Consider the following 122,137-nt stretch of genomic DNA (forward strand, 5'->3'; position numbering starts at 1 on the left):
TCTTGGTTTCACCGCGAAAATCGCGAAAACCCAGAGCAGAGCAGAGACGTGGACGGGACCGGCGCATGGTGGTGAAATTGCGAAAATCTCGCGAAAACGGTCCCGAAGCACCGAGAAGGCGAACATGGGCGCGTAGGTTTTGGGCGAAATTCGAAAGTAAATTGCAAACAAATAAAAATAAATCGGTCCGCACTTTTCCTCCTTCTCGGGCATGGTTCCACACGGCAACAACCTATTTTCGGCGGCCAGCAGCAATGGCAGAGAGTGCTGTTTGGTTTATGGCACCACTTGGTAGTTCTTTGGTGGCCAGAGTTTGGCGAATCAGGCCTTGGGATGGTTTAGAGGAGGGTTTAATCAAAAATTGGCCACACATTGCCGGGAACTTGCTATTGCGCCAGAGCCGTTGACACGGCTTTTCCGGATTTCGTTTCGAACACTTTAATCCGTCCGGATGATGAAGTTTTAATGCGCTCAATGACATGCCGCTTGTCAATGTCGGTGGCTCAATCAGTAGTGGAACCAGATGAAATGGATAGAACCAAACCTTCTAGCCAGGAACCTCGGTTCCGAGCATTGGCTTGTTGAGTCCACCGTTAGAATTGGAATTAAGATCACAGAATAATTGCTTAAAGTTGGTCTTTTCGGGGCTCTGGACAAAGTTCCGTGAATCTAAACGATTCCTTTTCCGATTATTGATCGATGATGTTAATCAAAAGAGGGTCTGTATTCATCATCGCAACGCTTGACACTTGATGGCATCGATTGGCGCGTACTCAATTTGCGTGCACCCGATTCTACGACGCGTAAGCTAACGCAAGGACCCCCACCCCACCGCCACAATAGTTGCTGATTTGAGCGCAAACTGCAATCGAACGATCCGTCCGGTTCCGACGCATGGCCACCGGTCCGGTTTCGTCAGCGCGTCGTATAGCCGCTGCCCCTCACAAGAGACTTACGCAGCAGTTTGCCGAGCGCGGTCACCACGTTCTGTGCTGCCACAGGCGAGCCCTTCCGAGCCCGGCTCAGGAAACGGCCAATTAATGGGTTGCGCAGGTTGTTTGCGCAAACGCAAACACTTTTGCGGCCCAGCGGCCTGGTGGTGTGACTGCACCGCCCCCTGACGATGCTCGGTCCGGAACGATCACGAACTCAGATCATCCGAACGAGGGGTTTATGTACATTTCGGGTGTCAAAAGATAACATCACGCAGCGGGAACACTAAGGGGGACACGGCTGAGCCGACCCGAAGGCTCCCGTTGGCGGCGGCGGACGCTGGGATCCGATTACCGGTTTCGTAGACGGGATATGAATGAAGTTTATGGCGCTGACATAAAGATCTATTTTTCTTCGGCCCCTTTTTCAGACGGCCCAGTCGCTAGTCGGGGACTCGTGTAAGAAAATATGTTGCCTCCCCCCGCCGGGGCCAGCCAACGCGCAACCCGATTTCAATCCGATCCGATCCGGGAAAGAGAGAGAGTGTTAATTTATGATCGAGCATCGCCCTTTTGACGGTGTTGATGTTTGTGTGTGGCGGCGAAAGTGGTGATGTCTTCGGTCGCTGTGCATGCATTTCTAGAACCGAGTGGTGCAGGATTAGGTGGACCAGGCGCACCCGTTTGGGGGCCCCGTCGTATGACGGATTAGAGACTTCCCCCCCAAAAGCCGATCCCGATTTATTTCTTACTTATTTGGTGCACCGCTACGCGTCTTAGAGCTACCGTCTTAGGCTAATCTCCCGTAGACGAATCGGTTTGGGAATCGGTGAACCAAAAAAGACCATCAACCGGGTGTGGGTGTCGAGACACGATCCGACAATCTTCACACACCCCATACAAGATGCGAATATGATTAATGTTACGCCCGAACCCTAACGGTGGCGAAGTTAAAATAAAACTGTGGACCCCAAAAATATCTGGGGCCATCTTAGCTCGTTTCGGCTGATGCACAAAGTGGTGCATAATTTATGCAACTTTCTCGCGCCCGGTTCCCGTCCCCAGGGGCACGATCAAAGATGTGTCCGGCGCGAAGGCGAGCTGTTTCTCGGCTCAGAGATGCACGACACAGCATTATGTTGCCACCCCCCGGGGTGGGTAGTACCTGTTGAAGCCCTCCCCGGTTGGGGAATGTGGGAATTACATTCTCCACGTCACGCTTATGGTACTCCGATAAGTTGTTGCCACCATGTTTAAGCAGTGCGCCGACACGCCGCCGACGACAAACGACCAGGGGGCTTGTCGGTCGAACACTCGAAGAACCCTTGCCGAAGAAGCATAAACATTGACTACCGGCAGATGCTGCCGGTGCTGCTGCCGCTGCTCCTGCTCTTGTACGGCTATCGGCACACAGCCGGTCCCGTCCTCAGCTCTGTCTGTCCCCATAAACCATAGATAGACAATTTCCAATTGACTGCCAACAATGGAGCGGAGTCTCCACTCCATCTTTTCCATTCCGTGTGCCCCACCGATCATGAAGTCGTTATGCGCGAAGCGTAGCGTAATAAAACATCCCATCCGCCCGGTGAAGCTTCGTGGCCCTTCGCACAGCGTCGGCAACAGGAACCACACCTCCGACTTTGGGCAATAAACCGAAAACATATATGTACCCGTCAGGCCGGGCTGGCTGGTGAGAGTTCCCGTCCGCCGGGTGGAAAACGGAAATGGAGCATAAAGCCGGTGCGCGATAAAGACGCGAGACGCGATCGAATCATTTTTCAAATCTTGGCCCACGGGCCCAACCCGAGAAGGAGTGCTGGCCCGAGCCAACGGAGAAGAAGAACCGCGGGCGGCGAGGGCGATAATCGGTTTTCGGTTGTCATATTCTACCCCTACGTGGCATTATCTGCGGCTCGACATCTTCACGGAGCGCGCATTCGGAGAGAGTCGTCAGAATTGTGCCCCGGGAGCCTTTTACGTGGAGGTGATTTGAAAAATGTCTTTAATAAGAGTTGAAAGTTGCTGACCGCGCGTGCGGACGACCGGACCGGCCGGAACGTCTCAATTAGGTGCGTGTTTTAGGGCCGCTTGGGACTCTCGGGGACCACCAAGAAGTTGGAAATCCTCAACCCGTTCCATCAAGTGTTTAAATATTGGTCCCGTCCGCCCTATGGCCGAGCAGCTTTCATTAGTTCACCCTTCGAAGGAGCAGTCGGAAGAGTCCGGACAGCGATATGTTTGCTCGGTCGGTCCCTGGTCCCCCGGGGGGCGGGTTCACACGCTGCTATGCCGGGCGTAGAGTTGACATGGGCTGCGATGATACGCGACTCGTGACACCCGCCAAGACACGGCCATTTTGATCGATTGTCCGTGTGACGTGTGTGAAAGATTAGATAAATTGTCCAAAAAGTAAGTGCTTGTCGCACGGAGTTTTGGATGGGAACCACCACGCGCCGATTTTCCATGCGGTCTGGTGGTCTATTGTTTGGGTTGTCAAATATTTTACCAAACAGTAAACAATAGGCCACAACGATTGTTGCACGCGCTTCGTGACATGGCGTTGAAAGCTTACGAAGGTTGTGGCACGGAAATGAGTGTGTTTTGCGTGGCGCATTATCATCGGCTTCCTCTAACCAAATACCTTTCTTCTGCTTAGCGATGCAAATGGCGTGCCGTGGCGTGAAAGGAACCGTGTGGAACAGCCAGTGGGTAGTCTCAAGAGCGACTCCAGAACGTTCCAACTAAAGTCTGTCGCGTGAGTCACAATGATTTTCACTAACCGATCGAACTCGCGATTGTTCAAACATGTTCACTCCAGAATGCCGACTCAGAGTGACCGACAATGCGGAAGCGATTGTTACTCATCATTCAACCGCTAGTCGGACCATAGTTTAGAGGAAAACCGTCCAAGTTTTGTACAAATTTGTGTTCGCGTGAGAAGCGCAAGTGGCGCACTTGAAGGTGTGCCGCTTGAGCTGCGTGGCGCTACTTGCTGTGGCCACTGCTAGATAGTGAAAGGAACTTAGTAGCAGCGCTTGAAGTGCGAAACTAAACCCGGCGACGGTGGCGGGAAATTGCACTTGCCTCACCGGTACGACCGCCCTTAATGGGAGGTTATGCAACGGAGAGGAAACTGTTGCAACAACCGTGCCAAGGTGAAGTTGCGGGGACCCGTGGGATGGCGCGGCTTGGCCGATTCCTATTAGCGGCGTTTCGGGGTGAGCCGGGAAGTCTATTTTTAGTCGCTGAGGCCATGGTCAAGGTCGAACCGCGAAGAACTAAGATCTGCGTGACCAATCGGACTTCAAGATTGGCTCGAATCAGCTCGGCGGTCGTCCGATTGCTCGTAATGATCAAACACCAGGTGAGACCTTCGCTGCTTGGGAGAGTTACGATGATTCATTGTCGACACGGAGTCCGTTCCGGGTTTTTGATGAAGACCGGTTACGCTCGGTGTGTAGTGAGATATTCCCCCCACCGGGACGAAAAGCGGTCTCGTTTGGAATCTTTGGTGTGTAACCTTAAGGACACCGCGCTACATGGGTCGCTCTGAGTACGGCCGTTTTACAACCCGCTGCTTATTTAAGAAATTAAACAACTTACAGTCGCCGCTCCTGGAGGTCTATAATTTAAGGAATGGCCGCCTCCCCCGAAAAAAGCTGCATAAAATGGGTTTTTATTGTCGAACAACTTTTCATTAAATCTTTCGGCGAGGCAACATACGTCGCCGTGGACGTCACGCGGCCCGACTGCATGGCGAATGGGCATTGCTCTACATGATTGCGTGTACCGCGAGCCAGGATCGTACGATCGGCTCACCTGATGTCCCCACTCTTGAGTTGGCAACCGGCGCGGTAACCAGCGACGGTCTGTCTGACGGTTGGCGTAAGGTAAGGTAGCGCAAAGAAAACCCGCTGGCCACCCGGTGCCAGATGAATGGCTCCATCTCCTTCGGCGCCGGGCGCATCGGGCAATATTAGTGGGCCGCGGCTCGGTTGCATAAAAGGGTGGCCGCAACGCACACACACTGCGAGTGTTCAAGGTAATGACATTTGCCTTGCAGCGGTCTTAACTTTCTACCGGGAGCGGCCACGCAAATTATAAGATGTAAAACTTCAGCCGCTGTACGGAGTGTTCCGGGGACTGCAGGACCACGGGTGTCATTTCACTCACGGTTAAGTGTAGTTTTATTAATTTGGACACCCGTTACGGGCCGCTGTGCGTAGGGGTGCATGTGTGTGTGTGTTTAGTGTCTTAAGCTTCTTCCGTGGAAAACCGAAAGCCCGTGGATTAAGGGCCGATGTCGGTGGAAGGAGTTACGCAAGGGTTCCAATTCGGTCCCTTTTCTGGAGCTACACTTTTGTGGGGCGGCCATATTTCAAACTGCAACCCAAATTGGGATGGGACAAAATTGGAAAGATTAGTGGAAGACGTGTGAGGCCACCATCGAGTGGATTTAAACAAATCTTCTGCCACAAACTCGTCTGGCATCCAACGCCAAGCCGGGCAGGATTAAGCCCGTACCGGAAGATGCAAATTTGTCTGAGCTCCGGTGACGGTGACGGACTGTGGCCTGCAGCATCAGCAACTTCTCGTCAACGCGCCGTCTGTCAGGCCGAGTTCGGTCGCTTCGACAATTGTGATGATCCCAGCCTCCTGACGGGGGTCTCAATTTGCAAACCTTGACTCAAACCCTGATGGGCCTGACCGAGACCCGGCAATCCCGTGTGCAGCCGAATGAAGCTGCAACGAAACGGCCGGTAATGAAAATGAGGCACTGATAGGGGTCGCCATGAGCCGTGAGCTCACTGCGGGAGAGAACTTCTGTGCAACATGTGGTCAGGTTCTGGGTGGGTTTCGGAGTGACTTTACCCGGAACTCCCTCGTCCTAGGGGCTCCGAAAAGGCTCGACGCACATGTGGTCCCAAGACGGTGGTGTCCGGGCTGCCGTCGGTTATCTCTCTTGTTGACGTTCCGGTTCGGTTGCCGGCCGGGTTTATGTTGATTTCTTCGGAACACCGATTCATCTCACTTCAGCGTGCTGCTCCGGGAAAAGGGTTCTATCGTCCAACAGGGAATTCCGGGCGTATCGGAATGCACCACCGAGGGCCGATGGCCCGCTGCTTGAATAATCAAGCGTCGGAGCGTCATTCGAAACCTTGGCCCCTAGTCTTCTATGATTAAAATATTCCAAGAAATAGAGTGTCCCATTCGATCGTATCGAGGGTCGAGAAGGGGTCCACCTAGGGGCAGACAAAGTAGCAGAAACAGTGGGCAAATGATGGAATCAATTATGGGAACTGGTTTCCCCCGGGGACATGAAACAACGCGCCGCCCAACGCCAAGATCAGCCCCGGCGTGTATACCCGGTGAGCTTTATCGTGATGTAAACTACACGCAGTTCCGATGGCCCATGAACCGTTGCTCGGAGGGCCGTCCATTCGGCGAAAGGCCTGTTGGTGTCGTAGTTGCTTGTGTCGGGTGATTAGAAAATTAGTCACCCAGAGGGCTAAGGCTCGAGAGGCCCATTTGGATTATGCATTTTCCGTCCGTCATTCCTGCTCCCGGTCTGGACGATTGAGAAAGTTTAGGAGTTTGGGACCCGAAGCGAAGCGTATCGTTATCGGGTCGGTCGAGTGCTTCAAGTTCTTCTCCCCAGATCACATATCGTGCAGTGCAGCCGCCGTCGCGCGGATCGTTTCTGACCGAAGCGATCATAACAAATCGTTGCTCGGCGATTCTTTGGTCTTTCTTCTGGTCTGTATGGGAAAATTATGCAGATCTTGCGGCTTAGCCGCACTCAGCCCATAAACGGGGCCATTTCACGCGGGCCTTCTTGAGGCCCATTGTGCCGATCGTAATGACGTGAGGTTATCGTGTTTTCGGCGGGGCGACACTCAAGATTCAACAACTTGAAACGCTCGCGCGTCGATTAAACTATTTCCCAATTCACGGACCCAAGGGACCGTTACTTCATCCGTGACCAAGCTCCGGATCTGCAGCTCTCTCGCGCTCGCGGAACAATTACAAACACATTGTGTCGCTAATGGGGCGCGCTAGACGCTCGCGAGATGCATCTCCAGCGCCACTCGACACACAACAAACGGGGGTTTTTCTGAGCGGCGCTCGAGAGACAGCGACACGGAATCCCCATTTAGCCCCCTCCCCGGGGCCGGGTTAATGGTGGGAAAAACGGCTGGCTGGCTGGCGGGCTGACCGGATTCCATTACGCCGCGAGAGACTCGCCGAGGCGGAACCGCCACGGGAATGCGAGATCTTGCGATTCTATCGGAAGATCGGCCGCGGCCAGTGAAGCGTGCCGCATGCGAACCGCACTCGCGGATGAAAATTGCATTGCGTTGCCCCGGTCCGGGCGACCCGCGGGACTGTTGTTGTTGGTGGGTGACATGCGATCCGAGCCGGCTATTCTCGACGAAACCGATCTAATTACCGTACGCCGCGGTGTGCTAATTGGACGCCACCGGGGGAACCGTGCGCAACACGTGCCTGCGTCGAGGTCACCCCGCGCGGACTGAGGACTGTTCTGCCCGGCAAAAGAAAGTTACACATGCCGGCCATTTCGTCATCGTCGCCGATGGACACTTGAAGGCACTCCCGAAGGCGGTGGACACGAAAACTTTGAAGCACTTTCTGACGCATCGGGGACCGGCAAAGAAGAAACATAAAGCGGTCCAATAAATTGTCGGCCCCGGCGGTCGACGAAAAGAAGAACAAAAAACCGGAGGGGGGGAGGGGGACGAAACATAAAAGTACATCGCGCCGCGAAAGGCAAACAGTTTCCAAAACATTGGCCAGCGGGCACATTAAACAGAGCGCCCGACAATCGGACCATTTTTGGCCTCAATTTGCAGTGTTTGCCGTGTTGTCCGTCCGTCCGGGCGGGTCAAAGCCCCGGGGCCGCGCCTCCAAAGGAGCCTTCCGGCGGGGGGCCCGTTGAGGGTGAAAATTGATGAGCTTACCGAAAAACAGCACGGAGCACTGCAAACGTAGAAAACAAAAACGAAGCCCAAAGACTCCAACCGGATCCGCGATGGAGTAATAGCTGGATGAGGGGTTCGATTTAATAGGAGGATGCCGGTTGAGGTTGAGCAATCTTCTGCCGCGATTAGCGGAAGTTGGTTCACGATGGAACGATCATGATCTGGAAGAATTAGAATAAGTGGCTCCAATAAGAATTGGAGCCTGTTTGTTCAACTTCTTATCGCACGCCCCATGGCAGTAGTAACCGGGAATGACACTGGCAGCCGATCGTTCTGGTGACCTGCTGTAGCCCCGGCTGCATCTCCGATTGCGACTGCGCTCAATCAGTGCATCGCTGCTCTCCGGGGCCATCATAACTACCATCGGCATCGACCTAGAAAGACAACGTCGACAACTCGCCACTCCCGATCGTCGCCAGTGTCGTCGCTTGTGGCTGTACCTCGCCTCACAGTTGTTGGCGTAAATAATTGCTCCAATTAAACCCCGGGGCCTGCCCGAACCGGCGCCGGTGGAGACCGCGACAATCGAACCGCTTGGCGCTCGATCAACCGTGGCCCGGCTTAATCAAATTGTCACGATTGTCTACCCTGGGCGGGTGTGTGCACCCAGCCAACAGTTGCCAATTTCCGGCTTTCCGCCACTTTCCGGGGACTTGATAATCGGGCAGCTCGGGACGGTATTTGGGACGGCTTTCGGCACCTTCGGCGACTTGAGTGCCCGAGTTTATGGTCCGAGATAGCGGGGTTCTGTGTGTGCCGAACTTATCTACGTTGCCTGGCCGCTGTTTGGCCATATCGTTGTTTTCCTAGTGGCCGACAGTATGACTTTATGGTTTTGGTGTTCCAAAATGGGTTTGGGTTATGGTGTCATATGGTTTGGTGATGATCACATTCGGGTGCCCAGCTCGAACCGATGCGCAAATTCTCGGGACGATGCAGCGGAGTTGCAGCAGCAGCAGCACCGCCGGCCACCACTCGGCAAACAACTTCGTCCACTGTGAGCTAATCAAATTCACAACGGTTCACATCACTGATCACGGATCAGCGTTCGAAGTGCGAATGGCGAATGAATCGATCAACAATGTTGACGCCGGTGACAGCCCGAGCGCGACGCGTCCACGTCCACGTCCACATTTGTTTAGCTCTCGAGAGCTCGATATTGACGGAAGAATTGGCGAATTGAGTCCCGACGGCCTGGTGAGCTCATTTCGCTTATTTGCCCTGATCTCCATCTCGCCATCGATCGCCTAGTCCTAGTCGGCCGCTCTCGGATTCGGAACGATCTGTGAACTTTTCGCCGTCCAGTCGCAAGTGCAAGAACCAGCGCGGGACCAACCAGTGACAGTGACACTCACGCAGTCCCGTCTGGATGTGGAGGCGGCGACGGCCCCACTTGGCGGCGGTGTCCGTTGGCAGGGTCGACTTGTACGAGTCAATTTATTTGTCTCGCGAACCGCGAAATCGGACAAGTATTATTAAACAATTTAGCTGTCAACCGGCGTGGTGTGCCGTGGCTGTGAGCCGGCGGTTTCGGTGTGTCGACTGTCGTCGTTTTGCATATTTATGGGCAAACTCCACACTCCGACTCCGACTGTTGGTCTCGAGGCGAGTCTCAAGGCTCGAGTCGAGTAACAAATCCAATCTCCAGGCCCCGGCAGATGCGTCGCCAGATGCGTTGGAAGCTAGCGAGGCCGGGCCGGGAAGAAGACGTAAGTTATGCGCTGAGTGACCTTCGTGCATGCTCTCTGGATCGGTCGGCCACTCGGTCATAATCGGCAACCTTGGCCGATGCATTATTTACGTGAAGAGTTTTTAATTAGCCATGCATCGAGAATCGCAATCGATTGGCGTCAGGGTTTCTTCATTCGCAGAATTCCCCCAGGGATGGTGTCACTGATGACCACCCGCCTGGGCCCTGTGCCGTTTCCTGTGGCGGTCAGGAGGAAATCGCCGTTATCAGTTGTCGATGTTACTCACCCTTACATTGCAACGGACAAGCAGCGGCGGAACCCATTATCGGACGGGCATTGCGGCGATTATGTAAACATTGGCACGTTTGGGGACGTGCCGCTGTCTCGCTCACGGTGTAAACAGCTTCGATTGGGCGGGGGTAACGTAACGGGATACAGGCGTTGTTTGTGGAGTAGCCAGGCCGGCCAACGGTTGTTTGCCGTCGCTGACGTTGTCGTTTGATAGCGCCCGGGATCCTCCACATCCGCTCAAAGGTTCTAGTTTGGGGCTGGTTTTTTAAAATGCCAACTCAGCCCAAGAATGTAGCACCGGTTGTAGGCGATATGATGTGACTTGGGGCTGGCAAAAAGGGCGAACTTCCGGCAAAGACTTTGGTTACAAAAATGTGTCATCCACGTGGCAGATTTCAGGCGGGTTCCAACTTCTGGGCGATCAGCACGAACACTCAGTGATTTCGTTTTAAGGATACGTTGTCTGCTAAACCAATATCGCCAAATTTTGTTTGTTTCTAATTTATTTATTCATGAGTATCTATTTTGTCCCTTTCAAAGTGATCCCCATCAGGCCCTCCTACGATGCTGCCTTTATCTCTTCAATCGTAGCGTAGCGTAGTCGTCGTTTCATGGCGATCTTCAGTTTCGGGAACAAGAAGGTCACAATGGACCAGATCTGGGGAATACTGTGTCTGTGGCATCATTAGTGTGTTGGTTTTGGTCATAAATTCGCCGATATTCCTTATGGACCGTTCTACCCTGTGACAAGAACTCATGATGTACCACGCTCCGCGATACTTTTCGAACAGACCTCGTTTTAACTCTCCGGGCGGTATTTAGAAATCAAAACCATTCTTGTTGCGGAGCACACCCAAGAGCACATGCCCTTGCAACGGGGGAGGGCACTGATTAGATAAGACACTACATTCGTAGACCTATTGTTAGCATCTAGACGGTGAGCATCCAATTTGCTAATTGATTGTCTTGTTTTTCTCTCTCGTCTCTCCCTCTCACAGGCGCAGGCAGTAGACTCGGCGGTGTCGGTGGCGTTGGTATGATAATCGGCCGATCGTATCGCATCGCATCGCGATCTCAACGCGATCTATCCGGCGGCATCGGGCCTCACGATCTTCACCGCCCAACGCAACGGTCCGACTCCCTCATCGTTCGCCAACATTCCTGAGGCGCTAATTCGCGAACGGCGCTGCTGAAGAGCGAAGCGATCGTAATTAAAAGGTTAAGCGCAAGCAACGGTGGTGGATCTTCCGACGACGACGACGAAGACGGTGCGCGCGATCGTCACCTTTCTGCCGGCTGCTGCTGCGGTGTTGGTGTGTCCTAGACGGTTCACGCAAACCATCAGCGGCGCGGCGCGCTATCGTGGCTGATATCGCGAGCCGCACCTGAAGAGCCGCCCAGCAACCCCTACAGAGAGACAAGGAGAGAGAACTGTCGGGCGCGGTGATGGCACTTCCCGAAACCTTGAGCTGCCAGCCACAGGCGTGCGTAGACGCGAAGAGTTGCGTAGCGCAGAAAGATAACGGTGGCCGACCGGCCGCTTGAGTAACTCCGGGCCGCGCAGTCACTCGACCGAGGCGAACGGCGAACGCTGAGTTCAGCGAATTCTGTATTTCGGGACTTCCGGTGATTCCCGACGATGGCTGGTCGCTTTTATTGTACCCACCACGCCTAATCGGCATCTTCAAGTACTCCAATTTATGTGAAGAGATTTATTGTTATTCGAGGTGATTAGCCATTGGGGTCCACCGCCCAATTCGAGTCACGGCTTCTTAACCCGGTGCACGGTGGCAAGGGGCGCCGAGAATAAGGGCGCACCACCCTATCTAAACGCCACTGGCCGAGGGGGGGTTAAAGGCTACACCGCAGGCTTATCAGGCCGCCTAAGGCTCTAAGGTGGAACACATTGCCGCGTGAAGGATTGTTTTGTGCTACAATCAATCCGTATCACACCACCACCAGTACCGGGATGATGGCGTAATGAGGTGCGTGTGTTGCTCACCCCCCCGGACACAAACACACACGCACACGGCGGAGAACAGTAAAACAATCAGTCAGCCGCCACACACAAGGAACGAGCGGGCGATCGCTAGTGGTGTGCGTTTCGCATTAGGCCTCCCTCCGAAAAAAACGGGCACAATTCGCTGGTTGAGGTTAGGGTTGCGGAGGATCACCCCACCGGAGGGGGTAGCGCGCGGCGAGGCGGAGGTATATTTAATCGCACCGCTGTCGGCTGTCACAGCCGCGCCCGATCGGTGGACGGCTGAGATAAGCGGAAGCGGGTCTGCGGCGGGGCTTGCGGCTGTGGGATGGGGCTATGACGCTGCTGGCGGGGTTTTGAGTGCCGAACCCCGGCCCCCGGGCGCTAGTGTACTTTCGACGATCGGCGCAGAGCGACACGCGCGGCGTGGCGTCCACTGTTCGGTGCTCTGTGCTTATCGAACGCCTTTTCGATTTTTTTGGCAACTAATTTTTGAACGAACGCCTTCTAAGGTCCTCGTCCGGGGACATTCTTGACCTGCCACGGCCGTTTGCAGCTACCCTTCCGTTCCAGGATACTGTTCGTCCACAGTTCACGTAAGATCGGGGCGAGGGTTCAAAGTTTGGGTCCGCGTTTCGGTGTCACTTATGGACCCCAGGTCCCTACTCCGGTTCGCCGGTTTACCGTTTCTTTTCCTATAATTTCTTCGCCATTTTATTGCCTGGGGTTTCCACTTTTCTTTTCCCATTTTTCTCATAGCGGCTAACTATTTATTTCTTAACCAACAGATACCAGACGACGACGACAACGGTGGGTTGCAGTGGTGCATATTGTTGTTGCTGTTGTTGTTGCTGGTGGTGGCCCCACTCTGTCCCCAATCTCCCCCCGCAGAGCCCACTGCTCTGTGGCCCCGATGAGGAGAGGCAGAATAGAAAAGAAAACTCGAAAGAAGGAAATGAACGACCCCGCTAGCGGCGGCGGGCCTAGCAGCGGATAGCACGACACGAGGCGAGTGAAAAGAAGAAAATCTGTCGGAAAAGCAAAAGCTGAAGAGAAGAAAAAAAAACGCGCGCGCGAGACGCGCAACGAATGAAAATTGTTGTGAAAAGTGAACCAACCAAAAAAAAGGAGGAAAAAAGGTGAACGCAACGATCGAAAGCAAAAAGAAAAACCAAACGAACCCGGTGGCGGCGTCGGCAAAGTAGGCCACCGTGGAAGTGACGTTGCACTGCGTGTGTGTGATTTTTGACGTGTGTGATTGCGCTGACAGCCAGCCAGCCTACTAGTAGGCCACGCGGGCGCCCAGAGGAAAGTGATCCATTCGACACGGCGTTCGGTTCGTTGGAATCAATCTCTCGTCTGCCATTACGCAACTGCCAACTGCAACTGGGCGCCATTTTGTGTGTGTGTGAGCGGTGGAAACGCGGGGAAAGCGAAAATTCTGGAAGAAGAAAGTGCACCCCGGGTGATTGAGTGGAGCAAGGACGACGCGTGTCGACGACACCCGCGGGACACAGACGGGGTCGATTTCGGTGTCAGAAGCCGGCGCGAGGAAGTTCTGCGACGGGGTGTCAGCTGCATTCCGTGTGTGCTCATTCGTATCCGCGCCTCCCCCCGATGCACTACCGCCCAAGCGCGCCGCTTCGGATCGTTGGCAGCTGGAAAGTGATGGCCACCGAGCCGGTCTGCTGACACACCGTGAGTCATCGTCCACCCTGTGGTGGTGGTGGACCCTCGGGGGAGAGAGGGGTTTTGCTGTCGTTCAGTGCCATTCCTAGCGTGCGCCTTTCTTTCACTTTCTACCGACGGCCCGACGGTGTTCGTCGACCCGGTGAGGAAGAAGAAGAAGTCCCAAGAGCCCTCTAATCGGAGGGTGGCCAGTTAAGACGTCGTGATTTGTCGTTTTTAAACCTCAGTCGACGGCGATCGAAGAACATCGATCCGGGGAGGCCGTAATCTTGTGTTACGAGCGGGAAAAAAGCGGAGCGCAGAGGACCAGCCACTTAATTAGGTGAGTATGCGCCGAGGTCTTCTCGGAGGGTTCGTGCAGTATTCGGTCTCGATTGTGATTAGATGCCTTCGACTGCTTCGATCAGGATGGACAGGATTTTTTCTCTCTTGAACTCTGCGACATCAAGCTGCGACTCGACAGTCGCAGCTTCTTGGGTCACTTGAGGCATCCTTGAAGAATGGGGCAACTCTCATAAAATGTAGCTGATGCATTTTTGCAACGAACAAAATGGACACGCCATTCCAGGCTGGCCTCTTAGTAACACTCGGTTCTCGGTACTCGCGGTGTCCCGGGGTGATATTTTTAAACCACGTTGCCGAACACACATTTTTTGTCCACATCGGCACACCTCGTCGGCAGGCCGTCCCGGAGGAACCACTCATGTTGCTGCTGCTGCTGATAGTGCCTTATCAACAATCAATTAGGCACCGCCCGTTGGACAGCGGACCGGGCGTTACTGGCCGCCGTCACTCGGCCGATCCTCGCGCAGTCCAATAAAACCCATCCATCAGTAGACAGTACAATCGATCGCGTCGCCCGTACAGCTTGTACAGCCCATTAGCACGTTGGCGTTCGCTGACTGAGCCGCCGTCCTAGGCGTAACCTTCTGCAATCTCTCAATCAGCGGCGCGGAACGTCACTAGTTGAAGTCCGAGCGCGGCATCCGGATGATCTTCGGCCGCCCGGCCGGGTGACTTCTTCGCGTTGGGATCGATTAGAGAGTTAATCAATTTCCATTACCGAGCGCCCCCCCATGTCACGGTGACACAATCGATGCCCGACCCAGGCCCCAGCAGTTATTTCCCGTGAGTCACGCTGGTTAATGTGTCGGTCCCACTTAGTAAATATGTACAGTTTATGGGTCCGCCCTGGGGCCGAAAGTCCAGGAACGTGTGGGATGACGTGTGCCGATAGGGTGCTGTCAGCCTGTGAAAGGTTTATTGCTCCACTTCTCCGACACGTAATTGTTGGCCTTTTTCGCTGCGCCAAGAGTGTCGCCATCCGATACGATGAAGTTATCGCAGTGCGCGCCCAGTTTGTCTTCCGTTTTCGCGTCCCAAAACCCCGTGGACTCCTTCAAGGGCACGGGCGGTCCGCGTTGCTCATTTTAAGTCCAAAATCTAAATAATCTTTTGTGCGAGTGCGAGTGACAAACAACAAACGCACGGAACGCGCAGACGGAACTTCAACCACATCACACCAAATAAAAAAAGGAGGAAGAATGTGGGAATGGCCAGACCGCGCAGCTTCACGTCTATTATGGCCCATCATCACGATTCGCGTGAACTTCGGCGTGTAACCTTCAAAACTCTGGCGCAGCGCAGTAGCCGGCAGTTTCGGACCCCCTTCCTGGAGTCCACCGACGTGAACCTTGACTTTTTGCTACACCCAACACCCTGTTTGCGTAATGCGTGAAGGTGCTTATGATTCAGCAAATCGCAAAACCGGGCGGGTCCATAGGCACTCCTACATACTTAGGTGTCGAGGGTCTTGCGACCCCTTTGCCACCTGTGTGAGCGAGCCGATCGTCTTGAGCCACAGAAAGTGGTGGTTCCGACGAACAAAAGCGAAAAGTGCAGCGCCATACAGAAACTTCACACTGACCTGAATGTACCAAAGGCTGGGTGCCGGGAGATGCTAATGCACCTGTGGCCACCGGCTTTTTCTAGGACGGGGCGAACGTTTCGCACAAAGTAGCACCAAGATTATCGTGCCTCGTGGCTACTATTGTTACAGCTCTATCGGTCCACGATGTGTGTGTGTGTGTGTGGAGACCACGGACCACTCACCTCAGTCGTGACGCGATAAATCATCTTCGGTCCGGGGACCTCAGGGAGCCGGTTCTCAATTTATGTGCCGGCTTTCAAGAAATCAATTAACCAAGGAGCCAACAACTGGCTGGCTGGCTGGCTGAAGAAGACCGAGGACAACGATTTTCTGGTCCGAAGTCGATTGTGGCCGTGTTCGAATCAGCTGGCCCAAAGGGCCAAGGGCTTTGTTTTTTGCCCGCTGGCCCTTCGGTTGTGCAGTGAAGTAATTAGCAACGTTTTATGGGCATTCGAGATTTTTCCTCAGCTCGCAACTCTGACAGGGTTTCGAGTCGAGTCGAGTGATGATGGATGGACGGAACTCTGGCAGATTTTTGTGTCGGTTGTGTGGTTGTGCGGTGCGATCAACGACCTTGATAAAATATGCTGCGACATGCGACCGTACGAGTTGCTCGGTTCATGTTTGGTCATGGTGTCGCGTCTTGCGTAGTGCGGGCCGTTTATCGCATCGGCGGCCAATGGCCCACCCCAGCATCCAGCGTCGTCGTCGCCGTGTGTGACGTATGCCATGTTTGACAGCGGCTGACAGGCTTCGCGTTTCCGCTGGGAAAGTGTCGTGGACGCTGATGAAAGTTGGTGATTAATCAGCCCCGACGTGGTGTGTGATTGTGGCCGCTGAAGTTCGGCGGTGGCACCGTGGGTAGAAAGTATGTTGCCGTTCTTGACCATTTCCTGTGAAGTCGATGCCTGTCGATGCGTCAGCGCTAGAGTTTCTGGGAGGTTTTTCTAGGGGAGCATTCTAGCTCTGTGCTCTGATTTTTTCTTGTGTCCCTTCCCGATAATAGAGACCATCGATGACTGTAATTTCATTTGCAATTACAGGCAAATGATGTTCACACTGCGCTTCGCATCGATTCGCGGGTGCGATGATTGCCGATTGCGGTGGTCGGCAAACGCCAGTAATTGATTTTCCAGTACTTCTTGCGAGGCCATTCGTCACGACTCGCAGGAACAGGAGCGCGATGCCGACTCCCGTTTTGCGTCACACACAGAGATTCGCATACGGTTTCGCTTATTGCAACCACGTGCCGGGCGCCTGCAGGTGCACTGATCATAATTTTTAATGCACCCAACCATTACAATTATGCACGGGCCCGGCTCGGCTCGGGCGTTCCTGTTCGAGATGAATGAAAATGAAATTGAACCACAAACCGGCACACTCGGTTGGCCGGCCGGCTTCGTCTCCGTCTCGGATCGGCGCATTGCCGCCCGGGGGGGACGGATTTGCGGCGGCAGCATAATCATTCCATTATGCTTTGGCGCTCCATTCCCGCGTGCAGTGGCGGGACTGGGACGCGCCCCGTGCGGTCTGTTTGTTTATTCTTCTCTCAATTGGCCCCGGGGGCGGTTTACTGATTTGTTTCTATACCCACAAGGCACAACAACATAATTTAGCTGGTTGGTAAAGCTGATATTTGTGTCGCTTTCGGTCCCGTTGGGGCCTAGTTTTAGTGGTCACATTGGGCGATCACTTGGGTGGTATCACCAACCAAGAAATGGAACGAAAAACGACCGAAATCAAGGTCCCGGGCCAGATAGCGGCTTTACGATAAGCACGATATCTTGCAGCGATAGCAGCGGAGGAACTTTGGGGTTTGTGGTTTGGAAATGTAAGCCTCACATGGTATGGTAGTAGGAGAACCGCAAATGTAGCGATAATATTATGCTAATTTTAACTTTTTGAAATAGGATCCACCTAATCCCGGGGCACGTCGGGCGGTACCAAAAATGGCACCTTTCGCCTACCACGTCACGCTCGGGTTTCCAGTTTCACTACGACCGATCGTACGACCGGTGATCAGGTGATCCGGTGTTGGTCAGGCCGCTTCACCGGAGGGCCCACCCCGTGGGCACATCAACGCCTTCAAGGAGAGTGTTCTGTGCTCTGGTGGTTTTGTTTTTTTTTTCTGGCCCGTTACCCCGTTCGCCGGTTAATTAAGGTTATTAGCAATTCCGCGACCGCGGTCCGGAAATTGAACGGCACCGGCGGCAACGGTCCAGAGGGTTCGCCGGGGCACACGCGGTGCTAAACGGCGAACCTTCAACGGGCGAAGCGTCACATGTCGAACATTAATTGGCGTAGAGGTGATGCCTCACGTGGGAGAGGGAAAATGATCTTCGAAGGGATACGGGCATTGTGGGCAGGTCCGGTGAGCAATTTGTTAAATTGTTCCGCTACATAGTTGGTTCTGTGAAATTCTTTTCACTATGGCTTTGAGAATTGAACGGCCTGCGAAACGTGGCAAATTGTGTTGCTCAAACTCCTCCATAACCTCTTATCATCCTGGTGCACTGCTGTACCTTTCGTTTCTGTTCGAGCCGGACTTCACTACGAGGCAGCCGATTGGAACGGGACAGGTCGAACGCTATCGATCGAACTAATCCCAGCCTTTGCAAATAGCTGCATGGTGATTGTATCGCTGCAGCAACCTTTTTTTGTTGATTAGAGTGGCGGCGGCCTGCCGTCAACAACCGTGTGAACATGGCCAAGGTAACCCGCCCTCGGCACAACCGGGCGTCTCGGACCTCCCGTGTGAGCCCGTGCGGGCCGAGCCGATAAATTGTTGTAGTGATAAAATTAAAACAACAAACTGACAGCCGCGATCTTGGTTCGGCACTCAATTATGCAAATTGTTTAATTATGATCCTCGGACCCACCGAATCGCGCGTTCGACACTCGCTGATCGGCGGCTGATCGCGGTTTGATCGTTGATCGGTTGCTTTTCGACCCGAACCATTCACTTGTTACCGGTTTTTGGCACCTAGCCTGAGACCTAGAAAATCGTCCCCTCGCCGGGTGGGCTGAACATGATCGCGGCACGCTGGTCGCCGGTCGGTTGGCCGGTGTGAAATTTATTGCGTACAGTACCGAGGCACGCGAGCGGCGGGGCCGTCGTTTGCCGTAAATCTTTCCACGCGGCCCGGAAGGTACGGATTTAGCGGAACCCGAAACCGGAAAAGCGGGAAAAGTGGTGTGCTATTTAAATTGGAACCCCCCATTGGATGGAGAAAGTTAATATTTGGCCTTCGAGGGGCCCATTCGTGCCGGAGACTGGAGGATTTTAATAGAAAATAGTTTATTGGTCCATTCGGCAAACAGACCCCCCCCCCCCCCACGAAGCCTTAGCTCATCGCCCTCAGCGTCGTCCGTAGGTGGTGTGTGCATGCAAGGAGTAATGGAGCCGTTTGGCGTACCAAACTATTGCATCGCCCTAAGCGCCGACGGACCTAGAGACAGAGAGAGAGCGAGAGAGCGAGAGAAAGTGAAGTGTACCTCGTTATGTTCTTATGGGCCACCGGCATTAATCGCTTTCCAGTCGCCGGCTTTAATGCTGATGATGACCGGCCGGTGAAATCGTTGCTATAAAGTGAGCTGCCCACAGGAACACAGGCCCTGGCCATCATAAAAGATGCCCAGTGGCGTCGATTCCCGTTTTCGCACAGGAACCAGGGGCCCATAAAACGCAACCGTCCGAAAAGGATGAAGCCGGCCCCCGGCGCTGTTCGGGGAAGCGGCCAATTTTGGGCCAAGATCGGGTGTCGCGAGGGTCCTTCCGGCCGAGCCTCGGCCGGAGCCTCGGCCCGAGCCCGGGTTTCCGGCGTAGCGTTGCGTAGAATATCCGCTTCATCAACCCGGCTGGCCGGTGAAGGTGCCGACGGGTCGGGTGATAGTTGCCACTTTCTAAAGCGATAAATTTACCAGGGCTCGCTAAAATGAGCCACGGCAACGTGCTTTCTCCGTCACTTCGGAGCTAGCGGTCGCTAATTGAATGCACCGCGACGACTCGGCGGTGTTTGGGTGGGTGTTTTATGAGGTGCAGCCGGAGCCAGATGCCGCCAGAGAAGATTTTCCCATGTGTCCGCGCCTTCATCATGGTTTACAGACCACATCGCAGCGGTTTACCATTAAAGTTGGCTAAACCAATCAAAATCCCACGGGAACGGTGCTCGGGAGTTGATGCGAAAAATAGATCCCCAAACATCGGCTGCGCTGCGATTTGCTCATAAAATATTAGAATAATGTCAAACTCACGCCAGACGCACCGCGTGTGACAATGATTATCGAGCTCGTTCCTGTGTTTGCGCCAAACAGTTACCAAGCGCGCCCCGAAGGCCGTCCTGGTCACGCTTCGGACCGTGTTTTTCGGACCAAAAATGTCCACGTGCGCCTGCAGCAGAGGACATTGACGCAAACTGAAAGGGGCAGCAATTTTGCCGTCAAGCCGTCGGACATCACTCTGGACGGTTTCAATTCTTGGCGCTCGCTACTTTTTCGAAGCTCGCACTTCCTGAACGTGCTTCACACGCTCCGACGCGCTTTACTCGGAAGGACCTGACCTAGCGAGAGAGGGCGAAGGCAGCCGGTGTCCGCAGCCGGTAATTAACTTACTAATGCCATAACAGAGCGACGCGATCGTGTGACGACAACGGCCAGGGCGACGCGACCGAGCGATGGAATCTGGGAAGTTAATCAGCCTTCGGCCTCGGCGACGTTGGAAGCCTCGCACGTGGCTCCGTGTGGCGTCGGAGATCAAAACCCCCCCCCTCGTGTGCAGCGTGCCTATGTTGATTAATGGGCCTTGGCGTTGGGACACCCGACACCCGATACGCGATGTAATTACACACACACACCGCAATGTCTGTCAGCGCCCCCTTGACAGCGAGCCTTCTTTAGGGGGGAAGGCCCTCTTTCCGGAGCGGCCGAGGTTCTGTTGCCAAAAGCAGCGAAATCAGCATTCCCCGGGCGCCCCCGGTCAGTAGATCACTTCCGTGGGGGGAGCCTTGCCGTAACACCTTGGAGTTCCGTTTTCCAAAGCACAATCAGATCGGACGAGCCCTGACGGGGCGGCCCTTTTCGGAGGGCTCTCGGAGGACGTGCTCGCTTCGTTTCCGAAATTGGACTTCCGTTTCCATTGAGAAGTATGCTAAGCGGAGCATAAATTATCGTTCAGCGTTGAGACCTCCTCAAATGGGAAGCGAGCTTGGATGTGTTTGGAAGTGTTGTCTCATTATGATGGCCGATCATAAAGGAGGGTCACGCGGTTTGCGCGAACTCAATCCGAATGTTGTTTCGCTTCCGCGGGCAATGCAAACTGGTCAGCCCAGCCGTTTATCATCTCATCTGGCGAGGATCCGGCTCCGGCGGGTCATTACGACCATTTACGTTCGAGCATTCCATCATGCACTTTTTTTAGGACCTCGGCCACGAAGGCTCGCACCAGGAACCAGAATATCAGGTACTCTTCGCACCGGGTCAGGGTCTGGCTGACTGGCTGGGCTAATGAAATTGTTGTGTCCGTGCAGTGGCAATAAAAAGGGGGCCTGCATTCCCGTGCACCAATGCCACGGTCTCGGACTCAGTGACCCCTGGGCGGGGGGGACAGTGGGTGGATGCTACTACTTAGCCCTTCTGGAGGGCCAACGGGGCGCACGCGCGCCCGCGCTACACGTTGATTGTTGTTTTGATTGGCGCAAATAGTGGATGATCGTTATGTATGGTAATAATCGTACGGCCGTAATGCTTTCGGGCTGCCCCACCCGGCACCAGGGCGTTGGCCAGAGTCAAGGCGCGCACGTGCGCGTTCTCCGCCGGACCAACATCGCGCATCCGCAGCGTCCAGAGTGGTCCGCGATCTGGTGACGATCGAATCTTGATGGCGCGCCAGGCCGTCGCGTGGCCGCTTCTTCGAGGCGTGCCGTGCGTGGTCCCGGCAATCAACCGACCGAGCGAGTATTAGAGCAAATCGACCAAGTCCGGTCTGGTTCGTTATCCGTCGCCGCGCGGAACTCTGGCTGCGGAGGCGAATCGAAGATGCGGTTTTGAAATGTTTTAATGACACTCCATTTGCCTTCTGGCGTCGGTTGGTTGGTTGAGTGAACCAGCTAAGTTGTGCTCCGTGAGGCCAATCACCGAGGAGGTTAGTGAGTGCGAGCAGTAGTCGAGCAGGGTCGTAAAATTTTGCGGACTCCATTTCAGCAACCCGATTTAGCTATCAGAGCATTTATCAGTGTACTTTTGTACCGAATGTTAATAAATTTTGTAACAGATATTGGCAGTTTTTGAAGAGTTGGAATTTAGTTTCAACTTAAACAGTACCTTCTTTACATTCTTGGGACCTTCTTTACATTACTTTTTAAGCTGCAACCCTTAGATTAAAATACGGACCATCGAAGGAACTTAAAACATTGACAAAACTATTAACCAAAAATGTACTCAACACGATAAATTTCTTGGAGAACATGTCTCTTAGAAGAGGTCTTTTGACTTGTTTGGTCCATAAAATCGTACATTAGAACCTTATCGCCCTTAAAACCGGATCTCCACCTAGATAAGAGCTTCACTGAACCGCTTGCGTTAAGCAAGACGAATCTTTAGGCCGATAGTTGGCCGAACCTTTACGCGAATCAGTGCATGGAATGAGTCAATATTTAGGTTCTAAACCTGGCCGCGTGAATCACCGCGGGCCAAGAATTTGCGGAATTGGTTGCGCGAAACTCACTCACTGCGCACTGCAATTTTCCAACCCCAATGCCCCAGGGCCTGTCAAGCGAGGACACCGAGGACACACGCTGATGTCCGTCCGTCAACCCCCCGGAGCGTCACGTGGTGACGGCCTTGAATAATGATGTTGGTTCCTCGCTCGGAGCGCGCGCGCACACACCCATTGATTGTCACGTTTGGCGCCGACCCACCCGGGGGAAATTTTCCTTTCGAATTTTCCGCGCATTTTGTTTCACTTTCACACGGGCTGGTTGGCGGACTGCGACAGTGACCTTTCGGGCTATTCTTAGGAAAATGGGATTCAGTTCGGTCGGTTGCACTTGCGCGCTGCATCGCCATTGTTGGCCGCTGGGTGTCCGTCCGCCTCTTATCTAACCCGGTTGTGGTCCAAATGTGGACACTCCGTTCCGTGTCCGTGTGACAGAAAACGGGCAGCGCAACAAATTGAGCCGATACTGTCGATGGCCGGCGCGGTCATGTCGGAACGTCGCCCTCGGACCCACCCCGAAAGTGGTTGCGATAAAAATAAATGGTCGCGTTCAATGAACATTGCGCAAGCATTCTTGCCGCGCGCGCCGAAGTGGACTTTCCGGTCCGTGGACGGCCGGTCGAAAGATCTGGAATTGGAGTGGCCCTCTGGCGTGGCGTCCACCGAACGCTAGGCCACTCCACGGGAAGGTCCACGCTCGAAACTCTAGACCATTAATCACGCGAGTGACAGCGAAGGGCACTAAAAGGTGTTTCAAAAATCTTCTCCAAAACATTCTCGTCTTAGAAAGAGGCCCCCGGAAGAATAATTGTGTTTACGTAGGGAGAGTTACGGGGAGCTACGGGTTATTTACGGCGATCAATAAATAATCTTGCGCTGCGCGAGAGAGTAGCGTGCGTGAAAATCTCGACGCATAAACACTTTTTGCGCTCGATTCCCAACAACCAGCATTGTCCCTGAGCGCGACCTTGGTGCGTAATGGAACACTTCACTCCAGCTTCTGTCGGTTTGGCAAGATGCTCTTTGGATCTAATGGACCGGCGACCCGTCCCGGTCGTAACGGGCCCAACTTCCGAACGGAGCACTGCGGGCAGCCCTCTTATCGGGAAACCCGAAAAATCGATAACACCCGAAGGAGGGGCGATAAGGGTTCTGGGGCCTACTCCCTTATCGGTGGCGTCACACGGCCCAAGGCCTACACACGAGTTGAGTAACTCTAATGCGTTGTTTTTCGCTTCCAGAACACTTCCGGAACGGCAGTGCGGCCGCTGAAGTCATGGCGATGGGATGGCTACGGTTGACCGTGGTGCTGGTGCTGATGGTGGTGGTGGCCGCGGCGGCAGGCGACTGTCCGCGGGAGTGCCACTGTGAGGCGACGACAATCCGGTGCACGAGCGTCGCGGGACTGCGCGGGCTGGACAAGGCGCAACCGATCGCGCGGCTCGATCTGTCCGGACTGAACTTCACCAAGGTACCGTCGGTGCTGGAGAACGTACGCAACATCACGGAGCTGGACCTGTCGGGGAACCGGCTGGCCGAGGTGGCGCACCTGGGGAAGCGCGTCCGCAGCTTGAACCTGAGCTACAACCGCATCACGTCCGCGAAGCTGGCACGCATCCCACCGTCGGTCGAATCGCTCAATCTGACGCACAACGAGATCACCTACTTGCCGCTGGGGATGATGAAGCTCAAGAAGCTGCGCTACATCGAGCTGGCCAGCAATCCGATCAACTGCACGTGCGAGACACTGCACGTCCGCAACTGGCTGACGTCCCGTCACGTGTGGTCGGACGAGCACATCAAGTGTATGGCCCCGCAGGAGTTCAAGGGCCGGCCGTGGTTGCAGGTACGCCAATCGGACGTGTGCCACGCGTCGGTGGCCGAGGAACGCAAGGGTGGCTACAGCTGGGATGACTACGAGGACGAGAACGACCTGATGCTGGGTGACCAGCCGGCAGCGAACGAGGCGGCCGAGGACGATGTGGATGACTTCCGGCGGGAGTACTTTCCGGTGGGTGAGAAGGTAAAGCGCCACGAGCCACCAATCGCCGTGGAGAACGAGGCGGCCGAGGAGGACGGGGACACTGTCGAGCAGTCGGGTGATGCGCCGGTCGGTGAGTTGGGTGTTGGTGAGGAGGAGCGCCGTGCCGTGTTCGACGAACCGACGGTGGAAGGCAGCGGTGGTGAACCGGAAGACCCGACGCTGGTTCCGAAGCTGGTCGGTGAGGAGCGTGAAGAGAAGTCCCACGAGGAGGAAGAGGAGTTGGACCTCGACGAGGGAAGTGGTAGTGGAGGTGGGCCGTTGGTTGGATTCGGACACATTAGTGCGCTGGAGGACGGTGGTAGCGACCGGAGTACCCCGTCACCGATCCTGGTGGACGATAGTGGCGAGAAGGAGGAGGCACCGCTCGAGTTCCCGCACATCCGGGAGGGTTTGGGTATTTTCCGGGACGAGAAGGATGAAACGGGGGCAACGGAGACGGATGGTGAAAGTACCACCTCGGAGGCCTCCAACGCGCGGGTGATGGTGGGGGCCAGTGGTGCCGGTGCCATCATGACGGCCGTGGCCAGCGATGCCGATCTGCCGACGGACGCGGCGAAGGAGGGCTCCGGGGACGACGCGGCGGTCACTAGTCAGACGGAGGAGGACAACCGGAAAACGTACATCCTGCTGTCCGTGCTGGGCATCATCGTGGTTTCGCTGATCGTGATGGTGGTGTGCAAGCGGAAACCGGACGATCGGAATCGGCGAGGCAAGTACGACGTGGAGACGGCCAATCAGGGTCGGGAGCTGAAGGAGCTGAACCGGAACCTGCTGGAGAAGCTACCGGCGGGGGCGGCGGAACGCAACGGTCACGGGGTCCCCGAGCAGACGCCGCTGATGACGCCCGATAAGACCGACTACGATAAGGTGTTTGGTGGGTCGGGTGACCCGAAGAAGGGCTTTACGCCGGTGAAACCGCAGCGCACGTCCCTTGAGCGGCCACTCGACTCCTTCAAGCCGGTGCCGGCCGAAAGGAATGGGCCGGCCAGCGGGCCGGTAACGGACAACAACAATACGGCGGCCCTGCCCAACGGAAACGGGGCGCTGCAGAACGGTGAACCGCTGGCCGGGGTTCACAAACCGCACCACAATAACCACGTGCCATCGACGGACGCGCCAGATGACGGACATCTGACGGCCGAACAGCTGGAGTCACCTCGGTCGAAACGTTACAGCCCGATCTACGTACCGACCTCGCCCAAATCGGATCGCTACAGTCCGGTTTACTCGCCCGAAACGGGGCGCGTCAAGATTAAGCTCACCGAGACGCCCAAACCGAAGACCCCGATCCTGGTGACGAGGAGTCGCTCTCGGGCCGGCGACATCATCATGACCACGAACGACGACCAGAAGTTTTAGCCAGCTGACGACGAGACCACGTGACGACGGTGCCTGACCACCACGTGGGGTCAACGCTAATCTAAATCCGCGAGCGCCCGAGAGCGCGCGTTTAAGCACAAACCGACCAGAAACCGACCAGATTCAGCGCCTTCAGTGCCTCGCGGCCGCCAAATTGTAAATAGTCTTCGGGCGGAGGCAAAGTAGCCAGCCTTAATGGAAACCGCAAGCCCCGGGGTCACAGCCAACTGTAGTCCGGCGAGCGGAAGCCGCGGAGTCTTCACTAGTTCATATCACCAGTCGTTCATCGTTAGCGAATAGTAGTGGAAGTAAATTATAATTTAAAGAATCGTCTTCGTCGTCGTCGCAACAGAGATCAACGGTAATAATCATGTGCGTGCGGTGCGGCGGTATCCTGGCGTGGCGTATAGATAGGTTTATTGAAAAGGAACACCGTAATAACCCTTCACCTTCACCGGACACCCGGACGCTGTCCGGGGGATGGTTGCCTTATCGTGAATGTGTAAAATAAAGGTTCGTTAGTTTGGTTGGTTGTTGAACGGCGCCGGTGCGTAGAGTCTATAGTTAAGCACAGAAACGCGAAAACACACGACACGGCTTTGGCCGTTAAATAGCGGTCCAATATCGGTGGCCCCCGTTGGCGATGGTAGTAGCAGTAGGGTAGTGTTAGAGCGTAGAAGAGCCTATCCTCGAGGGATCCGTGCGCAACTTTTTAGTTAGAGTCTGAGCAGAGCAGCCACACGAGCCAGGCGAGCCTTATCCTGTCTTTTGTCCGTGCTACGCGTGGTGTATTTAAACGCTAGCAATAATTTATAATTCATGCTGTTTTTCGCGGCGCGACGCTGTTTACAACGCACGGTGCCGGCAGACGGAAATCGAACCGAATTGTGACCGTTTTTTGTTTTTTTTTTATGTAAAGATGTAAAAGAAGATGCAATAAGCAATAAAGATGTAAAAGAAGTAAAATAAAAAACAAATGAGGCTTTTTCAGTGATATTGTTTTCTTGAAGGTTTAAATTTGAATTACATTCGAAATCGATTCACACAAAAGCACGCAGCCAAAACATTGCACGCAAACTTGCACGCAATCCACTCGGTGGTTGAAATATTTCCAGCGCCCGGATTGAAATATAGCAACGCTTTTGAACGGCGACCGTTTTCGGTTTGTTTTTCGTTCCACGTTTTATTTTCGTTTTAGAAAGGGACTGCCTTTTAAACGTTTGTTTGTGTATTTAATACTCTTGGCACAATGATGACAACCTCTGCGAGGAACTATCCTACGGGGCAATGTGAATAGATAGAGCGCATAAAAATGTGTGTCTAATTGCTAAAGGAACCATGCTGGGGCCGGGCTTTTTGGGCTGGGGCCTATCGCCCTATCTCGGTCTCGGTTCCGTGGTCCGGGGTATGATTTCGATGCTGACACTGCTGGTGGCCGAGCCGCTAGAGTCGCTCGAATCGGTCCTCAAGTCCTCCAACGGTATCGGTTTCATCTGGCCCGAGGTAGAGGGTAGCGTTTCTCCGGCCGAGAGCAACCGCACCGGGATCACGGCGTAGTCATCGAGCTCGTCTTCGAGGCGCATCTGGTCCGGTGGCTGAAAGTAGTCCTCAACCATCCTAATCTCGGATGTGTAGGCTTGTGATGGTACTGGCGGTGGTGGTGGTGATGGTGGCGGTGGCAGGTCGATCGGTATCGGGGGCAGCCGTTCCGTTTGGTCCTTTCCGCCCGTTCGCCGGAAGCTGCCCATTAGCGGGTTGCGCCGCTTGGCGTACGGACTCGTCTGGCGGTCCGCAAAGTCCGTGATCTCGTCGATGCTCCCGTTGCGGTTGATGTGCTGCAGGGGCTTCACTTTCCGCTTCGCGTACGGACTGTGGCTAACGCCGGCGAACGTTTCGATCGGTTCGTCCACCCCCGAAGGGACCGCCGAACGGCCACTCGCCGACGACGGTTGGTGGTTGAGGCTGAGGATGTCGATCGAATCGTAGTGTAGCTCTTCGGTCCGCTGACCGGGCCGAGCCGGCACTTCCGGGCGCACATCGTGAACGGTGACGGCCGCCTCGCTGACGACCCGATTCGATGTTGGCCGCTGGTAGATGGACGGTTCGATTGGCCGCGATGGGCGCGGCTCGTCAAGGCGGCGCGACAGGACATCTTCACTGCGAGTTCGTGACCGCTGCCGCAGCTCGATCCGCCGATCCTCCTCATCCTCGTCGTCATCGTCCTTCAGGTCCGCGCCGGACGCTCGACGATTTCTGGTGCGCTTCTTGCGCTTCCCACGCAGCATAAGCTCGTCCAGCGATGCAAAGGACGCCGCGTCCAGTTTCGGCAGCAAGATGGCGTCCTCGTAGCACGGTGGCCGAGACTCGCGGGCGTCCGGAGCATTCTGGGGCGCATCCTGCAGCAACCGGACACGATTGTCACGGGCGCTGGGGGGGAGATGGGGGAAGATTAGTAACTGAACTGCGAACTGAACCGCGCCGGGGATTACATTTCACGCAGCTCCTGCAGGTTCTCGTCCCGCTCCCGTTCGGCGGCGAGCTTTTGGCGAGTCGAGATGAACTTCCTGACCGACGACACGAGACAGAACACACCGAAGAAAGACAGGATGCCCACCATCAGCCAGGTCCAGATGCGCTCCGCGTTGCCCATCGTCTCGTACGGGAACCACACCGACCGGCACGCGCCCTCCCAGGACGCGCCGAAGAAGTCCTCCGGTGTGTTGCACTGCAGGCTCTTCCGGTCGCTGACCTGTGAAGGATTTTGGAGCTAGAGCGGAATTTGGAACTCCACCCAGGCGTTGGTGACTTACGCGGCCCGGTGGATCGGTCAGGAAGAGGAAGAACATGAAAAAGTCGTCGCTCCGGCAGTCGCACCGCCACGGATTGTCGCCCAGCCAGATCTCGCTCAGGAACGGGTTGCGGTCGAAGAAGTCCACCCGGAACGGGGTCGTGAACCGGTTGCCGGCCAGATTGATGCGCACCAGCTCCGGCAGACCGGCGAACGTGGTGTTCTGCATCGTCGTCAGGCGACACATGCTGAGGTCCAGTGTTTGGAGTGACGCCGACGCGAGCGTGTCCGGGATGTCCGAGATCAGGTTGTGGGACAGATCGAGCTCGATCAGTTCGTTCATTGAACCGAGCGCGTCCCAGTCGATGCTCAGGATCTCACACCAGCTCATGTTGAGGTACACGAGTGAGTCGGCCGCGATCCGGCTGAAGCGCCCGATAAAGTTGCGGCTCAGATTGATGTGCGTCAGGAGGTCGTTGGCCTTGAACAGCTTCCCGTCGATGCGCGGGATCATGTTGAACGACAGATCGAGCGTCTTCAGGTGCTGCAACGTCCGAAACGCTTCCGGGTGGATGTTATGGATCGAGTTGAGTGACAGGTCCAGGTGCTCTAGCAGCGGATTTCCAGTGAACGACTCGCGTCCTAGCTGTTGGATCATGTTCTCCCGTACGATCGCCGTCATCAGGGCGGGGAATCCGTGAAGATCCAGCGAGTTCATGTTGCAGTGCGACAGGTTGATCTTCCGCAGGCTCACCGACTGAACGTGTTCGCCCTCATCGGGCACCACCAGCGAGAGTCGGTAGTTGTGGGCCAAGTTGACCTCCTTCAGAGCGGTGAGGCCCGTGAAGACCGTCGGCTGCAAGGAGGTCAGTTTGCAATTGTTCAGCTCGAGCTTCTTCAAACTCGCCGATTGTACGTCCGAAATGGCGGTGATTGGATTTTCGCTCAGCTTCAGGTACTCGAGACTGCGCAGCCCAAGGATTACGTCTACACCGGACACCTTCTCGATCCGGCAGCTGCTGAGGTCGAGGTAGCGCAGCGAGTTACTGGCCAGCACCAGGCTCTCGTCGTTGCTGGAGAAGCTCGTAAACTGGTTGTTGGCCAGCCGAAGCTCGCGCAAGTTGCTGGCCGGCAGCAGCAACCGGTTCGGGTGGATGTCGGCCCAGTTCGAGATGTTGTTCTCGGACAGGATCAGAATGGCGAGCGAAGACATGCCGACGAGTGCGTCTTCCGGAAGCGAACTGATGGCGTTCGCCGACATGTCCAGGTAGTGTAACCGCGGAAACTGGGTCAATGCTGGTGGAATTTCGGTGAACAGGTTGTCCGAGAGGTCCAGGATTTCGATCTGGGGAGAATGAGGCGAACGATTAGGATGGGAGGCGGGATGCCTCAACGAACCGAACACTTACATTGGGGTCCGCAAACACGGGCAGCTCCGTGAGACCACGGCCGGAGCAATCGACACAGGACATGCTTTCCTCACACTCACAGCTACACGGCTCGGGGCACACTTCCTGACCGCTGGCCACGGTGACCACGAGCGCCAGCAACGCCGTTGCCAGCACCAACACTGTTTCGTACCTCATTTTGGCGTCATTCTGTGGAATGCCGGAATAGAAAATGGAAGGCGTATTAGACCCAAACGCACGTCGTTTACAACGTCCAAAACTGTGTCCCGTGAGTCACGTTTGGTCGCGAGTATCAGAGTGACAAAACGCGCACACGGCCGATTTCGATCCACGGCCGCTTCTGTCGTCGTCGCGCAAAAGGGTGCAACTAGCAGTTGGCCGCCCGACGACAGATAAGATAGCGATTATCTGGAGTCGCTGTCAGCGCTGGGCGGGTTGAGCCACCAAACCGCACGGTCTTGGCTGGGGACTCGCTAAATGGTTCGATTTTTATCCAAAAACACTTTGCCTCAAACTCGGGTCCGAAACTTTGGTCCAATTACCAACACTTACGACTTCTCATGATAACCACAGCAACCTCGGTTTGGGGATTTGAAGACAGTTGTGGCGTCACGAAACTATCACAGTTTTCTCACAGACGGACCTCTTGGACTACTAATTACCGACGGTCAGCCAGTCAGACTGTTGTGCCATGGTTGAACCGCGCGTTTCGAATGGGCTCCCACGCCAGGCGAACCCCAAACCTTGTGTGCCACTATCTTGGCCATGGATAAGATAAGAGCGACCTGTCAGATGAGCATGGGGTTCGGAGGAGCATTTTCGAAAAAAGCTCCCGTACCGGAGTTCGTGGCGAATGTCGAGCTCGGCATTCTTAAGACGCCACAGAAATCTGGAGCCCGGGATTATTTCATCAAGCAAAACCCTCGCCGGGCTGGGGGCCAATAAATTGTGGTAAATCTGACAGAATTTGGCTCGTAAATTTATTATCAACCGAAAGCCAATCAAAAATACACACACGTCGTCGTCGTCGTCGTCGTCGTCGTGTGTGATAGTTTCCTAAGTGGCAATTGTCCTCCCCCGGCAAAGGGCCCCCGGATGATAATTAAGCGGGCCGGGATGCGGCTTGCTGCTCATTGATTTTAATGAGCCGAAAAGCCCCATTTTCGGTGGATAATTTTGCGGTTCCGCTGGCTCCGGGTTTTTATGGTGGTCCTGGGGTATTTGCCAAAGTCATCGAGGGCGGCTACAAATCCCTCGATGATGATGGGCCTATCATAAATGGAGCATGCTGCCGACCGCTTTTTGATTATTATTTACGCCACGGCATTCCCGGGGAGAAGGAAAATCGTTCACAGAAGGCGACCGGGCACCGGGAAAACACGAACGTGGCCGTTTGGCCGTTACCGATTCGAAGCCGACGAACGGTCGAGCGGTGGGTCGGTCAAACCGAACCGGTCCGCCTGGATCCGCCTGGACGCTAAAGGGAGATAAACATAATCCGTGCCCGGTCCCGGACGATGCTTAAGACGTCCACAGAAAGGAAGTGACTTCGGTGCGATGCATGAACGGAACCTGGCGAATGTGGGCAGGACTTGTGGGCATGGATTGATTAGGTCAATTAGTACGAGGCGGAAGCAGTTCCCAGCTACTAGGAGGCATAGTTTGTGAACGTCTGCATGATATGGTCTAAGAGTTGAGTTAAATGGATGAGGGTAGCCCTGCTACTCTAGTTCTGAATGCAGTCGGTTGAGCCGGGCAAGTATTTGATTGGTGTCGTCAGCATTCGCGGTTCATAAGCGAAGGTTCATTTTTGTTATCAATAAAATAACGTTACCTTCAGAACTTTCAATGGTACATTGCTATCTGCGCACTCGATACGTTTTAATGCTCGTTCTTATGCTGTCCTCCCTTATCTTGCGATGGAATGGATTTTAAGAAAACCTTTTCTCTACGGCCAACAGCTCCATCCCTGGTCATCATCAGTGCGCTCAGCCGCATCATCGCTGGTGCTACATTAACCACCACCGTACAGCGCGCCCGTCATTGTTCCGATAAAATCAGCCCATTTAGTGACGCTTCTTAGTGACAGAGTCGCGTTCCCGCGAACGATTTCCCATCACACACACAGATACACCGGGGAATGGCTTTTCTTTCCGTGCGGACTATCGCGCCAGAAAGGGAGCTGCCGTTTCCGGAGCTTTTGAGCCGCCTTTCCCGAGCGTGTCATAAAAAATAGGAAACGGAGCGAAGAAAAAAACACAAGGGAGATGGACCCAGTTTGTTAACACCGACACGTCCTGAAGGGGCCGCGGTGATTGAACAACATCAATTTTATAGCCAACCCGCGCGCGAGACGCAACGAGCAAAATATGCAAATTAGAAATCATTTCCCGCGGTCCCGCGGTTTGTTGTTTGTGCACATGATTACTGCCGTGGCCACCGGAGAGGCCGAAGGCCCCTTCCTCGCGGGAGATAGTCGTCGTCGGAAAAGCGGAACAAAGTGCCGCTTCACCCCCATCGCTACATATGTCTTCCGGTGCTATCCTTAAGGAGGAGTCGCTCGTTCGGTGGGTTCTTAAATCAACATACACACAACCACACTCTCACCGAGGCAGAGGTAGAATTGAAATAATCAAAATCAATGAACATCCTCCGAGCCCGATTGTGGCTAAATGACGATCGTAAAAAATGAAATAGAGCGGCACCCGGGGAGACAACCACACAAGGACGACCACAACGATGCCAGATACAAACGGGCGGAAGACACGGCGGCGCCGTTCAGTGATGCGATTTCTTCGGCCCGATTGTGACTCTGCCCGGCTGGGAAAGTCGCGGGAAAAGCTGTATTTGAGATTGATAAACGCTGCCCGAGTGGTGCGGTGGTGCGGCTCATTTGAATAAACATAATATAAGTCATTTCTATTAGGGGTAACGGCGGCAGGGTTGCCGTTGCGGACTTGAGGCCGGGCACGCCTTTTATGGACCCACTTTAGTTTCTGTGGGATATGTTTTCTCGTTCTTGAGTGATTTTTGGTCACTTCTTTTAATAGTTTTGAACATGCTTCCAACGAGACTTTTCGTGTCCTGGAGTTGTCCCTACCAACCGGACTCTACAACTGGAGGAGAGCGCTGTACTTAAGTAGTTCGTTAAGTTCCAAAACTGGTCACCGTCATTAGGCCCCCAGACCCAGGGTACTTGAAAGTAGTCGAATGGCATCCATTTTCTTTTGCCATTCTGACGGCCACCATTATTGAAACCGGACTCTGATAAGGAGTCCAGGGCCCGGGAGCCTCTCGATCGAGTCTCGGTGCACTTGCATTAGCGGCCCGGTGTCCTTAATGCATCAAAAGTTGCACTGTTTCGCCGGCTCCGAATAAATAGCCACCGGAAGTGAGGCGCAGGGCGGCGGGGCAACCGGGAACTCACTGGAAACTGTCCGGAAAAAGTAAGCACGATAAGCGTGCGGAAAAGAAATGCCTTTTCATTAGTGCGCCGCGCCACCGGTGGGAGAGATGCAGTTTTGGGAGTAGGGACCGAACCAGGAGACAAAAGGAGGTCCCTTTTTCTTACGAAACAGTCGGACACTTCCTTTCCTTCGTGCGGGCCGCGGACTCGCAGTGCACAGGTTAATTAATTAGAAAAAGTTTTTGCACCGGGACCCTGCACCGGAAGCATTAGGAAATGATTTATATGCAGAAAAATGCAGCCAAAGGCTCGCGCGCGCACAGCAAGATAATATTGCGAAACTTTGGCGCAAGAGTAATGGTGTTTAGTAAATGATGTCTGGTGGTGCCAGGAAACGCCCGGACCAGGATGCAGATTTTTCTGTCCATCGTACCGTTCCCATTTGGTTTCCCCGGCGACCGGCGAGATTGGAATGGATGTCTTGCGCGCGCGGCAGGCAGTCCCCGGGGACTGGTGCCTGTGTCTTGCTTATCACAAGGAAACCGTCCGGTTCCGGTTGTGTGGTGCCGGTAAACACACACACGCACGAAAGAAAAGCCAAGGAGCGCCCGGTTCCTAATCAAACAGTAGCCCGGCCCGGCAGCTGAATGGACTCGTCGCCTGTGGGCAAATATGGAGCCCATGGCTACGAAATACGCCCGGTGGAACCACATTAGTAATAAGAAGTAAATCTTGACAGCCCCGTGGCCAGCGGCCAGTCCGCAAACACGGAATGGTGACGGAACGGGCGGACTTTGATCATCGTAATTAATCAGCTGTCTAAGAAAATGAGGTGGCCGGTGGCGAACAAAAGCTACACCAAAGATTCCGAGGATGCATTTATTTAATTGGAACCTAGCGCGCCGTCGACCACAGGATGAGCAAAAATGTCCCGTCGCCTCACCTTCGCCGACCGAGCGGAGATGTTCCGTGCTATTTGTTTAGGATTCGAAGTGGCCACTCCGGGCGATACGGCTTTCGATAAAACATTCAGCGCACCCAAAAAAGGAGAGCCACTTACAGGATTCTGCTGACATGCCCTCATTTCGCCACCACCGGAAGCGGAGCCGAGTGGTAACAAGATAAGCGTGGCTTACACATTTTTGCTGGCCAATCGCAAATGGGCCCGAAACATTGCAAATTCCTCGCAATCGAACACCGCCGGGGAAATCGGGTGGGAAAATCGGATTTTCCACTCCGGAGTTTTCTTCGGAGTTCCGTCCCAAGCCGATGCCAAGCCGAAAAAGGGTAACAATATCATCCAATAAAACACTCGCAACATTATGCCCACTTCGCAGCACGCATCTCGAGGACAGATGTTTGTCCATAATCCTGCCACGCTAAGGAGTCGCCACGAGGGAGTCAGATTTTTATGGTCCAACCGTAGACCAGCCTTGGAGTTTTGTTGTCCGATGACGAGTGGCACCAAATTGCTATGACTAATCCGGGTGCCCGGGACTGAAAAGGTCAGCACTGCTGCCACTGTTCTTATCGATTGGCTGATCGATTCGATTCCGCTCGAAGATGATTCGATTTGGGCGAAGATAAAAGATGGCCATTTTAGAATCAGCTTACGCGTGACGTTCCATTTACGAATTTTTATATCTATTCGTTTACTCGTTACTCAGCTCAGAGGTTCGATTGGGCAGTGGTAAGGATATGATCCATTACATCGGGATCGATACAGCGTCACCGATCTGAACTCGGACAAGTGACTCGTTCCGGAGCAGAAAAATTGGCTCGAAAAACAAGCGAACTAGAGCTGGTCCCTCAGCACCAGATCAGCAGTGCCAGTGAGTGTAAAGCTTTTGCCTGATTTGTCGGACATCGTGTGGTTAATTTTAGAACTCATCCTCGGTCGGTGTGCCACTGGATCTATCTCGGATCACGGAGACATCGCTAGTCTCCACAGTCTTCAAAGGGTTTCAGTGATTGTTTGGCTTTTCTACCTCGTGGAGTGCAGCTTTTCGATAGCTGTGGCGGTCTCGAAGTGGATTAGGCCGGATTAATCGGTAGTTGGTTATGTTTGGTGAATGTTTAGCCTCTTTAGGCATATCTGTGGAAGTGGCTCGAAGTGTTTCAGTGATGGCAGTGTCCGCGAATGTGAGTTGTGTGTTTTTTGTGTGCTTTTAACGTTGATTTCTCTCACGTTACAATCGACAAGTGAGTCACGTTGTGGCAGAAAAACAGGGCGATAATTCGGTAGGTAGTTCGCTAGTCGGTGGCGAATCGCCGACACTTCCGGGCCATTGTCTAGCGAACAGTCGGTTCGATGTGGACGTCGTATACGCGTAGATGGAATTTTGACATTCTGAGGCTCGCTTGGTGTGTGTGAAACGATTGGGTGAATGATTTTTGATCCGTTCTGAAACTGATTATTAAATGATTAAAATGATTTCCAAACAAGAAGCATTACGAAGTACGATTTCCAGTATTTGTCGAATTGTTGGTCAAAACTTTTGGCCGTCACAAAGAATCCTTACACGTGTCTATTGCGAGCGAACGTTTAATAAATAACGGGCATAAAAATCACAATCACAGCGCAATCATAATATTATTTACAGTTTCAATAAATCAGTGGCCGCAGTGGCGCGCTCCCACGAAAAAAAAAAGAAATGTAACATAAACCACCAACAGATTTCTATTGTTTTTCTTGCCCCCGGGACGACCGACACGTTAACACCAGGCGCCCTAGCATGCCGCCTAAACGCCGCCGTCCAATAAATCGCCCGAGCCCGGGGACGACCAGCATAGGCAGCATAAATAAGCACACCGCCACCGAGATAAATACTTATCTAAACTTTTAAATCATGACTGATTCGGCCGATCCCTCGTAACGTTATTTGACTGACTCGCCGCTCACATGGGGCCGCTCCGCCCGCCCGGGGGCCCCGTGACGGTTATGAAGATTTGATTTAAGATTTTCCGCCACCGAAGGAACCGAGCGGAAGAGAGAGAGAGCGAGATGATTTGAATGTTTGAAGCCACCGCGAGATGTGTGGCCACCGCGCGAAGACCGCGAAAGAAATGAGAAAGTATGTGGTCGGGTCGAGTTTTGCGCCATAGATCCTTCCGTTTCATTGGCCCAGTGGGACCAATGGAATGGCGAGCAAATCGGAACAATATTTCACACACACACGCGTGGGCACACAAGGGGGCCACGGCCAGTGTAGAGCGCGGGTGAATTATACCCGGGTCTTGTGTGAATTATAAGAAAAGAGCCCACGTGAGGACTGCTAGCCCGTGGGTCCTTTTGCACCGCACGTGTGTGTGTGTGGGGAAAACGTAATAAAAAGCTGATTTAGGAAAATTATTTAACGCATAAATTTCTATTTTATTCAAATTTCTCACCATTTGTGCGCCACACATACGCGTGCTGAGCGTCCCTTTACACGGAAGAACCAAGAGGACACTCCTTATTGCACTTTCTTGTGCGAAACAAAAATTATGAACTCGCGTGCACAGTCCGCACAATTTATGTGGCCATTATTGAGTGATATTTTAGGTTGTCCTGGGACCGTGTTCCGTCGCCGGGGATGGCCTCTTTTAATATCGTGGCTCTTTAAATCAATTAACAGAAGTAGATAAAACGGGGCTTGATTGAACGCTCAAGTCAATCGTCCTTCTTGAGTATGAATTCCCCACGAAGGAGACACGAGTGAATGAATGAGTGTCCTCAGAAGCAGAAGAAGAGCTCTGTCAGGTCTCGCTCTTGGGCACTCGGGATGAGTAAAGGAAAAGATTATTTCCGTTGTGGCAAAAATCGGAAACGACACTTGTTCTCATCTCAACGCCATCCCTCGGCAAGCGCAACTATCCCAAGCCCCTGTCCCCCGTCCGGCCACATCTCTGGCAGGTGGCAAGCCGGTGCCGGAGAGGAAACGGAAGATGTCACCGGTCCACCACCGGCTGACAGGTTGAACGACGCTATCTCGGCTAATTCGGAAATGTAGTTTTTTGGGACGAGATAGTTTCTCGAGACACAACCACGATTCGGTTCCGTAGGGCTTACCGAAAGATGTGTATTGTGTTTAGAGCAGCCAAGAATCTATCGGACGTTGGTTCCCGCGTTAAATGGTTGCGCCATGCTGTGCTTTATGTGGAAAAATATTTCTTAATTACCGCGCCGGTTCGTCTTCGCGTTAATGGCCGCCAACATTAATAAGCGCCGGCGAACCACAAATCCTTCGCTCCGCGGGGAGGACTCAACCGTGGACCAGGTGTGGCTTTAGAGTTCCGCCCCCGGAGGCATCGGAAGGTATCCGCATCGGCCGCAAGATTTAGTGATGCCCGGGTGCCCCCGGGAAGATCGAACGTTTCGGGATGTGCCCAATCGACGGAAGGGTTTTCCTTGGGCCATGGGTTTAGGAACCTCCCGAGTGTGGTGGAGCCACCCCTTGGTGAGGCGCACCGATATGACACCCTCTGGTGTGGCCTGCCGAAGAAGATAATAAATAAATTATCTTTTATGCTCGTGTGCAATAAATTAATAAATATTAAACCTTCATTAAAACCTCGGCCCGGTTGGCGCGCGATGGCTTTTTTCCGGGCCTCACGGACGGCCTCGGTTCATCTTAAGACCAAGATGCTGCTGCTGCTGCTGTTTCGGTCAGAGACGGACCAGGGGGCGCGCGTACATGCGTCGTTCGGTGTGTACGTGAAGGAGAAAATAATCTTTACTTACCATTTATTAGGCGGCATGAGGGACGCGGTTCTTAAGCATCCTTGGTCTCGTACGGTCGCTGCCGGAATGAAAAAGTCATAAATAGTTTCGTGGGCCAATACACCACACTCGGGTGAGTCGGCACTTTCGGCGGCTTTCCGGGTGGCGTTGCAAAATGAGGCTGCACGGGATACGGGCGCCCGTGGCTTCCGATAGCGGACCTCGGGAGAGATTTGACGGGGCCCACCCCGAAAACCGGACGTGGACCGGTCCGGACTAGGGCCTTTCGCTGGCATTTTCTGGTACGCACTTCACGTCTTGATTAGGTCCACTACTCCAGGCGTGGTGGGTTTATGGAAGGCTTTCCGCTTCCGGTCCCGGCCGAAGGCAATTACTGTGAAAAATGGAGAATTATTACTCCGGGCCCGGCGTCGTGTGGAAAACTGCTCATACATAAAGTTGCATAAATATTGTGCGGCGATAGTTCACGGGCGACGGATGGGGAGCAGTGCTTCAAACTTTAACTACCGGAGCCGGTGGAGGTTTGTTTGGTTGAGATACGGATTGAATGCTTTCGCGCTAGTGCGGCCGGAAGTGATCGTCAAGTGGAATTTGGTGTGAAAGCTGTTTAACACCGATCCTGCGAGGAGGTTCCTCATTTTCAACTACATGAAGCGAAGTGAGAATGAGTAAATAAGGTTTGGAAAGGGTTTACTTAATGTTTCATCAATCTGAACTGAACTCTGAAATTAACAACAACACAAGAAGTCTTACGTAATTTAGTATAATCAAAGCATAAATATGAAGCAATGCTAAGGCTTCGGTCGATTGAATCAATTTAAGACTTAAATTGATGCCTTTTAAAAGATGCAGTTTCGAGTAAACTAAGAAAACGCCCGAAAGTATGCAATTGGAGTTGCACAACCATTTCTCCGTTTGTTTGGTTTGGACAGTGGGATCCCATAGCTCCTTGATATCCGTTCAAGATTCATCACCGAGAAATCGGGTCGAGATTGCTTAGTGGGGAGATGCAGCGCATAAATTCCGTCGACATTTTTCCCCCACTCCGAAGGCGAGATGGCCCGGGCTTCTTTATTAGCTTCGGCGCCTCGTCGCCATTTGTTGTCAACACACGGCTCCACAAGCTGAAAGCTCCGAGAGCGCGGCCCCATAAGCGCCATAAATTACTCACCAAAGCTACCTTGAGATTAAACGACTTGCAAAACGGGCCCAGGCTCCGGAAGACGCCACCACGCCACGGTAACCGGGACCGGGCGTCATCTATTTTCCGTCAGCTTTTCCTGCACCGGGCACCGGGCACAGTCGGTGGCCCAGATAAGCCACGGGGCGGTCGAGGTAGCCAAGGCGGGGAAACTCCGAAGGTGACAACCATTACTTCAAAAATATTCACCACTCCCGGGGAATCAATCCTCGCGCCGCACAGAACGGAACGGACAAATTCACGGACCACGGCTCGGGGGCTTTCTTCTTCGGCTCTCTCTCTCTCTCTCGCTCGGGGCACCGAGAAAATGAGAACATTATCCTCGGCGCGCTACGGCGCGCGCCCAATCCCACCGAAAGATATGAATCCTTCAACGGAAAAATTCCTTCCCGGGATGGGTGAAAGTCGGCTCGGGGGCCGCCCCGTTAAGACGCGCCCCCGAAGACGGAGATCTTATGAGACAATAAATCATGCACATAATCGTTTGAAGATAATAATAATTTAATTCTATTTTCTTTCACACTTTCGCGTGGCACGGCTCAGCGGCCAACGTGCGCTCCTGGGGCGGCGGGGCGGCGGCGACGGCGCCCAGGCCCACCTGAAAGCAGTAGCTAGGATGTATGGAAAGTTTTAAGATTTATTGTTCCGTTATTTTTACACCTCCGGCCTGGGGATATGACGGGCGAGGATTTTGGCCCGGCCTTGCCATGGCCCGTGAAGGTTGCCTGCTTCGGGTTGCCAAACCCCGCCGCCGAGGGTGTGCTTCGGCGCCAGGAATTAAGGGGTAATTGTAATTAAGTGCGGCGTGAATGTTTTCATTATCCATTTCTCGACGAACCGCAAATAACCGAATCCGAACATCGGTTGCGAAAGGGCTCGCTCCAAAATCGGCTCGCGGTAGTGGAAGGGGGCAGTAAGGATTTTTTTTGTTCGGCGACAGGACCGGAGTTTCCGCAGCTTGTGGTTTCGGTGGAGTTTCGTTATTGTGCCGACATCCGGCCTTAGGAGCGCGCACACATGTGTGACCGCGTATCGTCTCGGGGAAAAACGGAAAGGTAAAGATTAAGCACTTCTCTCTCGCCAGTGCGATCCGTTCCGATCCCCGGTGAAGAAAGCCCGGTACCGTGGCCACACAGACAAAAGGAAATCATCCCTCCATTGAATGCTGCAATCAGTGCAGAAATTTATAATCCCAACATTAACCCGGAACGCGGGACACGCGCGGGACCATAAGGGATGCGGCACCGTGACGTGTGTGGCGTTTAGGGTACGATAATTTACAAATTGTGTAAACGCGATCGATTGTGTGGCGCTGTGGAGTAGCGTCCTGTGCGCCGACGAAACGTTTGTCATCATATTAATAAATGTTGCCGTCCGTTTGGGCAATCCTGAGCAGGGCAGTGTTCGATAGTTTTACTGGTTCGTTATGTATATTTGCATCATTTGCTGCGGGATTACACTTTACGGAGGAGAGAATAGTTACGCGCTACACTCTTTACACAGTTTTTCGGGGGAATATTCGGGGAGGGCTAGTGGTTCGCACTTGATTCGTGAGTTACTGTCGTCGCTATATTAGGGGGGGATAATTTTAAACGCGGTGCCACACTACTATTACACGGAACAGGGGCTGACTGAAACGTGGAATCGAATATTATTACGTTGCCTTACTTGCTGATCGGTGCACAACACGCTCTCTACGCTCTACATTCGCGCTACTAAAACTCCTATTTATCCTATTGCAGATTGCGGACGGCCGCCCGCTCTATGTGTATGTGTGTGTGTGTGTAGTGCAAAGTAGTTCTCTGGCCAGCCAATGGCTGGCGTGTGCTGTGCTGGATGTGGATATTGTTGCGATGGTGAGTGTTATTGTTTTCCCAACTCCTAATTCCTAACATCGCTACCGAACGCTACCTCATTGGGCGCTCCAGCGCTTCGGTACAATTTATTTAAACCTTAAAACATTATATTTACAGCAGTAAAGTTTGATCATCACTAGCATGTTCTGTCTCTTTCTCGCTGGCCGGGCTGTTTTGATTCGATTGATTTGATTCGAACAAACGAAACCAACCAAAATCCGCCACCGGACTCTTATGGTATCTTATACCACACAGGCTCAGGATCCTGTCCTGTTCGATGTTCTAGAAGCCGTCCACTCTCTGCTGGGGCACTCACAATGATAAATAACCAAATCATTCTATCCATTTTCTTCTAATTTCGTATAACTTCCGCGCACCGCGGAAATCCGGGACAACCTGCTAAGCCTCTCGCCTAGTGCCGCACGATCTACGCGCACTAATTTTCCTATTACAAATTTTCCAATTAACCACACGTGCACCCGACACACTGTAAGCCTCTACTGGCCTGCGGGGATCCTTCAGTGCCATTTTTTTTCTTCTTCCGGTTCCAGTTGCCGATTTTGTTTGAAAGTCTTTTGAGGTGCACCCGAGCACTACGTTCCCGGAGCCCGATGTGGTTACCCGTCTGTGTGTGTGTGTTTTTTTTCTGAGCCTTCTCAAATGGCTCAATGGTCGCAAAAATGATCACTAAAATGGGCGCCCACGGGCGATAATGTAATAAGCCTCGCACCGGCACCAGCACCGGCCGGGTGGTTATCGATGCTGAGGACCACCACGACCATCACCAATCGCGTTGATTGATGGCGACGCGAACCGCCGCACACTGTGCGGCCATGATTGAATTTTCTCCCGTAACCACCACCCCGGAAAAAGGGTGTCCTCATACGCACGCGGGAGTGTGTTATTTTCCGCCTATTAATTAATAAATAATCATAAATATTATGCCCGGTGCGTGCGGTTGAGCTTTAGGTCCATCCATCCTACTCGGCCCGGTCCTGCCTTCGGCAGCGTTTCGGTTCCGGGGAGCAGGGAAAAAAATCGGGTGCTGGCGGTGGCGGTGTAAGCTGCCCATTCGAGAAGCTGTGGGGTTGCTTTGTAGTTGGTGCATTGCATGCGGCTGGGAAAATCTGCCGCTCTCACCCGCTGAAGTGCCCGTTCCGCCGTTGCCATCAAATCAACCGGAACCGTGTGAAGTGTGGGTGGGTGTCGGTGGCCGGGCGACATCGGCTCGCTCGCTCATGAAATTGTCAATCAGGTTTTCCACGGGCGCCCGAGCCCCCGGCAAAAGGATTTTCCCTGTCGCCACGCGCTCTCGTCCTTTAAACGCCCGGGTTTTTCATTCCATTTGTATTAATTATATAATTAGCAGCGTAATGCCTGGCCGGGCCATCGGTGGCGGCGGTCCAGTGTGCGTTAATAGCGTGCTGCAAATTGTTCATCACTCATAAATGAGCATAAAAGCGCCCGAGAGCGCCGCGCAACAGGTCCGCGAGTGGAGCATTACGAAAAGAAAAAAAGGAAAGCCGCACACAAAATAGTAATAAAACCCGCGGGAAGCTTTCCACTGAGCCGATCGGCTCAATATTCGGCGGTTCCGATGCAGGTAAGCATTTTCCACGGACCCGGCTCGTGCTGAAGATCACACGCACACACACACCCTCACGGGGACACCGAGGGCTCACAGAGAGCTTTACGGAGCGAGCGCACCGAAGAATTAATGTTTTAATAATTTTATGCCTGTGGGGCGAGTGGAACTGTCATTTTGTTTCCACCGCTTACATCGAATCCGGGTAGCTTCGAACCATCCGACAGCATCAAAGAGTTCCGAAGAAACAATTCGAATTTAACAAATTAAAATCCTTGCAAACCACGAACGGGGGATCGTAAACGTAGAGCACTTTAGGTGACTCCCCTTATGGCTATGATCTAGTGATTGGTTGCCCCCGGAAACGGCGCTCTCTACACTGCCAATTGTCTATCTCGCACAAACCGGAAGGTGCACCGATCGGGGTGGCCCGGGGAGATCCACCGGGGAGAGTCTTTGGTTGGTGTGTTTGAGCCGCCCTGGCCCTCAGCACTCTAGTCCCGGTCGGCGCCATGATGGAAGGCCGGGTGGAGTGCCTGGGAGGCGGCTTCGTGCAGGCTGGCCAGGTGCGGCCCGTCGTGTAGGTGCGCCGCCAGGTGACCCGGTTCGCTCAGGTTGGCCAGCTGGGCCGGATCGTACAGCGACATCTTCAGGCGTTTACACTTGGCCCGTCGGTTCTTGAACCAGAACTGCACATTTTTGCTCTCCAACCGGGGGAACTTTTGTCTGTGGGGAGAGAGAGAGGAGAGGAGGCCAGAGTGGTGTGGACCGTTAGAAACCCACGGGGAGACCGAATCCACCTCCGACACTTACCGGTAAGGCATCCGATTGAGATCTTCGGTGTACTTCAGGATGAGGTTGTGCGAGGGATGCGTGTTCATGGAGAACCATTGCTCCAGCTTCGGCACCTCGGTCACGGGGTCGATGAACGTGCGGTTCCGCTTCCTCCGCTCGTCGCTGTTGAACGACAGGTTGAGGCCACCCTGCCCCAGCGCACCGTGCGGTCCGCCCGGCCCGAAGTCACTCTTCAGGTGCATCCCGGCTGCGCCGGCCTGCATCGCGGGGATGTAGTGCGACATGTACATGATCGAGTGTGACAGCATCGGGTTGTTCATCGGAAAGGGCAGCTGGCGCTTCGAGTCCGGCGACGGTGACCGGTAGTCGTCCAGGTTGCTCACGTCCGGCTCGTCCATATCGAGGTCCTCGGAGGCGGGCGAACGGGACGATCGCTGGGGCGAATTGCTGCGCTCTCCGCCCGAGTAGTTCGACTTCGGTCCTTCGCCCATCCCCGGCTCCGCCGTCTGCTCGTTGTTTCCGTTGTTGCCACCACTCCCGTCGTTGGTGCTGTTGTTGTTGTTGTTACTAGTGTTGTTGTTGTTGTTGGTGGTGGACGTGGTCGTGGTGATCGGTAAACCATCGGGACCCGCGGACATGTTGCTGCCCGGTTGCTGGTGGTGCTGGTGCGGCGATGGAGACGACGGTGGCGGACTGCTGCAGGACCCACCCGGGTGCTCCTGCTTGATGGGGGTCTGCTCCGCGGACGGCGTCAGCGGATGGTTCCGCTCGTGGATGGTGAGCGACAGCGGCAACTGTGGTGACATCGGGCGATCGAGCTCGTCGTCCATCTCGTCCTGCGACAGCGCGTCGATATCCTCGGACGGGGCGCTCGGTGAGCTCTTCATGTAGTCGGCCTGCGACAGCAGCATGTTGGCCGTCCCGAACCCGTTCGTCATGCCCTGGCGCATCTCGGCCCGCTTCTGGGCGGCCCGGGCATTCTTGAACCAGTACACCACGTTGTTCACGTCCAACGGTTTCCGGCCTCGGCGCGACTCGAGCGAGTTCAGCTGCACCACATACGACTGGATCTGCTGGCGCGACGGATGCGGGTTCTCGGCGAACCAGCGCTGCAACTTCGGCAGCTCCATCTCCGGGTCGAAGCTCGTCCGCATGCGCGTCTTCTGGTTCGGGTACTGCGAGTGGACGGTCTGGAGCGCCGGGTGCACCACCAGGTTGTGGTGCGGGCTGGCATGGTGGTGCTGGTGGTGCTGGTGGTGCGGGGCGGCACCATCGGCCCCGACACTGGCGGCCACCCCTAGCAGCGTGTCCCGTTGCTTGGCGGCCGCGTGCAGACCCGAGAAGCTGTGACTAGAGAAGTCCAGCTGGTGCTGGTGGTGGTGCTGGGGGTCGCCGCCACCCGATGGCGGGTTGGCGAACGGCAGGATCTTGTGCGCGATCGGATTCGGCTGCGGTGCCAGCTGGTTGCTCCACCACTGGTCAAAGTTGCGCCGCGTCTCCTCGGTGATCTCCGGACTGAACGGGAACGTGTTCTGGAGCGGGCTGCGACAGATCTGCGACAGCGTTATCTGCAAGTAAGCGAACCGAAGGACACCGAACAGGATTAGCCATCGTCAAGTGACCGCGCACAGTATTGATTCGCCGGGCCGCGGTACCGATTCGCGTCGTGCTGTTTGCGAAGATCTTGAACCCCATCCACGACTCCCACGACTCGAGTGGCTCGGCACTAATCGGTGCCCAGCGGTGAGGACAAATATGGCGTCACCGTCGAGAAGCCGATTTGAAGTTATCTTATCACCCTTCGGGCGGAGTCCGTGTCCTCGTCCGGGTGTGGCTCGCTCCATGGTGCAAGTTTTGCATGCTCCGAGCTTATCGTGACCCGGCCGGCCAGGGACGAGAGACTATCATTGTGCGCTAATAATTGATACTGAGTGGCCAATAACGGCAAGACCAGAGTAAGCCCCCGTATATAGCCGATGGCTCCCGGTCTTGTCTTGAGCCGGCCCAGCGGAAGGGCCCAAGAATTGACTTAATCTTATTAGGATAATCAAAAATTGTACTCTTGAGCGAGAGAGAGAGAGCAGGCCTTCGACGACCTTGTAGTTTGTCGTCTCCTTAGACAACAGGCTGGCGCCCCGTAACCTTCGGAAGCTGAAGAGAGACAAGAGTTAAATCCTAAACCTTCGCCCTGGGCCCCCGGGTATCGGTCTCGCCGTTTCGTACGTACGAGTGGTGCAGATCTTCAAACCGCCGGTTCTCATAATAAATAGATTTGTTTTTCACGAAAGCTCCAGCCCGGAGCCCTCCCGGGGGCGATATCTTTAAGACGCCGGTGGCGGCGGAGTTTCTACACTCACATCGGGTTCGGTGATCCTTTCGGATTCCGGACCCGACCAACACGCGCAGCCTCCCCCCCAGGGCTCGGTTGGCTCGGTCGGCTCTGGAAAAGGCTTAAGCAGTGGCAGGAAGATTTCAAGTGTCTGATGTATTATAAGCCATCTAAGAAGGGGCCTCCTCCAGACACACAGACACACACCGAGAGGAACAAGCGTTCGGAGCAGGTGGCTCGGGGATGGATATTTTTGCTGCTTAGCGCTCGGCGGGCTCCACAGGATACCGCCACAGGATACGTTGGGAGCGCGATTGAAAAGTGAGAAGCCCGGCGGAGGCGGATGCTCTTGAAGCGCTCGCTCCGGTGTATTAAGGATCGCTTGCCAATTCCGGTTTACGCCTAAGGAGCAGCAGCCCCGGGCAGGCCCGTGGCAATCCACAAACACCGTCGTCGTCGTCGTCGAAGCCGTCGGCGGCTCGACGCTACTGCTGCTGGAAGGATGTGTTTATCTCTCGATGATATCGGCGCCCGGCGGCGGCTCCGGCGTGTGGCTTGAGCGTTGTGGGTGTGGAACTGATCCGTTGTTAAAAGCTTGAGCTTGGCACGGCCACGGCCACAGTGGAGCGCTACGCTAGTCGGGGAGGGACTCCAAATCCACCACATCAAGACGTGACAGTACACGCCGAAGTCCTTTTCGAGCCCTTTTGAGATATTCATACATTGCACCAAGTGTTAAAGGACAATATTTTAAATCCACGTTGATGGTTTAGCTTCAAATCTTCATAAACATGAATAAATAGTAAAAATGAGGTTATGTTTCTCTAGAGCTTAACATCTTGGATAATCGATGCTGTTCTAATTCTAGTTCTAATTATTACTTCCTATTTACTGCGCAAGTCATTTAATTTAGATAATTCAGCACAATAGACTAAATTGTCAAACAATTGGAATGGTTCTTTCACCTTTCATCTGTAGTTCTTAAAATATTTCTCCCAACCAGTGCGCACCTAAAACTACGACCCGTCACTGTAGGGCGTGTGGTGTGTGAAACATTCACCCGGACACCCGGCAGCAGCGGGGCAAAAGGGATTGGGATAAATTCTTATACTTAATACTTCTTATTTGTTTGTCTGATAGAAGGAACCGCCTCCCCGTCGGTGATCCCGTCAGTGGTCCCTTCGCCACCGCCACCGTGTTTACGCCACTTTCCATAAATCCGCTGTTTTCGAACTCAGGCCCTCAAGGCTGCCGTTTGCCGCCTGTGCTCTGAAGTGAGGACTCCCGTGTGTGCTACACGATGTGTGAGCCTTTCGTCTGTCGGTGCGTGTGTGTGTGTGTAATAATTATCATTAAGAAACGATATTAATTTTAATTTTCCACCAGGGATTACCGCACAAACTTGTAATGCCGTGCCGAATTGGAATCGCCGGTCGGTTTAGGTGAAATGTGTAACTTCGAAGGCGGAAGCTTGGCCTCTGGACGCCACAAAACGCGCCATTTTGAACGAGCAGGAAGTGGATCAATCCCGATGCCACTCATCATCAAAGCAGCAGCCATCCGTCGGGGGGCCCTCGACCCTATAAAGCCCTCGACGTCGTCTTACCGCGGGGCTGGTGATGGAAAATCCGGAAAACTTAGCCCGGCGACTGGCACGGGGAATTAAGCCGTGGCCCGTGGATCGATTCCGTGGAGTGGAGCGCCTTTATTGTTTTCGAAATTCCGGCTATTTGCCAAACGGATTGGCTCTCGCGTCACGGCACGGCGGATCCAAGACTAGGGCTCCGCCCCGAGTGGATCATAAACTATAGAACGCCGGGTACGAGGGCCGGGCCGGACCGGGTGGTGGTGCCTTGGTGGCTTATGATTGATTTCAATTGGGCCCAATAAAAGCGAGCATCAATCACGGCGCGGAATCAGTGCGCCCGGTCGGTGCGGTAGCGGCGGCGGCGGCGGTGTCCGGTAGCGGCCACAATCTCTCCCCGGCCCACCCCTGAAGCGATTTATGGCAGGTACTTCAGGCGGGCGCAGGCAGGCAGATTGGCGCTTGTCAAGATTGCGCTCTCATCGGGGAGCTCTCGGCTCTCGGATTGGATTCGCCCGGATGGAAGCTTCGGAGCTTAGATAGCCCTGCGATAGCCCTTTTTCTACGCAGTTCTATCGCTCGCTATCGATAGCGATTATCACCGAGCCCTCGGCCGGAGGCGCTGGGACTGATAATGCACACTACACTCAACCAGTTCGATTAGGCTTTATGGCACTTTGCGCTTCATTAGCCAGCGACAAAGGTAACCGAAGCAGGAGGTTTGGTTGCTAAAATAAGGAAAGCAATTTGTTCAAATAATCTGTTGACCTGGCCTGACTAATGGGACGTCCAAAGCATCCTGCAAAGACGCGAGTCGGTGCGAGACGTTGAAAGTGTTTTGACACACCAAATCCCTGTGGCGCAAGTCCTAACCGGATTAACCGTTAAGTGCCCAGCGAGCCGGCCAATGATATTCCGAAGCGGCCAAAAAACACCGCAAAGGTTTTAATAAAAATTCATTACCGTTCTATGGAGATGGAACGAAAATACCAATCGGTCGCCGGCCGAGTAGTTAAAAGCATTTTTGCGAGAGCCATTCGAGCCAAAGTCAGAATGTTAATGATTCGAACGATTCGAGCGTCGATTCGAACAGGACGAAGACGGAATCGGATCGGCTACTTCCCAGCCCCGGTGGGGAGGGGCTACTTTTCGGGAATAATTTAATTAGAATTAGATACACACCACCGAAGTGGGCCGGGAACCGCTCCGGCGATGGCATCCAGCTGTTGTAGAATAAATATTTGCGGAAGGAATTTTGTGTACTCCGTTCCGTACACAATTCCCTCTCGGTGGAGACAGGGGCGTGGGGTGACTTACCTCATCGAGCGGACAGCCGGTCGACCGGAGCAGCGCGTGGGACTGCAGGATGAGCAGCTTCAGTAGTTTATCCTTGATTTCGGCCAGCTGGGTCGGTTTGCTGCGCAGGATGGTGATCTTGAGGGTCACGACCGAGGTCAGCTCGCCGAGGATGTCGCTCACCGAGACGAGCGGGTTGTCCGAGATGGCGTCCAGCGACAGTGATTTCCAGTTCTTAATCGATATGGAGCCTGCATGGGGAGACAGGATTTTAGTAAAACTAAGGGTCCCAAACACAACTTCAGTCTACGGCACCTTACCTCTGGCGGCGTTGGAGATCTCGGTGGAGTAGCCGAGCCGTTGCAGGGCCGTGGTGACGATTTCGCAGAATGGGGTCGCCGCAGGAATGATGACGTAGCTGTCCGTTTCGATGTTTGGCCGTCGCTTCCAGGGGCTGCGGGCATCGAAGTTGAGCGTCGCCTGCAGTGAGCTCACCGACTCGACCACACAGTGGAGGGGCAAAGATTTCGCTACAAAAAGAACCGACGGAGAAGAGCAAGAAACTAGCATTAGTCAAGGAGTCGGCCATCATTTTCCGGGCCGAACGGCCGGATGTCAAAACGTCGGCCCGCCGCGCAACTCGTCGATAACATCTTTCAATAATCTGGGCCCCCCCTCCGTCAATAAGAAGCTGATGGGTTCGGGGTTCGGCACATTTTAATCCGCTCTTCGACGAACTTTCGGTGACGGCGTCATTTTCGCCGCGCTTCCGGTGGATTCAGCTAATTCCATTTCAACAAAATCATCAAAAGTCAACATTTTAAAATCGCGCGCTGTCAGATCTATCGAGCGAATCACTCGATGATGATGATGATGGCCTTTGCCTCTGTCTGCTTTCCCGCCCGCCTGCCAATACCTTCGATTGGGCGCACCGAGAGGGTGGAAAAAATTATCTCTTCATTAAATTTCATCGCCATCTGGGGCCGGGGAAATCATTCTTATCCCTTCGCCCGCCCCGCCGGGGGGTCGGTGAAAACTGGCGGACTGGAAAATCCTCGACACGACACGACACCATGGGCGTGCCTCGGCGGGGGTGATGTGCTTTTAGCGGTTAAAAGCGAATAAAAAGCGAAGCCTTCAAAATCGCTGCACAGCACTTACTACGGTGGGGACTGTTCCGGGATATTCCGGGTTGACGGCGACGGGCCGAGTATCGGCGGGGCCGTGGCGTCCGCGAAGATGCGCACTATCTGATGGGAAAAAGGTGAGCCGGCCTAGGACCTGACACGGTGCGCCAGATCAGCGCCGTTTTGATGGAAGCCCATCGTCATCAAAGCTGATGAGGTGGAAAATTTCAAAATAAAGTCGATGCCACTTTTACACTGAGGAGGAGTAGGGAAAAAAAATCGGAACTCTAATTGAAAATTTACAACTTCCTTGCGTCGAGCGGGGGGATGTTCCATTTCTGTCAACGAGGCCACCCATTCCGAAGGTTAATCCTCGCAGAGCTCCCTAATGGGTGAGCGCCCCTTCTTCGGTGGCAAAACTCGCTCTCAACAAACAATCCGATATTCATTCCGGCGGGCCTGCATATCCGAAGCTTCCCCACTTCCCGTTTTGGTCGCCGCCTTTGCTCCACAAAAACAGATGGACACCACTGGACGGGCTCTCTAAACTCCAACCCAATCCATGGAAGGAAAAGGATAATGCAAAGAGCACCCGGCAATACCCGGCCCGGTGGCAATCCTCTACACACACACACGTGCCCCCCCACACGGCAGTGTATTATAAATAAAGGATGAAAGATTTCCGGCCAGCCCGACCGGGTCGGCCACCGGTCCGAGGGTATTCGGATTAGCGCCATCTTCTTCTTTCGCCGCTAAATCTCTGCGCGCCCGTGTCCGTGCCGATGGTCGGATCAATCCGATGGAAAACACATTTTACTTGGGGTTTTCCTCTGTTCGCTCGCCCGGCCAAAGACCCACTCGGGGTGGGATCGGGGAGACACACTTGAATATCCGAGTCGCACCGGGGGCCATTGATGAGGGCTTAACCACAAGATCTAGCTTTTGTTGGAAGAGCGGATGCAGCGCACTAGAGTCCGCTGTCTAGCGGTCTAGTGTTTCGTGTCTGCGCTTTTTTTTGCTGTCGCCTGACAGGGGCTGATATCGGCCGGCAGGTAGGATTTTCCGCTTTAGGTGGCTTAGGAGGCCACCGGTTTGGGAGACTTGGAAAGGTTGGAAAACCCGGGATGTGATGTGGATCTGGGACATATTGAAAAATGGTGGAGGATTATTCATTGCACTAGGCACTTAAAAAATATTCATTGAAATAAGGAGAGATAGTTGAAGGAGTTGAGAAACCAAGTCACGGTTCGGGAACTATTTTGGAAAACTCCGGAAATTGGGAAATATTGTCTAAAAATAAGTCGAAAGTTTGACAATAAAAAATAAGTCTTTGTTAGTCGATAGTCACACAGATCGACAATTATTACCAACTTACTTTTGTCTAGTAATTGTTGGGCATTAGTGGCCCAAGCTGTGTTTAAAGCTTAACACTGTTGTTGTTGGCTTCCCAATAATCGGAGACTACGGAGACTCTCGACTGTGCTTCACAAAAATTCCTTCATCTCATCAGCGCCGTCACCGAGAGAAGAGCGCAAAGCTTGACGGACTTGACGGACGGTCGGGGCCGCGCCTGCCAGACTTTGCCTGAGAGAGAACTCCTCTGCTGGTGAAAAGCTGGCGCTAAGACAGTGCCAGTGGAGGTGTTAACCCATCCGCAAAAGCAGCCAACGCCGACCGTCCTCCGGCAGGCGAAGAACCTTGCACTGCCAGCCAGCCAGCCGAAATAAACAAGGAAGCGGATTGGGGCGATAGTTTTTCGTGTCATGCCCAGGATTTTTCGGGTGCACTTCTTCTCGCCCGTACGAACGAGGGCGGTGAGGGCAAGTGTTATTATGATTAAACAGGAAGTTTTTCGCTCCTTCGAACGAGCGAACGAGCGTCGTACGGGGCCCCGTCTCGGGTCGATCCAAGCGTAAAACTAGCATTGATGTGCCGACGAGGAGCGTTTTAAGTCCAGTTAAGAAGCATCAGGAGGATTGCAGCAGCAGCAGCAGGCAGCAGCACTGTTTGGGAATTTGGAAAATGGCGGGGAGATTTTCCGCATTTGCATAACACGCTTTCCCCGAAAAATTATTGTAACACAGGGCCGAAGAAGACGGTGAACTCGAAGAAAAGTGCAGCTGCGGCGATGTCAAGGATTGGACGCAGCATTAAGACGCCGGCGGTGGTGAAAGTTCGTTGTTTTATGCAATTTTAATCACACACAACGCCATCGGGGATGAGGCTTACGGAGGGACGCGTTTGATTGAAGACTCTCTGCTACGGACGCACCGGCACCCGAATCGAGCGAGAAGCCTCCTCGAAGAGATTTATGGCCAGCAGCCAGCAAGGGGAACGGCTCCACCAACGGTTGAGTTGAAGAATATTTTAATTAACCCATTTTTGATAGAGATTAAAGTATTTACGAATGTGTAAGCACTGATACTGACCGATGTGACCGGGGGAAAAGGGGGGGAAAAGAAGTCAGAAACCGAGACCCAGAGAGCGGGAGCACTAGATCGGCTTTCCAGCCACGGTCACTATCTCGGTTCGGGTTCGGTCCAGCAGCATTTGGGGCTAATTTCCACCTGAAGGTGGGCCTCACACACATACTCGGTCCCTGGCCGGTCGGTCGGTTGGTCGGTCTGGGGACACTCTACACGAAATGATATGAAATATGAAGTGTAATCCTCTATGTTAACTCGATAATACCTCTTTAGCTACGTGCCATGTCCCGCTCGGACGTGTTCCGCTCCGCTCGGTGCTCTTCGTCGTGGTCACCAGCCGGACGGACTCGGGTGGCTTTGCACAATCGCACACACAATTTAAAACTATTAGCTCGGGGTGCCCTCTGGCGGAAGAGATATGTGACCTTACTCCGCCCAGGACTCCCATTCCAGTACGGCCCGTGAGCGGGAATCTTCCCGGAGCCGGACGAGAAACCAGAAGGTCATGTTCGGGTTCAGCGAGGGATCACCCTTCACCAAGGACCCTGTGAGTGTCCTCCCCAGACACCGGTTTCGCCGTAGTAGTCGTCGTCGTGAGCTTAAATCCTGCCCACAACAAGCTGATTCCGATTCTTGCTGATAGTCGACATGTGTTAGCCGACGTCCAGGCTGGCAGTGTTCGGCCGTAAAGGTGTACTGACTGACCAGTGGCCGCTGGAATCCAGCAAAGAAATCCAGCCGTACGCCGTACGTGGCTGGCTGGATAACGTTAGTGGCTTTAAAAGTTTCCGTAGCCGACAGGGGACTTCCCGTGGTAGGTCGTGTTTGTGTTTCTCCGGGAAACATTTTAGTTTTCCGGCCGAAGCTTTTCGGATGGAAATCCGGTGGATCTCGAGAGATGAGAGTGAGAGGGGAGAGCTAGAAAAATGTTGACCAGCCCCGGGAAGTCCAAAGATACCAAAGAAGGAAGATTTCTCCAAGAAACTGGCCTTTAGTTCCGGGGGCCACAAAAGGGTTATATCTTGGGCCCGTTCTCGGGACCGTAACCGAAGATCGGCATAGGAGACTACCGCAACACACTCAACCCTCTGCCCGAAATTGTAACATTACGCGGTACGGAACCGGGGCACCGGAACTTAAAACAATACCGCAGTCACCGGGCCGCCGAGCCGGCTCACCGGCCCGGGGTGCGAGATTTCTGTTCGCCTAATCCCGGACTCCCGGTGCGGAGAGCTGAATTTGTCACTCCCAATCCCACTCCGGTTCGGTTTTTGGGGCCGCTTGGGAGCCGCAGAGGCAGGCAGGAAAATGGTACATCACCACCACAGAGCTTACCATTGTGCTTGTGCGTGTGTGTGTGTGTGTGTCCGGTCTCCTTTTAGTGTGAACCGCTTTCCCGGGGTGCCCCACTAATGCTACATAATCGTCTCCGGTTCTCGTTCTGTCGGTCGGCCAAACAAACACCGTCTTGGCCTTCTTTCGCTGGACGTCTTAGCGCCGACACCTTCCGGGGCCCGGGTGTCGGGTCCCGAGTGTCCCTGCCCCCCGGGGCCAGACCCGAGTGAAGAAGCCGGGCGGATTTGCTCCACAAAATCCCGACCCACCGCCGCTGCCGCCTCCGTAGGCAAACAATCCCACGGCGACCCACTCTGGTCGTAGCGTCAGCCTTCGATTAGATTTCGCCAAATAAACCCACTGAAACGGACTAATCCAATGCCGGGTCGGGCGCCCGGCGAAATCTGTCATCCGGTGCCGGGTTCGGTTTCGGTGGCGAGATTTGTCAAACTCCACCGTCCGCGCGGCACGGCTATCGATATCGGGCCCCGGGGGCCAAGGTTCGCAATCGGATAACGAAAGCCACTTTCGGGACGAGACGGACCAGGAAGTTTGCCGTTGAAGCCACAGCTGCGTTGCCCGCCCGTCCGATTGACCTCTTCCGGGGGTGCTTCCGGGATGGGAAGTTAATCTCATCACTCCATTTGCCAGGCACGCGGACACAATGGATCGCCCGACCGAGCCGAGTCGAGCGACGGACCAGAAAGAAATCCTGAACCCAGCTTAGTCGTTGGTCACACTTTGAGGCCACTCCACTCCGCTCCACCACCGTCATGGGCGCGGCGCTGCGGATTAACGGTATCGGGACACGGCCCCGATTCGGATCGACAGCGCTGTCACCGGGATGACACGTCGCTCCGAACTGGACTTTCGGGAAACCTAAACTAAACCAGCAGTTCCGAAGGAATGGCCAACGCGTTAGAAACGGACGGACGGCAAGCTTCCGGCAGAGGATCAATCGATGCCCGGACGCGTATCGCGTTGCGCGGCGGTCGTCCTCCTGAAAGTCAATTAAAATAATTCCGATCCAGCTGAGCTCGCGCTGGAGTGGAGATATAGAGAACTTTCCCTTGCAAGCGGCGGCGCTGGATGGGGGGCCCCGGGGAGTGGTCTAAGCCACAGCGGCGACGGGTCACATCCCGTCGGTCCGGCCATCCTCCCCGAGAGCGCCTTAATCCTGACGGCGGTGGCGCTGAGGGTAAATCCTTTTACGGTTCGCAGAAGAAACACACACCAGCGAGCTCCAACTAATCAGAGGAGGACGGGCGCACCAGAGTGTCCCGCACACACACACACACACTCTCACGGGGAGCCGGATTTCCGCCATCCATCCATCAGACCATCCGGGTCGCAGGCAGGAGACGGATTAAACTTTGTCAAATATAGACTCCAACGGTAGCCGCAGCAGCAGCAGCCGACTCTCTTCTCCAGCGCTCCGGCCGGTTTCGGGATTTGATCCATGGTCCCCCGCGCGCTCTCCACCAGCAGGCCCTCCGCTCTGCCCTGCCCCGCCGCCTATTTACATTCGGATATTGCCAACTAATAAGGTGCTCACAAATCACTATCTGGTCGCTCGCACCACAAGGCAGGGCGATATCGACCAGGGTTCCGGCGTGTGGGTGCGGGAGGAGACTCCACCACAGCTCAACCACCCAGCCACCCACATCCCGGGCGGCTGGTTCGAGTGAGTTCGATTCGATTGGAGAACGTCTTAAGATGTCTTCCGCCTTCGGGGCCACGGGCCTCTCTCTCTCGAGTGGAATCTCTACTAATTAGAATGGGATAAGCCGGTGTGCGTTCTTCGGTGGCCCGGGCGGGGCCCGTCCGCGGAGCCCTTACTCCCCACCACACGGGTCTGGAGGCCGGAGGAATTATTTCTTCCATTTAATTCCATCCACCTAACCGGTCGCAGTGGCTTCGGAAGGAACGTCCGGGAGCTTCCGGACAAGGACGCACAGCACAGCAGCAGCAGCGTGTGCGTATGTGTCCTCCCGTTCGGGTTTGCGATAAATAATGATAACAATACTAGAAATATAGTAACGACGACGATGATAACGACGCCACTGATGGCTGATGGTGCCGCTTCCGTCGGTTTCCCGACTGTGTCGGAGGGCTCTAAGATCCTCTCGAGCCGAGCGAAAGACAAGACGCGGTGGCTCTACGGCGACGTCCCAGCTGCACATCGAGAGCCCCATCCTTTCGAAGGGCTTTAGACTACGTGCGCGTGTGTGTGTGTCTATATTGGCAAATCTTAAGGAAAAGGATTAAGCAATTTGTCGGTCGGTCGGTCGGTCGGTCGGTCGGTCGATTGGAGTGCGTGGCGCTCGTCGGATAGGTGGCAGTGATAAGAGCGAAATCCTCTGCCTCGTACCAGCTTCCGGGTAGGCCAGGACTGGAGACTTTTGCACCTGCGCTGCGTTTGGCCCACGGCCCTACGACGGCCTACGGTTGGTTAAGAAGATGTTTAAGAATATATTTATTTGATTAATAATACCTTTTAACTCGTCCGAGAGCAGCGCACAGTCGGCGAACGGGCCAAAGCTCTCTTAAGGCTTGGCAGCCCGTTCACTTACTCGGTGGCTGGCTCGGAAACAGCTCGGGGTTCGGCGGAATTTGTGATTTGTGTGCGAGAGATGCAGAGATTCCGCCGTTCGATGAGTTAACGCCCGGTGTGCTCGGGCGAAACTCGAAATCTTGCTCTCCGTTTGCCTTGGGCCTCCCGCCCGCGGGTGGCTTCTTCCCGCTTTGCGAAGTGGAGATTAGGAACTTCAGGACCCAAGGATAATGATGTGTGCGCAGACACATTCATAGCGGGTGAAGCCGTGAACGTGAATGGAGCACACAATCGAACACCGAGCCGAACACGGCAGACAGCACTCTCCGGTACGGGAGCCATTAAAGCGGAAATAAAACCGTAAGAGGAATGCAAATTTTCGATGGCAAGTATCTCTATTTTATCAGTTTATCAGCCCTGCTCAAGGCGTGTGTTCCTAAGACAACTTTCTGGGGCCGGAGTGGCACATAATCCGACTCGATTGATTCCGTCTCGGCTAATTCCCTCGGCAAGAGAGCCACCCGATGGGCGATGGCTTCGGCCATCATTTCGGCTTTGGGTGGATGTCACTCTCCGAAGTCGATAATTTGACGGATTTTTTCCGGCCGTTTCCTCCGGTCCGCCCCATGGCTCGTTCGTTCGTTCATGGGGATAAGGATTAAATCCTTCATTAAAATTAATTCAAGATAAGAGTTAAGAAAAACAGAAGCCATCCCCGAGGGTGAGGTCCGCGAATGTTGGGTGGACGAAAGTTTTTCGGGGCGGACCCGGTTCGTGGACGCTTTCGCGATGGCCTAATCTTGTGGTCGGTGTGCTATTTCAGGCTGAGATTTCCGTGCCACCACGGCGCGCGCCCTTCACGTTCCCGGTGTGCCCGGTGATAATCGTTTGCAAATCGGCTTCAAGGATGAATGGGGGAGCGAGAGGCAAAAAAGGCACCCAACATCGATTTGTGGCTTATATTTAACCTTTCATCCGGTGCAAAGCACGAGATTCGTGAAGCATTTTAAAATAATTCATCAAGTTTCATCGAAAGAAATTGAAATAAAATAGGAAGAAGTGAGACACCTGGTTTCTGGTTGCATACCTTAAGGCGGTATCAGCGGTACTTGAAAAAGATGTTCGAAGTACGGTGTATGGTGGTTTGCATAACTGTAGGCACCTCAATACTATTTAATAAGGTTGCGTGTGACGAGCTAAGTTGAATGGAAATGCCTTTTATTGCTTTTAGCAACAAAAATGGCGACTCTCACTATTTGAATTAATGCCTCCGAAAATTCTTAAATGTCGCGGTCCGCCGCCCATTTTAATAAGACAATAATCAATTGAAATTTATTCATCCCTTTCCCAACCAAAGGCCAACTGATTGCGCTTATTCGGAAAAACTCTTTTTCGGAAAAATTGGGCCCACGTTGGGTTCCATCACCGCTGTTTTTTTTGGGTGGCTTCTTTCGGAAGGCTGTTTTGGGTTCGCGCAAGGCTTTTAATAATCAACCCGCGGTGGAAGTGGCCGAAGGCTAAGCCTCTGATTAACTGACGATGCCGCCCCGGAGCCCCCTGTGTCCCCCGGAAAATGTGCGCAAATCAACGCAAATCACCGACCGAATTTTGGTTCGCCTCCGGAAACGCAGTGGACGAACGGTTGCGAAAACAAATCCCGTGGAAATCCCGTGGCGTAGATCGCCCGGCAAAAGTTGCGTCGACGGGTGCCGGCAAGGCCCAGCGCCCGTAGGGATAAAGCAGGCCAGGCTCTCTCTTCAGAGTGTGTGAGAGAGAGAGAGCGAGAGCGAAAGAGATGAGCTGCCCGGGAATAAGTGAATTTAAAAATAATTCGATGAGCAATGTGATCGCGGCGCACGATTGGCAGCCAATTGACTGGCTGGCGGCTGGTGGCACGGAGAAAATCGCCCGGTTTTTCTTCGTTTTTTCTCCCAGGGCCAGGGCCGGAGTGTCATTGATGATGCGCCATTTATTTTATCATAACGATTATTGTTTCCCATCAAGAAGCTTGGATGCCGCGCTGGGTAGGCAACGAGAGAGGGAGAGAGAATAAGTCGAGTTCCGCCGTTTTTTTCCGGCCACCCGTTTTTTGTGTTTCCTTTCCCGACGGCGGCCGGTAACTGTAGCGGTCTCCCTTTTAATCCTCCCGGCCGGCTGTTTCCCTTTCGCTCGCTCCGATTCCCCGAGAGCTGAGGATTGGCAGGTGGAAAATCGTGGCCCACGGTTCATCTGCTCAATCACGTAACGCGTATTGACGGCGGCGGCAGCGGCGGTGACATTCGCGTAAGTGGGTGGTGATTATGTTGTCCCCCGCCGTGGGCCACTTTCGCCCACACCCAGCTCGCGCTCTCTCGCTCTGTTTCCCTGCGCGCCAATCGAAACAGTCAATCAACCGGCACCGGTTGGCCGGCCGGCCGATTGGTAGCGACGGTGGTGATGCATATTAGCGGAATTACGCTGCCGCGATGCGCCGTGGCAATATAATTTTAATTCCATAATAAGCGGATAACTTGGGACGCACTCATGGGAGCGCGTTTGCCGTGGGATTTCGCGGGGTTTTTTGTGCTTTGCAGTATATTTCGCGACCCGGGGGCGCTGGGGATGATTTTCAATCATATGAACTTTGCATCAACTTTAAGCGTGGTTCGGAAGTTCGACATTGAACAAGGGACTGAGTGAGTTAGGAAACAAATCATGATCGTGCTTTACTGGATCCCTGGACCTTCCACGTCGGTGTGGCAATGGCCGCAAGGACCACAGAAACGGCAAAACCAGCAACAAAAAATCCCGCCCATAATCCCTTCGTGAGTTGGCGGGTTTTGCGTATGGCTCCCATCGATCCCGAAGTTGAGCCATAATTACCATAACCAGATCAATTAGCCCCCCCCAGAGGGGGGGTGGGTGGTACAATCCGGGGTGCAGACAGCAATGCAGTCAGTCGTCGCAACCCGCAGATGCACTCCGGCACGGTAGCACGCTGTGTGCGATAATGCGATGTGAAGCGGGCGCATCGATAATTGAATCGATGTCCTGCCTACCGCTGCCAGGAGCTGAAGGTTGGTGGAGCACCGGATTTTTAGTCCCGTCCGCGCACCGGAAATGCACCGACCACAACAAAAAAAAAACTGGCGCATAAAGAAAAAATCACCGGATCCGGCAACCAATCATCGGTCGGTCGGTCGGCCGGCCGACGGATTAATCTTATAAGCTGCTCTCACCCGATACCTTCGTTCCCCTTGGTCGTGCGATTTGTGGCCAATCGATGGCCTGATGATAATGATGATGATGACGGTGGGCAGGTGAGCGATTTGGAAACCACAGCGAAGCGGGACCAAATCTGATTAAATGTTTAATTCCGGGGCGCACGGGGCGTAATTTCGGTTTTTGGTAAAACATTTTAAAATCGCGACCACGCCAGGTGGCCCGCCACTAATTGGTGGCACATCCGGACGATCGGCCCGGCCCGGTGGTAGTGACACTTCAATCGCCGCAGAAGCGAACGCCCCACAGATTATAAATTCTAATACTTTCCTTAGCCTCAAGACGCAGCCCGGTACACTTACGTGCATAATGCGCCGGGCTGGCCTAGTGCGCTGCCGAAAGGCTTACCGGTACCAGGGCTACCGGGTTTTGAGGGAAGACCCTCCGAAGCTCTCCAAGCTGGGGTTTTGTATTTGCCGGCCCCTCCTCAAGGGCCGCTATAGACGTGTCAAAACGTAGCCGCACCAATATTCGACCTCCGAAGTCGAGAAAACCGCAGGGCCCGGTGGGCCGAAGAAATCGCGGCTGGCCGGCCGGTCGGGCGGTGTTCTGTGTGTGTAATGTGATTACGAGTTTTGCAACTGAGCCTAAGACGGGGTAACACTCGTCGGGCTTTACGCCCGGGCCGAGCCGGGCCGTTGACGCCCAACGGGGTTCGCCTTGGCCCATCCGGCCTTAAGATGGTGTTTAAATCTGTTTAAACAAATAAGATTTGTGGACTAGCTGCGCCGTCGGTTCGCTTGGCCGTTCGGGCCAAGGAATCTCGGGCTCGTTTTAAAGCGGGCCAGGTCCGCTTCAATTCGATTAGCTACGTGCGGGTGTGCGGGACACCACACGAGGGGGCCTTCGGAGGTACAGTCAATAAGTCATTGCGCCGGATTGCCTGCATTTTCTAATCGACCAGTCCACGTTGGGACACGTTGCGTCCGATTTGCCGATTGCCATCCGGGTCGGATCCGGTCCGGTATTGGTTCATTTAAAAATCTTAAGCTTTTGGCGCATTATTTATCGGCCCCAATCGTTGGCTTGCCTACTGCGAGACAGATCCCGGGGAAAGCGTTCCGGGGGAAATCTTAAGAACTGTGGCACGATCCGGGGCACCGAATAAGAAGCGGAAAGAAACAATGCCTATCATCGGGACCATCGAGAGCTGTGTCTTCCGAGTCCGAGTCTTACCTGGCGCTCCGTCCGTTTGTCCCCTGCTCGGGTGCTGTCAATAGTGTATCATTGCGCCGAGTGCAGAAGTGCAAAGCTCGGTCGGTCTGCTCGGTCGGAACAGGGCCACCGAGCCACGTCGGGGCGACCCACCAGCACCAGATAAGATTTATTCAAGATTCAATCAAGAGAGCGGCAGTGCGGCACCGGCGACGACGGACAGCTGGCAAGCATAAGGAAATTATCTGTCACGGAGGTCTCTCGGTGGACCCCGGGTTCCAATCCGAGGCGACCGGGCTTTGGTGACGGTTTGACAGGTGCGCCACATCCCATTTCGAACCGGGCGCGGTCGCGGGCCGTCCACCCGTTGGCGAGGCGGGTGGCATGAAGAACAATGCACCGCCCCAAACGCCGCCTGGCCAGGAGCGACGCGTCTTGGAGCGTCTTCGGGGGCGAACGTACAGAAGCGATGCTAAGTATGATATATATTCGTTTAATACTTTATAGGGCCAACGGAAAAGATCTTTATAATTTGCCCTCGTTCGACAGGAGGTAGAAGAAGAAGGTGGGGGGGGGGGGGGCTTAAGACCGTCGCCGGCTACCGGAGAACTTGTCCCGCCGTCGAAGCCCGGCATCTTAAGACCGAAGGTGCAAGTGCAGTCGTCGTCGTATAAACACGCCCGGCCCGGGACACGCCGGGAAATAAAGCAAACCCAATGAAGCGAAAGGACTCTGAAGGATGTGAGTCGGTCGTCGGTTGGCGCACGGGTCAGGCGCACACCGACGTGCGTTCCGCTCCGTGCAGAACGGAGCGGACGTGTGTTGAAGGATTTTCAGACAAATCCGTCCTCGATGCCTTAATCCTTTTAGGCAAACGGCAGACATAGCGCTCTCCCGCATCGGGCCGGGACACTGATCTGCCGTCGAATGTCGTCGTCGTCGTTCCGTCGACGTGGTTCCACAACACAGAACCGTGGCCGTGGCCACCGTGTGATCAAACGGCGCGCGTTTGTTTGGCAAGTTCATAAATTAATTAACTTCTTCACACACACACAGACAGTCGCAGGCGTAGGAAGTTGATGAAAATTGGCTAAACTCGTAACTCGGAAGCAGCCAAATCACGCGCCGCGGCCACGTCCACTTCGTTCGTTTGGCGAGGCGCGTCGAACTTTCCGCGGCGGGTCAATATTTATCGCTTTCTCGGCCGTAGGCGTTTGTCGAGTCGAGTCGGGATTTTGAAACAATATTTAGTGAAGCGAGTGAAGTTGCCGATAATTGGTGTAAAGTTTAATGAGCTCCTTTTTATATCATAACACGCAGAAAGCAGAGGTCACGAAGCAAGGACGAGAACCGATGCGCGATGAGCAGTAATTAGCGCATGCACCTCCTAGAACGGGCGCAACTGGTTGGATTAGACCGCAAATCGACCGCAGGAATGAAAAAATCCCCCACAAACTCTCTTGACGGGGTGGACGACGACACCGCAGACGACGACTTCGGGCCACCCTCGGCGTGGGGTTGGCCGAGCGGCAAAAACAGAAATGCCAACCCCAACTTGTCGGGTCGGGTGGGTCGTGTTACGAGTCGTGGCGGACAAATATCATATTTTCCTTAATCCCTAATCCTACTTTATCTTGTTATGCCCGAGAGCCCGAGAGGCACGGCCACTCCCGGTTGCGGGGGCCAGCGGGCAAAAATCACATACACGGCCCCGGTCCGGTCTAGTAGTTTTCGGTGAGGAGGCTATCGAGGTGGTGTGGGGCCGCGGCAAGAACGTCGCGCGGTGCTTAATGCGACTTTGTCGCACACAGGTTGGTTGCCGGGCCCACTTATGGCAAAGACCAGTTCGCTGCGGCGGCCGCAAGTGATTGGCCAGCCAGCGAGCGCGGCGCAATCTTGAGGTTAGCGTAATCCCTGCGCCCTGGCCTCGGGATCCAGTGTATTTGCGTAAGAGGCACTGTGCCGGCGTGATGTTTGGATTTGCAACTGCAATTTGCAGTTGACGGGCCCCGGGGCCACTGGGTTGTGTGTTTGCTCACGGATTGAGGATTACCGGTTCCAGTACCGGTGGCGGAATGTCTCGCCAACGGAACGCGTGAATTAATGCGAAGTGATGTGTGTGTTGCTTCTGGTGCCCCCTAATCCAGGCAGCCAAAGATTAACCCTCAGCATCGTCTCGTTCCGTGGGCGCCACTCGCGTTCCTCACCGTGAGCGAGCGTGTGGCTCTCACAACTCGCTCTCTCGCTCTCTCTTCTCACTGCCACTCACTCAGACGGTGCGAGTGAGAGCCCGCTCGGCCCTCTGCGTGCGATGCGTGCCGGATTTCCGGTTCGTTGGCCGCACGCCCGTTGGTGGAAGGGGAGCGATAAGTATACAAAACAAACGACCCAACTGTAGGATTGCCACCCGCCCGTGTGTGTGTGTGTGTGACCGTGACAATAATGTCTCATCCACTCACATCGTGGACCCCGCCGGTGGGGAAAAGCGCAACATCCGGCTCGCCGGCTCGGCTTCTCTTTCGCACGCAGGGCACCGGCGAACAGGGATTAACACATACTAGGAATTAGAGCATTAGCTCGTGAGCCGTGGCCGTGGATTACTTTTCCTCTCGTTTCGCGCTCGACATCTTCCGCCGGTCGTGTGTGGGTGGCCGTGACGCAAACTCGTATGCAAACCGGCAAAAAACGCCGGCATTAGTCGCCGCCGGAGGCGATGAGGAAAAAAAAGGCGCAACAGAAGTTCGCCCACCGAGTGTAGCAGGAGAACAGCATCCGGAGACCGTGGCGGGCCCGTCCGATATCCTTGTTTCCTTCCGGTTGCGTGGTGTTACAGGAAGTTGTTACGCGGATGACGGCGCGGACACAAAGCGCACCACCGAACGGTACGCCTGTCGTCGTCGTCGTCGTTGGGGAGACGTTGTCAAGTTGAACGACAGATTTCTGGCTCCGGTGCGGTGTGTGTTTTTGGTGTTGCTTATTGGGTTTAATTCAGATTTAATAACCTTCAAAATAACAGTAGAGCATCATGTGCCATTAAAGGTAGCCAGCTTTGTACTTTGTAATGCAAACGGAATAAAAAGCTTAACGAGAAGCGGATAAGAAAATTATTAAAACTAATCAAAATAGTATTTGCAGAAGAAGCATTATTTAGCGCCAACGTCATCCACGCTTCATCGTAGTTGTGAAATATTTCAACGACCACAACAGTTTTCGAAATAAGGCGTTCGTTATAGGAACTGTTCAACGCGCGCCCATTACACCGAAAACCGAAGCACACACACGCACACACATTATCGTGCCTGTGGCGCGCGGTATCCTAATCTCCACGACTGTCCTTTCGAGATTAACTCCGAGCAGCGCCGGCGACAACGGAGCCGCTTCCGTGGCCGACCCGAGGGAAGCGCCAACGTTCCACCCACCGCGGGGCGGATTATGGCCGAGTACATCATCGCGTGTGTGTGTGTGTGTTGGGGTGCCCCATTGTCACGGGGCGCTAATGTCGATGATGACGCCGCTCTGATATGCTGGATGCTATTTGTGGAAAAGTATTAAAAATAGTCAGCGAGTGGTGCGAACGTATTAATGTTTATCTTCCCCTGATAGAAGGTCCTTAAAAGGGTTCCGAATGTTGCTATAATAATTATAGCACGTTTCGACTGCACTTTCAGTAGACCGGCTTAAAATTCGGGTAACGAAATTTCGAAGCCCGCCTAGTTCGCTCCTCTGCCATACGGGCAAGAGGCAGTCAACCGTGTGCGGAGCGGTCCTATCGGATCAGTTTCATGCATAATCTCGTTCCGTCTTCCTCAGTAAGTGTCACTTTGTGGTCTGTCTCGTGCCATCTTCAGGGGGGGACTAGAAAGTTGGAGGCTCGCAGAAAGCTCCCCGGAACCCCAACCCAACAGATGGGATGGAAATCCATTTCTTCGGCTTGCCTTAAATCCAAAATCTATAAATTCTATAGAATTTCCGACTTAATCCTATCTCTCACACAGCCCTGCGCCGGGCCGGGGCTGCAACCAACAATACTCTCCACCTGCTCCAAGACGGCAGGGCAGGCTAAGATTCATAAAGGAATCCCAACACACACACACGAGCTGGGACACGAGAAGACACAGAAACCGAAGCTCTGGTGGACCGAAAAATCCTCACTCACGAAGCCCGAGCCGAAGGATCAGGATTGGGGGACCGGGACCCTCCTCGCGCCCGGTCCCCGTGGTAAGGTGTTTCCTGTGTGCCCACCATTGTGTGTGTGTGCGAGGCGAAATCTGTGGCCCCCACGCAGCCCACAGCGGCTGCCGAAGAATCTGTGTTAGGATAGAGATAAAGCTTCTTAAGGATTCTTTCTCCGCCACTCCGACCGACCCGGGGGGGCCGGGGTGGTCCGCGGGGGTTTTTGGTCCCGGTGCAGGGAAACTTAGAAAAAGGGATAAAGTATGCGGCAAAAGGATTTAACTTCCTTCCTTCGCCCTGTCGCGTCTGTCCGCTCGCACTACCGCTTGCCATTGAGCCATTACTGGCGCTTGGTGCCGGAAGATCCGATCCGAGGCGAGGAGTCTTAAGATTTCTCCACCACACACACACGCACACACACATCCACACATTATTCGACCTTGGGCACTCAAAATCCGCACGTCGCAGGATCGAAACCCAGGAAGACGTTCGGTCGAAACAAGGCGGCAACCAACTCCTTCTGCCGGCCGGGAGTGGTGCTGAAGCAGATAAACATAAACCGGAATAAATCACGTTCCAGCATTCATCCGCGCGGCCAGCGCGCTTCCGGCGGCTGCTGGCAGAAGGCGGCGCTCGCGGGGACACAGCTCCGGAGAACATCAGCGCAGCGGTTCTAATTGGCTGGTGATAAATCATAAATTCGCCTAGTGCACCGCGTACTATCGCCGGCCACAGTCTTGGGCTTCGATGTGTTGTTCCGATGATCCGTACCCCTTTCGGGTGGGTGGCCATCCGCCTCGCGCGGGAAAAGTGACTTGCCAAAAACACACCCTTACCCAAAAACGCTCCCAACACCACTCCTCCGCGAAGACTAATAATCCGCCGACACGAGCCACGCACAACTTAATTTGTTTGTAATGATGGCCCCCGGGGGCCGGAGTGGGCGCGAGGGCGCGACGGGGTGACGGTGTGAGAGCCGGCAAACTTTCCGTCGGGTTCCGTCCCCTCGAGGGCCGCGAACATCGCGCGAGGGATGGAAAAATAAATTGTTATCGTTTACTATTAATTAAGTGCTGCCTGGGATAAGGATGTGGTCCCCTCGGGCGCAACAGCGGGAACGACCGCACGGGGATGCTTGCCCTCTCGCTCTCGCGTGCTCGCGAGTGGCAGGGATGGCAGGGATGATCCCTTTTTTCACCTTTCCCCGGGCGCACGGCGGCGTTCGGAATTCGATCTGACGCGGGCCCTTTAATCCCTGCCCTACGCTGCTTCCGTGGCTGGCCTCAGATTTCAAGGCCCACCGTAAGCCGCGGATGTTAGTGTGTGTGAGTGTGTGTTTATCTATCACTCCGTTCAACGTCACCCATCCGTCAGAAACGCACACCCCATAAATCGTGCGCCACTTCTCGATGCCAGATCCAGACTCCGGTTGTTGGCCGCAAAGGGCGCGCCAGTGTGTTTGGCTTTGGCGTTTGACACAGTGCCGTGCAGAGTGTGTGTGTCGTTCAGCGGACCCTTGAAACTGTTAGGGATCGAGAAGTGGACAATCGAGAGACGGCTACATCGCAATGATCGCGTGAAGCATTTGAACATTCGAATAAAATTTTATGCTGCGAATTATTATTGCACAACTGCCGGCGACGATTCCTGTCGGGCACTGTGTGTGCCGGGAACAAAACAGACGATGAGTGAGCGAGAGAAGAAAACTGGAACTGGGAGCACCGCACCCAACCCGTCGCCTGGCAACACCCGGCGGCTAAATCACGCATCAACAGTTCCGAGAGTTTTCGGGCATTTCTCTGTTTTGGCCACGGTTTTCTCGTTTTCCGGCCTCACGATAATCCGCGTTCTCGCTCACACGTGCGCCCGCATACATACATACACACACACACACCGGTGGCCACGTTCGGCCAAAGAAGCCAGACTTTTTTTGTCGGTGACGCAGGGCCTGCGCTGCGTCAAGAAGCGTTAGCGTCGACAAAAGCGAAAGGATATACCCCGGTGCCAGCCGTGTGCCCCGTGCCCGGGGGCCGTTTCCTCGGGATATGGATTAGGGATTAAGTGTGACCCGACTGGCGGGCTGTACCGAATGGCCGTCGTTTTATGGAATATTATTTTTCGAGTACTATAAAATTATGTATCCAACAGTGGCAGAGGTTACGTACTGAGTGAGGTTATGTTGTCGTCGTTGAGATAGGTTAAGGACATACCTGAAATTAGAAAGAAAGAAAATATGATGAATAATTTTCTTAAGCAGTTTGTTTTATTTAAAGAGATAAGATGAGCTAAAATTTGTGATCACTTGTGATCAGTGATGTAACCGTCGAATCTAAATGGGAATTTTAAAAGTGAGGTTTAATAATTAATAGGAAAACCATATTAAAAAGAAAGAATAACGATACGTATACAAACATATATTAAATGTAACGGTCTCTGTGGTTTCCACATTGTGTTACTTTCGCTGTACTTTTGCCACGCCATTTGCTTAATTTCAAAGATTCCTTCAATTTGAATACGCCAACCCCACAAAATATGTTTACGTACTGTGACCGATTAAAACCGAACCACACGGGCCGGCGATCTCGAGAAGGTTATCCTCTCCTTTCGATCGGGGTCTGTGTTTGAAGTGCGATTCCATTATATCCGTGTGGCACTGCTGTGTGGAGCGCATCGTCCGTAATCCCTTCAAGGAGCGCGGGCGCGAGAGCGAGAGAGAGAGAGCGAAAGCCGCGGCGAGGGATATATCGCTGTTCACTGTTTGCCGAGGGCTTAAGAGGAAACTTTACCGTTCGGTGGCGCACGGTGCAGAGCCGACGGTGAAGGGCTCCCGCCCTAAAGGCAATCCGGCGACGGCGACGACGATGGCGACGAAGAATCCTGCGATCCGCGACCCGCCACTCTGCCACGCCGCGCCACGCGGAAGGATGATAAAAGGGGACTGACGACGACGGTCGGTCGGTCGGTCGGTCGCCGAATATCCGGCTCTCTATCATTATCTCTATCCCGGGCGGGGTATCCGGGCCGGGCAAGATATGCACATCCTTCCCAGCCCACCAATCCTCGCACACACACACACAGACGCAGACCGGGAGCAAGGAAGGGCAGCCCCTTCTGCAGTCGATTCGGCACGGCACACGGATGGGAATAATGTAAATCCTTTATCCCTAATTCTTTATCCTTTCAGCGCGGTGCGCGCGGCTGCCGGATTTTTATTCCGTCAGATGGTGCAACTGGCCCGAAGAAGGGTGAGTCCGAAAGGATCTCTCCGTTGGCCCGGCGTGCACCGGTGTGTGTGTGTGTGGTGGTGGTGCGAAAAGGGGCCCCTTTTCCTGTAGCGTACACACTCACACGCGGCCGGCCGGCCGACAGGACGAAAGAATTTCAGCACGTTCGGTTCGGTCCGCTATGCTTCCATTGCTTCCATTGCTTCCATTGATGGGATTAGGGCTAAATCCAGATAAAAGGATAAAGCATTATTCTTCTCCTCGGAACGCTTTTTTCCCCCTGTGGCTGTATGTGTGTGTGTGTGTGTGAGAGAGAGTTTCCCTTTCGGGCTCGGGTTTCGATTCAATTCCGCGCGCCGTCCGTCCGTGGGGATGAATGGTCTCCCTATATGTACATACGCGCATTAGGCTCCGGCTGTGTATGTGTGCCAACACATGTAGCCACCCGGGAGCTGCAGATCCTCGGCTGTGCTAAATCCGTGGCCCGTCAGTTGCTGAAGGCAAAGTTTTCGGCAATCCCTCGGCCCTCCTCTGATATCCTCGGTTGGGTGGGGCGGGCGGGTGGGTGGTCGAAAGGACGCCCACGAGACGCCCGCGTTTCCCGTTCGCTTTCGCCGCACAGTTCACTAAACCCAACGCCAGAACGCGAACTCCTCCCGGCTTAGGATTTGCTCACAATAAATCTTATCTGGCGCTCGACAGCTCCGGACGGAGAAAAGCGGGATTTCCTTCCCGTCCGCCCCCGTCCGACCCGCTCCTCATCGTCACCATCGTCTTACGGAGGGTGCGTCTCCGCGCGTCTTCACCTCCGGTCGCCAAGATGCCGGATTTGGCCAACGGAGCGAATGGATTTGTGGATTTCTTCGGGCTCCCTACAGACACACAGGCACACAGTGCCACCGGGTGGCCAACGGACCAAGTTTTCCCGATTCGATCGGCAGAATCGCGGAAGGAGTCCCGGTCGGTGGGTCGGTAATCCCGACCGATCCCGGGCGAGGGGGTGGTGATTAAAAATTACGACTGAAAAACAAGCGGAAAAAGCGCATCCGCCGAGAAGAGATTATCGTTAAACGCTTCCCGGAGGAAAATCCCGAAAAAAACAGCGCCCAAAAAAAAGGGGGAAAGGCAATAAAGGCTGGGCGGCTGGGTCGTAATTAAACGAAAGTTATTACCGTCGACTCGGTCGGCTGGGGCGCGCGGGTTACTTTGATCGGTGAGCGGCGGCGTTCGCAATTTAAAGTGTTTTCATCATCAAGCATGTTCGCCATCTTGGACGTTGGCGAAAAATGGGCGAAATTTCTGTGAAACTTTCATCAAGCGACCGTCGAGAACCAATTCTCGTGGCTTCCAATTAATGACCCAAAAAGTAAGATAATTTTGACGGCCACACACACCCGGTGCGCCCGGTGTGCGCCCGGGTCAAGATGATGGTGTGTACTCCCGCCTATTGTGCATCCTTCGTGACGACCACGGCCGTCGACGTTGACGACCGTCGACACCAACAATGCGCGGCGCGCCGGCCCCCTCGGGGGCCAAGGATGAGAGGCCGAGGATTAAGTCGATCACGAGCGTGTGTGTGTGTGTGCCCGGATTGGGCTTCACACAAAAAGGATAACGGAAGCGGCCACCGTTCGTCAGTCAGCCAGCCAGCGTGTGTGTGTGGTGGCTGTGAGGGTGCGGCCGTCCCGAGCCGAGATGAGCTAAGACGGAAAGATTTCCCCGCGCCCCCTATCACACGACCCCCGCATACGCTCCCTCTCTCGCTCTCTCTCTGCCCCTCGTTCGTTCGGTGCCGGAAAAAGGGGCCAAAGTATCCGTGTCTGGAGATGTGGGCGCTGGATCTGTTTCACGGCTGTCCGCGTATGTGTGTGTGTGTGTGTGTGTGTTTGCATACACCACCAGACGGTGTGTTTGAGGAAGGATTTAGCCTCCTGGCAGCGGCCACCCCGACGGCCTGTTGCGGGGTGTGAAGACCCGGCGACGAGCGGAAGCGCTATCCTTGGCTGAACCCCGAAAGCCATTGAACTAACAGATACTATCGGAAACCCGGGGCCAGCGAGCGAGAGAGAGAGAGAGAGAGAGATTGGAAGAGAGGGAGCGAGACGGGCGAATAATGGAGAGGCGAGAAGCAGGAACTGGGCCGAACAATATCCTTGCGGATGTGTCCTAAGACGATCCTGGCACCGCGGAGGGTGCTGTGGAGCAAATCCTTGAGCGCGGCTGTCGTTGTCGTTGCCGCCGCCGTCGCCACCGCCGACGGCGGTGGTGGTAACGTCTTGTCGAGTTTATGTATGTACGGATTAAGAAAATCCTCGAACGAGAGAGAGGATCTCGAACGTACCGGATGGCGACGGATGGCGTACGGATCGAAGGCCTTCACCGCCGTCGGTGGCGTATGTGAAACGATGTGGTTTGCGAGACACTTTTCCGGCGAGAAGCGTCCCGGCCAGCAGTCGGTTGTTGGTGAAGGTCGGGAGCATCAAAATCGATAGCGTTTGATGGCGTGGCCGCGGCCGCCTGGTGATGAAACGCGGGAAAACCACGCAAAAGAAATTATTCACGGTCCGCCCGGTTGAGGTTTTTGGTCGGAGTTGATTCGGGTTTTTGTTGCCGCTTGGTTTGGAGACGCCCGAAGGATTAGAGAGTCCCCCCGAGATGGGTGGAACGGGACCGCTGTCCGTATCCATTATGTAGGACGACGGGCGACAAATCCTCGCCTAAAACAAATACGATACATCGATACGCGGATCCTGATGATGAAGATCCGGACGGTGATCTCGTGGCGCGCTACGTGACGGTGTGTGTCCGTCGGACAAATCGGACGGTCCGGCGAACCGTGCTCGGTGTCCTTTCGCTGCCGGAAAAAATCTCCGCCGACACTCGCAGGACGACACCCGGAGACGTTTATACATAAATAAAGCTGAAATCCCCGTAGTGTGCTCCGTACACTGTGCCACCGAAACCCGGGAGTTCCGCGAGAGCGGCTCCTTCACGTGGATTGAACGATTTGGTGATAGTTTTGGGGTTTGTTTCCCTCCCCGCGCCGTGTTTTTTTTTGCTGCTGCTGCCGGTCGCTCGGGACGAATCGTTCGGCTTAGCACGCGATCGCGCCCACGGAACGTTCCTCATCGAGCCGGGCCCGGGCCGCCGAGTGTCCCACCATAAATCCTTCACAGGTGAAGGCGAGAAACTGCAACACGGTGACATTTCGGTGGTGTCGTGTAAAGTCTTCCCCCGGTTGGGCTGGGCGCACCGTAAAAACGTGAGCCACCAAAAGCCTCGCTCTCGCTCACTTTCCCAGAGGCTGTATGAGTGAGGCCATCGAAAGGAGCCGAACCGGACAACAACGTCCAGGTAGAGGACCATACCACACCACGCAGCAACAGCAGCAGCGGCAGCAGCGTAATCCCGATTCGACGACCTGTTTTTTGGAATCGGCGAAAGGATTAGGGATTTTTCGCGAACGGCCTCTCGATGCTCGGGCCGTTCGGGAGTTCTGCGAGTTGATCGCACACCGATGACGACTGGCGCTGGTCACCGTATGGTCTGGACTGTGGAGCGCCAATAAATGGACACCCGTGCGGATTTTCCGCAGCAAGGATTCGCTGTCGTCGGCCCGGACGTTCGCTTCGATTCGATTGTGCGAAAGGTTAGGTGTTTGGGGATGTCAAACGAAACATTTTGCGGATTTATTTAATCTACATTAGAGATCGGCGAAATGAAACATTTGTGTGACCCCGCCCGGGGGGGGCCGGGGCGTTCCTTAATAATTCTGGGAACCACTTTCTGGGACCATGGGCCACCAAACATTAAATCCTTTTCTAGCCGGTTGTTGCGTACCGGGCGACCGGAATGTTTATCCACCATTATTCATTCGAGTCCGCGGCCCCCGACCGAGCGACATTAAACATGCCCCGGAGCCCGAGATAGGATCGATGATTGCCGGCCCGGTCCTCTAGGGGGTACTGCGTTAATCGTTTTCGCGCCACTCGACCCGATGGCCGCTTTATCTTTCACACCATCCACCGGATTGGTCACTTCTCGTTCGGCTAGCGGACCGCGCTATCGATGGTACTATCGTGTTACGGAGCCCGGAATCGGAATGCCGGTCCAACGACGATGACCCGCGGACGGCGCAACAGAAAACATTCAAATAATCGGCCACCGACGCGCGCTGGGCGCAGGGATCCTAAATCTTGTTCAGCGTCCACCGGTGGCGCTGGTGCCGTTGTGTCGATTAAATGGCGCCCGGTTTTGAGATGCATAATCCCGGAATGCATCCGGCTGGCCAGCCTGCGGACGCGTTCGCGTCGTTGCGCCATGGCGTGGGTTTAAAATCGATTAAAAACCCCCGACCTGAATGGATCGGCGTCCCTGTCCTTGGTTAGGAACGGGGTTCCAGTGTAGGGACGGCCGGCACCCGGAACCCATCTTTCTAAGCTCAAATCCAGTCCTTCCGGCGCCGGTGCCGATCGGTGCCGGTTGAACGAGAAAAAGGATTATCTACGTTTTCGGGCTCCTTTTTCACGCACATACTCAGCGCGAAGGATTAGAGAAATTTGTGCATTGTGTCACCCGGGAAGGACTCGCGCGTGAAGCCAGGATTTGTCAATTCGATCCGACCCCGCGAGTGCCGTGAATGGAAGAATTAAATAAATTGTTATGTTGCGGAGGGAACAGCGCCACTTGGTTGCCGTTAGCAACCAAGCTGCTGCTGGTGCTGCTGCTGCTGCTACGGTGATGGTCTATTCGGACATGGGGCCACCACGAAGTTTGATTGCCATTTTATTATCCCAAATAAATAATGAACCCGACTCAAAAGCCAAATTGTAATCGGTCTCTCGAATGTAAACTGTTACCATGGCCGCCGAGCCTCGGGCAATCGGGGGAAATCATTTGCCAATCATCATATCCTCTATCGCTCTCATTAGCCCGCTACCTCGCCAGCTTGCGGCTCGCTTGCCGAAAGGATTATCCCAATTAGCGCGGGAACAGGCCGCGGTCAATTGATTGAATGATTTGCAATCGTTTATGGAGATGGGTTTCTTTTCAATCGTCATCACCGTCATCATCCCCGATAAGCTGCCGGAGGAGCCAAGCTTGACACTTGCTTCTTCGAGATGCGTGCCCCGGTTCCGGTTCCGTGAACGTGACCAAGGTTTATGCTCACACCGGCACGTGTGTCCGTGCTCTTTGATCTCCCGTAAACTGATATCCGAACGGTGCGATAGGCACGCCGCTCCGGGGCCATCGGTAGGCCCGGTAGGGCACGGCGAGGATGAGGGCCGACGGATTTGGTGCCAGTATCCCACGATCGTGTTCCGCTTCCGATCGGGGTGGTGCTTACGAAAATTGGCCCTTATCCGCGCCCGGGCCCCGGATAACATGTGCCTGTCGACCGACCCACCGAAAAGCACGTAGAACACTCACCACCGTCATCGTCTCACGTCCGATGAAACTCCGATTAATATCCTGGGGTTTTCGGGGCCATTCGGGGCCAGCCTGCGTGTGGTTGTTCTGTTTGGTGAAGGATAATTCTCCGGCCGGACCGGAACCGGACGGCCCTGCAAGCGGCGCACGTTCCATGGAGCTGGCTTACAACGATCGTTCGTACCTCGTACGGTTGCAACCTCCTGGCTCCTGATGATCCACCCGCGAACCCGCTCGGTCTATCGGTTTTAATCCATCTAATTTGGATTCTATCTTAATCTTCTTTCCCGGTTCAATATTTACTCGTGCGTTTTTGCGTCCATTTTGATTAAATTCACACCGAGTTTTACCCAGCCAGTGCCGGGGCGAGGAATTGATGTCCGCAGCATTTAATAACTCTTATTACATCGACGACATTCAATATTAATTCCCATAGTCGCGAGCAACGAGGCAACACTCTGTCGACAACGGTCCGGCAGCGGTTGTGGCTTGGCGGGCTCGACGGGCTGGCCACTCATTTATCCGCTTTGATGAATGCATTTACGATATTATGTTGGGGAAAATTTACAATATAAACGATAATCATCTGGGGGCTGCCGGCTGGAGTGGGCCCCTCCCGATCCCGGATGCTGTTGCGGCCCACTGTTGCCATTGGATTCGTCCTCCGGCAAACATGGTCGGCGTGGCGATGTATTGCATCAAGGATTTATTATGTGCCCATGTGAGAGTGCACCAGCCAGCACCGTTCACCAACACCGTTCGTTCGGATGACAATGGACAAATCCGCCTAAAACATATAAATTGAGGATTGTACCAAAAATGCATTTCAATTAATCAAAATTGTGGCCCGTTTGGCGGCTAAGCCGACGGGACGGCATCGCCAGTGGCTCCGTGGACTATGGGTAATTTTGACGAACGTTATCGTATTAATAATTGGGACTAATTTGAAATGAACTAATGCTGTGGCAATGGGATGGTTGCGGAAAATCGGATCACGAATAAGCGTCCTATGTAAGGTGCCTATCAAACGAATCAATTCCTAAATGAAGCACATAACTATAATAATGTTTGCTAATAATTTGTGTGTTACAACCTTCTGTCCAGCAGCCTTTGTTGGCCAGCAGTATTATAGCGCCGACTGCCTAACTCTTTCCCGGGATCGGAACTCGCCAAACAACGGGCCGAAAAGGGAGCTGGACCTCTGGAATTAGTGAGCTCAACAGTTTCCAAAGGTTAACCCAGCCAGGCTGGGGCCGGGTTTGACTCACGGGCTCCCCACCATCACGGGATCCAGTGCTCGGGGATCGTCGGGTCAGCCGCCGCTCTGTGGTGGATAAAATTCGGACAACAAAACCGGCCGACCCGGCCCCGAACCCCGAACCTGTGTAGTGTACGGGCTAATAGTCCATGGCGTGATTTTTCCGTGGGCTTTAATCTGGCGTGACCTCTGTCCAAAGCTGCTGCTGCTGAGCCCACCCTGAGCCCGGCACGGCTCCGCCAGCACGCTAAGCGCGCACCGGTGTTTTATGTGTATTTAACGGATTATGCGCTACATCGTGAATGTGCTGGCCGGCCGTTCTTTGCCGAACGCTGCCGGCTACACACGGCTCGGCCGGAAATCCGGTCCAGTCCATGGTTACTTCACTGCGGACATTGTCGCCTCAATGGGCGTCGGGCATGTAAAGTAGCAAACCGGACATCGATGGGTGCGTTTAAATTACAGAAAATTGTACAACTTTTAACGCAAGTTAACGTTATTGTAATTATTAAAAGTGTAAAGGATATATCAAGCTGAACTCGGAAATTATTACCCAAATGTCCATAATCTTCAAAAGAGCGCATAATAAACATCATTCAATCCACTCAGCTAAATTAATTATCTGCTTTGACCGGCGCTAAGTACCCCGGCTTCACCCCGAAAAACCTTTCGACTCACACTCCGGTCCGGGCATCAAAGAAAAAGTGCTTCAATCGGCTCGGCTGCCCTTCCACGGGAGAACGGTGTCCGCTGCCCTCTGCCCCCCTGTCGTTGATGCTGCTCGCTGACCGCCAATTTGTGGCGTTTAGGTTTTGCCATTTTTTCTCCGGCCCATCATCACCACCCCGACAAAAGGACCCTCCACGGGGACGGGAATTAAACATAACGCACACACTTTTGGGAGTTAATAAACTAAATTGATTTTGCATGTATTGCGGAACCTACCGTTTACTTTGCTGAAGTCGAAATCCTGCTTCCGATCCTGCATCGCGGCAGCGGCGGCAGCGACGGCCGCGACCGGTGACTGGAGGATGGTCCGATCGATGCTGGCGGGACCGTTGGCGGGATTGGAGACCGGCGGCACCACACTGTCCCGACCGGAGACACTATCTCGCGCCCCGTTGCTGGCCCCGTTCTCGCCGGGCCCCGTCAGCGAGGTAGCGACACTGATGCGGGGCGTGACGGAACGGTTGGCAGAGGCGGCGGCCGCCAGCAGCGACTGGGACACGCTGATGGCCGCGGCGTGCTGCGGGGTGGACGGAAGGGACAGACCTCCGGCACCGTTGGCCGAACTGCTCGAGGTGGTCGAGCTGGAAAGGTGGTGCGCGGCTGGTCCGTTTCCATCGGCGGTCATCAGCTTGCCAGCGTGGCCGATGGACGGGGGTTCGGCGCAGCTACTGTTGCTGCTGGCGGAAGAAATGGTGACCCCGGCCGTTGCTTTCGGGCTGGCCATCTCGGATTCGTGGCCGGCGTGCGATGGAGAAACCGGCACCGAAGACTCCTTCTTCGGGGACTTGGTACGGGTGAGGGCTAGAGCCTGTGTCTGGAACGAAAGCAATGGAATGGGATTTATTTATTTATTTATTTATTTATATGTATAATTGGCTTGACGGGCCAGTGGCTTAATCAAGTCTTCTAATAAACTACCTAACAGAGGGATGGTCACCTGCGCTTACATCAATAGCATTTGTACGAAGTCTTTCACGGAAGCAGTCAAGTGTTACGTTGTAGTCGAAGTATATAAAATTGGCATTAAACTGTCTGCAAGCAAACGATAGTGGTTCGTATTGCCCAGCAACTGTACGACTAAAACTAACGGAAAGACAGATTGGCGCGGTGCGCGATGTATGAGACGGCACAATAAAATCGAGTTTCTCAAGAGTGGATCTACAATCGATCCGGCCCGTAATCAGACCAGCCACGAATAGACACTGGGCAATGACACGCCGCGTGCGGAGGGGTTCAATGCCGAGCAAGAGACAACGCGCTGGGTAGGGTGGCAAGGTTTCACGTTTAAAGAGACCAGTGCGGATTAGTGCATAGCGCGTGAAGTGCTTCTGAACTCGTTCTAGTCGGGCAATTGTCGACTCGAAATGAGGACACCAGATGACCGAAGCAAACTCCAGAATCGATCGGACGATACAGCAATAAATAGTTTTAAGACATACAGGGTCCCGAAACTCCCGAGTCATATGTATAAGTAATCCTAGCTGTTTCCTGGCTCTTGTTATCAGGCTATCGATGTGTTCCTGGAAGGTCAGCCGGTTGTCCAAGATAACGCCTAGATCCCTTACTCGCTCAACCCTAGTTATCAAATTACCACAGATCTCGTAATCCCAAAGTATCGGGCTCCTACTTCTGCTGAAGCTGACGGTTTGACACTTGCTAACACACACGGTCAGACCATTTCTACTGCACCAAGTCTGAAGGTTGTTTACGTCGGCCTGAAGCTTAAGACAATCCCTGGTGTCAGTGATCTCGCAAAAGAGCCTAGCATCGTCCGCGTATAATAGTAGCCTGGAGGCGCTTATCGAGTCTGGAAGGTCATTAATGAAGAGGTTGAACAGAAGGGGACCTAAGTTACTGCCTTGGGGCACACCTGAGGAACTGGTGAAGTGTTCTGAGCTGTCAGTGGCGAGTTTTACGTGGTATTGCCTACCAACAAGATATGAGCGGAACCAGTTGATCATGACTTCCGTAAGCCCAAGTTTACTGAGTTTAGCCAACAGCAGTTCATGCGGAACCGTATCGAATGCTGCCTGCAGGTCCGTATATATTACATCAACCTGCGATCCCCGGTCCAGGTGACGTCTACAGAAGCTGCAGAAGTCCATTAGGATAGTCGTGGTTGAACGCTTCTGGACAAAACCATGCTGCAGCGGGGTGATGATGTGCCTTGACCAATTGGCCAGGGCCTCACACACAATCATCTCGAAGACTTTAGCGCACGCTCCCAGCGATGTTATGCCACGGTAGTTTGATACGTCATGTGTGTCCCCCTTTTTCAGGATCGGCGTCATCGTCGAGCATTTCCACGCCTTCGGAAAGTAGCCCGTCCGTAGAGAGAGATTGAAGATCCACGATAGTAAAGGCGCTAGTTCCGAACTGCATTGTTTTACCAGGCGTGAAGGAATGCCGTCCGGTCCTGGGTTGCATGAATCCTTCAGAAGGTTGATAGCCGAGCATACCGTCGCTGGTGTCACAGAAATGCTATGAAACTGCAGCACACCTACAGGAACACTGGCAACCCCGACAGAAGACTCTAAGCTAGGGTCAGCTTGTTTAAATACGGATTTAAACTTCGTAGCAAAGAGCTCACATGCCTCCTTCTCATTACTAGCAACCAGATTACCAAGGTGCACATTTATCGGCGGTCCGGTTTTTGACTTCCTCTGGCTGTTCAAATGCTTCCAGAAGCGGGCAGGTTGCCTATATATCGACGTTTGCACACGGTTGATGTGATTATGGTATCGCGATCTGTTGTATCTTTTGTAGCGAAAGCTGGCGCAGTGAAAGTCGGCTTTTGATACATCTGTATTAAGCTTATGATGCAGTCTGAGTGCCTTCTTCTTTATTCGCTTCAGGCGCTTCAGCTTTGTGTTGGACCATGCTGGATTCGGGGGGGGATCGGCCAGCGGTGTACAAGCGTTTATATTGTGAACCATAAAACATGAAAAAGTAGCGACTGCGTCATCAAGGCTGGATGTCTGCATTGAGGTGAGATCAAAATTTGAGATTGCCTGACGTAGCTTCTCGACATCACAGCGGCGGAAGTCAAGCCTAGTTGAAGTGCGGTCAGTTACACTTGTCGAAGATTGGTTGCTGGAACTGCTAGCACGAGCGTCCAGGACACAGAAGAGCGGAGGATGATGGTTGTCAATCGGCAACAAAGGATCGGGTGCAGCGTAAACGTTGATGAATGGTCCAAGCGACTCACTCACCAAAACTAAGTCGAGTAGCTTTCCATTGTCATTGGTAACATTATTCAACTGAAATAGCCCACTGCTGTTGAAACTATCAGCAAATAAGTTATGCGCGCAAGTGCTAGCCGTTGGTACATAGTGATTGAGTAGATCATGAGTTGTTGCCATGTTCCAAATGAGCGCTGGTTGGTTAAAATCGCCGATAAGCAGTATTTTCCGGTTACCTCCACTGCGAACAGTAAGGTCACTTAGTGTATCAAACATTGAGGACAACACGGTGGCATTGGAGCTCAGGCTGGGCGAAATGTAGACGGCACCAATCCAGAGCGGCGTTCCTAATTCCACGCGCACCCACACTTGCTCGAGATTATCGGTGCCTGCTCTCACCACAGATGAGTGAATGCCCGACCTGATTGCAATTAACACGCCACGGGATTCATTAAACTAATGATTAAACATTAAAAATTGCATACTTTTTGGCGTTGAAATGGCATACGCCTGAATGTAGGCAATCCCTTTTGGGCTGCCCATGATTGCCCGACATTAATTCAATTCTACCTTCATAGCTTGAGAACGCCTGCAAATATGCAATGAAAAGCCACAAATGAAAAGACACTCGCCTGACACTTTCGCAATCGATCGATTCCGAGTGAGTCGGTCACAGATTCCAAAACCGAATATTCCAGGCGGCCCGTTTCAAGTGCAGCTTATTTCGTGCCTGTTCTGGGTGCCCCTGAGAAACCACAGAAGTGAGATGCAACAAGTTCGTGCGATCTCTAACGAAATCAGTTTCAATTAAATTAACCGACACCGGGTGCCTCCCGACGTCCCAAGGCGCTCCGGTGCGATCGATTGGAATTCGTGGTCTTCGCAAGGTTTCAGAATGTCGCGACGGAGCGCGAGCGATGGCACTGTCGATAACAGCACACACGGCACACCACGCAGTTGGTTCCCGAGTGGGAACATGAAATCATCGGTGACCATCGTCGTTGCGTTGCGCCGCGAGCGAGCGATTGATTGTTGAACTAGTTTAGGCGGTGGCCGGGCGCCGGGGCCAAGATCGTCACCGACCGAATTAACTTTAATCGTGCCCGTTGGCCGTCAACGACTAGAGAAGAAATCGAGCGGCTCCGTTTGCCGGCATTGTTTCCGTGTTGCCGTGGCCTTTAAGCCATCATTTGAATTTGGTACATTTGGAAGTTTGCGAACTGCGACTGCGATGCTTCTTGATGCTTCTGATCCTAATCAACGATCGACGACGACCGACGCCGCGGGTGTGTAATCTTCAAGCGTCGTCAAGTGTCGCCCCAGCAGCACACGGACGTCAACATCGCACGATGGTGTGTCGGCACACAAAATGGTGCCAAGTGAAAACCCCAGAAACCCGGGCAGTCGGCAGGTCAATCGATGTTAAGTAGTGCTCGCGGAGTAAACGCGGCTTTAATCATAATTGATCGCGCGAGCAGCAAGGGTGGTGGTCGCCAACGGGTCGCCTGGCCTGGAGCAGGTTAGACGAGGGGGAATCGGAACCCATCGCCGGCAGATAAGGTGATGACGGCGAATATATGCGCATGCCAAATGATGGCCGGAGCGAGAGAGAGTGAGTTCACGTTACGGAGCTGTCCGTTTGGGACATCACAACTCTAAATTCTTTAAAACCTATCTCAAATGTTGATCTTGTGTTGACTCCCGGAGTGGATTAATTTGGTGCATTAGGCGATCCCGATCGCCTAGTTCTTTAATTAATTTCCTGACAATTCCTGGACGGCGCTAATCTGCTCGTTACATCATCATAGGCCCTAGCGCCGATGAGTCGCCGTTACTCCAATTCGGATCGGGAACTCCTTGCGCCACTTCGACCACCGACTGTCGACATCTTGCGAGTCGTTAGATTAAGATTAAGAGCAGCGCGAGCGAAGCCAGAACCAGCGCCACCATCTGCCATCGCCGGTTGGTCTAAGCCGTTCGTCTACATAATTGTCACCATTAGCACCAGCAGCGCTGGGGGCCCTCACTTGTTCCATCGCACCCTGCATGCCTTATGCTGCACCCGGCCGGCCCTGGCCTCAGCGTCGAGCGACTCCGATGTTGTCGTTTCAATGTCAAATAATAGCTAACGGCACACTCTGAGAGCGTCCGTCGTCTCCCTGGCGGTCCGACTAGCAAACTAGCAATTAATTGAGGACGACAATTATTTAAATATTGTTTCTTCCCCGTTCGACACGGGGACACTCGGTGCGTGTGTGTGTGTGCGCGCGCGCGTTCCCCTCGTGTTTTACTTCCGAGAGCCTCTAACATATGTTCTGCCATGTCCTGGCCATCGAGGGAAAACGAAAGGGCGACCGAGTACAGGGAAAGTGAACCGGACGGACGACGAACGGAAGGGCCCAACGCAAACCCCTTCGTGTGTCCGCAGCACCGACCGACCGCAACCGAAAGGCAGTCCTTATCCTTTCTACCCATTTTCTCCGCGCACGGTTCGGGCCATCGGCGCGCCACAATTATGAGTGACATCCTGCTCGGGGTGGGGGACCCAGGCGATGATGCGAGGCGATGCACCACAAACACCGTGCCGGCAATAAAAAAAAAGTAAAAGCCCAGCCCCGGGGACCCAGGACAGGACACGCTCGGGGCGGGCTCCGGTCTGCGAAATAAAATGCAATAAACACAACCGCACACAAGAATGATAACCTTCTATTTGGAGGACCGAAGAAGAATCCAACAGAACGCCGAGCCGACGCAGGCAGTCAAAGGACACCAAATTAGAGGTGGGCTTCTCGTCGGGGACCGGACCAACGACGAAACAGTAGCCACGGCCGCCTGACGACACACAAAAGGGGCGCGGGACACATTCCCATGCAACCTGTTGCATCATTATGCTGCCGAGGACGGGCGCGACGGACCGCGTGCTCGCCGGCCGCCGTTGGGCCACTCGACACTCTGCATCTCTGCAGTGTCATCGGCTATTATGCGCGTTTTGTTCAGTTTTTTTTTGCTCAAGTCGTGCCGGTGCTGCTGCTGCTCGGAGTTTTTATGGCTGCCACATTGACACTCGAGAGCTTCGCCGCCGAAAAAGTAAAGGTGCCAAAATGTTCGCCCCAAAACCGTCGCTCGGTGGGGTTGGGGACTGTGGTTTTATGTGACCGGTTAATGTTGGATTAATTAGAACGCTGCTGCACCGTGCCCGAGTTCTGTGTGTGTGTGTGTGAGGATGGCAGATAATAAGAAGCGATTATATTTTATTGCTTCACTGGCCAGCTATGGATGCGCAACAGTCGTAAATAATCGCTTCTAACGAAGGGCATGCAAAGTCGGACTGGCGCTTTTGGTACTACGTTTGCGTTGGCCATTTCGAATGAAATTGTTGAGTGGATAATTTGAAAAATTTAAGACAAACATTATATAAAGGTCATTTACCATTTACCAAACACGGCTAGTTAGAGAGGACGCGCCTGAATGTAGGCAATCGGCAATGGATATTCTTATGCCGCTGTTCGCTTGTTAAAAAACTGTCTTTAGTTCCACTATTTTTAAGACCTATAAAGACCGTTCAAAGTGCTCCCAGAATGGCCATTAAAGTGTCGCCAAATGGGTGTTTCGAAAGATCATTTCCGCCTGGAAGGTTAATAGACGCATAACACCTTCGGTATGTGTTGCTAATCTTGTTCTATCGGCCCAACCGACCGACCGCCCGACTGAATTGATGTGGTGTGAAAATGTGGACCTCCGCCGGCACCATGCGCAACATAATTGCATTTAGATTCTTTCTCCCCATTTTCGCCCGCGTGTTGTGGTCGGCCGTCGGGCCTGTCGCGTCTCGGGGGTAACACGCCGATGACACCGGGGAGTGCGTGCCACGGTAGCCAGCCGTGGAAACATTTTATTTCATTTAAATATAAGCACGGGCAATTCATAACACCGGACAGCGAGAGACAGCGGGCGCGAGCGCCACCACACGCTGGGCTTCACGCAAAACGAGCGAAAACATAAAACGGCTGACGGCCGGCCGGTCGGCGTGCGCGCGCCTGTGTGAGCAGCATAAAAGTGGAATCATAAATTCCACCCGGCCTCGTTTATTTGCCAATCGCGCCCATCGTGTGGCGCAGAGGGACCTTCCCGTTCCCGCCAGTGGCAAGCGAAATTGAAATAATTTTTGATTCTGTTAGCTCCTCGGTTGATTTGGTTTTTGCTCTATTTTTTGCTGCTCCGGCCAGGACCGGGACCCGGGTTCTTCCGGGTGTTTCTTCACGAGTCGCTTCTGACTTCATTCTGCTTCTTGTGTGACGTTTGTTTTTGCGCTCTCTCGCTCGCTGATGCCCCGTGCCGAGCCATTTATTGGGTGCCAACATCGGGTTGCAGCGCGGTTTTTTTCGGCGTTTGGGAAGCTGTCGGAAGTATTCGACCTTAGGCCACCCTTCTTGACACACCCGAAAGGTGTGAACCGCCGGCAGGGGATTAACAGTCATCTTTCGACTGTCTTTTAGTTATGAAAAAAACATCTAAATTTGGGGACCAGTGTGTGGATTACAACTATTAATTACTGTCCGTCAACGCAAAGCGAATCAATTGTTTCGATTCCCAATCCGATTCTTTCCGGCCAGCTCAGAATTGCATTCTACTTCGCTGCTTCAAAAGTAATCCTCGGCGATCGACCGAAGAAGTAGCCGAAAAAATCCCCGAAAAGTGTCAGAAAAAATTGGCCACGATCGGGCCCGCGACATAAAGCCGGACGGCGAAGCACGGCGGCAGCTACCGAACAGAAGCCCGTGGCCATTATTATATGCTTAATTAATGAACCATGCTGCGATCGTCGTCATCATCACATGCCGCCGCCGTTGATCATCGGTCGGCCGGTCGGTCGGTCGCGAAAGAATGCCGCGCCATCCACACACGTACACGCACACACACACACGCAGCTTCGAGGCTAATCTTCGTAAAATATTATGAAAATTTCTGTGTTAACAACGGCCGCAGCATTCTTCTGCCGACCAGCGGCGCGCCGGGTGCTGGTTAGAGATTCGGGAGCCCCGGAGAGTCCCGGAGATGAAATTATGAATAATCATATTTTTGTCGGCCCATCCTTTTACCTGATCGGGGGAAGGGCCGGAACGAGAGCAGCTCCCAGCCGCGCCGCGAGCGCGTTGTGCCAAGTCATTTCGTGTGGCGGTTTTGGTCCTGTTTCGGTCCGCGGTTTTGTGCCAACCCCCCCCCCAACCCGTGCCGCGTCAGGTGCGCCGTCAGCTTCTCAGCCGAAAGACGGAGCGCGACGAAGAATATGATAACAAAAAATTAAAACCAGGAGCAACATCTTAATGACAAATGATTTATTGTAATGAATAATAATAAAAGTTTCTACCCCGTTTCGCTGTGGCCTCGCCGTTCTCGCTCGCGGGGCCAAGAGTTCTTCAAAGTTTTTCTTCCCTCGGCGAAACGGCGTGGCCGCGCGTCACGACGCTCTGGCAGCCGCGTGATAAGTGAAGTTGGTCTCCGCGCCCGGGGAACTCGCCGGAACTCGGTGTCCCGGTGCTACTATCCGGGTGGGGGAAGGTAGCTTTTCTTGATCGAGCCTTGATAAGATGCCGAACTCTTCTCCGCTCTGCCCTTTTCTGGGGCTGGGGGCCACCTCGTCTATGGCGGCCTCCAGTCCACCAGCAGTGCAGCAGGAAAACTTGGCGCTGGGTGCCGTTTTTGCCCATCGAAGATGCGGTGCGTCGCAAGGTGACAAGGTTCGGTGGCAGATTTGTGATTTATTGAGCAGCACATCCCCGGGGCCGCCCGTGTGCATAGTTACTCACTTTTATTAAACTGTTTTTTTTCCATCCCACCCCTCGACTGTGGCTTCGTCACGCGTCACGCGCCGGAATCCTGCCCTGACACCCGGCGTGCCTGGTGAAGGTTTCCGCAACCAAAGCCCCCCATTGCAACCGAGCTCAGCACCGGCGAGAGATAGACCAACCCCCGGGGGTCAGGACGCCGATTGGCGATTGGCTTTCGCAATTCACTCGCGCCCGCCACACGTTCCCGATCCGACGGCCGATCTCAATCCCCGGCCACGGTCGCCATTGCCATCAATTGAAATTTATCAATCGATTGATATCAATTTTAATCAAAACCAATCTCGATCCACTGTCGAGCGCCACTGCCCCCGGGTTGGGGTGCGGGGGGGCCTCTCCATGTGCGCAACCCGCAGGCAATGCGCTAATGCTCGTGATCTTCGAATGACGACGAACAACAACGACTGACGCATGAGTTAGCCTCACAGTTCTAAGTCTTAAAGCCAAACGGGCCCGGTCCGGCCCCGGGTGGGTGCGAAGATCGGTTACGGTCACGCGCAAACCCTGCGCCCGCTAGCGGCGACGACGATGAACGAGACCATGCTCAATAAACGAGTGATTTATTCGGAACGTGCAGCTTGCGCTGTGCGTTGGCGCAACGGTTGGCGCTAAGTAATCTGACCGTTACATAGTTTCTAATTAAACGGTTCGCTTACCCAGGGGGCGAAGTCAGTGAAGTTCACGTCGCTCCGAAGTGCGCCGGCGGTAATGGAATGTGTCAAACACATGTATCTCTCCGACCGGGACGGGATTGCTCGTCGAGAGTGTGCCTGTGATGCGCATGTAATAATAACTACAGTGTTTTACGCCTAAAAGTATGCGTTATGTCCTCCTGATATTTTATCCGAAGAATGTCCGTTCGCATCAAACGCCGTAACGGTTTTCCATTGTTTGCGTAGCGCAGCACCGTGGTGGCCTCCTTTCCTTCTGCGGGGTACTTGTTATCAACCCAAGTTACAAGCTTAATCGCTTTTTGACGATTTCCCGCGTGGCCCGCAGTGTCCCGTCAGTATGCAAATTTCGGCCCCGACCACCAGCTGTCGCGAGGCGGTGCATGATCGCCGGCGATGCACGTTGCACCGCACAGGGCGCGATAACAGACATTAAGAACCGAAATCCTACGCCTAGGGAAGGAGAATTCGGGTAATCGGCCAAACGGCACCCCACGTACAGGCACGGCCTGCACAGGCACAGGCGCGCGCACTAGTGATAAGGTCTATCCGGCAGAAAGGGCGAAACAATGTGCATCACAATTTTGCTTCGCCAGTGACACCCTAACGGACGCGAAGGCGGAAAGAAAAACCGACTTAATGGCGAATGGGCCCCGGAAGACGGGGTCCACGGAACCATGACCTAAGGAAGTTGTAGAGGACATGATTAAGCAGCAAGAAGAGCGCTGCTGCCCGTTATTGTTTATCGGCTGCCCGTTCTGTCGCCCCTGTCACAGGCGGTTCCGGGAGTTTCCGGGTATTGTTTGCGTTTGCCATTTGCGTTGCCGTCGCGTACTAGCAACAGCAACGGAACGGAAGAAGGATGCACGGTGGTGCAACCAGCATAACTAGCATAAAGGGAAGAGACGAATTCTTCCTCCCAGCGCGCTCGCGCCAGGGCTAGGAAATGAAGCGAAGTGTGTAGCGCGATAAGCAACCGCTATTCGATCGAACGACACGAAAGGAAACATACGACCGCCGGCGCCGGATCCGGATCAACGGGGCAAGGGGTCCAACGGTCGCGCAAAAAAATGGCTAACAGTGCCTAAATTGAACGATTATGTCTCTCTCTCTTGCTCTGCCCGCGGGCTCGATGATTGGTGTTTGAGTTTGGGGGTGCTTAACGTGTCGGTTTTTACAAGTTTTGCTGCACGTCTAGAACTCCCAGCGCCCTTTTAACCCACCAGCAAAGGCGAAGCGAAAGAAAACGGACAAAAAGCCCTCGGACTCTCGAGCGGCCCCAAAATCGGGTTTCTTTCGTCTTGCGTCGTCGGGACATAAAAACAATCGGTCGGGACCCAAGGAACACAACCGAACAAAAACAGAAAACAGGCCGATGCCACCCGACGACGGACAGGACAGTTTGTCAATCCGGTACCACGCCCCGGTGGCGACGAGGTGGGTAGGTAACGGGTAGCAATAAACGTCACTTTTATTTGTTGGCCGCGCAGACCGTTGGACGGTGGCGGCGCGAGGACTCAATTACTCGAAATCCGCGCGAATCTTTTGGCACCCTATTTCGGTGCTCGGAAATCGGAAATTTTCATAAAACCATCGCACAACAATGGATTTACTTCGCCGCTTTACTTTTTGTCTCTTGCTTTCTTCGCGGTCACGCATTGAAAGACCCTAACGGTAAACGAGCGACACGGGCGCTTATCCATCTTATCGTCGCCGACGGCCGCATCCAACACATCATCATCATCAGCATCATCAAACATCAATACGCCAAAAAGTCGACTCCGAACGCCGCACGATCCCCGGCGCGATTCCCGTCGTCGATTGGCACAAAAATGCAACAGCAGCGACCGCAAACATGCACCGGGAGTGCATGTTGTCCGCGGCCCCGGCCAGGCCCTTTGCGGTGGAATGAGAACGGCAGCCAAAAGATCACCATAAAATAAAATACTTCAAACCGAACATAATCACTCTGTCCGTTCGTAAAAGGTGATTGCTACTGAAATTTATTTCTCCTGTTTTATGTACGTTTGGCCTCCGTCTGGCGTTCGCTTGTTGTTCGCCTCTCCTCTCTTCCCTCTCTCTGCTCTCTCTCTCTTTCCTTGCGTTGACTGGAGAAATATTTTTATTTATTTGATATTTTTCTACCGTTCGATCCGAGTCCTGGCGGGCTGGCGAGAGTGTTAAGACCGCGAAGGAGGTCGATCCATCGTCGTCATCAGCTTCGTCATCTTCATCACTGTCAAAAGAACGCCCAGCATTCTTGGCGACCGCCCGCCTGCGTGTGTGTGTGTGTGCGTTGGCTGCCGTCGACGAAAACGTCGATGACGACGCGGCCGACGACGAAATATACATGATCCTCTCGACGACGGCTTACGAGACAAATCGAGAGCGTATGCAATTTTTAATGCATTCTAAATACACACACAGCAAGTTTTTATGTGGTGGCCCGGCTTGGCCACCGTTGCCACCACCGCGGCCGGAGCCTCCGGCGAGCCTCCGGGGAGAGAGATGGATTTCTTATGCTATCATCTCGTCGTCCCTTTCAATTCTCGGCTCGGGCTCCGCAGCTCCATCATCAAAATCATCAACGGCCCCTCGGGCGGGACCCGGACCCGATGCAACGCCCGATGTATACACGTTCCTTTATCCTGTTTCCTTATCCATCGTCGTCAAGGCTCCCACCGGGTTGCGGCGGGCAGCGGTGCGGTCGAGTCCACCGCCCCACACCCCACAACTACTATCAATCTTCAAGCCCGCCACGTCGTCGTCACAGCCCTTTCTTATCTTGGGGTCCGTGTGTGCACTTTTTTGCCTGCTTGCCTCCGTACTTGTTGTTATTTTGTCATGTTGAGTTGATTTTATGCTCTCTCTCTCTCTTTTTCTCTTGCTCTCGGTCTGGTTCTTTGGCGCGTATCCCTCATCGGCGCGCGTAAGTGTTCCCAATTTACACATGTTCGTTCATTCCATTCTACCCGGGCCCGGTCGCTGTCCCCTCGCTGGCCCCTTGCCGGTGGTGGGGCAGTGGGACGAGGGTACGGACCCCGGGGGCTTCGGGTTCATCATTCTTTGGTCGGTTGATGGTTTTTCGTGGGGTTCGTCGCTTGAATTTCATACAAAAGACTTCAATCACCTTCTCGACCGGGTTCTCGGGCTTCTTCGCGGGCGCGCGCGCACGCAGTGGTTGCGCGGGGTGATGATAATGCGTATCAGGTGTGTGTGTGCGTGCGAGTGCGTGTGCGAGTGTGTGCCGCGAACCCAAAGTGCAGATTAAGAAGAGAAAAAACGATGTGCAGAAAATAATTACAAATAAGACGACTATTAACTGGATTTCGTTAAATTAAACAGCAGCAGGCGACGCGAGCGCAGCCTGTGAGCAGTCTGCCTGTCTCTCTCTCTCTCTATCTCTCCCTCCTTCTCGCTCGTGCTTGGGTCTAGCTGACGATTTGTCCCCGGTGGCTCCTAGATTTCTGAAACTAGATTGTGTCTGGTGCCTCCGCCAATCGCAGTGGGCTATCTGGGGCCGGTCGGTCGGGATCGGTTTAAGCGCAGCCGCAGTGGGACGGCGAAGACGCGCGATTGCTGCGATCGGTGACGGGTTTGAGTGACAGCTTCTCGGGCCGACTGACAGCTCGTGTGCGGGGACATCCGCCATGTTCGCTTCCACGATCTCGAGCTGTTTGTTCTGCGCTGCCCGGCTGGCTACCGGTATTAATTAATGCTACCGATACCGCGGCTCGAATTTACACCCAGCTCCGTCCACACAAATCATTAACCGACCCTCGTCGTCGTCGTCGTCGTCGTCGGGGGCTCGGTGAAAATGATAATAAAAATTGAAGTACTTAAACGTGCACACACGCACACGGACCGTCCACCGGTGCAGGGCATTAACTTTTTAAATCTGATACGCCCGATGGCCGTGTCCTGGCGAGATAATGGCGTGGTGGGTAAATGGGACTCGCCGCACTGGTGATCGAGGTTTTCCTACGAAATTCACTCAATTTTTCACTGAATTCGTGGTGCCAAATTTTAACTGGCCATCTATTTCTGCTTGATTCCCCACAACCTGCTGAGGGACAAAGACAGAGAGAGAGAGAGAGAGCGGGAGACGGGGTCTCGGCCGAGGGGAAAAAGGGGGCCATGCCAAAGTCGCTTCAGTCGCGCTGCTTTCGATCCGGTGAAGGAATGCAGTCGCGGTATGCATTCAGAATGCGGTTGCCGTTCGTGGCGAGGTGTCGTGGGCCGGAGGGCCGCCCGGGCCGTCCGGGTTACCATCTCGGGATAATGCAGAAAGATTGATGGCTGGCCAATAAAACTGGCGAACCGACACCGGGACCCAAGGTGTTGATGCGGGCCAACGAACTACCGCATGATGAAGCATAAGCATTTGCCGAGTCCCTCGGGAACATCGAGAGCATTTGTTGCACTCGAAAGCTGCAGAGCGTTTGGCTGCAGATCAGCCACGGCAAGGGGATTATCGTGATGTGAGATTATCGGCGTGCCGGGGCCAGCCGGGACGATCTCGCTTGTCGACGCCAACGGCGCACAGCATAAGCCCGCGCCCGCGAACGCTGACGGAAAGAAATTAATCATATTATTAAACTTTGGGACGCGATTTTCGGGGCGCAGTACAGACGGGCAACGCTATGATTACGTGCGCTCCCGGATCGATCCGACGGGATGCGCGACTTAAAACCCCGCGGGACGATTATCGAGTCCTCGCGATTTCGTATCATCGTTATCGTCAATTCGTCTTTGAATTTTCCTTTTCCTCGCGTCCATTAGGCGGCCGCTGCCGGCCCAGATGATGCTGGCTCATTCAAATTGTGCCCGGTGTGCTGCCCTTCACCAACGGGGGGGCATCGTTGCACCCGAAAAGTCCATTAAAAAGGACTCCCGTCCCGTCCCGGGGTCCCCGGGCCGCCGGAGGCGAAAGAAACCAGCGCACGGCGAACACGGCAGCCAGCTTAAGGGACGTGTAGAGAATTTTAATTCATTCTCAATTCAAATTTCTATTATCCCGGCCCGGGCCCAGGTCCTCCCCCCAGGGGGGCCGGCCGGCCGGCCAGCCGGGTGCAATTGCGCACTCGTCACCGGAGCGGGCGGGCCGCCTTCTCCCGCGGGCGGGTTAATTTTGTCCACGGCTTGTCCCCGAAAAACCGGCCCCGGTCCGGGGTAGAGAGATGATTATAGTGATGCCAGCGCGAGCGCGCCTGACTGACGAACTGCTGATGGATTGCGGATTCCTGATGGCACTGGGCACTGGCGGTAAATCGAGGCGAGGCCCCCTGAAAGCTTCCTTAACGCTTCCGGGCATCATTACGCGAAAGACCGACCACCAGACCGCCCGCTCGCCCGCCCGCTCGCCCGCCCGGCCAGGTTCTCTGGCGGTGCGCAAAATGATCGTTCGTCGATCCCCGATGGCCATCAGAATTAGATTCGATCACGGTCACCGAAGAGGGACCAAACTGCGACAGAAAGAGAGCGAGAGTGCAGGGCGAGGATAAAGTAAACTGCATCATCCGGATGCGCACCCCAAGCGGACGAAAGGGTGTGCATGTTCTCTAACCGTTTGCGACCGGAGCTTAATGAACGTTTAATTTTTCCTCGGCCCTTGTGGCATCTTGTGCTTAAAATCGGCCATTTTTGTTTTTGCGCGGATGATGATGGGGTTACGCAGCAGCAGCCTGGTCAACGGACTCGCCGGTGTTCGCGGCGGATCGGGACCGGGGCTGCATCCATCAAAAACCGGGACCGGGACCGTGGGCCTTCGGCCGGCCGGGGTTTTTAATTGAAAAACGGAAAAATGCAGAGCACGCGGTCAGCGCGGCAGCCGTCGTCCGATTGCCCGTTTCAGGTTGCGCGCGATCCCCGCGCTCTCGGTGCATTGATTTTCGGTGTCCTGCCCGTGCTTGAGGGGGGTTTTTGAATTATTGGGGACCCTTCTCGCTCGCTCGCGAATTGGCACCGGGCCCCCGGCAGGGAGCCCCGAAGCGAGATCCTCATTTGACCAGCAGAACGTTCTGCGCGTTCGGCGAACGCGAAAGATGGACAGCTCTTTATAAATCAATCTCGTCAACTGTCAATTTTTCTGGCTACTGTATGCTGTGGCCGCGCTCCTGTAAGTGCGCGTGTACTTGTTGCGCACCCGGGGACCAGCAACCTGCCGACGGGCTCAACCGAGTGCTTCGGAACAAATTCACCTGCGCCGGCCCTGTGGTGTGTTTGGGCGGAAATTTAACCTTTCCCGCGAGCGTTCACGCGTGTGTGGAGTTTCCATTTTCTCACCACATTGTCCGCTGGGTGTTCGTTGTTCGAATCAGATAAACTCTGTTGCACCATTTGAGCGGCTGCTGTTGGTTGATGGATGGTTGTTGCTGTCGGGTGGTGCCGTGAAAAAAATGAAAATCGTGGACCGTGAAAAAAAAAAACAACCTCAAAACCCCCAAAATATGTTTGGTTTTGTTTACATGCGAACGCAGGGCTTCATTAACGGCTTGGAGCCATTAACAGTGAGGCAAAACAATTGCATTAAATCAGAGAACTGTTTGGGAACTGTTAAGTCCCGCTGGCGAGGATCAGCGGCCGGAGGCTTTGTGGAATACATTGTACCTGATCGTACCGAACCATTAAGACGTCCAATCGGGGCCCTTACCTGTAACGAGAAACAATAAGCAATCGATTAATAAGAATCAAAACATCGTCGTCACAACCTAAGGTGTATTTTAAATCATTTCAATGTGTCGTAAAAAACATACGAAAGCAGCCCGTCGGGCGTCAAACCGCCTGTTTAAGGGATGATTGGGCCCCGTGAAGTTTTGGTCAAAGCTATGCGCATTTCACGCGCGCAATAAAGCACCACGGCCGCCGCGAATGCATTCGAACGATTTGATTTCGGTATGTCGCGATCACCACCACCGTGGTGCCGCGCGTAATGATGCTCGCGTGGTGTACTGTGAATTTTTATCACTACCCAGCTTCGGCGGTTGCCGAAAAATTTGTTGTGATTAAATTTCACAGATTTGTGGAATTCGCCGCGCCAACGAGCCGAGGCCGAGCGTCGCTGCCCAGCGCTGCTGCCAATTAAACGTCCGCGAGTCCGCGTGCGCAATTACTTCGCGCATAGTCGCGCCACCGTAGAGACCGTGGCGCGTCTCCCGGCGAGGGACTCGCGAGCATAGCGAGCATAACGGTGGCTCCCGGCGGACTGGCACGGTGTGTGCGAAAAGGTGCGAAGTAATTTTACCATCTTCGGCGACTATACCAACCGCGAGGCCGCGAGCGTCCCCACGTGAACGTGTTTACATGCGGAAAGCAATGTTCCTGGACAAGACTGTGCCTTCGTATGCGCAGTATGTGATCGGAAAATGACCATTTTGATCACCCTGCAATGCCGCCCAGACGCCTGCTAGGATGGGTGCGATTAGATTCGATGTTTTGTGTGTTGCGTTTGGTGAAAAACATCGCCAATTTGAGACATTTTTCCTTCGCTAAAATACATCGCAAAATCCCCCGAGAAGCGGAGTGCAATATTGTACACTCTTGTGGCTTGTGACATTCCCGAGCCGACATCATGCCGTCGACAGAGAAACGACAGCAACTACAACAATCACAGGGCGAACAGCAGCAGCAGCAGCATCAACAGTGCATCTTTTATCATCATTATCATTCACCGCTGTCGCTTTGGTTCCGGAATCACCCATGCCCGAGCACTGCAGCACCGATCGGCAAAAACATGTGCATCGGCACAACACGCGGATGCCGAATGCCCCGGCATAGGACGCTGATCGGCCGGCCACCATTTTTGTCTCCCGAGCCCGAGTCCCGTGGGCTTCGCAGCAGCAACAGCGGGCCTCGAGGGAACTCTCCGGGAACCGTGGAATGCTACAGAGACGCTCCACCAGAGCAGCCACGGGGAGGAATTCCGCATTTTCTTTCGCCGCACCGCAAACGGTGGAATGCCGAGCCGAAGGGGTGGAAAAACGGGCCAGATTATCGACGCTGCCGCTGCCACTCGCACGACCGCAGGCAGGAGCATAATTCCTGCTAAACGAAAATAAATGTCGTTCGAATTATTTTTTGGGCAAATTTTGTCCCATCGCTGACCGCTGGTTGGCCGCTGCGTCAGAACACTGTGTGTCTTCTGTGGTCTCGGACCACATTCCGGAGCGATGTTGTCCGAGCCTTTTCGCGTGCCAGGAGAGAAATGTATGATTAGAACAGACGGGGGGGGGGCACCAGCGGTGGCAAGAAGACGTTCATCACTCGCTAGTACAACATGACAGCGGGACAACGCGCTGCGGTAGCGCATCCGAACGCGAAGGTCGTATTCTAATGTGTCGGCACTTGGCTTAATTTTACAAGCAAACTTTGCTCGATAAATTAGAAAACAGCAAGTCTTTTGCGACCCTCCAAATGGAAAGCTTTTATTTAATTAAGCTCCTGCTTCACACCTCGGTCGGTCGCGGCGGGCCGCCCAATGGCTTCATCACGCGCCCTACAAATTGGCCGCGCTTGCTCGCTCAAATGGATATTAATATTTACGACACTCGGCGCGGTCCGGCGCGATTCGTCTAAACGATTATTTAATTCAATTTCGCTCGCTCTGCAATCATAGGTATTATTTTAAATACAACATTAAGCCCGCGAGTAGAGGGCCCCCTGGCTGCAGCGGGTTCGGTAGCACCGACCAGACGGAAGGAACCCCTAAAACATACACCCGGGAATCGGGTTTTCGGGGACCCATCACCGATCCATCAACACGCGGTCAACATGCACACACACACACTCCGAGGCCCAAAGTGCGTTGGCACTCGCCGTCGTCGTCGCGCACCCCGTTGAGAAGGAATCTTATGCAGCAGCAGCAACAGCAACAGCAGCAGGAGCAGCATAAACATGGATCGTCCGCAAAATAATTTGATATAATTTGACGTTTGATACATGATCTTATCCTCTTTTCGCGCTTTTCGTCGGCCGTTCCGTCCCGTCTGTGAAGGGAGGCCCCCCAAAAAAATGCAACCCAAACACAGAGAAAGAGAGAGAGAGAGAGAGAGCAGGCGAGAGAGAAGGATAACAAACGGTGGCAGAGTGTATATTTAATCGATCATTGATCTTGGGCGAACATATTTTCAGCAAACCGCCGCGCAGTAGCTACTGCTGTTTTTGGGACCCTCTTGGGAGGAGAACAGAGCGGGAGCGGGGAGCCTGATTGGAAATCGGTTTTTCGTCATTTCGGGCACATTTTTCGGGGCCCACACGTCCGCGAATGTCGCGTACGAAAAATTATTGCACCTGAAAGCGGCCAACCATCGTGAGCGAGCGAGCGAGCGATCGTCGTCCTCGTCGTCCTCGTCGTCGTCGTCGTCGCCGTTGTTTTAAGTGATCGAGCGGAGCGGAGCAGCGAAGATCATTATGTTATCCCCTTCAATCCCGTGTTTGTGTCTGCGCGTTCGACAAGCGAGCATCGCAGGCGAGCAACATAAAAACCGAAGCGCAAACATCGGCGCATCGCGGCAGCCTCCCGCGGGGAACCGCCGAGCGACCGAGCAGCGACCACGGCATTTTTGTGCAGCTCGGCTCACCAGCCCGAGGGCAGCAGGGCTGCCGAGCTGGGGAGTGGGTGCGAAGCACGGGAGGCAATCGAGACAGGTTTGAAGAAGATTTAAAACACGATGACACTCTGTTCGCTGTCGCTGTCATTTGCTGGTCGCTGGTGTGCTTGTTGTGTAAATCTTGTTAAAATGTCACATTAGGGATATGAGGTGGCTCCTTTTTGGTGGCTGCTGCTGCTGCTGCTGCTCTGGGGACACACTGGCCACTTGGGCCCCGAATCTCGCTCCCGATGGGGGCCGAGACGACACTGGCCCAATGCTGGCAGAGAATTTCGGTGGACGCACGACACGATACGATCACTTCATGACTTCTTTGGGCGAAATGCGATCATACCGCGAACCGATTTATGAATTCAATTAGCATTCATTTTCCCGGCGAGTGGGGAGTTTGATGTTTGGGGTTTTTTTTACGATGCCCACAAAATCTGTGGTGGGTTATGCTTCCAATCGAAGGGCAAAAACGGAACAGACAAGATCACAAACATCACCAAACGGATGACAGTTTCGACGAATCGATGTATCTGACCGGGTTGATAACGTTTGGGGGCCAACATGCCTGCCGTTGGCCAACATGCCCGCCAGCAACGGTGAATTTTGGGTCGTGCGCGAAAGTGTCGTGCCGGATTCACGAGGCTTATCACGCGCTGTCTCTCGTATCTGGGCAGGCAGGCTGTAGTATCTGTCTGGCAATCATCATCTCGTCCCCGGGGCGCGCTCGGCATTAATTGAGCGCCCAAGGACCGCGGCGCGTATATTAGTTGATTAATTTATAATCGCCATAATCAAATCCAGCCAGTGCCCGGGCTCGGGACGGGCTTTAACGCGCGGTTCTTTATCTGTGTCTATCTTCCCCATGGCGCGGCGACGTGAGTGTGCATCTCTTGATTAGCGAAATAAAACCGCAGCCCCACGCGGGAGTTTAGCAGAGATTTTGGAACGCTTTTCGGTCCATGGCCACCGCCAACCGGTGTGGCAACCGTCGTCTTGGAAGTGATCCTCCTTTGGGCCGGTGGTTGATCGGTGCGTGGACTCGCCGGGGAAGGATTATTTATTGTGGCCAATAAATTTAGCGGTTCACCCCCCAAAAAGGTGCGCCAATTTCGCCAGCGAAAGCATCACACCTTAGCCGCCGACGACGCAAAGAAGCGCGGCTCCATCAACACATTATTATAATTCCCCATCTACCGTTTATAGGGACTCGTTCCGAGCGTCACGAGCGATGATTCATGGCGCGCATGGGGAGTGCAGCCCTTTAATGAGTTTTGTTTCTTATTTCTAAAATGGTGTACGGCGTTGAATTGTGTTTCAGGGAGACTTCACTTCCACAACCGCTCATGTGGTGCAACTATGCGCCTAAATGTAGGCAACCCGTTGTTTTATTACCCGGTTTAGAACAAACAAAATTTGAGTCAATCGCCACAGCGCCAGAAGTTATTCTTTGCAACCGAAGGTGCTGTCTTGTTACTTTTGCCACCGTATTTGTGCCAGAATGGGAAACACAATGTCCTTTGGAACGACCGCTGATTGATAGCTGCGAAGCCACAGTGGCCACACATCCTCGGAAGCACTTCTGCTGCGTCGTTCCAGTCAGCCAAAAGGATTAAGTCAGCCCTAGCAGAGCAAAGAAACGGAAACGGTGCCCACGGTTCAGTGCTCCTGTGAGTGCTCCTCCTGTTGTCTTCACGCGAGGGACGGAGACGCCTTCCCGTCAGCCAATCGGTTCATGGTTTTCTTCGGTGGCCGAAAAACCTTTCCGCGGTAAGCTGCGGTCGACACACAGCTGCTTTCGGGTTTTTTAATGCCCTGTTTCGCACTCGGCCACCATTACAAAACCGCACAATGTGTGTTGGGCACGAAGTAATAGACCCGATAATCCGCTGCCACGCCACGCAGGGAAAAACCAGGCCGGCGTTAGGTTTTACTGCGAAGCCGCACCTCTCTCGGTGCGTCCGCGAATCGCGCAACGGATCGCCCAGCGGGTGACGGGCGACGCCGCGCTCTCACGCAGCTCACCTGGCCCGGCCCTGGCGGGGTGGCGGCCATTTGCAAAACGTTGTCACCGGGTGTCCCGCTGTGTGCGGCACCGACCCCGGGCAAAATGGGCCGCGATTGACGTGTGTGAAGTCGTGGCGTAGAATGCGCAATATGACGGTAAATAAAGCGCGATTAGGCGCATCTGGTACTTCCCCGCCGGCCCGGCGGATATTGGGGTCATCGGGCGGCGCGTCGGCTGTGGGGAGTCCGGGGGCCCTAAAGCCATCCCGCAGAGATAAACCGCGCGCTACGAATTAACATCAAACGGGCGCAGCCAACGCCAAAGCGATATTGAGGGTTTTAAACGTGTTTATTTGCTTTAATACGGTTTGCCGGCGGCCGCGATAAAGATAAGCGGCCGACGATGACGCGACCTCGAAGGGGCCGCTGGAGTGGAGATATATGAGCGCTTCATCCGGCTCTCGCAGCCCATTGCGCAGGCCGCCACTAATGATTGCCGGCAGATTAGCGCCCTCTTCGCCAAGAGTCACCAGGTTCTGGTGAATTTCGCAAAACTCACCACAACGCGGTGGTGAGTGTGCCCCATTAGCCGGAAAGACTTCGGATACAATTGCTGGCGGCGGTGCCCCGTCTCTCGGATGCGGATCATTTGGGATAGATAGAGGCCGAAGCATCGCGCCGCGCTGGCTCCAATATCGCCGAGGGATTGATTTATAGGTTAATAAATTTATTAGATGTGATTTGAGTGTGAAATTAGTCAGCCGCGGGACTGCGAGATTAGGATCAGGCGGAGATCGGGCGCCCCGTCACAGGAGCAAAGCCTCCGCGAAAAACGCTGCAAGGCGTCCCTCTTAATCGGAGGGCCGCGATGCTGAGACCACGATAGCGTCACTCACCGCGGTTGGCGCGCTTTCTTGACCCCGTTCGCCAAAGACGGCGCCCGGCCAAAGGTGTTGGGCCGATTAATTAGCATTCCGGGCGCTTATCGCGCTCAACCTAACGGCGATGGTTATTTATGGTGGTCCTCAAAACCTCTCTTTGCGCGTTGGCCGAAACATGCCGACAAAATTTGAGTTTTCCGCGCGCCCTTCTATTATTCAAATAAAATCCTGTCCCCCGCCCGGGGCAGGTGTTCGCCCATCCTCGAGCGCTTCTTATCACAATACAGCACGGGGAGCACGTGCGTCCGAAGCGTCCGCTTGCCGTCGGCACCGCGTGTCACGACGATGGCGTTTGACAGGCCCCGGAGGAGCAGCGAAACCGAAAGTGTTATGCACTTGCGCGCGGAACTGCATCGCAAGGTGTCGGATGTTAATTGTTTGTTAATTATTTGCGCTGTAAACAAAACTCGTTAGAAACCGAAGTCGGCCGGGGTCGGCACCGAGGGTTGTCAGCGGCCACCGGTGTGTAAGACGCCATTTTGGGCGTCCCGTTTTTTGGCAGTTGACAGTCGTGTTTCCGCCGCCCGAAACGCGGAACTTACTTTCGGGTGGGCCAGTCGGTGGGCCGATTAATCGTAAGTAAGCATATGCCGCCGGGTGCGTTGGAGGGTGCCCAACCGGTGGAGTAGGGTGTCACCACTCATCGCGTCCTCCCAAACACACACACACACACACAGGCAGTGGCAACGGAGGGCTCGAAGGTATCGATGCAACGGGCGCTGTCAGGCTTGATTGGGTAATGGATTTTCGTTATCGTCGCCGCCACCGTCGTCGTCGTCATCGCCATTCAAGCGTAAACTAACGGCCGGTCGATCGATTGACGTTTGGCGAAGGGGTGTGTAACACCTTCGACACCGCGCACCGCGAAAGGGGGCAACTTTCGGTGAGTTCCCTTTCGTTGTTCGCCACGGAACGGAACGGTTTGTTTGAAACACACACACACACGCAGCACTTCCGCGTGCCCCGGTCGGTCTTATCGGGCGGTTTGCCGGGAAGTTCATTTGGGGTCGGCCGGGCCTCTATGGACTCTTAAGGTACACGACAGTTACATTAGCCCAACGTGCGCGCTTTGGGCAGATCATCGAGCGCGTGGTGCGCTCGCGCAGATAGCTGATAAGCCCCAATCGGGCTAATCGCGGGGTGCGCTGGTAATCGTCTGGCGTTCCGACGACACCACCGATAGGCCCTCGAACCGCTGCCACGCAATACGCGCACCGATCGATGAGCCAATCGATTGCGGCTTAATAACTTTGAATCGATGTTAAAAGTTAACAGGAAAAGCCGATTGGTGTGAATTGGTATGCGCCTGCGAGGTATGCAATTCCTGACCACGTGTTTGCCCTCCTGTTACATTTGCCAAATGCCCCGCCCGCCCCGGGGATGAGTGTGTTCGATTTTAATTCCACAAACCCACGAAATCCGTTTCCCACGCATGTCATCGGATGTTATCGGCTTCTATTATTTTTCTGCCCCGATAATTGATTTATAGCACCGATCGATCAACTCGTCCCGCCGGCCCACCGGCCCACCGGCCGCCTCTTGGCCGTGTTCTGCGTCGCGTCCGTTGTGCACCGCCAGAGGGTTAACCTAACCCGTGGATCAGCGCACCGCGCGACCTGTCTGGCGGAGATTATCCCCCAACTCAGCGCGCTTTATGGCCCAACGGCGCGAGATAACGGCGCCCCGCTAATCGCCCCGCGGCGTGTGTGTCTTAAAATATCCGCTAATTTTACGATCATTACAACGCTGCGGCAACGATGGGTGATGACGGTGGCCCGATGAAGCAAACGCACCCATAAGACCCTCCGTCCACTCCGTTGGCAAGGAGAGGCCTTATCAGTCTCCTCGGTGGGGTTCGGTGCGTGAGTAAAGCACTTTAAAAATGTAAACACACCGCGCCCGCCCGTGCCCATGAGACCCATCCGAGGCAGGATTGATTGCGCCGTTCCCTGCTTGGGAAGGCCCAAAGGCCCCGAACCTGAAGCACTCTCTTAGTCACACTTTCGTGACAAATTCGTGCCAATTCGATAGGAATGCGGTTAGTTCCAAGCTCCGAACTCCGAGTGTACGAAACGAAACGGCCGAAACGGGATCAGCAAGTGCGTTCCCGTTTTTTCCGTTGGTTCCCTCGTAATCAGCGGGACGACGCGCGGGCGCGCGGGATAGCGCATTGCGTTCCCAGGGTTAGGGTCCCCCACCACCGGCATATGTTGAAGTTGCGCGATCACCCGATTCTTCTGCCACCCGCCCGGAGGAGACCCCGTTCCAACTCACTAAGCACACCGCACACCACCGGAGGAGGCCACCGGAAGATGACACCGGCCCCGAGGGGCGGGTGGGGTGCGGTCCGGGTTTTTATTCCCGGTTCGATGGGACTTCCTTTTTTTTCGCCTCTCCGGCGAAGCATTTCACGCATGGCTGATGGCTCACCCGCCAACGCCACCGTGCGCCGTATCCTGTGACCCTCATATATCCTCACCGGTCCCGTAGAGCTAGGGTTCCTTAATGTTGCGCGGCGGCTGTTCCGTTGCACTGCGCGAAACAAACTGAAAGAAATCGTCATCCAGCAGCAGCAGCGGCAGCTGTGTGTGGGGATGTCAACTTCCTCGAGAAACAAATTGCACCTACAATAAAGGGCGCATTGCGTAAGTGTCTTGCAGTTAGGGTCCCACCGCGGCCCGGGCCTACGCACCGAAAGGGGTAGATGCACCTAAGCAGATATCGGAATAGATTATGTTAATTACAGACCAACGACGCCCCTGGGTGACCGGCGGCGACCGATGATGATGGTGATTATCATTATGATTATATATTGCACTAAATAAATAGCTCCCTGTCTCTCTCGCGCTCTCAGCGACTCCCCGTCTGCATGTGTCTCCGGAATGGGCCGAATTCATATGTGCGTTCTAGCTGCCAACTTCCAACAGTTGCAGTTCAGTCCTCGCTTTCTCTCTCTCTCACTGGCCATTCGTTTCTTGACCCCGTTTTATGCGCCGGGCCCCCGCGCGTGAGCATAATAATCGCGCACGCCCCTGGTTTTGTGATGAGTTCAGCTTAGACAGTGACTAATTTAAGTCGGAAATTGTAAAAACCTGCCGAGGGATCAGAAGGAATTTGCGTAATGCAAAAGACGGAAGTCGAAAACATCCATCACCAGGCCGGGCTGTTGGTGGGCAGGGCTGGCAAGCTTGTGTTCGATTCGGAAGGCGATTTATGTTTCGCGTGTGCGTGTGTGTGGGAAAACGGATGCGACTTGATTTCGTTGTCTCTTTCGGAGCATCACGTTGACCTTTACCAAGCGATCTGTAGGATGGCGTGTTTGGCTGAACGATCAATAAATTGCAATGAAGTTGGCATAGTAAAGGCGATCAGGGCCTTTGGAACCGGTAAGTCCGGGATCATACTAGGTTCTTCTAGGGCAAGCCTACGCAAACCTTGAAACGGGTTTCCAGAATCATCAACCGTCGTACAAGTCAACGGATCCTGTTGATGGACGCCACACGGCGCAAGAGATGAGAGTTTTCGATTTCTCGAATCCTAATAGCAGGAGACCCTAATGAGTTTGCCACTTTTTATAGGAATCCCCTCGGAAAATTCCAAAAACCCTGGCGTAGCTTTTGATGCACGGTTGGCTCACGTTTCCAATTAAAAAAACATAATCATTGAATTATGTTGCGCTGCTCGGCGGCGGTGATCAACCTCTGGCCGTGTTGTTAATTTCACTTTTGAAATTAAAAAAAAAAACACAGGACAACAATATTCAAACTAGTAACGACTTCCTTCATTAACTATCGATCATCCTCTTTCGCATCTTCACGGGCCGGTGCGCCTATTGAACAAAAGCCCCCCAAAATGGGAATATCGAGTGGTGGTTCCGGTGGTTCCGGTGGTTGCACCAGCAGGAGTCAGCCACCGACGGGAAGCAGTTGCATAACTCCCTTCGGCGAGCCATAAATCGTACCGAAAGCTACGGCCGGCCGATCGATTAGTTTTATTCGAAACGGAAGACCGGACTCCCGAAAGCTCAGGCTCGGCCGCCCTCTGCTTAATCGAATGTGACGGAATGTGTCCACCGTGCCCTCGAAGAGCTCTCTCTCTGTCGTGCGTTCCCCCCCGTGAAATCGCATCGCTTTCGATCGGGAATCGGCTCGAATTCCAAAAAGGGGGTGCGCGCACATCTAGCGAAGTGCAACTCTAGCGTCCCTCCACAGGACAGGAAGTTAATTTTCAACCGCTCCGGTTTTCCTGTTGGTTGTCCATTGTTGTGCGTAGTGCGTTGCAGCAACGGTCCGCAACGGCCCGCAAAAAAAGGGCCCGAGGGCAGATAATGACCTCCCGAAAGGAGGCGCACATTAGGACACCGAGGGACAAATGGGCTCCAAGAAAATGGCACTTCTTGTGCGGGGGGGGGCTGAGTTGAGCCATTAGCCACTACGAGGAGACCCTAAGAAGGTACGGGGCTCCTAGAGAGCGAGATCGGGACCACCACCACCAGCAGCAGCAGCACCGGCAGGATGAGCTAATGACTTCTGGTCGACTGCACCCTGAAGTCAATCGAAGCGCAACTTACATTAGCCCACACCCCAGGTGACAGAGCCACAGACATCTGTCCGCGTTTGTTTCCTGTCATTGTTGCCGTTTCAGCGGGCTGTGTGTGTATGTGTGGCTCTGGTCCGGTGAACCTCCGGGCGCGGAAGGATCCCACGAACCCGCTGGCCGAGCTCATCGATAATCGGGCAAAGGGTCCCCCCGGGCAGGGACCGACCAACACCATCAGAACCGATTCCCTTGTATTTGTTCTCTCCTTCTCTCTCTCTCACCGCGTCGGTGTTTGGGCCGCTAATCACAATCCCAAACACAGAGTGCCGGTGTCACTTCCGTCCAGCGAGCCGCATATCCATCAAACGGTTTAGACAACAACTGCGCCACCGCCACCGGCCCACCGGTGTTCAGTATCCCCGCCAGCCGGTGGTGTGGAACCGATCCGGAGCCCCCTCCCCCAACGCCCCAGCCCGGAGCACACCCCAATTGCGGCATAAACCGATGCGCGGCCGGGTCATAAATTAAAATCCCAAAACTGATAAAATCCGCGTTTCTATGTATTAAAGGATTTAGCGTCGACAACGGCCCCAGGCCGGACCGGACATTCCGGGGATTCGGGAACTTCAAGCCAGACCGTTACTTTCTCTCTCTCTCTCTCTCTCCCCCTCATACAGGGGGCATTAAACCCACTCGGCGGACGAGTTCGATTAGCGCTGCTGCGACATTATGGGCCCTTGACTTCTTTCGAATTGGTCAAAACATTTTTGACCGGCGCGAAGTCTCCATTTTCGGTGGGCTGGCGGCGTGGTCCAGCCGCCACCCACCCAGACAGGCCGCGGGTTTAAGCCCACTCCGAGCGAAAAGGAGCTCTTACCGATCCTCGACACACGCCACGGTCGCGGTGCTCCGGCTATTTGTTCGGCGTTTCGGGTCCTGTTGCGGTGGTTTTTGCTGCAGGGCCCGTAGGGTGACCCGATGTTTTAGGGGCTTAGCATAGTTAGTTCAATGGATAAATGGCCTCGGCCCAGGGCTCGTTCGTTCGCTCGCTCGGCCGCTGGCACCGCGATATTTGGCGGCAAAAACTGAAAGAACGGAAGCTAATCCGCGGAAAGTACGGAGCACCGCCATTCGTGCCACGGCGCGGCGGAGGTCGTGGCCGTCACAGGACATGGGTGGGTTTTAGCGCGCGCACCACCGCCCCCCACACGCACGCCTTTTTTACACGCATGCAAACTATCGATCTCGCGCGACGACGACGACGACGACGATGTGGCCATTGTTATGCTGCGTGCCACCCGATGTAATGTTGGAGCAGCCGCCAATGGGGGGAGCGAAAAAAAGTAAAGGAGAACTCTATTAAGCCCCGCGAGGACACTAAGTGCTGACAAATGGCCACGACGGTGACGGCGACGCTGGCACTGGCACACAAATCATAACTCCGCGAGAGGTGGCCGCGGCTCGTGATCTCGTACCTGTGCCATCCATCTCGAGGTCCTCGAAAATAGCTCTATCCCCCTCGGGGGCGCAGATGGCCTCCGTCGGCGGATTAGCATCAGACGAGTGCTTCGGACCGTCATCCGGCGGTCCGGGCGATTTACGAGAGTTTTGCCTTCCATTTACATAAATTCAATCGCAAATCTTAATCATTAACCACGACACAGCGCGCGGCAGCGTGGCGAGCTTTATCACAACCCATAAAACACCATGCGGGCTTTGTTATTAAAATGTGTGAGTGTGTGTGTGGTTCGGTTTTTATTTTAATTCCTCGAACCGCGGACCGCGAAAGCTTAGGCTGATTATCACCCGGTGCTGCTCTCTCTCTCGCTCACGCCATCGCTTCGGAGTTGGTGGATTAAATCATTTCGGAGAGATCAAAAAGAGGCCCGCCTCGGAGAGCTCTCGGTTTGATAATCCTTTGCGTGTGTTGGCCTTTCCAAACGGAACGCACCCCGGGAGATCCGGTAGCGCAAGAGGCACTTTGCGTTCGGATCTCGATCGGTTGACGAAATCCAACAACCCCCGGGAGGTTCGGTGAGAGGTTCGGTTCCATTAAAGTTTGCCAATCTGCCGATCAGTAGCCGCGCGGACATAAAGCAGGCGATCGTAAACTTAATACGGTCCCCACCGGGGGCTCGGGAACGCGGGCGACATTCTACACACACTATCTCGGCGGAACGGACCCGTCCTCCCGGTGGGGATTTAAATTCTCACCTAATTTTAAGCAACTCCCTCGTGTGGGCGCTTTCGGGGGTCGCTCTTCTTAAGCCGCTGGACCCCGGGCACGCGGATGCTGGAAGGAAGCTTGATCCGATCGCATATATTACCGATTTCCGACCACCAGCCGACGCTCTCCCGCTCTCCCGCTCTCTCTCTCTCTCGTTCTCCCTCTTTTCCTTCGTCAGTTCGCATCAACATTTATTTAATATCGTAATAAATATTAGCCGATGCGTTCCGCGGTCCGCGGAGCCTTAATTCTTTCCTTCACCGGATCCTTCCTGGGACGCGCGCTCGCGATCTTCTCTCAAGCTCCGCCCCATTTACTCGAACTCGAGCGCCCCTTCCGCGCCCGTCCAACCCTTTCACGAGCCACCCCGGGCGGAACGATGCGCCGTAGCGTGAGCGGGTCTAAAGCGAAGAGAAGCAAACAGTGCCGCGGAAGTGGAAGTGGTGCCGAGGCCGGGCACCGCCGTGCCACATTTAATCTGTAGCATGTTTTCTTCGTCCGTGCGCGTTGCCCGGCGAAGCTGTGCGCGGTGGCGCGATCCGAAAGATGTTGCCGATGTTCGGCGTCGCGCCGGGATTTCGCGCGCTGGGACGTCCCGGCCTCGGTAAGAAGTTAATGTATGATAATCCGTCAAAAGATTTGCGCTCCCCGCACTAATCCTACGGCCGGTGGTGGTGGGTCGCCACTGGAACGCGGCACGTTTACGGTGCGTGCGCAGTCGTTTGGGGCCGCCTAAAAGGTTACGTTGGCGGGAAGTTAGCAAAATCTTCTGGATCTATCCATCGTCGACGAAAAGCGATTATTAAACACGTCAGGAGTACAAAGGATCGTCCAGTAGCAACAGAACTATCGGATTGAACATGGGCGGGGTGCGATCAATCGAGGATTAACCCTCATCGATCGAAACGAGTCATAAGGAACAATGACCTAAGATGTACGCTCTTATCGGCAATAATATCGGGAATTCGCTTAAGACCCGAAAAAATCTTGACTTATTCTTCTAAATCTATGTCATCACCATTAAAATAATCTCTGTTCTGAAATGCATTTATGTCCAGTTACTTTTAGGAATGGCCTTCAATACACTCTGTGTTTCGATTCCTATCCCAATTATCGACTGTGAAAGGTGTTCTCGGATCCGTCTCATGAGCTTAGTGAATTGCCAAAGGTCATCTGGGGATTTAGCCTCATTTAGAGGCGAATACGGTGGTTGCGGATCGTTACGGATCGAGTTTGTGTCGAAATGATCACGGAAATGTGATGGAAAAGCTTCCTCGTGAGGTGAAAACCAAGAATTGTCTCTCCACAAATCAGCTCATTTTTAATGCGCAGAATTACGCAAAAAATGACGCTGAAAACCTAAATAGTATTCTGTGCTTATCGTGGTATGCTGCACCATGAATTCCTTCCAAACCGGCCACAGTAGTATGGTACAGTGGATCAAGTCCTAACAGCAAATGTTGCTTGTGCTGAATTAGATCTTGACCAATCACAATTTAGGTGAAAAATAGTTAACGAAAAACGAAAGAACGAACACAGAACGAAAAATAGAGAACCCACCATCAGGCAGGGTTAGGCGTTGTTGTATGTTTTTCTATTTTTTCGCCTAAAACTGAGTCATTCCAATCAGCTACTGAAGGCTGCGATTCTAATGCCGCTACTTGCTCGCAAAAAAAACAATGTAATTACTTAGTCTCACGATAGAGTGGCAACGGAATCAGACTTCCCAACATGAGTTGGGAAGTATCCCCGTCGTTCTGGGTGTTGATGAAGCGAATTTTAAGCCCCCTTTGCCGGCCCCGAAGTTCTTTGCGCCGTGAGAATATAAATAAGTCACGTCGCGGACAGCCGCTAGCTAGAAGCGGATTAGCTAGTGCACGGTTCCCCAAGCTCCGACCCGAAACGAGACGGCAACCCTGCCCCCAGCCCCACGGGGGCGGTGGTGGCCGCCGAGGTCGAGCATGTTGACTGGCGGATAATCTGCGTGTTCCGCCCGAGCCGCGAGCGAACATATCGCGTGCAAAATTGTGTGATGCCGACCGCGAGTGTCCCGAGCGCCGCGCGCGTTCAACGAAGCCGTGAAAATTTTAATCCCACATATATTAATCATACAATAAATTAAAATAATCCAATCGGATTTAAATAATTAATTTATTTCGTGTATTATTTATTTCCACCCGTGCCCGAGCCAGAGCCCGAGGTACGTACGACTGCGATTGCATCTCTCGCTCGTTCTCCGTGCCCCGCCATCGTTTAAGGAGTTAAGGAGCCCACCGTCTTTGGTAAATCCGTCGTCGATCGTCGCCGTCGTCGCAGGAACGGTCCCGGCCGAACCAAGAAGGCCACAAATCAAGACCAGTCATCGTCGCCGCCGTAGGTAGGCCGCTCTTGCAGAGGTTCCCGGGCGCCCTCGGCTTCGGATCAAGCAAAACGGTGCACCACTAATTACTGGAGACCGCGCGACCTCCGGCGCGAACCGGCGGGGACTTTGTAGAATGTAAATCCCAAATCGCCTGTCCGGCCCGATTTGGGTACCCGCCCCGACCCGCGAGGAGCTTAATTCCCTCCAGCACGCCACCGACCACAAAGTGACACAATTTTAATGCGCAAACCCCGGGCCGGCCACACGGAATGCGGTGGTGCCGTACGCAACGTACGAACGTGCGGTGTTTTCGTCCTGCCGAAGAAGCACTCGGGCCCCCCCAGCCCCCAGCCCCAGACCACCACGTGAAAGTCCCCTCCGCGATGTTTGCCTTCTCCTTTCAGACCTGGCCTTCACCGGACCTGGACCGGCCGTTACATGTGAGATTAAAGGTGCACAAAACATGCACAGCAAACCAACACGAGCATTCCGATGGGGGGTTGGGTGTGCGCATCCACCCCGGGCGGGAAGAAGCGGCACAGACGATGCCTTAATCCGGGATTATATTTATTTTCAGTGAGTGAGCTATAGCTTTGGACGATTGAAATAAACACACTTCGACTTCGACGGGACGTTTTTCTTGGGTTTCCCTGGTCCTCCAGGGTCTGGTCCTTCTTAGTTTTTCGCTTTCTTGTGGCCGCTAAGCCTGGCGCACCGCTGCTACCTTTCGAGAGAACCTTTCTCGCCGCCCGACCGATATGCGATATCTCGTGGCCAAACATTCTGTGGCAAGCGTGTCTTCCGTCCGGTCGGGCTTTCGGGAGAAAGACATCGAGTTGGACGTTTCGTTGTGTGCGTTTGCCTAGGGTTGTTCAAAAGTGGCCCACAGACAAGCTCGGCAATAATTGGGTCCGTGCAATATGATTGATGTTTGGTGGTTCCGAGGACATACTGATACTTGGGTATTATATAGTAACATATTTAAATTTGAACATTGGGTCTATCAATGGCCACTAGAACCAATGGAGGCAAGAACAATCGAAGACGATATCAATGTAATGAGTACAGATTTCCATTTTATGTTTGAAACGCACTTTGAGGATGCCCCAGCTTTGGTTTAAAATTGAAAAAGGTTGTTGAAAATCGGTTTACTGATTTATTTACCTTCCATTTTGGAACTAGTGCGACTCGTAGAGTGTTAAGACTTTATTTATTGTCTTGTTAGCAACTTCAACCTTCAAGTAAAATAAATTTCGAACATAAATAAATAGAATTAAATCGTACCGCACGGATCCGTTTAATAAGCGTCTGATAAAAATAAGACACCCAATAAAGAGGTGTGCGAGATGTTGCAGTTTGTTTTTTATTGAAAAATGGCATCTTTCACCGCGCGGTGCACCAATTATGATGTGCATTCTAATTGTGCCGGTGGGGGTCGGCCGGTAATTACTACAACAACGCCGCTCACCACCACCGACCACCGACCGACGTGAAGAAGGTGGCATTAACGGAGACGTAGCCAACAAGAATCGGTTTGCATAATTTATCTACTGCTCGGGGGTGCCCCAACTGCTGCTGGACAGACCACACCGACCATCACCTCCACCTCCAGCCGTCTGTTGGGGTCCGTCTGTGTGTAGTATTGGTGTACGGTGTTTGGTGGTGGTCACCAAACCGTATCCATATGTTCGCCTGCCCGGGCGGCAGCCACGGGCCGGCAATGAATAAGATATTCAATAATCTCGTCCAAGGCTTCTCTCGGCGTCACCTTCCGTGCGCGAGGAGGATTAAAACCAGCCCCACCACACACACACACACACACAGACCGGACACACCGGGAGGACGGGTGAGCAAAAAATCTCAGTCGGTTGGAATTATTATTTTAAAAAATCCAATCCCACCGTATGGCTGCCGTAAGGGGAGGATTCGTCAGCCGCGGAGTGGCGCGCTAAATCTCTTGGCGCAAGAAATTATTCCGCCCGACCCGTGGAGCAGCATACACATCTCGCGGATGACCAGAATTCGGATTTAGCATACATTTCGAGCAAGATGGAGTGTAGCGAAGAGGGATACGGAACAGTCGGAACAGCAAAACATCGGCTGCTGGCTTTTGTTTCGTTCCGTTAATACCACCCCTGGTAGATGCTACAATCCTCGTACGGCCAGCACTGATAGCATGGCCGACCAGGACTTAATCTTCCCGTGCGGGTGTGTGTGTGCGCGCGCGGATCGCCTGCTCTCTGACGGCTCCAGGAACAAGACATTGTAAGCCGCAGCCACTGCGTGGCCGCGTAATTCAGAGCGAAATCTTAAACTACCTTCCCCGCGGCCGGTTCCCAGGCTAGAGCGTGCGCGCACGAGAGAAAAAGGATTAAGTAGATTAAAGCGAGACTCGAGTGGGGGCCACCGGTCACCAGTCCATTACGTTCATCGTTCCGAATCGGCGGAAGATTAACGCGCGTGTGTGTGTGCGCGCGGCCCAGGCCCAGGTCCCGGTGTCCGGTGTGGTTCTTACACCCGAAAGCCGCGCTCGGAATGATGGAAGATTTCGTTGCACGTTGCCTCTCGGATGCCACATAAAAATATCAAAAGTGATTAACGCAAGCCGCCGCTGGCTGGGGCTGGGGCACCGTATTGCCCCGATGATGCCCCGACTTGTGGCCTGGGTAGAAGAGTCGCAACTCAACTTAATCCTGCGCCGGATTAGGGCCCGGACGGGCGCGGCCGTCTTCGGACAGGTCGGATTAGCGGGCTGTGTGTTTGTGCCAATGGAAGGTGCTCTCGCCGGGAAGGTGACCCCTGGCCTGGGGGGGTGTGTAACATGACACGCATCTCCCGTGCGGTCTGGGTGTAAATCAATCACCCCCGGGGGGGGTGTAGTTGAAGTTTATGACCCCATTCGAATTGTTGCGAAGGGGACAGCGACAAGAATAAGGTGCACACTTCGGGGCGGGATTGACTTCTTCGGCCTCATTAGGAATTCCGCGGTTAATACGGGTCAATTGGGCTCCGGTGAGTAATTGTCATTCTTTGGGGTGTCCGAGTTGAGAGTTGTGAGCTATTTTAAGTCTCGGATGAGCATCATGATCCTGTAAATTCATTAGCTCAAATTGAGTGAATGGCAATTTAAATGTTTCTTAATATTTTTGAACTCTTATCGGCCAACAGGATAAGAGTCACCAGATATGAAACCGTGTTTTTGGGAGGAATCTTGGGTTAAGTAAGCTGTTGTTTAAGAATTGAGGTCCTGAAAATCGATTGGAAATTATTTAATCTCAACAAACAGCAATGTACATGTCGCCTATTATTTCATTATATTTATAAAGCTAAGTAAGTAACGCTATTTTTTTTAACAAAATAATCAAATAATACAACCGAAATTGGTCATGAATGATTTAAAAATTTAAAAACCAAATCTCCTCCGTCGCCAATTCGTGATTCTCTAAGAAAAAGCGCCATAAACGTCTTATCCGACTCGGAGCGAGGATCATTTTTCATCATCCGCCCCGAGTCGGACTCCCTCCCGAGTCCGCTTCCTGCCGAGATCGAGATCAATGAGCCAGAGGAACGAACAAACGTGGGTTTTTCCTGGGACCGGGGCAAAAGTGCCATGAAAACCCTTTCCGACGACCTAAACAACAACAAAAACTGACCCACAAAAAAAAGGACGTAACGTATTGTAAAACTCACACTTCCTCGGCGATGGCAATTGTCCTGCGAAAGGCTTATAGACGCGGGGCGCAGAGTTCGACAGCCAACAGTTTTTCGGACCGACCGAAAACGTTGGCTTTGGATTAATGAAAGAATCCTTGCTCATGGTCTCTTTCTCTCGCTCTCTTTCTCTCTCTATCTCGGTTTGTAGTGCGAAATAGCACGGGAAAGAAACGGGCTGTGCAAGTGTGCGGGACCGGTTGAAACAATTGATCTCCCGATACTGTCCTGCTCTGGGACACGTGGTGGACCACCACGGCGATCCCTTTCTCGTTCGTCCCTATTTCGGGCTGGCGGCAGCCTAGCGGGTATCGTTTTGTTGGTGAAATTTGGTGCAATAAAACCGTAATTCGTTACGTGTCCTGGAAGGTGTGCCCGCTGTTGCCACCTTATCCGCTCCGGGGCTCCGGGACCCGGGATCTTCTTCGCCGTGAGTCCCGAAGGACTAATAAAACCGTTCACGCACACGCAGTGTAAACAGCGAGGATAAGACGGACGACGATCGAAGGCCGGTAGAAGTTTTGGGCGCATCATAGAGAGGGAGAGAGAGACAGAGAGAGAGTCGAGAACAACAAACACCGAAACCTCCGAAAGGTGTTTTCCGAGGTCGTGTTCCTTTCAAGGCAAAGGGCCACTGCTTCGGTGTCCTTGTTTGTGAATGTGTGCCAGGCCCTTGGGCAAGGCCTGCCTACCTACCGATTAGGCGCAAAATTGTTTGCGTTTCACATCACCGAGCCCTAGAGTCCCTCTAGAAGTTTGATGGGGTCCCGCGCGGCACAAATCGTATCAAGGATGCAAGGACGACGATCGCAAAGGGCCAAACAGAGCGACCATAAATCATCGTCTTAAAGCGTCATCCGGCCTCCTGGGTTCATTAATCTCGATTAACGCGCTCGATCGACCGCTCCGGTCCGGTCTTTGGGAACGCAGCGTTTCGGGTCGCTGGCTTCCGAATCGCTGCCGGAAATCCGCCTGACGAACATATTTTAATCCGTGATCCGTCCCGTCGTGGGTCGGGTCACGACCAACAAGAGGGGTCCGGTCCGCGCATAAAACGGTTCTAATCCCTAAGCCCCCGAGGAGGTCCCACCGGAGCGTCGTGATCTTTATTCAGGAGAAGCTAGCTGCCGACGAGCAGAACTCCACGGGGAGCCGTTGAGACGGAAGCATTAATTCGATTTATCGCAATTAATCCATTGTTGGCTAATGAGCAACAGTTTTCCGGCGAACACTATCCGCGCCGCCTGACTAGCCGGGCCCCTGAGTCACCCGAAAACCGCAGAACGTACAAACATTTCTCCTTTATCACATTCCCCGGGCTGCCGTAGTGGTCGGAAGCGTCGCAGACTGACCGATCGTCGCCAAGACGGGAAGCGATGAGTCGGACCAGTCGGTCGATGATAAAAAAAAGAAGTGCAGCACGCACCAGAATGCATCTCCGGGGGCAGCGACGTGACCGACCGACGCCAGCAATTCCGCAAAGCGGCCCCGGTCGAAGGTCGCCTGATATGGTGGCGCAGACCGGCCTCGAGCATAACTCCCTATCGTGTGCGTATAGCGGCTTCGGTTATGGATTTTGATAAAACCATATCGCCCGGCCATTAGCTCTGAGCCACAGAGCCGCGCTCTCCGGGCGGAAATGCTAATCTCTGTTCCATGGTCTGCCCTAACGAAGCAGCATATGTGGCCACCAGCGCGCTATCATGCTATGCTGGGTTTTTGGGAAATCTCCCAAAAAAGGTTCTCCAGAAGTCTATGCTGGTCAGCGCAGAACGTGGCACGATCTGCTGAACCTCTGCGCGAACGGTGTCAGAAGTGGTCCGCTTTGTTTTGCTAGGACCTCAAAGGAAAAAGTCACTTTTCAAGTGGAATTAAGCATAAAATTGCAGCTTATCCCCTGGCTCGGCCCGAGGATTACTCGCTGATCCGAGGCCAGCCATCACGAAGGAGGTCACTGTCGTGTGTGAGTGTGGGGGGTCAACACCATTTAACAAGATTAAGCGCAAAAGCGAATTGTCCTTTAGCGAAGAAGTGTTTGCAAATGAGATGGAAGCTGTCTCGGCCCTGGTACGCTTCGGCAGGTAGCTTCGGCGGCGGGTACGCCGAGGTCCGACAACCTGCCGCGAACCGTCTGCCCAAGGAGGACACCTCCGGCGAACCTCCCACCAGTTCCGGTTGGCAGGCAAGATTTACAGACCCGCCCTTGGCCCGTCACACACATACACACTCACTCACCTGTTCTCCAGTGCTGGCGGCGACCCAAGCTTCTGCGAAGGTTTCCATTGCACTCTGAAAATCCATGCTAAACAACATATGCACCACGCCGTTGGCCGCCGTTGGGACTGCTGTCGGTGGAAGTGTTTTAGTGGCCAGGGCGGTCACCGATCGGTCCTGCGCCGGATCAGCGATCAGAACAAAGTCAGAAGGGTTCGCTTTCGCGTGGACCGGCAGACGTCTGTTGGTGGCACATGGTCCAGCGAGCGCAGTTTAAAGGACACACACAGCAGCACCGCACCACTAAAGTGTTGTTACTCGGATCGAAACAATCGGATCGCACACTCTGTTCACACGCGGACACACACCGGGTAGTGGTAGTAGTAGTCGGGCAGCACGAGCCGACCGTCGTTTCGCATCGACGGCTAAGGATTAAATGCTAACCGAGCGGCCAGCCCGAAGGATCGGAACCTCGTCGGCCGGGGTGGCATTATGGGTGGGTGGTGCCCAGGCGGGGGGAGGTGGGTGGTGATTTGCGCGGTTCCTCACAACACACACTTGTTCACTCACACGCGCGCACAAACGCGGGAAAACACAGAACAGACGATACGCGCGATCGGGGATCAGCTCGCTCGCGGCCGATCGTCCTGCCACTCACCGAGAAGGACACGCTTGAGGCGGACGGGCGGCAGCAGCAGCAGTTATCGGAGGGCGGCGAATCAAAGAACTCGGCATCGGGCGCCACGACGCAAAGCGACCATCCGGCGTCCGTCCGGCGTCCGTGTTGTTCCGTCCGAAGGTTGTTCCGCAACTAATAAACGTTTGCATCGAACCGGGACTCGCAACCGGCCGTGAGTTGTGAGCGCCCGGTGAGTGCGTGCGAGCGGCCACTCAGCGCAGTTTCCGAGAGCGCGCGCGATTTCCAACCCGAACTCGTGTACATACACCGACCACCTGGCTCCCGGCCCCACCGTCCCGTGTCCTGGGTCCCCCCGCCAACCGGAAGGACATTTGCGCCAGAGCGGGACAACAAGGCGTCAAGGCGCGCGTCAGATAAACGGCGGCTTCGGCTAACCGGGGGATCGATTAAGGACCTGCGCGAAAAGCGACTGACCGGGTGAACGGGATAAACAGACATCACCCGATGGATGGTTCTGTGTGTTTCGGGGGGACACGCCGGATCGGAACCGAAGGGTGCGCGCGCGAGAGAGAGCAACAAAATGCCCCCCAGAAATTGATCAACACGATTAGCACGCACCGGCAGGAAGTGCGAGAGCGATGGCTGAAGGTCCTCCCCCGAGTGGATCCGTGTTGATCCGGATCCTACTCGATCGATCTTACGAGCTACGAGGCCACGAATTATCGAACCAAATCTTGGAAGCGAAAATTGGGATCGTTCCTTCGGAGATGCGCCTGGCAGCTTCTTCGGGTGTCTTCTCGCATTATCATGGCCGGGTCATCAAAAAGGAGGTGTCTACTTTCTTAAGCCCGTCTTAAGAAGGGGAAGTTCTTCGGCACCTAAAGTGGGGAAAATCGGGAATCGCGAACGTGAAGAAAAAATCCCTCAATCCCCCCAGACGCTATGTACTGTCCGTCATTAGTGCCTATGTGAGGGCTTGGGTTTTTTTTTACATTCCTTCGATTTCGACATCTATTTAAGGTTCTTCGTGGGTGGATTCCTTTTACATTGGCGCCATTTTTGCTGTGTGTAAAGAGCCAGGAATGAGGCGAATGATTTTATCGACAAGAGGCGAGGCCGAAACGGGGGTTTCGCTGCTCATTAGCCAGTCAAAAGAAGTAAAAACGGATGCTAAAAAGAAATGATCATATTTCACAGAAACACTTAAGAAATCTTTCTAATTCTTCCCACAAAACCCGGTGCCGTGCCACGAACTGAAACCAAAAGTGACCCCTTGAACCGGTTTGTCGGAACGGCCGATGTCGTCGGTTATTAGTGTTATTTTTTAATTCAAACTGCTACCGTGCCAATGGCCACCAACACCAGCGCCGTGGATGGTGGATCCACATGACACATAAACCCGTTTGCGGAAGATCCGTTCTCATCAATTATGCCATCCCCCGGTGTGTGCGCACGTGTGTGTGTACAGCGAAATTACCCTCATTAAACGGAGCACTCGAGGGCTACCGGAGTTTGGCGACCGTTAAAATTATAACTATTTAATTTACCAATAATAAAATGGTACCATCAGCAGTCCCTACTATGGCCGCGATCCCATGTTCTGGGCGGCTTTTTTTTGGGGGGTCTCTTCCGAAGACATCTGCTGTTTTGGGGTTGCAACGGCCATGCTGCCGCGAAGCGAAGGATCTTCCGGAACAAAGTTGCACTTGAAAGGGGAAAGGCTTACATCCAGAGAGAGAGAGAGAGTGAGGGTGAGTGAGAGCAAGCAGGAAGCAGCCTTGCATTTGTTTTTTTTGTCGCGTTCTGCGGATAAATCAAATTATTCGAATGTAACGAAATTTTTCGCCAACGATGAACTCACTCGATTCTCGACTCGGGTTCGTTCGGTCGAATTATGCTCTCTCTTTCCGGTCCAACTCACGCTCGTGGCACTCACCGCACGCGGTGGGGCGCTCACCGCGCTGATCCAGCCAATCCTTTACGAAGAACGCGAATTATCTCGCGGAATTCTTCGAAACTTCTCTTTTCGTACACCCATCTCGCTCCCTCGCTCTCTCTCTTTCTTTCTGGTAACGAGCGGAACTCGTTAGCAGGCTCCGCCCAATTGCGATTTTGCGATTCCAACTCCGTTTTCGTCTTAAAACTGCATCGCGCGCTCGTTGCGCCGTCTTAGCGAATCCCTTTCGGAGTGGAAGATCCGGAAAACGAAGCAAAAACGATGCGTTTTTCTTGCAGCACATCTGCGCCCGGTCTCTCGCTCTCTCACGCTCCTCAGTTTGTTTCACTTTTGGCCAAGAACGCGCCTGGGGTCCGCGGCAGGATACTCCTGGGGGAGTTGTACCATTTTTTTCGCTACCACGCGCTATCTTCTGCACCTTATCTTCATCTCCCTCATTATCTCGTGCCCTATCTCGCTCGCGCTCTTGCTCGCTGAACCGGGTCCAACAGCGGGAGGGGGGTTTCGGGTCACCCTGTGCAGGCTCCTCGAGGCGCGTGATAATAGCGCCGTGCGTGTTCTTCCTGCCTCCCTTGGAATGCCGGAGCCTCCAAAAAACAGCGCGTAGTATGTAATTCGGAATTATGGTGCATTTAAATTGGTGCTGGCATATAACACGTGTGATTATTTAAGATTTCTTTTAACGTATGAGCAGACAAACAAACTGTACGATGGTGCAGGGCTTACGAGCGAAATTTAGAACCAAATCGAATCGAAAATGTTGGCCATCTCGTCGGCAGAAGCCGATTGAGGATTACTTGAGAAGTTGAGGCTGCAGGTTTGGTGGAAACCGAGAGCACCGTGCAGCGAAGACGTTCCTGCGCCGCCGCTACCAAGTCATTAAATCCACCGGCGACACCAGCGCCTCTTCGGGTCACTCGATCGTCCCATTCTCAGCAAGGAGACTCTAAAGCTACAGTACAGCGCACCACAAGGACGGGCTGGGCAAAAGTTGTGACAGTTTCCCATCGTAAAATTACCACATTTTCTTAAAAGCAATTCCAGCAGCTCCGGGCAGCTCGGCAAACTCCTAATAAGCACCTGTCTTTCTCGCCGCCCCACTCGGGCGCCGGACCCCGCCACCCAAAACGGACCATCGCAACGCATTTTCATTGTCGTCGTTTCGCCGAGGACCGGGTTTTTCCTGAGCCCCTGCTCCCTTCTCGCTCTCCAGCGCCTTTTCTGTCGTCCTTACCAAAGGACTTCGAGCACCGGCACGGGTGCGATCCGTGCCGTTCGCTCGGTCTTCTCGGGGCTCGGCGCCCAAGATCTCGTTCTGAGCAGGATAAAATTTAATTATTTACAATCAAAGTTTTATATCAGCGCATATAATGACATTGTAAATTTTCATATCTTCTTTAATGTTGAATACTTTGTCTGCTGCTCGTCGGTGAGCCGACTGCAGCGGGCGACATATTCTACACGGTTCGAGTCCATTTTTGGACCTTCCTTTCACAAAGCCACAATAGAAACAAGGATCTGATGTGAAGCTAACATGCTGAAAGTTTTTTGTTTGTTTTTGGTTTCCATTCGAGAACATACTCCACGAATAGCGGGAACCTGCAGAACTAGTACCGATTTGTGGCCAAATAATCCCCGAATCTTTGAATGTAAATTTTCCAGTTTGTCCAACACATTTTGCAGTGTTCGGCACGGACATACTAAGGCGCCCGCCCGTCCGATGACCGTCGCTGAGAGAGAGAGGTTTCACGTACTTTACGATGGGAAATACGGCGCCTACGGAGCAACTACGCCGACCACGGTGAGGCGGAAAGAGGTGGAAAATATTACATGTACACAATAAGCTCCTCCGGTTCCGTTCCGGACGGTGTCTTTCCGGTGTAAGTTTTATCGGGTGCCCATGTTTCAAAGGACCAGCCACCCGGGAGTCGGCTGGTTTGTTGGTAAATTCAAGAAAGTTGATGCAACGTCGGGCTGTGTGAAGATGAAGAAGAAAGTCAGGCCCGACCGCTCGCGCCAGTGCTTGGGGTGTCCTTGCGTACTTTCGGCCTTCGGCAGCAAGGACGTAATTCTCACCGAATGGGCGCATGATATATGGCCAGTATTTGTCTCAATTAAAATTACACCGTAAAATGGTCACTGTGGTGATGATAGTAACGCGGGCTGGGCCCGGCTCGGCTTAGAAGTTATATTGCCTCTCGTCGCCCAAGGCCCACAGGATTGATCGGAGCCGGGGAACGTATCATGGCGAAGAAAGTGCTTCGAACGATACTTTTAGTGATACTTTTCGGGGCAGGATTTCTTTTGCCGGCGAAGGAGCATCGTCGGACCGTCGACACTGATACCAAAAACCAATCCGGACTAATTGGCTGCAGGGATCCATTAAAAATAGTTACCACCCAAGATGGAGATGGACGGCAAGGCAGCAAGGAACTTTCAACGTTCGATAGGACTTAGCGGAGAAAGTTGGATACATAATTTGCAGGATTTGTTTTAAAATGAGCACCACATTCGATGCCGAGCGGTGCGGCAGGCATTACGGTCCGAGCCATACTTTGTAAACAATTTGATAACAAACAATTAATAGCGGAGTTGTGAAATTATCTAAAAATAAGTGGATAGCAGCGGCAAGTAACGAAGATTAATAAGAAGGCATTTTTCCACGGCAACTTTTAGATGATAGCCACCCTATGGAATCGATTTATTTCCCGGTCTTCCAGGTCACGCGGAGCATGCCAAAAAGGAAGAACCTAGCCGTGCTGGCGTTCATTTTTATGTTCAACTGTCCCCGGCTCGACTGTCACATCATAAAGCATAAGGCATCACGTCATTTGATGCCACCGGCGGCGGCGGCAGCGGCGCTCCGGCCCCTCGATAATGGCCCACTTCCCCGTCCCGCCCGGAACGGTTTCCCATTAACCGGAGCGAAAGGAGGCCACCACCGTCACCGTTCTGCCGGCTGGCCGGTCTAGGGGACCGGGCAAAGATGAAAGATAGCTCGGCCCTGACAGGCAGCGAGCCGTGAGCAGATGAGATGAGAGACCGGCCGGACCGTCGTGGTGGAGCTGGAGTTGGGTGGCCATTTAACAACTATTACAAGAAATTGTCATCGATAAGAGCGACGCAGCAGCAGCAGCAGCAGCTCGGTTTTATCTTGGACCGGTGATTCCGGTGAGGAATAACTGTCAAAAATGGTGCGCTTTGCGCCCATGCGGCTTTCTGGGCCAACAACAACCACCACAACAGCCTGTTTTGTGTAATCCCCGGGGCCCCCCGAGTTTCCGTTCGCTATCGATCAAGGTGTCTCGTCCTGCCGTGTGTTTGCCCAGGGAAGGACTCCACTCCGGCGGAGTGACCAGCGTAGAGATTTGTGAATCGGAAAAGAAAAACACGCCCGGCAGAAGATACACCCATTTGTTGACAGGCGTTGACTATCAGCTCAAATATTTGTCAGCTCATCGTAGGCCTCCCTCCCGCCCGCCGCCTCGTGGGCCGATTGGGCCAACAATATTGGGCACTGTATTGCCTCATCGCACGATTGATCGACTCCCGGAGTAATCTAATCGGAGATTCGGAGCGTCTTAGAAAGGTGAGGCTAGCTTACGGCCCGAACGGGCTCCGGGCGGTCCCGATAGGGAGCGTATGGAAATTGATATTTTAATTATCGTCAGCTCCAGATTTCGGACCACTACGACGGTGCCGTGTGCCGTGTGCGTGATTGCTGCCCCGGCCCCTCCTCGCTTGCGATCCACCGGCCGGCGATCGATTCGTTATCACTTTATCTACTCGTAAGTCCCGCCGGGTCCGCGGCGTATGTTAATTCAATCAACCATTGAGGCTGACGTGTGAAGAGTCTCACACCCCACCGGGACCGGGCGGGTCAATTAGACTACCGATGAGCTTCATCCAATAATCGTTATCAGCATCGCACCGAGGAGTGTTGGCTGCGAGGATTTCGACAACCGACAGACACAGGGCTATCGTGGCCTCAATTGGCGAACGTGAGTGGCCGCAATGTATTTACGCATCGGCCCATGATTGATACGCGCTTAATCAATCGGAACCCGTACGTGCATAACTCTCGCTACTTGCCGCTGGGAGGGAGCAGAGATTTTGAAATATTCGACCGAATTAATGCTATCTCCGGGTGCGTCCGGGTGCCGTCGAGCCCGTATCTGCCACGCCGTTGCACTGCTGATTTGGAGGAGATGACGGCTTAGCAGGTGTCACTGTTGAATGATGATTGAACTACCTCTGAATGACTGTCATTTGAATCGAATGTGGGGTTGCGTAACGCAGATTGAACTGATCTTTTCCCTATCTTACCTCATTGAGCTCTTATCTTTGGTTTGGAATAGGATTTGAGTCATCTTTTGTTGATAGGTTTTAGCACACTTTTATACCGTTTTGGCTCACTAACGGTTTGGTTCATCTAATGTTATCTTTTATCAACCTGTGTGATGAGTTTGAACTGTGTTTCCATTCCTTGTTGCTAAGAACTCGTTGAAAGAATGGAAGTTTCGTGGTGCAATACTAATGAGCGACAATAGAATAAATTTAATGTATCGATTGTGACTGTCGCTGTATGGCACGTAGCGCCGTTCTGTTGAAACCAAATGTTGTCCAAGTTTTCAGCTTCAATTTCGCCGAAGAACCAATCATCCGGTAGCTGGTAACCGGTAACATTTCTTGGTAGCGTACGCCACCAAAGGTTACGGTGGCTCTTAATTTTCGAAGAAAAATGGGCCGATGAAGCCGTCCGATAAAAATCCGCACCAAACAGTTACTCGTTACGGTTGCATTGGCTTCTTTTGCACGACGGGTGGGGTTTTCGAGTCCCAAATACGTCAATTCTGCTTATTAACATAACAACCAAGGTGGAAATGAGCTTAAATAAAATGAGCGTTTGAAATTTCGTACAGTTTGAGTTGAACACTCACCAATCTGGATATAAGTTTTTAATGTTTCCCAATTTTTCTAACCGTTCTGAGACCTGAGCGGTTTGAGCTATTTTGCATTCTTTTCTTGAACAGCTTTCAATCACTAAACCTACTTATCTTTTTCACTCAAAAATGTATGCTTTGCGTATCTCGAAGCCTTGAACTGTTGCTTGCCGAGACCCTCTGGGAGAGGGGGGATTTACTCGGCTGACGGATCTTCGACGGATGGTCTGTGTAAACACGTGGCACAATTCGAACTGGCGATAAACGCTGGCTCGCTCGAGCTATCGGGTTCGATCATTGGAAGGCTATCGTTTGGATAACCAGCACGGTCAGGATATGAGGGATCAGCGGCTCAGAGACTGGGCTGGGCCGCGGCACCACCGATGGAGGAAGAACAAATTTGCCAATCCCATTAGTTGCCGGAGGGGTCCATTAGTTGGACCCTCGGCAAACAACTTCAGCGCGCCCGAAGCAACATGTTTCGTCGGTCCCGGGCCCGGGGTTGGTCCCCGAAAACTCGCGGAGGGCGCGCGCGCTCGTGCGATATCTGATGACCTGGTCGATGGGGCGACTTGATAAGCCCTTCTGTGGCCGATGTGCATGTCCGCTGTGTTTATCTGCGCTCTTGATTATTGCGGTTTGACACCTTTTTGTGGCGGCAAAGTGGAGTTGTTGTGGCCCGCCGTTATCTGCCTGCCTCTGTGACTCCGCGCGATGTCGTTCGCTCGACGCGAAAGCTCCAAAGTCGGCGGTGGTGTCGAAACCGTGTCACCTCTTATCCGAACATCACCGATTCTCCAGAACGGAATCCACGTGGTCGCGCAACTTTCAATAAGTTTAATTGTCAATCCATGTCGAACCACACACACGCCACCTCACACGGTACCGTTGGCCGTTTGGGGTTTGGTTTCAAAACAGAAAATCTAACATCCTCGGAAAACGCCTTACTTTCGCGCCTCTGACACACTGGAGACTCCCCGGTAATTGGAGTGGCTCCCATTCCGTTCGAGAAAAAAGGCTGTTGGTTCTCGTCGGCTTGTCAAATGTCGCGATTGCTTACGATGGGACCTTTCCACCTAACCCTTACTGGCGCTACGCTGCCCCTGCCGGTAAAAGCGGCTCGCCTTATCGGACCCAATGAAAGCCCGATCCGGAATTGCCGATGGTTGCCGGTTGTTGGTGGAAAGTAAATCACGGCAGGTTCTCTTATCACGCGGCTCCGGCTCCGAAGTGCTCGGGTGCCAAACGGTAGAGGTGTGAAGCTCTATTCGAGACCCCTCAATATGTTTAAGTGGCGGAAGTTTATTTTCACTTGCACAAGGCCGAGGGCCGGGCGGCTCCGCGGTGGCGGCGCATTAGGCAATAGAAATGAGTTCCTTCATTGACTCATTGAATCATCCAGCAGCAGCAATTTATGACTCTAGAATGCTGTAGAAATCGGGTCTGTTCCTCAAAAATCTTAACAGGTTATTCTTTAACTAAATAGAGTTACGTAAAAACGAACGTTAGCTTGGTTTCTCAAAAAGAATTTCGAGTTTTCTGTACACCCACCAGTCAGGGGCTGTTGACTCAGGATCAGTGTACTCCCATAGTATTTGATGATTATAAACCCAATTTATATGATGACTCGCTTCACTCGGGGATGTATTCGATATTTTAAAACACTAATACCTTCCATTCTCTTATACATTTCTGATGCTTTTCGCAAACATTTTTTAAACCAAAGAACGGCGCTTAAGCTCAAAAGAAAGGACATTACGAACATGAATCGGGTCGATCACTGACAAAATCGCATAAGTACACCGGAAAGAACGAGAGATTTGAGGAAAACGTTCCATCAAACGGCGGCTGGCATGTCCTGTGACTGGGGGCCAAAGATTACCGCGGCTAACAGTGCGCTCCAGGGTGGAGCCAAAAGCGAACGAAAATGAAGAGCAATGGCTGCACCAGTGTCCTCTCGTCCGTCCGTCGGCCCTCAGTGGCTCAGCGGCCATTTCGGTTTTCCCATTTTCCGGGCTTCATACCC

General features: G+C 53.7%; 3 protein-coding genes across 4 annotated transcripts in view; 1 reads left to right on the forward strand and 2 right to left on the reverse strand.

The window, feature by feature from the left end:
- Window positions 1-26,517, forward strand: part of LOC128268203 (protein windpipe) — a 30,472-nt gene extending 3,955 nt beyond the window's left edge. Inside the window, exons 1-3 of one of the 2 annotated variants that reach the window (XM_053005239.1) lie at window positions 12,318-12,492; window positions 12,685-13,907; window positions 23,469-26,517. In XM_053005239.1, coding sequence (XP_052861199.1) covers window positions 23,504-25,630 — 2,127 coding nt within the window. In that variant the 5' untranslated portion in view covers window positions 12,318-12,492; window positions 12,685-13,907; window positions 23,469-23,503 and the 3' untranslated portion in view covers window positions 25,631-26,517. Of the gene's footprint in view, window positions 1-12,317; window positions 12,493-12,684; window positions 13,908-23,468 lie in introns of those variants that run through there. The other variant, XM_053005238.1, reaches the window with a different exon arrangement.
- Window positions 26,518-27,006: 489 nt separating this feature from the next.
- On the reverse strand, window positions 27,007-30,453 carry LOC128279144 (uncharacterized). Its single transcript, XM_053017863.1, has 5 exons — window positions 30,380-30,453; window positions 29,828-30,016; window positions 28,441-29,763; window positions 28,120-28,379; window positions 27,007-28,057 (listed from the first exon to the last, which is right to left on the reverse strand). The coding sequence occupies exons 2-5, from the start codon at window positions 30,002-30,004 to the stop codon at window positions 27,007-27,009; spliced, it is 2,811 nt and encodes a 936-aa protein (XP_052873823.1). The 5' UTR covers window positions 30,005-30,016; window positions 30,380-30,453.
- Window positions 30,454-42,769: 12,316 nt separating this feature from the next.
- LOC128277873 (uncharacterized) lies at window positions 42,770-112,670 on the reverse strand. Its single transcript, XM_053016464.1, has 6 exons — window positions 112,593-112,670; window positions 75,492-76,089; window positions 48,924-49,133; window positions 48,625-48,854; window positions 43,412-44,961; window positions 42,770-43,324 (listed from the first exon to the last, which is right to left on the reverse strand). Exons 1-6 carry the CDS (start codon window positions 112,668-112,670, stop codon window positions 43,093-43,095), a joined length of 2,898 nt encoding a protein of 965 aa, XP_052872424.1. The 3' UTR covers window positions 42,770-43,092.
- Between the last annotated feature and the right edge of the window lie 9,467 nt (window positions 112,671-122,137).

The sequence above is a fragment of the Anopheles cruzii genome, chromosome 2 (genome assembly GCF_943734635.1).
Source record: "Anopheles cruzii chromosome 2, idAnoCruzAS_RS32_06, whole genome shotgun sequence".
Classification (NCBI taxonomy): domain Eukaryota; kingdom Metazoa; phylum Arthropoda; class Insecta; order Diptera; family Culicidae; genus Anopheles; species Anopheles cruzii.

Coding starts and splice junctions, on each gene's coding strand:
- LOC128279144 (XM_053017863.1), bottom strand. CDS start 30,004: ATGAGGTACGAAACAGTGTTGGTGCTGGCAACGGCGTTGCTGGCGCTC. Junction 29,764..29,827: donor CCGTGTTTGCGGACCCCAAT/GTAAGTGTTCGG, acceptor CATTCTCCCCAG/ATCGAAATCCTGGACCTCTC. Junction 28,058..28,119: donor CTGCAGGAGCTGCGTGAAAT/GTAATCCCCGGC, acceptor TCTCCCCCCCAG/CGCCCGTGACAATCGTGTCC.
- LOC128277873 (XM_053016464.1), bottom strand. CDS start 112,670: ATGTTGTTTAGCATGGATTTTCAGAGTGCAATGGAAACCTTCGCAGAA. Junction 49,134..75,491: donor CGACTTCAGCAAAGTAAACG/GTAGGTTCCGCA, acceptor TTCTTTTTGTAG/CGAAATCTTTGCCCCTCCAC. Junction 43,325..43,411: donor CTCAATCGGATGCCTTACCG/GTAAGTGTCGGA, acceptor CTCTCCCCACAG/ACAAAAGTTCCCCCGGTTGG.